The sequence below is a fragment of the Rhipicephalus microplus genome, chromosome 4, assembly GCF_043290135.1.
Source record: "Rhipicephalus microplus isolate Deutch F79 chromosome 4, USDA_Rmic, whole genome shotgun sequence".
Lineage (NCBI taxonomy): Eukaryota > Metazoa > Arthropoda > Arachnida > Ixodida > Ixodidae > Rhipicephalus > Rhipicephalus microplus.
Genome location: NC_134703.1, coordinates 75,204,103 through 75,348,281, shown reverse-complemented (window position 1 = coordinate 75,348,281; position 144,179 = coordinate 75,204,103).

Here is a 144,179-nt window from a genome sequence, read left to right as displayed (position 1 = left end):
GCTCGGCGTAGCATTACTACATCTCGCTGACAGGCCGCTCTTTTTTTTCATTGCGTGATGAAAGATGCACCTCTGACGAAGATGACTGCTGGTGTCGATGGGTGGCCACGGGAACTACACCGGTGAGCTTCTTTGAGCCCTCCGTTTTGGCGCCAATCAGGTGGCATTTATTAAGGAGTTCACAAAGCGGAAGAGGTGGCAGAAGTTTGTAGGCTAGCCATTTCACAGTAACGGCTCTAATACTTTGCAGCGTGGAAGCGAATGGGAGAACATGAGAGGTAATGATGCAAGCAAATGGATAGATGAAGAGGAGGAAAGGAACCGAAAAGCTGCATAGAAAATTCAAACAACTTGAAACAATAAATCGTTTTTTGGCCTGCAGGCAGTTTATTACAATACTAAAAACCATTTTAGAAACACATTTACGTGGTATTTGTAAAGATTTAACTGTGCCTATATTTTGTTTTGTGTCTTCTAACGCGACAGTATGCGGGCCGTGCGGGACTATAATATTGAAACTGATATATTCACTAAATATTTTATATTAATAATCTTACGTGTCTACAAACTTATATGCGTAAAAAATTCGAGTATTGATCTATTTCAAGAATAAATTACTTTCTTTATTTAAATAAATATATGCATTATATCAAGCACCACACTTTTCTAGATCATTGGTAATATTTCCCTTATACATTCTTCATTATTATAAAACTGCACAATATTTTATAAAACCGCTCAATTCTTGGTCAATCCCACACAGTGGGTATGCGCCCCGGACATAAGGTGAATAAGAACAAGGACATAATTGCTACCCAATGCCTAGAAAATCGGTGTGTGTGTATTCATAGCAGTATATTTGAAATGTACTATAAGTATAGCAAAGCATACTTACAATATGAATAGTTCGTAAGCTTCTGTCTGGCTGGACACCACGGCCGCTGCTCTACCTCAGCACCTCGATTACTCCTGTACGTCTCGTCTCTCGTCCTTTTCATTAAACCAGCGACGACAGTACGTCTATGTCGAACGCCGTCCCGTCGCTACAAATTGGTGACCACGGACACACGTCGGACGCTGCACAACTGCCACCGAGCTCCACGGCCATGTTCCTGCCAGCGCAAGCTTTGCAGCCCCAATTCAACTCGCCACTGCCACCGTTCTGGACCTCTCGCCTAGAGTCGTGTGTCGAGGAGTTTGCGGCGGCCTTGTATCACAACGGCATCTGTATCCAAGAGCTCATGTACGAGGTATATCATCTTCTACATGACCTCAAACGCCGCCTCATATACTTGTCCTGGAGCCCTCGCCCGTACGATGACCTGCGAGACGCCGTGTTCAAGTTTCACGGCATCAGCTGCACCTGCCTCATCACTTTCCAGGACGCTGCCCGCCCCGCAGCCAGTCAAGACATTTCCCCTGCCGACAGCTGGCCACACAGGCGATGGAGGTCACGCTTCCGCGTCCGTCGACCCGTCTACGGAGAGACCCTCACACCCGGAGTGCACGGCTCTTGCCTTCGGTGTTGTGGTTCTGACGTCAAGATCATTGTCATCTCGCTCCGTCGCAGACTCACCGCCGGCCACTGCCCTGTGCACCGTCGGATTCACTGCAAAAGCTTACTCAGCTGTACCGTCTGCCCTGGGCGATTCGACAATTTCCGCCGAGCCAGCTAACTCCCCTGCAGACTCCACACCCATCCCAACTCCTGTGGAAGCCCACGTCACCACTCGAAACATGGACCCTGAGGCCGCTCTCACTGTGTAAGGCATCAGATTTGCCAACCCATCGGCACCTACCACTCAATTGCTCGTAGACAGTCTACCCGATCACAAACACTCTTTCAACGCCTCAAGGTGCAGCCAGTGTTTTAAAGAATGTTGTTGAGATTTCCTCTGATCTTCCTGAAGAGCAACACCTCACAATCTGTGGCCCATTCGTAACACTGCCACTATCCACTGTCGTGGACAGCCCTTCCTCATTACATCCGTCGTCTTGCCTAGTCAGGAGAGGCAGCCTCACGTCTGTACCCAGAGCTCGATTCGAGCTCCGTCCAGAACACTCATGGCTGGCTGTACGCCATGGCCGCTGCTCTATTTCGCCACCTCACTTCCTCCTGTACGTCTCGTTTCTCGTCCTTTTTATTAAACCAGCGACGACTGCACGTCTAAGTCGGACGCCGTCCTATCGCTACACTCTAATGCCTGCACCGACTAGAGTGACATGGTGAGAAGAGCGCGAATGATCAGTGGAGGAGAGGCCGCAGGCAGCTTTAAAGGGGCCCTGAAACACTTTTTTTTAAGTAACCATGGAATAAATTCACAGGAAGAGCGTATTTTCTCACGAATTGAATGCCGCAAAATTTTAAGAATCTGTCCAGAGTAGGTGGAGTTATAAGGTTTGTCGCTGGATGCAGTTGCATTCTCTCTTCTCTCGTCCCGACGAAAGCGCTGAAAGCTAAGCAAGGAGCGATGACAGGGCCACAGAGAAGCGTCACGCGCACTTCATGACCATGAGCACTTTTTCTTTCTTTTTTTTTTGAATGCGCGGCTTTTCTCAGTGTGATTGTGCGCCAGCGCGTGGATGAGTAGTGGCCTCCCGCGGCGATCTCTGTAACGACCGAGTGCGTCATGTTCAATGGCTGATAGATTGGTCGTTGACGGGTGATTTTCGGGCATATAACGTGATTTGTCAAGAGAACAGAAAACAGTTTTAGCTGACTTAGATAATTTATTGTGAATTCCAGGCCGCGTACTGGGCTATAATATTTGGCTCGCGTGTTGTCGGGAGCCTCTACTACCGATCGGCAGCGTTTTCTCACCATGCTCAAAAAGTGTTGCAGGTTCCCCTTGAGGCTTTCGCATAGGTCGTCTCACGACTCAGCTGACACAGTGGAGGCTAGCGCTGGTCTGTCAGGAGGCGAGGGGCCCCGTAGTTCTTGACGCAGTACTTCTTTCATAACTGCTGCAATTGAGCCAGACGTCGTATGTGTCATCACGCTCGCCTTCTGCAACACTTCATGCACCACGGAACGAATGAGTTCTCAGGCTGTCGTTGGTTCAAGTTGTGGTTAAAATGTCCGCAGCGCACACGCCATTCACTTGTGTTTCACACATGCCGGAACGTGGTTGCAGCATCTCTTCCACGGTAACAGCCTTGGTCGAGAATTTCGCGACGGTCTTACAGGCTTCACACGATACCGGCAAAGAGCTGCTCTTTGACCCCATGCATCGGATGGCACATTTACATATCCTCCGCCATACTCAGGTCAGCTCGTCGGAAGAGGCGTGTCATGTCTTCCACGTAAGTGGTAACCGTTTCGTTTCGCAACTGAACTAGGGCCTGAATTGCTCGTCCGCTCGCTCATGACGATCGGCACTTGTGCAGGTCTCGAGAAGCCTACGACAGAACTGTCGCCACGACGCCAGGGGCTCCTCGCGATTCTGATAATGCGTACGCACCCCGTCCTCCAGGTAGAAATAGACACGTCAGATTAATTTAAGGTATCTGCGCGCTCAAAATCGGCCATCCAGTCTTCGACGCCTTCGCGCTCCGTGCCATCTAACATCGTCAAGACACGGGGGTTCTCCAACGCATACCGTTTCGGCATCGCGGTTCTCGTGTCTGTTGAAGCTGTTTGAACCGAAGCGCTTGTCATACTTGTAGAAGTGATGAGATCCGTATTGTCAGTGTCTAAGGCAATCGCCTTATTTGGCGGCTGCCCCGATGCACGAGGGTGCTGACTGGACTGGTAAGGCGACTCCCTGGAAAGGTCTGCAACATCCGCGAGGGCTACCCAGCGCGTCTTCCACTGTGTCATAAGACTTCAGAAGTGCAGGGGTCTTTTAATTAACCAAGATGTAGCCACCTCTCGAAAAGCGTCTCCGTCGTGGCTCTCGAGCGACGAAGCATGCGGTCCTCCTTTCTATGGCGAGAGCCGCTCTTGCTCTCAACCCATTACATGCAGGTGGCAATATGTTACAGTTCCCTTTATTCGTAACAATGACAACCAGGGCGATGACCCTGCGGAGGCACATAATTTGTGCCTTCCTAAAATGCGAAGTTCTGGTCACGCTCTTTTTCCACTTCCTAGCATAAGATTAATAAGGTTAAAGGAGCTATGTGACCTTTAAAACACGTTGGTGAGATGTTTGCATGAGGCCCATGTCGCCACGTTGCGATTCAATGCGGTTACTAAAGTACGCCGTGTTGTGAAGGGAAGTCTTTCGGGCTCGACAATTTCGTGCAGATCTTTATCGGCAGCGTTCACAGTATAAGGTTGTGATAAATGAGAGCCGCGTTGAGATCGATGCAAAACTTACGCTCTCTATCATCTACTGAGCCCTTACAAATAAACAGGAATCCAAGCAATGGCGTAAAAGTGGGTCGTACACCGGGCCCGTGCCTTTCCGCAAATTTTGTTTGTTTTCGCCATGACACACAGAGCCCAAGATGACACTCAGCCTTCATCTGCCTGCCCGTACGACACTTTAGATTAACGTCGTGACGATACCCCTTTTCTGTAAACAAATGTGTGATTGCGCCCTTGGATTCCCAGTTATCCCTGTTTAACGTTTCAACTTTTCGCTTCATGAAGAGAGGATTGCGAGATATGCTGAGCTGATTAAATACCAGCCGAGCAGGCCTAGAAACAGAAACCTTATAAATTTCGTTGTCGTTAATGTGACAATACGGGCAAGTATAAGTATGCTAGTTGCTTCTGGTTAGGTTAATTGATTTATTAACGAGCGCGAAAGGATGAAACACACAAGGAACAAGGAGATACAGCACTTTATTATACCGCAATACTACTTTACTTACCCTGTCCCGAATGTCAGCTTGAAATTTTAGTGCATGACCTTTATTGTTTTAACCGCAAATTAGATATTATTTATTATGTATAGCATGCAGTGGTTAAACGTAGCAGAAGTACGCATGTGGAGTTCAGTATTTTCTCCTCTTCACACATCTGTAGTTTCTGCACAGAAGAATATTGCGAAATCGACGTAATATTCCATGTCTGACTTGTTTTCAAAAAATGATGTGGCGGGCGATGGTAATTAACTGCACAAATAAATAGCCTTCTGAAAGTTTGTTTGTAATTCTATACATATTTTTTCGTGCCTAAAAGCTTTAGCACCCATTTTTTTGAGCTACTGGAGGACTGTGATCACTGTTGAAGAAAATTGTTCAAGTTATAGGCATGTTGTGGCGAAGAAAGTATTCATTTGTCAAAAAACGAAGTATCGACAGGAAAATGTGACAGATATCCATGTTGTCGAAGATTATATCTTCGGCAAGTTATTGTGGAAGAAAGAAATCTTTGAGACTAATATCCCGAGAGACATTTATAGACTGGGGAAAAAAATGTAAAAAGAGGAAGGGTATTCTCGTGGCTTATTTTGTGGTGAGCGAAGGGGCAGGCATTTATAAAAAGCAAAATAGAATAAAAAAGGGCGTCGATATTGTACACATTATAGGGATAGCAAACAGCTTTGTCAGCGTCTAGACACCAGAAACGGGCAGTGGGGTAGGAGAAACAGTGCAGTGGAGAAATCTGGATTCTTCAAAAGCATGAAAGCTTGAAAGATGCAAGAGGCCTGCTAGCTAGACGACTTGTTATCACAAGTTTGGCGAAGGTTACGGCTTCCAGTCGCATGTGACATCAATAAAACTTTATCTAGGTGGTTATCTTTATATACAGGCAACGACACAACTAAGCAACCTCACAAATTTAGTCTCAATGTCTTTCGTGATTTAGCTTGGTAGACTCGAGGAGATCCCATAGGACGGCGCCTCTACATTGCATATTCTGAGGATTGTTGCTTTTGCAGCCTCGGCTGCAGCCTTCGAGAAAATGCCGACGACCTACATAAAGTTATCAGCATCACCTTTGGCACAAGAAAGATCTGTTGAGTGTAAGTGGTTCAACTACTGGTAATAGGAAAGTATCTTGCACCCGTCGTTATACTGTCGGTGATTTCGTCGGCGTTCTAACAGTGCGAGCTATACATAAGCGCTGAATTCACTGTACCATTGCTCTAAACCTTTTTTGTTGTTGTTGTTTTAGAGTTTCACAAGTCGTGTTCACTTCTCTGGCCTTTGTGTTTGCGGGAAAAAGGGAAGAAACAAGAAAAAATACATGCGTGCTGTTGAGGTGAGATACAGCCGGAAAGAAAACGGGTCTTGCTTGTAAAGTTTCCATCTCGCTTTACTACTGGACGAATGGGGGCCTGCATGATGGATGAAGTGCTGATCTACATTTATGGGCACAGGATTGCTCCGGAGGTTTCAATGCGTAAGGGGCATACATTTTTTGTAAGCTTGTTGCATTTGTATGTTAGAGTGCGAAACAATGGCGTTAGCGAAAGGCGTGCTCAACTTCTGTGTTTATTTTTTTTGGTGGCTTGTATTCACACATCTAAAGTATACAATAAAAAATGAAGGACTTCGCATAATATGCCTTCGAAATGCTAGCGCTGTAACACAGCACATGAAGCTTCTCAGCCTACGCCCACTTCCGAATTCCCTAAGATGTTAACTCATAGATCTCAATAATAGCTGAACTTCGTTTTCTGAGGTTTTTTTTTATTTTTTCAAAGTGCTATAGAAGAAAAATGGGTGTGCCACGGTTTTCAGGAGATTTCTTATTGTGCCTTGAGTGGCGTGCTTGTAGGTTGGCTCCTGCGAAATTGACATGCAGTATTTTTTGGGCGATGCATTTTGAGAACTCGAAATTACTCAATTGGTGAGTGAGCAACTTGATTGATTTCAAATTGTCCGCCAAATAGTCTTTGACGCAAAAGCTTGCGAAGCCAGAAAGCACAACTACCTTTTTTTCAAACATGTATGTATCCGAAATTGTCGGTACTCTGTCAGACAGCTAGAGAGAAAGAGAAAGTCTCAAGGACAATGTTTGAAAAGCGTAAACAATACTGGAAACCAAAATTACGCACAACATGAACACACATCACAAATGCAGCGTGACGATGCTGGTCTTAGGTTTTTGTGGCCATTGGAGTATAATTTTTGTAGCGAAGCCTCCAAACTCTGAAATGGGTCGAACACTTAAGTACCTTCTAGTGGGGCTACCCAACAAGGACGCCACTTGCGCTGTGAGTTCGTGCTTGGCCGTGACTGTCGCCATAGTGTATGCTCGCTGGTTGCCGGTTAACAAACGCCTTAACATTTTCAATGAACTAATCCAAATAAATTGGAGAGAAGTGTCTGCAAAGGCCAGTCGGTAGTTTTTACTGTGTTGAATACAGCGCGAAATTGAGAACATGACTAAGGAACAGTTCGGTGTAACGTGGACCCACTTCACAAGTTTTCTCATATATAAATTTTAAGAAAAATGTCCGTTCTCACTTTTGTTTTTTGGGGTATAGGGGGGCGGGGGTGGCGAGGACGTTAGCGCTTTTTGAGGCGAACATTTCAAGGGCGTATTTTAGTACATTTTTCTGGATTAAGAGTGTTTTATAGACATTGCATTACAAACCTACACGATGAACTGCTAGTTTGACATGCCATTCGCAGGTGCTGACATTTTTATTGTGAAACTTTTTGCAGTCGCTTCTCGGTGTTAATTTAACGAGTCCTTGAAAAAAAAACACAACACTGATAATGAAAACTTCGCTTGACGTAAAGTCTTAAAAGGCTGCTCTTTTTTTGCCCTGCTACACCGTATGTGTTGAAATGGTTGTACAACAAACGAAAGAATAAACAATAAAAGCAATGTTGCTTGAAAAACTTGCAGGACATTCCGTCTATAAGCATACAAGCCTGATGACTATGGTGCAAACGGCATGCCTGCATTGCTAAACAAACTCCAAACAAAGTGTCTCCCAACAAAAAAACTAAAAAAAAACTCAGTGTCATCAAGCGTTACATTGGCTTTAATGCGTTAGGTCATAGATTCGGCATGAATTTCGACATGAAACATTCGCATCAATTTTTTCAACTTGGCTACTTCAAAAGTCAACATCCTCTGAAAATTTTGGGGCCAAGTACATGTACTGAATGATGGGCTAAGAAGAGCTCACTCGTCGAGCAAGCCGAATATTAGCAATGGGTTCGGTCACTCACTCACTCGCTAACTAACTCATTCACTATAACACATAACGTTAGCATCAACTTTACCGTCAAGTGACTATCCCTATCATCTACACGGATAACAACGCTTGTAGTTTTTTTTGTGAGGCAACGTTGAATATGCAGTACGTAACCATACAGAAGCAATGCATGGCATACGAATTGTTCTAGCTTGAAGTAAGAAATATTGGAAAAAAAGGGAAATAAAACGTCGCATTTTGGAAGTTTGCTAGTGAGTCGTGACCACAGAAACTCAGCACGCTTGGTGGTCAATAGCGTGATCACATCAATAAGGCGTCTATGATTACAGTTGGTATAATTGACATTCCTTTGCTATAGCAGAACAGAGAGAAATTCACAATCGTTTTAACATGACGATAGTTATAGCGCGAGGACAAAACGACCACACAGAGACAAGAATGACTCCTGTCCTTCGTGTCCTTCTTGTCTCTGTGTCGTTGTTTTGTTCTCGCGCTTTAACTATCGTCATGCCATACGAACTAGCCCAAGCTGCCACACAATTTAACACATGCCGGCATACCTGCATGTCTTCTATACATTCAGCTTGCAATAGTGTAGCTTAAAGAACCTATAATATAGTCGCCTTCTGAATATTTTACAAGTACCGCTTGCTGTCACTTGCTGTCTCCATTGCCGTGAGCCGTGTCCTTCTGGCAACGGGCGATTATTTCGTGTGTCCAGACAGCAGAAAAACGAGTGGGTTCATCAATAACGGAAATAAAGCAAGCTGATCTCAAATGATACTATCACAATAGCGTTAAAAAGGTCGTTTCGCAGAAATTAGGACGTCGATATTGGCGTCGGCATCGCTGGTTGTGAATAAAACATTCACGTTTTATGCGTGAGCGAAAAATCTAGAACGATGCAAATGAAATACACGAAAAAAAAATTCTGGGTCAGAGTGCTGATCGAAAATGGGTCCTTTGCGTGGCAAGCGGAGGTTCTACGACGTTTACGGCCACGCGTCTGCTTGTGAATAGAATGAAAGTAACTTCCTCTGCTTGAAAATGCAGTCAACCTAACTTTCATGCTGTACAAACACACGCGGTCTGTATACATGCTTCTCAATACACCGTGAAACATTGCAGTAATAAGGCTTGGTAAAAGCGCCCAATGCCAGCGGGCGTCAGAACTTGTGATTATCATAATGACTTTGTGATTTAAAGCTCGTAAACCACTACAAGAGCCACACGCTACTGCGCCTATGCCCTTGAGGCCACGTAGTGGGTGTATAACAATCACTGATCCCCTCGTTCTAGAACATAGAGCTTCCCAATATACACTCGAGGGAACTCAGGTGCGCTAGTGTCTATGGGAGCTGCAACGCACGGCGCTTCAGTGAGCATGGGAATGATAAGTAGTATACACCTTTGTCCAATATTCGTACTTCTGGTCTGTTTTTGGCTCCGTGTGTGTTCGTGTGGCTTGGAGCTGTTTTCTTACAAAACAAATATTAGCAAATTTTCAGCGGTTGCGCTTCACCGTTTTATTCATTTAGACTTACCTTTCCAAATCGGGTCACGAAGTTCAAAAGGGTTGAATTTTTTTTTAAACAAAATCGAAACACAGCAATAAACGAAGCCACAAGTACGAATCTCAATCCGCAAGTACGAAGACTAGGCAAATGTGTGCATTACGCATCATTCCCATTATCGCTGAATAATCGCATCGCCAGAGTCCCCTCTCGTTAATTTTAGAACACTCTATGTTCTAGAACATCCCTTTCCTCAGCTCCTCACCTTCACTTGAGAAAACCAATGGAAGTGTCACCTTTGGGTAGGGCAAGTCACTGTACATCAGCAATAACATGCTTTGAGTTTTGAGTAACCTAGCGTCATTTTATGCAGAGCAGCGGCACAGTGCTCAACTCTGTCAAGTGAAGGCTATCTTGTCAGGGTACTCAAGTACTCAAGTTAACGGTACCTTGTGTAGCAAAAGGTATCACAATACCTATATATAGGAGTCATCTCCCAATGTCTTTCGATAGAGCATGCGTTTTAGCTTTCGCCACCATACCCTTGTGATCAAAGTTCGGTCCCCCCCCCCCAGCTTTCTCTCAAAAAACCGCAATCTCCCTCACCCCCCTTTGACCCATTCAAAATCATTTGTAGGACCCCGACCGAACGAAGATGGGCGGAGTGAAGGATGGCTCCTCTCCGCTTGAGAAGCAACTGAACGCACGCTTCGCATGCCAGGCTATATTATTACGCCTGCCCTTTTTGCAATGTAGAATGTCAGATTGCTTTCATCTCTGCGTTTGCCTTGTTCGTTTCCAGCACCGGCGATCATTTAGTAGCAAGTAGTAATACCATGCGAGGGGCTGGGTTATAGATTTGAACTTCATACAAAACATGACAGTGATGTTGATGGTGAACACCAGCTGATAATTTTCACGTAGTTGCCACGGCAACAAAAAGACCTTCAAAGACCGATTTCGATCAGTTAACTTTCGTGGGTATGCTTGAGTGGCTTTCAATTTCTGAGTACATCTAGTACTTACAATGCATCTATTCACCTCTCGTGGATAATGTCCATACCGAGGGATGATGACATCTACTCAAACAAGAGTGTGGCTTAAATTAGGAGGAATCGTCGTGGTACTGAGTATTGCGAGAATGGTTGTAATTTGAGAAAGCGACGCCTGCTCAGGTAAAGTGTGAAAAGACACACTTTAGCTGTCTTTTTTGTTCCTCGGTTGACAGATGAGGTCTTTAAAAGGGTCTGATGAGACACGTATGACCCTTTGGTTTAGTCGAACCTGAAAACCAACGGGCTCTGCTATGTGGCATGCACGCATAAGTGGTTTGGGATACTTGTACAAAGGTTGTTACTAAATATCGCGGGGAACAGAACCGCTAGATGGGCTAGTTGGTATTGTATTCGATGAGATAACTTTGAGCACAACTAGACGACGCAGGACAAAGAACGTCAACACGCTTACTTTGTCGTCAGCGCTGACTGTTTTATATGACAAAATTTTGGGGTCTCACACAGAAATGTACGGCGCTTACGTACACCAACATGGATTAAGTGCTGGTAGAGTGTATTGCGGACCATTGCACTCAACGATTATTCTCGGTGCACCTTCGTCGATGACGCGAAGCGCGCCACGTACTAAATGCCCATGTGCAGACGTGATGTAGGCAGGTGTCAAGCCTCGTGTTTCCGATAGTACACACACCTCACGTGTGTTCCCATCCAGTAACCATGCCAAGAGTGTGATTTGGTGACTGCGTTGAAATTGTCGCTCGCACATGAAACAAAGACCGACACCTGCTTTGCCAAGGCACACTTTATTGTGTGCGCATTTGTTGCAAGTGCAGCGATTTCAACGAAGCTATTATATAGGGTGTGCGCCTAGAACGGAGTGCTCCTGCGGCCACCCCGACGAAGATGTACTTCACCTGCTTCTGGAGTGCCCCAAATATAAAACACAAAGATAGCTATTACGAAAAAGATTGCAACGTTTTGATAGGAGGCCATTTACAATGACGAAAATGCTAGGTACATGGACAACTGCAGATCTTTAGAAAAGAGCACTTGTTGCCTTCAAGACATTTCTTGAGAAATCGAATATTTTATAAAAATCTTGACCTACCGCATGCGATGTCGTCTTCATGCAAAATGAAGTATGTAACTTTTATGTAGTGTGTTGAATATGAGTAATCATCCGTCTCAGTGTGAACTGACCTGGTATGTGGAAATCGAGTACATATGTATCCACTAGGCAATATGAGCTGCCATGTGAGAAGAAATGACCTTGTGCGTGGAACATATGAACCTATGAACTGTATGTGAACCAACCTGTGAACTTTCGTTAATTCGTACTTTCATATCATATGTTGTACAGACTCGCATTTCGTGACCTTATTGTTGATATTACGGTATATCTTGCCTACTAAGAAAAAAAAGAGTAGGTGGTGCCACCATATTAGCACCGAACTCTCCTGTTTGATCATTTCAATAAAAAATTGCCCGCAGCTTCCCTCGAGGGAACACTGAGGAGGATGCGGAGCATATAATTGGTTAACGGGGTGTTAAAGTGCGACTTACTTGGGTCGATGGCTAAATTGGTTAACGTGGTTGTGAAATGGGGTGTTAAATTGCGACTTACTTGGGTCGATGGCTAAATTGGTTAACGTGTTTGTAGGAGGGGGTGTTAAATGAGTGAACACGTACACACGTATGCGAAAGGGCGGCGCTGGTCGAAGGGACGTCGATCATTGTGTTTGTGGATTCGTTGGAATTCATTTCACCGCGACCTTGGACGTCGACGCGCCGTACAAACCAACCGACGAGCGGCAACTGAGTGAGCGAGCGCCGACCTTGAGTATATATACAGCGCGACGGCGCATGCACTGTCAGCTGTCGAATGTTCGAGAAGGGGGAGAAGCGCAACGGCGCATGCGCGCGCGTCAGCTGCCGATGTTTTTGAAGCGCGATGGCGCATGCGCGCGCGTCAGCTGCCGATGTTCTCGAAGCGTGACGGCGCATGCGCGCTACATTATACAGCTAGCGAATATTCGTGAAGAGGAGAAGCGCACGCGGTGTGTAGAGGAGGAAGGGTGCACAGATGGTGGAGGAGTGAAGCGCGCGCGGTGTGTAGAGGAGGAAGGGATGCACAGATGGTGGAAGAAGTAGGAGGAAGCTTGCGGACGGCGCCGCACTACAAGCCTCGAGTATTAGATGCTCCGCATCTAAAAAAGCTGTTATATGTAGTGGCTAGCAGCCCGCGAGTTTGCAGCCAATGTGGCACAACAGAGTAGTCTGACCATACGCCATCAGGGTTATTGCGCTGCTTCAATTCTGGAGTTACCATATTCCTGTTTTTTTTTTTGAATGACGGTTGTATTTCAAAAAAAAGGGGGGGGGGCACCAGGCCACTTCGACTGAGCGTCGCACACTATCGTTTCCACGAGTTACCCACACCCGCTAATATGGAGTACAAAAGAAAAAATAACTGGTGAATCTTGTTTGACGATACCTTTCCGTGACCATTCATCAAACCGGTCCTTTATCATCCAATGCTTTCGGAACATTGCAATTACCAGGAACATCTTCTCTCTCAGTGCTACTTTCTTATCTCGAGTGCTTAAAGACGATCGATTCAATAATTGTACCCGTGGGCTTTCTTTTTACCCTTTTTACTGCTCAAAAATAGAATAAAAATGAAAGGCTTTTTTTTCCTTCCTTGAATAGAAGATTACACGTATAAAATTGATTCGGTCAGTCATTAAATGTGCGCATAACAAAAAAATAAAAATAATATAGAACAACGGATCCTTTGGTAGGGCATCATTTAGCAGAAGATCAATAAGGACAATTGAAAATCAATTATTGTCGTCTTGAGAAATGACGTATAACCATGCGCTGATTCAGTGCGGACGATGTATTTACAAGCTGAACATTAACGTTGAGCCCCACGTAAGCCTAAAATAGTTTTCTAATTTCTTCATAACGAATGCTGAAGTCCTGCAGTTGTTCTGGCGGGTTTTATATTTAGGTGTCCTAACGAGTTTCGTCTGTTTTGACCGAGAAAGGCCCTCAAAGATATTCTTATGGGGGAGCATATTTTCGGGCGTCTACTACGGAGACGACCGAAAGCCCTAACACTTGTTTTAGTGGGCGAGCACGGAAACAAATCATGCCTTATTTAAACATGAATGCTGCTAGCTGATCGAGGAACAAGGATCCGTCGCAATGATTTGAAGATAATACCACATTTTGCTTTCTCCTTTGAGCAGGTGAAGTGTGTGCAGTGGTATAAGAGATAGCTTATCCGGAACGAAATATGCAACAGAATAATTTGTGAAACAGCATAAACGCATGACAAGAATGCAAGATATTGTATTTAGCGTATAAAAAAAGCGTTGAGGCCATCTTCAATATCCACTGGTATTATCTTTGTGGCATCGTGCAAGGAGTGATTAAACTGCGCGAATTATTTTTAATGTGCTTTCAACGTTAATTTTCAGTCCACCGAGTGAAACACTACAGTGAAGTTCAGCTACGTTCAAGCAATAGTTAAACAAGACTGACAAAAAAAAAGAAAACAGCAAGACACACGTTTGAGGCCAATGGTAAAAAGCAAATTGGCAGAAAAAAGGTGCAGCAGACTGCTATATGGCAACACCGTCTGCATTCCATGCTGCCTCAGCTTCGAGATTGTTTCTATCAAAGTGGTTTCATTATTGGCCAGAAACCCAGTTTCCTTATAAATGCAAAGCAACTCTTAGTGAACTTCAGCGACTTTGAGCGTATCTATCTATCTATCTATCTATCTATCTATCTATCTATCTATCTATCTATCTATCTATATATCTATCTATCTATCTATCTATCTATCTATGTATCTATGTATCTATGTATCTATGTATCTATGTATCTATGTATCTATCTATCTATGTATCTATGTATCTATCTATGTATCTATCTATCTATGTATCTATGTATGTATCTATCTATCTATCTATGTATCTATGTATGTATCTATCTATCTATGTATCTATGTATGTATCTATCTATGTATGTATGTATGTATGTATCTATCTATCTATCTATCTATCTATGTATGTATGTATGTATCTATGTATGTATCTATGTATGTATCTATCTATCTATCTATCTATCTATGTATGTATGTATGTATGTATGTATCTATGTATGTATCTATGTATCTATGTATGTATGTATGTATGTATGTATGTATGTATGTATGTATGTATGTATGTATGTATGTATGTATCTATCTATCTATCTATCTATCTATCTATGTATCTATCTATCTATGTATCTATCTATCTATGTATCTATCTGTCTATGTATCAATCTATGTATCTATCTATGTATATATCTATCTATGTATCTATCTATGTATCTATCTATCTATGTATCTATCTATCTATGTATCTATCTATGTATCTATCTATGTATCTAGCCGCCTATGACTTTACTCTCCTGGCCGTATGAATGATCATATTGATACCAAATCTTGGTATGGCATATTTTGACTATGACGAGCATAAATGACTAGTGATAACATGAAAATCATGACATGTATGTCATGAATGTCATGATTTGCATTTCATAGTCTTGCTGCTCTTGTGGTGGTTTCGTTCACATGACATGTTGCAAAACTGGTATGGTATGACATGATTGCATGGCGAACACAAGCGACACACCCTAACATGAAAATTATGACATGCGTGTCATATAACAACACGACTGCTTGCCACACTTGTGATTCAATCGCGGCCATTTAGCTAACGTCAAGTACAAAATTAGGTATCAAGGTACGTGAATGAATGACGAAGGTATGTGACTGGTACAAACATGATAATCTTGAGATGCGTGTCATGTAACAACATGTCTACATGCCACGCTCATGATTCGCTAGCGGCCGTATTGCTTGCTTCACTTATAACATATTGGTATTACGGGACGTGAATGGATTAAAAAAGTATAGAATGGTGCAAGTATGATAAAGATGAGATGCGTGTCATGTAACAACACGACTACATGCTACGCTCATGATGCACTCGCAGCCGTTTCGCTAGCTTCACATGTACCGAATCGGGTATTACGGTACGCGAATGGATGACATATGTAAATGACGCATTCAAACATGATAATCACGACATGCGTGTCATGTAACGACATGACTACATGCCACGCTTATGATGCGCTCGTGGCCATTTAGCTAGCATCCCATGTACGAAATTTGGTATTATGGTACGAATGGATGACGAAGGTATGTGACGGTGCAAACATGATAATCATGAGATGCGTTTTATGTGCGAACATGACTACATGCCACAAACAAGGCGCCAATACATTTCGACGTGACAGGGCGCGTGTGCGCACCGGCGTTAAATTCGTCGCGTCACGCCAGCGTTGCCACGCCAGGTGCCAGTCGTGCCATATACTCGCAGGCGCTCGTCGCGCTGCGTTGCTTTCACGCATGGGCGTTTCAGCGCGTCCGGCGTCCCTCTGTCACGGAAAGAGGAAGACGCAATGTTGCCTGGGTATACATCGGTGCGAAATGCAGCATGTTGCATTTCGCGCCGGTTGCCATCGGGCCGCGCAGATGGACGCTGTGCCCAGCGTGCGCATGCGTCAACGTCACGTTGAAGTATATTGGGCCCTTTATGATGCACTTGCGGCGTTTTGCTAGCTCCACACACACCAAATTCGGTGTTGCGTGACGTCGATGAATGACAAAGGTACATGACTGGTGCGAACATGATAATCCTGACATGTGTGTCACGTAAGAACATAACAACATACCACGCTCATAGCATGCTCGCGGCCGTTTCGCTAGATCCACATATACTGAATTTGGCATCACGTGACGCGAATAGATGACGAAGGTGACACATCCAAACATTATAATCATGACACGGAAGTCGTGTACGGCACTTCACCTTGTATCGATGTGGTGATATTAAAGTGACATATCAACCTTTCTCATTTGTGCTTCGCATATCATCGATTCCCACTGTACGTGGGATCTGCCAACTTTTTGGTTCCTTTTAATTCTGTTTCATCTATGGCATCATCAATATTTATTTTTTCTATCACTCTATTATCTGCGGTCTCCTGCACTTCCCCGCTTTTTTGAATTTCTCGGTCTCCAAGAACAAAATAAAATTTCTCGTCCCCCCAAAGTCCACGACAACGATAACGAGTGGCATCCCGCGTCCACCATCTATGAGAAACTGCTCATTTCTCATCATTTCATCTTCTACACAACAAACAAGACATGATAGGAGATATCCCTAGCGTTCATTTTGCACGTTCACCTTCTTCTGTTCCCTCACTGTCGTGTGAAGCAGTTGGTAGTCTCGTAAAATGCAGCTCAAACTAATAAGGCTTTTTGCTTTTTTTTCTTGCCAATATAGATGCTGTGAGTTCAATTAAAACCCTGTCTTAAAAGCTGTCTTTTTCACTTGTAAGAGAGACATAGCTGCTACAGGGTCGCCACAGGGCTGCTAAATAAAAATTTGAATAGGCCATAGATACATTCAAATCACAAAGTCAAGAAACACTCTCCGCACAACATACGAAACTAGGGGAAATTTCAGAAAGGCTTGCTTTCCCGTATTATGCAGACGGAAGGAAATCGTGAGGCAATGCGGCCACGTAAAACAGAGGGGACGTTATTTGTGACTTACTAATTGTACCAAAATAATTTTCACTAAACTGAAAGAAATCGAGGGAGACGAATCATTCTTCTGGCCAGTTGCATTCGTGCCCACCGTACCAAAATTCGTCCGAAGATCTAACGTTTCAGCTGGAACACCGGACGATACCTTATCCACATTTATTGTGGGGTACTTATGTGCGCTTAATACCTGAGAGTGTTAGCGCCCCTGTAGCCTAGGTGATGAACTACGCCTGGACGGCGGAAGTTGTAACGTGATAGCGTTAAAGAGCTCGTGGTGCAGAAATTACTACTCTTATAGAGAGACAAATTTTCTTGCTTGAGAAGTTAAGGGCGCAAGTTATCCAGATAGACAAGATTAATTTTCCCTGCAAAGGGTCATATATATATATATATATATATATATATATATATATATATATATATATATATATATATATATATATATATATATATATATATATATATATATATATATATATATATATATATTGCAAGGCAACGTTTTTGGCTGTGAGACACTTCTTTTACTTGCCGAGCCTCTGCCCCACAACACGGGGCAGACTGATGATGATGAGTATGTACATATAAGATGACGCGTAGGAATAAGGCTCACACTTATTTTCCCCCCACGCGTAAGCGGCCAGCACAGACGCGTCTCATACGAAAACGGAACGTCGAACGAATGGCTTCAGACGCGATACGTCAGACGCTTCAGACGCTATATCGACAGCAAGTCTGTTAGTGTCCGATGAAATCTCTCTGTCAGCTCATTAGTTTGGGGATGGTAGGCTGACGTCGTCTTATGTACTGTGCCACAGGTAGTGAGCAGGGTTTCGATTATGGTAGACAGGTACGTCTTGCCGCGATCACTCAGGAGGACGTGAGGTGCACCGTTGAGAAAGAAATCTGCGACGTCTGAAGCAGAACTTGTGCGTAGAGCAGCACTCTCTGCGTACCGTGTCAGGTGGTCGACAGCAGTCACAATCCAACGATTACCTGCTGGCGTGATGGGGAGAGTTCCGAGTAGGTCTATGCCAACGATGGCAAATGGAGTTTCGGGACACGGAATAGGTTGCAGAAGGCCAGCAGAAGACGAAGTTGGTCGCTCCCGCCGTTGACACAGATGGCAAGATGCAACGTACTTGGCCACAAAAGTAGAGATGCCAGGCCAGAAGAAACGGTTTCTGATGCGGCTTTGTGTTTTGTGAAATCTCAAGTGTCCTGCACATAGGTCCTCGTGAAAGGCTTCGAGGACTTGATGACGTAGAGAACGCGGAAGTGCTTGAACCCAGTGGTGTTTATCAGTTGTGTAAACGTAATGATGGAGCACATTGTTATCGAGCCAAAATTGCCGTAGTTGTCGGCGCAATCTAGCATTAGGAGCAGGTGATATGCCATTCAGGCGTTGGATAATGCGATTCCAATATGGATCATCACGCTGGCGTGTGGCGAACTCGGTGTAGCGATTTGAAGCCGGCGTGTCGATAACCGCAAGGTGTGATGATGCAAGGGGTGAGGCAATGCCTTGCCCATCAGACGAGCAATAAGCTGGCGTACTTGATGATGAAAGTCGAAGGGGGCAGCGAGAGAGAGCATCTGCATCTTGGTGTCTTTTGCCAGACTTATAGATGACGTCAAAATCGTACTCTTGTAGGCGGAGCACCCAACGACCGAGGTGACGAGACAAGTTTATCAGTGTCGAGAGCCAGCACAAGGCGTAGTGGTCTGTAATAACCGTGAAGTGGCGTCCATAAAGATACGGTCGAAATTTTTGTATGGCCCCAACGACAGCAAGGCACTCCTGCTGAGTTATGGAGTAGTTCTGTTCAGCAGCCGTAAGAGCACGACTATCATACACTATAACTCTTTCCCGTGAAGTGGCATTCCGCTGTAGAAGAACTGCACCAATGTCATGGCCGCTCGCGTCGGTGTGCAGACATGTAGGCGCGTTCTTGTCGAAATGGCACAGAAAAGGTTCGGACGTTCAAGCATTTTTAGGACTTGAAAGGCACGCTCGCAGTCGTCGTTCCAAGCGAAAGTTGATCCGGATGTCAGCAGCTTGTCCAGTGGCGACGCGATGGCAGCAAAATGACTTATGAAGCGGCAGTAGTAGGATGCCAGGCCCAGAAAACTTCGTAGGTGTTTCTGATTTTCTGGCCGAGAGAAGCGTATCGTGGCAGCAATCTTGTCACGATCCGGACGAATGCCATCTTTGCTGACAAGGTGGCCCAACACCTTTATGTTCTTGTTGGCTAAATGGCACTTTTTGTGTTTAGCTGAAGCCCAGCACTAGAAATACACGTCAAAACTTCGTCCAAACAATCAAGATGTTGACGAAAAGAAGAGGAGAAAATGACGATGTCATCTAGATAACAGAGACATGTTTTCCATTTTAGGCCGCGTAGAACTGTGTCCATCATGCGTTCAAACGTGGCAAGAGCGTTACATAAACCGAATGGCATGACGTTGAATTCGTACAGCCCGTCTTGTGTTGCAAAGGCAGTTTTTTCTTTGTCCGCTTCGTGCACAGGTATTTGCCAATAACCAGACCGTAAATCGAGGCTAGAGAAAAATTCAGCGCCTTGCAGATAATCAAGTGCGTCGTCGACTCGTGGCATTGGGTAGACGTCTTTGCACGTGATCTTATTAAGTGCTCGATAATTGACGCAGAATCTCACCAAACCATCCTTCTTTCGGACTTGCACTACATGTGATGACCACGAGCTGGACGAAGGCCTGATAGCATCTCGTTTGAGCATATCGGCAACATTGTCCTCGATGATTTTCCGCTCTGCGGACGACGCTCGATATGGGCGGCGGCGTACGATTGTATTGTCTTCCGTTTGAATTCGATGCACGGCGACATAAGTGCGACCCAGAAGCTTGAAAGATACATCAAATGAAGCACTGTGTTTTTGAAGCATATTCAAAAGTTTTAGATGCGGAAGCATCTTATACTCGCGCCTTGTAGTGCGCCATCCGCGCCGTCCGCGCCGTCCGCATCGCTTCTCGAACATTCGACAGCTGACGCGCGCGCATGCGCCGTCGCGCCGTCGCGCCGTCGCCCACCATCTGTGCCGCGCGCGCTTCTCCTTCGAGAACATTCGACAGCTGACAGCGCATGTGCCGTCGCGCCGTCGCCATCTGTGCCGCGCGCGCGCTTCTCCTTCGAGAACATTCAACAGCTGACAGTGCATGCGCCGTCGCGCTGTATATATACTCAAGGTCGGCGCTCGCTCGCTCAGTTGCCGCTCGTCGGTTGGTTTGTACGGCGCGTCGACGTCCAAGGTCGCGGTGAAAGGAATTCCAACGAATCCACAAACACAATGATCGACGTCCCTTCGACCAGCGCCGTCCTTTCGCATACGTGTGTACGTGTTCACTCATTTAACACCCCCTCCTACAACCACGTTAACCAATTTAGCCATCGACCCAAGTAAGTCGCAATTTAACACCCCATTTCGTTGTACAACCACGTTAACCAATTTAGCCATCGACCCAAGTAAGTCGCACTTTAACACCCCGTTAACCAATTATATGCTCCGCATCCTCCTCAGTGTTCCCCCGAGGGAAGCTGCGGGCAATTTTTTTGCTTTTGCGCTGACGTGAGATCGGGATTTATTGTGGCTCTAAAAGCAGCCGTTGTAGCATTGTCATCAGTACTCGTAGAGAAAGATGGCGAGTCTGCGTGAAGAGGCACCAGAGAAAGTGGTTCGGTGTCTGTGAAGCAAACAGTGCTGGTGCCCTGAAGCAGTGCAACAGGCAATGAAGTGGGGTTAACTGCCGTAACTAATGCTCTGCCATCACGAAAGCGCACCAGGCTAGGAGCGGTGGTAAGTCAACCCGAGAAGTAGCTTCCACACGGGGCTAGGAAAACATCACTAGTACCGATCTTATTTGATGTCAGGGTCAGAATATGCTCACTACCTGGAGGAATAAAACAGTCATCAGCGGTGACAAAACGCTGGCTATAGGCATAGTTATCAGACGACAGTGCAGTATCTGACATGCGAATGACCCTCTGACGGCAAGATATCACGGCTGAAGCAGAGGAGAGAAAGTCCCATCCTAAAATGAGCGCATTGGTACACGATGACAGAACGAGAAACTGTATATGGTGAAGGATGCCCTCAATAAATACTCGTGCTGTGCAATCACCAGAAGGCTGAACAAAAACCGCATTAGCACAGCGAAGGGGAGCGCCATGATACGGTGTCTTCACTTTGCGCAAATGGGAACACAAGTCCACACTAATAACTAAGCGATGCACCTCTGTCCACCAAGGCTTCAGTCCATATACCCTCAACGCACACTGAAAGTACATTTGAGGGGCGTTCCGGAGGAGTTCGATGCAGTCCGCAAAATGCAGCTTTCCCTCCTGAAGCTGCACTGTTTAGTTTTCTGGGTGATGATCAGACGCCATGGTAGCCGGACGAAGTTGTGACGAGGAACGGCGCATAGGTGACGGGAAGCGACGGCGCGAGGAGCGGAAGGTACTGGCTGCATCGCAGTGCTGTGGAGAGGGTGAATGGCGTTGGTACTATTGGTATGGGTGGCGATGTTGTGGGGAGGAGGCAAACTCATCCCTCTCGAAGTCATCATAGGCACGACTTTCGTCTTGTTGACGTCGGCGATAAAACCGTGAGATGTGGCCGCGTATCCCGCAATAATAGCAAATTGGTCTAGATGGACGCCAGGCTTGAAAAAAGGGGGCGTTGCTCTTGGGGCGAGAACATTTAGTGAAGGCTGCATAGTTGACCCATACTGCGTTGATTGCTGAGGAGGTGTCGTTGCAACCACCTGAGCGTACGTCGGTTTTGGAGTGGTATGCGAGCTCGGTACTTGCTCACACGTCTTGGACGCTAGTTCCTCCCTCACAATACTGCGGAGGCTGCCTGCAGATGGCGTCATGCTGAGCTCACAAGATGACGAGGTGGCCTCGAGTTGCAGCTCCTCGCGGATCATGGACCGTATCAGCACACGGAGCTCACCGTCATGCGTTGGCCTGGTATCTGCTGTTTCGGGTTGTAAACGTATCAGTTGAAGGTCATCGAGCCACTGACACGTACTGATGATATCAGCGACCGTGGTCGGGTTCTTTGCCGCCAGAGCGTTAAATGCGACGGCGCCTATGCCCTTGAGCAAGTGGTGAACGCGGTGATGCTCCGCCATCAAGCTGTCGACGCGATGGCATAGGGCGAGGACATCTTCAATGTACGAAGTATAGGACTCGCCGGAGTGCTGGACACGTTCAGCATGTTTCCGTTTGGCGATGTCTGCACGTACAGAAGGGTTGGAAATTATCTGATGGAGCTGCTGCTTAAAGGTAGGCCAGTCTGGGGATACCAGCTGATGGTTGAGAAACCATGTCTTAGCGACACCCATCAGATGGAACGGTACGCGGGACAGCTTCACAGAATCATGTCAATAGTTAAGCGCACTCACACGGTCGTACTAATCCAACCAGTCTTCAACGTCTTCACCCCGAAGGCCGGTGAACATCGGTGGATCTTTTTGAGGGGCGGTGACATTCCAAGAAGGCATGCCCAGGGGTGCAGGCGCGGTGGATGGAGCCGTGTTGTTGTGCTCGTCTTACGACATGACCGTAGGCTGACTGTGCAGACGGCGACCCGACCGGAGCTCCAGGGATGGTTCGTAGTCGAAGATAACGAAAAAGCGCTACAGGGAGAAGACCAGGGGACCGGAAAGCACTCTCCACCACTTGTAAGGCAACGTTTTTGACTGCAAGACACTTCTTTTACTTGCCGAGCCTCTGCCCCACAACACAGGGCACAGGGCAGACTGATGATGATGAGTATGTACACATAAAATGACACGTATGAATAATGCTCACAATATATATATATATCAATGGGCCAGTTATTCTTCGTGAAGGTATGGGATATGGCACAACGGGAGCGTTGTCAACAAGGATATATATATTTATTTCCCAACAGTTTCGGGAGGACCCCTCCCGAAACTGTTGGGAAATAAATATATTTATCCTTGTTGACAACGCTCCCATTGTGCCATATATATATATATATATATATATATATATATATATTTACTTGCAGTGGGAACTGTATTGTTCAGCTCCACAGTGAAAAAGAAACAAAAAATGTTGTTCAGCTTTGTCGTACGCTCTTGGAATACGCTGAAACTTGTCCCTCGCTCAAAATGGGATGCTTCTCATGAATTGTTTGTACAGTTCACGCTGTGCATTGTGCAGAGTGAACTTCATGAGTGCAAACAAGGATCACTTTAAGTACTGATTTTACGGGCCCCAAAGGTGTACATCTACAGTGCACATGTTAAGACGTAGCTTTCATAATGACAACGATAGCCCTATAGTCCTAGAAAAGCATCTTCTTTCGAAAGCTGGCAGAAAAAATTAAGCAAAGATGATTTCATCGAAGGTATTTACTATTTCTTGTGGGAAAAATGCAAGCGGCCAACTACTGTCGCCCCTTTTAAACTCAACTTTGGAACAAAAAAAAACAGTGTGGGATGAAGTCGAATTGTGGTAGTGAAATAAAGACCATGGGAAATGTGCCAGAAGTACTTTGTGACTTGTCATAGACCTGCACAAAAAAGCAAACATTGTCAATAAAAAAGGAAATATAACGCAAATCTAAGGCGCAATATCAATACGTAAGCAGTAGGTGGCGTGTTCCTTTACTAGAAAATACATAGATACACAATTTTAAACAACCAGGTGTTTCTTGCATTTCACAAAAAAATAGGACGCCATGAAAGAAAAAGCGCTGCGTTGACGACATGATGCTGCCCCCTGCCAGTGTACCTGGGTTCTGTACAAGCTCATGTTTTCTCACATTACTGCGAGACGGCGCCCATATTTCACGCCATGCCTCGGCCTTTCGAGGACATTTGCAGCGAAGCAAGCAGCTATGCTGCCACTTTTCTTTTTACGATGAAGTTTCGGGACATGGACGCCACATCAGAGGCTTCACGAGAACAACGCTTTAGACCAGTCATCAATTTGCGGCACACTTTATTACTTACTAGAAGAATAAGAAATGTGGGATGAAAATATTGATTTAGGTGCCGCGGATTGTGGGCCGCAAGCAAGAGGTTCATGGGACGGGGGCTTGAGACACCTCCTAATATCATGCGTCGACTATATTGTTGTACTAACTCAAAGTAAAAGATATGGACCTGGGATTCAATTATTAAATTGAGAAAGAGGGAATGCATGAAAGAAGATTGGTCGACAGTGAATTGAGGATCATTTTACATGTACGGCTTGCAGACTTCCCGAAGCAGGTTAAAGATGTACTTTTCGCATCTCACAGAAATTTATGTATGTGGCTGTAACGTTATGCATAGCTTTCATTAAACATTATTCAGGAAATATAACGCCTTGAGATGAAGTTGTATACTAGCGAAACAAAGGATCATTCATTGCTGGCCCCACTCAGTGTTGGATGTGCATTACTATGAAAATGAGTAAGTAGATATACACTTAAACATTTTGGCAGATCGCCTGTACTCTGAGGAGATGATCTTATCTTAGATGTTATCTGCTATTCCCTTGACGAAAATATGGCATGTCACTATTAGAGCCCTTGGTTGTAATGAAAAGCATGCTCCACCTGTTGATGCTGATTCGAGGTCAGTGCACGTATTCAATCAACAGGACAGAACTATAATAGCACAAACCATCACATTGAGGCTAAGGTAGACTTTAGACCATACAACATGAATATTACTTTCATAACTTTAGGCAATTGAGGGGCGTGCTTCATTATGTCTGCATTTAATGTACGCAGAATTAGCCCTTTTAATTAGTTTTGATATCAATACTTTTTTATTATCGATCGTCAGCGTCACTTGCGCACCAAGTGTCTCTTGCTCTGTTTTGCAAGCAATTTTATATACATTTGGTTACGGCCCTTGAACAGATATGTGCCATATCGAGTGTTTGTTATGGCTTGTCATAAATTTAATCATAACTTAATTAAAAGTTTTTCACATTTCGTGAATCTAGTTATATCATAACAAGTTGTATGAAACTTTTACAGGACGCCTGTTCTGACCAGTGCTGTTCTTTGATGCATTCGTTGTGTTTTTTAGCAGTATTTATACAGTCTCCTTATAACATTCCTGCCAAAAATATAAAAGGACAACAATGTTTCGAGGTGCTTCGCACATCACGATGCTTTCAACAACGAAGAGTATATCGTCATTCACTTTGCTGGTACTGCCTTCATCAGCCCACTTTTTATGCATTCTTATGTTTCAGGGATCAGAGAGTGATATTGAATCAAGGGGTCGTTTCAATTTAGGTTCTTTTTCTCGGGATCCGTCTTCCCCGTCAGAAGTTTCGTAAAGTAATGTTATATAAAGTATGACAAAAAAACTCTAAGAAAAAAGCCTTATAAAATATACACTGAAATTAATAATGCACCTAAGAACAATAAAGAACAAAAGAAAAGCGTGGCGGGTTCTCAATGCCGAGACTTGCTATCACATTGAAGGGCAATAAATTTTTGAAGGACTCATTTGATTGCCTTTGAAGTTTTCATATTTTTCATTATCCGACTTTATCGTTATAGTGCGCGTTTCATAACGACATTGTTCCTCACCACCTCATTTGCTCATTTACAGTTTTATTGATTTTGTTGTCTAACTATCACACAGTTTTGAGTTCACTTTTTCGAAACGTGCTATGCTATGATGAGTGCTGCAGCATCTCGCGCTCAAAAATGTTATGCTAGGACAGCTCGAACAGTTTCTGAGCCTTACAACTCTTTATCAATACAGTACAAGGTCCCGTTGCGTGTTTTTAGGATAATGTTGTGAAATTGCAAATTTTTATTATATTTATTGCTAAAAAAGACGAATTATTACATGACACATAACATCTCTCAGGGAAGCTAAGGGAAGTTTTTGCTGCTGCGCTCGTTAGTCTATACTACGCTGTACGGCACATATAAAATTAACGAAGCATTACATTATTACAAAACGTGTTATTTGTTTCTCGTTATATTTTTATCCACGTACACTTTTCTGCTGCAATTCAGAACAAAATTTAGTTATATATATATATATATATATATATATATATATATATATATATATATATATATATATATATATATATATATATATATATATATATATATATATAGTGCATCGCACATAGTCATCACAAGTGGGAAACGCGGAGGATTTATAGCCAGGCGAAGTAGGCAGGCCCATTGACGTGCGTCTCAGAGCTATTTTTGAAATCGATTGACGGTCTAGGGAAGCTGCTTGTAGGTGCTTAGGCTAAGGTCGCCACTAGGGGGTGTCTTGAGGTGTCTACAAAATTCCACTTCTCTTACTAGAAACGCACTTATTGGCAAAGGCACGTATAAATTAGGCTTCAAAGAGTGTGTCACGGTCATGATGCATTACTTTACTATACCAAGAGCACTGTAAGAGGACAGTGTTGGATATTTAAGGCACGTTTGCAAAGCCTCCAGGCTATGTGGCCGTAACTCAATGGGTAGCATGCCCGGCACCTGTTGTCGCAGATCGAGAGGTCGTGGCTTCGACTCCCGTTGACGAGACGTCTTTTTTTTCTGATCATGCCTAATTTTCACCATCATTTCCGTGACGGAAATTCCTCACTGAAGTCTTGGTGAAACCTCGCATGAAGCACTTTTTTGTTAAAAGAATAAAAAATGAGAGGGGGGAAGTGAACGTGATAAAGAGAAAGAAGAAGCAATACAGAAAAAAGAGAAACATAAAAAGTGTGACGAATAGCAAGAGATAGACGAAAAAAAAGCTATTGAAAGAAACAGAAACACAGACATAGAGAAGAAACAGAGAAAGAGAAAGAAGAACGAAAACAATAAAGAAAACAAGGAATCCAGCCACATATGAGGCTTCTTTAGTTGTGGTCTCTCTAGTGTGCATCTGCCATAATTTTTTTTCCTAAGGTCAGTAGCCTGAGTAAGGCGTGGTGCCACACCCTATTTAAGAAGCCCAGCTGGATATCACAAGTACAGTAGCCAGAGAAATCTATAGGCTTTAGCATATCTGCGGGAATCTTCTTTTATGAAGATTCGAACGGCGCACGTGGCACACGAATGTAATTATGTCCTATAACGTGAAAAAGTAAATGTTCGTGTTCAGAATCCGGATCATTATGACCCATTTTTCGTCGGTTATCTTACTTTCGATACATGCACTGTGATCATATATAGAAGCTACGGCGCGTGTCACGAAGAAACATTGTGCTACTTGAATTTTCGGCTGCACAGAAAACGGTAGTTATTCAAACTGTGCCTTTTGAAGAAACGACCCGCCGTTCTGTCCCAGTCATCAAGCTCAACGGTACCCACTCTGCACTCGTCCTCAATATATCAAACATCATTCTAGACTGCCACATCAAGCTGAACAACTAGACATGTGGCACGAACCGTGTAGCCTGAATGTTCACAATCGTGAGAGATTTCATTTCCAAGGCAGCCAGGGGTAGCGTCTGCAACGAATCTTCCAAGCTCGGCTATACACGTGATATCCCGGACTGTGAAGAGAAATCCCCAAAGTGTGCTGGCGACGAGTTTGTTGCCGAGATACTGCGCTCGGCGAGTCGTTTATAACCGCGAGTAATGCTCCGTGGTAGGCATTACTTCATTTTAATAGTGTGCCGTCGACCAGAACACAGCCTGAAGTCCTTTATAGCTACTCATCTCCTAGTTCATGCAGATTAGAACCACTACGCAGAAAGACCGAATATATATATATATATATATATATATATATATATATATATATATATATATATATATATATATACGCACATGCTTGGTACGCATGTGCGTGTGATCTTCGTTCTTGCAAAAACATACTAGAGAGGAGACAGCCTGTGTAAGCAAGCGATTCGTAAGTCCCGCATGACGTGGCGATGTTCATTAACCATGAATCATGGTACTCATAGGGTGCCCGTCCTAATTCCTCTATATATATTCAAGCACAATTTCAGGATGGCAGGCGTTGCACTTGAATATCTGAAAGTCAAGGTGTCATGGCGACAGGTTGGCACAGCTGCAAGGAATTTGAAGCAATGACGTTGGAGACAGAACTATATTGTGAGGTGCTTTGTTCTGTGTCTTTACCTGTAAATATCAAGCTAAGCTCAAAACCAATATTATCGTTCACTATGGTTAGCTGCAATTACGCGAGAAAGTTGGTTATGCTTGAGAAATCTGGGTAAATTAGTGAAGGATATCTCAGCCTACAGGCGTGTTACTACCCATCGTTGTAAACAACCATAAAAGTAAGATGCGTCATCTGCACGGAAGGGCTGCTACCTATAACGAGATGCACCTATAGTGAGTGCTACTGCATATTACGAAGAAAGTTTCATGAAAAGTTTATTCAAATGCAAAACGAGCTCCTAGATTCATAATACTTTCTTACAGACAACTAGAAAGCTGTCCAGAAATATAGGTGTAATGACACACTGCTGAGACTCCAGACTAATTGCTGGTTTTGTACCGGGCGATAAACTAGACAAAATTGCCGAAGAAGCTTAGGGTACATTTTATGCAGAAAATTCAGGAAGGCGTTAGTATGTCGTTAGTCTACGTCTTTTCTCTTCATTCCTATAACACTGATAAAATGGTTATATGAACAGTAACTTACTGCATAAGTACATTACTTTTAATACGAAAGCACGTAAAAGGCACTTAGACATATATGCTTGGCAGTAATTCAGTCGTAACTCTTTGCTCTCAGGCAGACAAATATTGTTTGTGCTTGTATGCTGATTGTGTCAAAATGTTGGCATCTTTTTTTGAAAAACTCACCTGCTGCAGTACCGTCCTTTCCTTTCTCAAGAACAGCAGCAAATACGTATTAAGCTTAGTGATCTTCCTGGGGTGAAAGTTTATGCTAAAAAGAAAAATTGGGGCACCATTAAGCTTCACCTTCAATAGATGAAAGCTATAGCAGTCCTCCCCTCCTTTTGATTTTGTCTTGTTCATTATTTGTCGGCTTCATATAATACTGTGAAACCGAAAACGCACCACTTGGCGAATTAACATTTTTCTAGACTTTATCGAGTGCATTAGAGGGAAAAAATTGGAAGGAAAAGGCACCTTCTTCAAAGTCCCATGCGTGTTTTTTTTTTCACGTAAAACGCCCAAAATCAACTTATGCGTAAAGCATAAGTGCCATTATCTAGATTAAGATCTCTTCAGATTGTTTACCTAAAAACAAGAGTACGTACGCTGTACTCCACAGGAAAAAAAAAACAGAAACCTCCGAAACACACTTGAAGTTAACAGAACACAGAAATTGGCGCTATAATCTCAAACGTTTCTGACGATCTGTGCAAAATACCAATGATGATTACTATTCGCTGTTTTTTAGACCACTTTAAAATCATAACTTGTATAAATGCCAAACATATTTTTTAATCGCAATTCATCTGAGAAATACTTCGCAAATATTGTCTGAGTTTCACAATGGCATGCAGAGTGCGTCGTTGACAACAGAGACATGGTTTTGAAAAGCTGCCTTTTTTACACGTTACAAAAGTCTTGTGAAACACTACTGTACCGTTGAACTTTCTTTATGTTCATGTGAGCTGTGTTGTAAAATAATTTATTAAAAATTTTGGATGACAATCGAGCAAGCTCTTAGACTACATAAGCTAACTATGCCCTGCTCAACTGGCTTAAATAAATACCACCAGAATCACGTGAACAAATAATCTGCAAGTTGCTAACGTAGCATTCTTTCCTACTTGCGCTGAAAAAAAAACATGCTGATTAGGATTACTTTTCGGAGCTTGGTTTTCATGAAAAAATAAAATTGAGAAACGATACAAATTTTTTTGTATAAAAAAGACTTTGCAACGTTGTTTTTTGTAATTTTTATGTGTCTTGCTCAACCTATTTAGTCTTTTTGTCTGCAGTAGTTTATAAATAAATAAATGACTTAGTGCAAAGTTACTTGGAAAAAGGATCGTTTGTTTCAAGCGATGTCTGAAGGGCGCTTGTTGGAAGTATTTTTTGCCCAAATAGTTCGATGCCCTAGGAAAGAAAACATGACAAATTGATTATGGATGCCCATGATAGCCAGGCCAACTATTTCATTCTGATTTAAACGCCATTAAAGTAAAAATATACAGCAAATGCGCCTTCATTGAGATGTCAAAGTCGAACTCACTTCTAACTTATTGCATGCAAACCAGATTTTGCTGTGTCACCTTGGTTAGCACTTGCTTCTCACGTTTTCTACCGTTCCTGCAGGGGTTTTTTTCTGCTGCCAGTGGTGCCAGTAGCAGTCCAGTTTTAGTTTTTCAGCGCATCGTGAAGACAAACACACGCGCACACACGCACACACACACACACACATACACAGACACACACACACGAATCAACTAAGAGAACAAACCCAAGTAATAATACAGGCCTAAAGGCTCGTAATCTCTTAACTAGGTTCTTTGAATTTGTCAGAACAGAGAGATTACAAAATCCACTCATAACGAATATCGAATACGTGACATAATCGAGTTACTCGCGGTGAAAAAGAACAAAAATATGTTCGCTGAATTTCTATTTTTTTCACAAAGAATGAAAGTGTTCTGGAGCTTAGTACGGAACGAGATTATGGACTTAACGCTATCTGGCGCCGAGGAAGCTCGCGAAGAAACGTCTTGGTAGCGAGTGGGAAGACGAATGCGCTTGAATCTTCTCCGTTGCTTTGTACACTGGCCTTAAGATTCTTGGAAGTTGTGAGCAAATACCTAGGAGAAGCTCTCGCGATAATGATGGCCGAAATCGAGCTCTCAAATATTTATCCCATGCGAACGATCTCGCTTTGACGTTCATATGTCATGGCACTTATAGAAATCGCGTAAGGTGACGTCTTCGTTATTTGTTTGTTTGCTTAGTTCGCTCAACTACAGCCACCACTATGAACACGAATGCCGAAGCCCCTACCCTTCAATTTAGCGCTGCATCGAAGTAACTTTCAGAACAGTCCTATAGAACTCAATATTTGTATTTTCTGTATTTTCGGTTTATATAGCCTTCACCATTTATCTAATGGAAGCAATGCTCGTCCTTCAGAACCACCACTTCGGAATTACCACTGCTATCAATCACTCTCATATCTTGTTCAGTGAGGCCGTAAATGTTTGTTCTAGACTATCCAATGAATAGTGCGATACTTTTTCGTGAAGCATCAAGCTTTCCATCTATCGTCTAAAACACTGCGGCCTGAAGTAGAAGTACTCTCTAATGAGTTGTATTCATTTGTAAAATCATTTCTATGTTTTCCGTTGTTGGTAGTATAATAAGCGACATTTTCTTTTTTCGTCCGTATACACTTTTGTATTTGAACATGTGGTGCTGTATTTAATGCATACTGTAGTATTAATACATGTGTATTTGTTTTAGTTTTATCATTGCTTATGGATTCTAGACTGCATTTATATGTTTTATTTGTCTGTTTTCATAGGAGTGATTCTTGCTGCTCTACTTACGATATGTGCTAGCCCCACCGCGGTGGTCTAGTGGCTAAGGTACTGGGCTGCTGACCCGCAGGTCGCGGTTTCAAATCCCGGCTGCGGCGGCTGCATTTCCGATAGAGGCGGAAATGGTGTAGGCCCGTGTGCTCAGATTTGGGTGCACGTTAAAGAACCCCAGGTGGTCGAAATTTCCGAAGCCCTCCGCTACGGTGTCTCTCATATCATATGGTGGTTTGGGGACGTTAAACCCCACATATAAATCAATCAATTAACGGTATGTGCTACCTACTATTGATACGAAACCCCCAAGCAGCTCCTGCAATGAAGCTTTCACACACTTTGCATTATAGAAATACAAGCTTATTCCAATACAACAAAAACTAAGTTGGCCTTTAGGTATATGATAGTACAGGTTAATCTTTTTTTTTCCTAAGAGCTACGCATTACTAACAGGAAGGCTGCTTGGTTTACTCGCAATATCTGAGCCTTATCAGGTATATGCGGCTGAGATGAGTGTGCAAAAAAATTGTCATTCTAAACAAGTAGGTGCCACAGAAATTGGGTGTGTTTCACTACTCCCCCACTGCTCCACTAAAAAAAAGTATGCAACACTGATCCCAACAAATGGCCGCGAAGCGATGTGGATGTGAACACAACAAAGGCTCTTGAGAATACCCTAAGGTCTAAGCGAACAATGACCTACCCATGCGGTGTATGGGACTGTCTGTGGCTTATCGCAAACCTCTCTTCGCTGAGAATCAACACAGAAACATTCTAGCACCACTTAGCTAAAGCCTAGAAACAATCTATATGCAAGCAGATTAGTCTTCAGAACCGTTCAGCTTCGCTTTTTTGACGCTTACTCAGATTCGTGCAAACTTCACCAATACTTTTTTTATAGCGGAGCTGAGACATTTTTCCTTGTGACAAGTTGTGTTATCAGTAAACAACTGTCATCATGATAAGCCTCCACCTTCTAGCGCGTTGCTGGACCGCGGCGCTTTCTCTTGATTTGTTTTTTTAAAGATGATAGTCTTTCAAAATTCTTCGATGCAAAAATTTTGGTCTGTCTGTCTGTCTGTCTGTCTGTCTGTCTGTCTGTCTGTCTGTCTGTCTGTCTGTCTGTCTGTCTGTCTGCATATTTGTCTGTTTGTCCGCCCTTAACGATACATTAAACGGCCCCACATGGTACTCCAAACGGCCGACCCCATCCGGAGCACCTGCCAATAATGCTCACGATTTAGCGTTCATGCTTGTGCAATTGTCAATTAAAAGCAAATATTCCGCATATCTGAGGCACCTTAACAAAACGTCAATATTCTGTATGTTTGTCTTCTAACTAGAAAAGGCATACATAAGTGATTCTCAGGACCATAGCGCTTATCACGCTGTGATGACAATGCAAAACTTGCCCAAAAAGGCAAGTGATTCCAACCTTTCGCTAAGTCGGTTCTACACCTTATCACCTGCGACACGGGCACGCATGCCACGCGCTTCGTTTGCCTCCGCTGCACGCTCGAGGCACTCTAACGGAGCGCCTCCAGAGTACCATTCACCAATTTTCTCGCGCAGAACATCAAATAGATGTTTTATTCACTCTCTGCAGACGCAACACTATCGTCTTTCGATAAGATTTGCAGTGTAACTTGCAGATCTGGGGCCATTTTTTTTTCAACCTCAGCTCGCTCCCTGAATAAGTATGCCAGGCAGATCGGCTACTTAGCTAGTGGTAGACCTAGTTAATGAGGCCACCATATGCTGAAACCATGCTCGTTAAACTAAGTCATGTTCTGACCGAGCTAAATAAGCTCTGACTTGCTAAGAACAAGCTAATCCAAATTATCTCGCACAAGGTCGGACCTAATAGAGGCCATGGTACTTAGGACAACAATAACGACAATGAAAATAATGTCAATCTTGGTAATAGAATTAGCTGAAGAAGTTCATGCCTAATTAAAACTCGCTAATTTACTCTACGCAAAATATGATAAGTCAATAAATGAACATGTAGTAAATATAGGCGTGTAAATAAATATAACAATTAAAGCAAGTTATTTATTGCGTGCTCATTCGAGCTCCTAATAAATGTTTCGCACGTTATGCGAAAGCTCGTTATTACTTTGAGAGTTGAGTTTTCATTATTCTAGAGCTAGTATTACTCATATGCAGTTTGATCAAATAATGACGGCTAGTAACTCACTGCAACCACCATATTTATGCTCAGTAAGCTTGCACTATGACGTGCAATGTGACGACTCCGTTTGCTGGACAAGATCATGCATAAAAACTCTCAAGCATTTCCCCGAGGGTGAACATGGTTAAGTGCGAATACACGGGGTAATGCTATGAGGGGTATTTATTAATTCGCACTATTATATTTATTAATCACACTATGGTGCCTTTATGGTGTATTGGTTTCTGGGAATCGCAATTTGATCACACGGGGGAGTTTACGTTAACTCACTGGCGAATGCCAACGGATTTTAACTTTACTCCCCCTCACGACCCACTCTCGACTGGAGACTGAGAGAGAAGGCGGGCGCGCGAGAGAGAGGGGTGCGCGCGCAGCTGCAGCGAGCGAGGAGAGCGGAGGAGCGAGCGAAGGGGGAGGGGGTATAAGGCGCGTTACTGACACCGATATCAGCGTCGCGTCCGTGGCTTATTCGGTAGAGCGTCGCGCTGCGGCCCGCCAAGTCCTCTTTCTTTTAAAGATAGAGAGAAGACTGCGGACGCCGCCGACGGCGGTGGATGGTTTGAGGTCGCTTATAAAGTGTATTCACACTTAATAGAAGAATCCCAGTATGCGAAAATATACTCGCGGACAACGTTTCTTGGCAATGAAGCGAAAGCTACGCATGTGGAGCTTCTGCACAAGTGCTTCTACGCGAAGTAGTTTGGTTTGGCACACGTCCCGCACCGCTCTTCAAACTGATGGCATCGCGCACTCAGCGTTTCATTTTGAAGTAGACGCCTCTCAGCGTTTGAAGCACTGGAAAAAAGCATGACTTTCTCACGTGCGTGAAGACTCAAAGTGACACCAAGAAAACAAACCAATGCAAGTATATTGCTAGTGTGAACTGCGTGGTAACTAGCAAAGCATCATGTACGAATATTTCTGTTATGTATGTCATGTATGTATGTCATATGTCTATGTATATCATATTTCTGTTATCCCAGGCAGAATAAAACGACGCAGTTGTGGATTGCATTTATTAGCGGTCAGATACACGTGATTTGGGTCTGTAGCCTTGGCTTCACTGCCATAAAACGTTGCCCGGAAGTACAGGTCCCCATATCCACTTGAAGAATGACAGGTGCCGTCGCAAATATGCAGCGCAGCAAAGTGCACTTGCGGCTTATGAAAAGGGTTAACTGATCCGGAGTGGACCTAGTCTTCACTTCGAAGAAGACTGAGCAGACCAAGCTGAATGAGTTCTGGTTATGCCAAGTTAAAAGCTGGAAGAAAGCTGGGTCATCACGAGATTCACAGATTTATCCAGGCTTGCAGCGCTATAGTGAAAGATGACCACATTTTCGTTTACAAATATAAAGATGCCGAGTTTAGAGCCAAGCAATGATCATTGCTTCATTGTATCTTTTTGTCTATGTACCAGCTGGTGTTCATGCTGCTGCTTGTGGAATGGTTTTTCTGCTTTTCGTTTTCATATACAAAAGAAAATCTCATTATGCCACTTCGTTCCTATAATGTCTATAGAGAGTGCAGTTCACCACAATGTTTCATTTTAATGCAAATCAATATTGGCAGATCCCACGTACAGTAGGAATCGATGGTACGCGAAGCACGAATGAGGAAGGTTGATATGTCACTCTAACATCAGCACAATGTTACGAGGTGGAGGTAAATGATGCTGCACATGACTTACGTGTCATGATTTTTATGTTTGGATGTGTTGTTTACCTTCATCGTTTATTCACGTCAAGTGATACCAAATTTAGTATATGTGTACACTATGAGTGACGTATGTTGTCGTTTTCTTAAAAGACACTCTTATCAACATTAGCATGTTGGCACCAGTCATATAGTTTCGTCATCAATTGACGTCACGTAACACCGAATTAGGTATATGTGTAGTTCGCAAAACAGCCACGAGCCCATCATGAAGGGCCCAATATACTCCAATGTAGCGTCGACGCGCGGGCACGCTGGCAACAGTGACGCTACGTTAGCAAAACGCGAGCAGTCTATAGTCTGACGGCAAGCGCGACCAGCGCGACCAGCATCTGTCGGCGCGGCCCGACGGCAACGGATGCGAAATGCGACTTGCTGCATTGCGCGCCGATGCGTTACCTAGACAACACTGCGTCTCCCTCTTTTCGTGACGGAGGGACGCCGCACACGCTGAAACGCGCATGCGCCAAAGCAATGCAGCGCGTCGCGCGTCTGCGAGTATATGGCAGGACCGGCGCCTGGCGTGGCAACGCCGGCGTGACGCGACGAAATGAACGCCCGCGACCACGCGCACCGCGTCACGTCCAAATGTATTGGCGTCTTGACTGTGGCATGTAGTCACGTTCTCACATGACACGCATCTCATGATTATCATGTTTGCACCAGTCACATACCTTCGTCATCCATTGGCGGCGCGTAATACCAAATTTGGCATATGTGATGCTAGCGAAAGGGCCGTGAGCGCATCATGAATGGGGCATGTAGTCATGTTGTTACATGACACGCATGACGTGATTATCATGTTCGGGTGTGTCGTTTACCTATTTCGTCCATTAACGTCGCGTAATATCCGAGTTTGGTACATGTGCAGCTAGCAAAACGGCCGCGAGCGCATCATGAGCGTAACATGTAATCATCTTGTTAGATAACATGCATCTCATGTTTATCGTGTTTGCACCAGTATCATACCTTAGTTATCCGTTCTCGTTCTATAAAACCGAATTTGTGTAAGTGAGGCTAGCGAAACGGCCGCCAGCGCATCATGAGCGTGGCATGTAGTCATGTTGTTACATGGCACGCATCTCATGATTGTCATGTTTGCACCAGTCACATACCTTCATCATCCATTCAAGTACCATATTACGAAATTTAGTATGTGACGCTAGTGAAAAGGCCGTGAGTGCATCATGAGCGTGGCATGTAGTTATGTAGTTACATGACACCCATGTCATGATTTTCATGTTAGGGTCGGTCGCTTGGGTTCCGCATGCAATCACGAGTTTTGCGACATGCCATGTGAACCGAACCACCGCAAGAGCTGCAGGGCCCTGAAACGTAAATCAAGGCATTCATGACATACATGTCATAATTTTCATGTTATGACTATCAAATATGTTTTTCATACAGTCATGTTATGCCATACCAAGTTCGGTTGTCGAAACGGCCAGGAGAGCTAAAAGTCGGCGGCGGCTACATAGATAGATAGATAGATAGATAGATAGATAGATAGATAGATAGATAGATAGATAGATAGATAGATAGATAGATAGATAGATAGATAGATAGATAGATAGATAGAATCAAAGTCGCCGAAGTTTAAAAATAACTTTTCTGCCTTCTCATTCGTCATAGAGCTGCCTGTGGACATGACTTCAGGAATTACAGTATTAGGTCTGCTCCAAAATGTAGTTCGCTGGATACGAGAGCAATCAAGAAGTTTTCTTGTGCGTTTGAAATAAGGATCCCCGATTGAAAATTGTTCGCACTGAAAACGCGAGAGGGGCAGCTAACATACCAAATCGACAATTAAAAAATTTGTAGAACGTTCAGGCAATATTGAGACATATTGATAAGTGTGTGTGTGACTGAGGACAACAGAACTGCGAATGCCGCTGCAAAAAAAAAAAACTTCTTCAAGAGGTTCTGATTCAACTTTCCCGTTCATTTAGTGGCGTCTTGAATGTTGACAAGGAACGCCCCCGGTATTGTTATTGTTAGATCAACGAATTGTGGAGGTGCTGAATAATTCGGCAGATTTAAAATCATTGAAACATGTCTATATCATTGGCGGCGGGGGGGGGGGTGCTGGTATAATCTTGATGAGATACTATTAGCATACTTAACGCCTAAGAATTAGCGAGAAAAATGGCAGCATATCCACGGGCTGAATGATGGAGAGTGGGACGAAGCATCTGTCCGTCCATTCGTTCTTGCTTCCGTCCGTCCATGCGTCCATCCGTGTGACCGTACATGCGTCCGTCTATGCATCTGTCTGTGTGTCCGTCCATGCAGTCCACACTCCAAGTACCACTATATCGCATCTTTTCAACATATATTCCGCATATAGAAGCACCCCCATCCAGCGGACATTCCAAGGACTAAACGAGAGGTGGAACACGCACATTTTCTTACGGCTTGCGCTTCGTGTCTACTTCCCACCTTTAACCATCTTGAGTTCATGGTATATACTAGTTCACTGTATTCATGGCACTGAGGCCCAACGCTCGCTAAACCTTTTTAAAACCAAGGAGGTTACGCTCAGCGAGTATAACGTAGCAACCCTTTCTTGTCAGATAGAGCTCAAGGTACATGCCAATGGCTGCTAACGGGGAATGAGAGACAGGAGAATTCGGCTGTTAACGCGCACGCTGCGAAGTTTTTATTGTTCAACAACGCACATTAGAAATCTCCCACCGGCACCACCTTGCAGGTTCAAGCGTAAGACATGTTACGTACTACGACGAGGGATGAACGGGTGCCGCTTTATGGAGCTTCGCCCCTAAAAGAATAGCTTTATGTGCTCAAACAACTAGTACCATGATGTTGCTGCTCCTCCTTCTCTCCTCCATTTGTCACCGAAACTTTTACTTCCCGATAAAATGACCCCTTGAAGTAGAATCGCACGATGGGCTAGTCGGTGTGTGGTCAACGCATAATTTCGTTTACCATTACGACATCTTCCAGTGATTTATTGTGTGGTTGCATTGCTTTTACGAGTATTGTGCACGCTAGCTAAGTTAGTTGTAAGCTCTTTGTAAATTATTATTATTATTATTATTACTATTATTATTATTATTATTATTATTATTATTATTATTATTATTATTATTATTATTATTATTATTATTATTATTATTATTATTATTGGAAATTGATATGTACTAAATGTGATACTCCCTTTTTTGTGGCATCCTGGCATACGGTGAGGCATTAACATTGTTCACAAAGAAATTCGGCGGATTCCACGCTTTGTTCAAATCGGTTTCAAGAGAGCAGTCGGCGAGTAATTGATAGGCTGAATATTTGGCGTTGAGCCAAGTATTACGAAGGGCATTGACGTGTTTTTTTTTTGTGAGTGTATTAGTTGCATGCACATCTTAGGCTTACAGGAAACATCGCCTACACTGGTGTTTAAAGTGCAACTTGTGACCTGACATTACGCCAGCGCCTATGTTTAGAGCAAATGTGCCAGTGTTATCAAAAGGAGCGCAATTCACCATGCGGCGACATTAGTTTCGTACGATACTTGTGTTAGTATATTGCCCCAGGGTTGAGCACTGCCTGCATATAACATGCTCTATCATAAGCCTCACCTTTATAATGTTTATTTCACTGCTACAAAAAGAGAGTCAGCACTATAACCATTATTGTCATTAAGCCGACATGACACCAGTATAATCGGAGGAGTACGAGGTGGTATATACTTATGCAGTTTGAGTGGAAAGAAACAGGAACTCATGCGGCGTAGAACGTCTCAGCAACCTACAATTTAGAGATGACATACGACTAATTGGTAATGACCGCAATGAATTGTCAACACGACTGATGCATTAAACCAAGAAAGTCTTCAAGTGGACATAAAAATGAATATGACAAAGACGAAGACGGAATGCAGACATTAGAGTGCGCACAAGAACATTATTTCTCAAGACAAGTTTTATCACGAGAGCCTAATCAAGAAACTGAACTCCACCTTAGAATATCAATGGATTGGAGCACCTTCTTCGGGTACTTTCAAATATTGTTAGGAAATCTACCGCTGCCGTTAAAGCCGAAAGTTCACCGTCAGTGTATACCGCCACTTCCAACATATGGGGCTGAAACATGAAGGGTATGGAAGCAACAGAAGGGAAATTGAAGACCCCGCAGCGAGCAATGCGGCGAGACACAGAAAAGACGGGCGTAGTTTTCACTAGAGGCGGAAAGCTAAATTTACAGCTGAGGTGGTCGGTTTATAGCTGGACCTGACCATACAAAGTGATGCCAAGTTACACAAAGGGATGCAAATCTTCCAAGGTTATTCAAATTAATGCGAACTGATGCGAAGTTCCTGTTGAGACCACCAGCACAGCTAGGCCTCATCGTTTCGGAAGTACTATGACGTAGGTACTTCGAACGAACTGGGTTCAGCAATGTTGCTTGGCTGCGAGCAGCAATTTACGATATGCGCCCGCGTATGTCTGCGTCTCGCGCCGCACATTTTCGCCACGCGTTGGCTTTACACAAACCGAAGGAAACATTTGAAGTGAGTCGTGACGTCGTCTTAGTCGCGACCGAGTGGTTGCCCACCAACTAGGCAACGCGCGGAAATGTTATCGCAGTTTGTTTTGTTGTTTTTTTTATTTTCGCGTTGAACTAATATCGGATTAAGCAGCTCCATTGTTAGAAGTATTGCAGTAACTTCAAGATATCGAAGGCTGTGACCTCGCCTCGCAGGTCCCGGTACGGAATGCCGGCAAAGAGACCGCATTGTGAATGGAGGCGTAGATGCTTGAGGCCTGTGTACTCAGATTGTGGATCACGTTAAAAAACCCCAAAGGATCAAAAATTTTGGTAGCCTTCACTATGGTGTCTCTCATAATCATAACATAGTTTTAGGAAGTAAGCCCCAACAACTCGTATTTTGAGATCGGACGATGGGACAGTGGCTCTAAAAGCGTAGCAGACAGCCTAGTAGACGTCAAACTAAAGAAATGGACTGGGACTAACCACGTAATGCATTGGACACTAAGAGCGAAGAATGGTTGCCAAGGGATGGGAAACACAGTAATGGTTGAAGGAAAAAAAGTACATGAACGGTAAAACTGTGTTGGGTTCTTGGGATGGCACTTTAGAAGGTTGCGGGCCGCTCCCACTTCAGAACAAAAGGACAAAGAATCTCTGCTGCGTCGCGGGCAGTGCCAGTCCGGAGCTAGGGACGAAATAAGAAGCTCACCGGGACAAAAAGAAATCAGCTAACGCTGCATAGGGTGAATGGAGATAAACAGGAGAGGTGTTTGAAACGCAGAAAAAAATACACGTGCTGAAAATGAAGAAAAACATGAATCGGGAAATATAACCAAGACTCCCTGTTTCTCGCCCATTGGCCAGGTTCTCCTACACCTCAGAGAGCTACGTACAAAACTGGAAAGTATCGTTGTGAACATCAGGAAAACAATGGTAATTAATAGGCCAAATCAGTTTCTCATAATAGATTATGATGACAGTTTCTCTCATAAAATCTAAGTTTCAATCCTCAAATTCTTAGAGGACAGGTTAGAACATAAACTTTGTCGAATCCAGACGATTCGAGTCCGGCGTTTTTTAGTGGGCCTGGGCACCCACCGCGGATGCGGTTACGAGACATTGTCTCGAAGCGGCTTCCTCGGCACGCTGGACGGCCCAGAGTTGTGCTGTCAGGTTCGAGCTGAGCAGTGCGGCCTTCCAACGCGAGCGGAGGCCGGCGGTGGAAGAGTGAGATGAATCGGCACTGTTCGAACATTTCTTGGTTTATGCCCAAACACGCAACACAATAGGTAGAGATGCTTTCGCCAATGAGGAAAGAGCCGGCGTTGGAATCGTCTGTGAGTCGCATGGCTGGCCATTCGCCTTGAGTCTACCTGATTTCACTTCGGTTTTCGAAGCTGAGCTCATGGCTGTAATCATAGCACTACGAAAACTTCCGACGGACGAGAGCCGGGCGATAATAATAACAGATTCCCTTTGGGTTTTCACCACTCTACCAGCTTCGCTTAACTCGCGAACCATGAAGACGTCACGGTATTTAGTTCCACGTCAGCTGAAGTACCTAAAATCAGTGTGGTTTCCAGATCACTGTCGGTGAAAATAAGTGAAATGGCCGATGCTTCAGTCCACGCATCACAAGATCTAACAATTTTTCAGGTTCATCCCGTGGTAAAATACTTCACTGCAATCAGATATAGAAAATTAGCAATTCACACAAATATAAGATGGAATCAGTGGCTACATGGAGGGGGTACATGCACCAAAACTTCCCATCGAAGGCTCAGTGGAGCCAATTTCGTCTATAAGAAGTGACGATAACCATATTTCGGTGCCACGTTCTTTCATTAAATTTATAATTACCTAGGGCTGGTCTTGCGATATCTCCCCTCTGGCAATTCTTCAAAGAATCAGAAAATACTGCAGAATACTTTCTGTTCTGTCACCGATATTCCAATATTAAAACACCACTTCTTTTTGGTTCCCCTTCAAATATAGGCATATCGTTTACTGAACAAATCGTTTAAGCTTCGGTGCCTCAGGTGTAGGACACTGCACAGGGAGGTGTTTGATGCCCTGTGTAATTTCATTCAAACTGCTAAACGAGTGCCATTTGATTGTTGTATTGAGCAATTTTTGTCATTAAAATGCGGTAAAACATAACTAATCTGTTCTAGATTGTTTTGATAAAGTTTTTACGGCAGTCTGATATATTCATTCATTGTAATACGTATCACTGCCATTAAAATTATTTTATTTTAATTCTTTTTAAATCTGCTAACGTTTAAAAATGACCTTCAAAATACTCAACTACACAATCTTGGCCCCAATCTTCCAGAGTGCGTACGTCCTCATGTGTTTTTAAAGAAAAAGTAAAAGAAACAAACATAAAAAACAAAATATTTGAACCAAAATATTTATAGCGCAACAAAAAATTGAAAGGCACTGCATTTGTTCACCGGCTTGTTCGGTTCGACACTGACCTTCACCGTTACTCTGAAGAAACCAAAATTAAACTGACATACGCAGCCTTACTTAACATTGTGCTTAACATTGGCCACTATTCTCTCTGTGTTATTATTGTGAGTTTGGTGTAGCTTTTTTGTGTTATGCTGGTTCGTACTTGGTTATACCGGACGTAGTGTGCCTTTGTCCGACTGCACAAAGCTGCGCCAGCAAGGAACAGTGACAATGCCATTGTGTGATTGGACAGCTGGCTCAATACATCACCGTGCATTGTTTGAGCTCGAATGCTATGCTGATTTTTTATTTCCGGTTCTAAGTTACTGACGTTGAAGCCAGTGGAAAAAGTAAATGAGGCCATTCCCGAAACATTTGCACCATTTTCTTTGTCCTCAACTACGGGTTGATGGAAATCAAGTACCGTACCATTGTTATCTCTCTCACACGAACGCGCTTCTAACCTAACCTGTCACTAATGCCTGCAGTGGCTCCTTTCTGCATAAAGAGAACGAATTTAAACTGCCCATAACTCTCACAGAGACCCGCCAGCTAGTTTTACTATTACTACTACCTTTTTTTCCTTTAAATAGCGCCGTAAATGAAAGCGCAATATCTTGGTCGGCTTCCCTTTAAAGACATCACCCAGGTCAAATCAGAGACAGGAATTTCCGAGAAATGAAGTTTTTCACTGGAGCGGTTTTGGTGGCGTTAACTTTGCATGGGCTTGAAGGCGAGATTCCCAGAACGAGGCATTTTCTTTGTTCTGCGTGAAGTAGGGCTATCACTTTTCAATATACTATAATCACTGGGAAGCTCCAAATGTTTTTTCATATAACGAGTGGCTGATGCGGAGGTGGCTTTAATGCTATTAGATATTTGGTTTTTTTTTAATTACCCTGATTCCGTCGTACAGAAGTGATATTGCAAAAAAATGGCACTGTGAAAGGTTTATTTTTAACTGTTCCCATCTATGCACATGATAAACTACGTCAATTGTATGTTGTTAGTGGCATAAAGTACAGCCTTCCTGAAACATTTCATTACCTTTTCTCTCGGTGAGATAGGCCTATCAGTTTGTATGACGAATATGTTCATTGACAACGATGCCCTAAAAGTACCTTTGACACGTTTTTCTACTATTATCCCAAAACGTCTATATTCGCCGATTTAACTTACCACGTCTTTCTGCCTACAGCCAAATTGACAGTACAGGTTTTTCCATCTTTTTCCATCTTTCAAACTCCCAAATCCCTATCCTCAATGTAGGGTAGCATACCGGTCGTTCCAGACTGGTTAACAACCCTGCCTTTCTTCTCCTCTTGTTCTTCTCTCTCTCTCTCTTTGTTCAAACACTGAGACACAACCAGACCTCTGGCAGGCAATTCCGAAATGGCCAGATACAGCTTTTTTTTTTACATTAGACGGGTGTTCCCTAAGTATTAGGTTTGTGTACCGTCGTTAGCAAGATTAACACGGAGGCATCACAGCGTCTCCTGAAACGGTTTCATTAACGCTAGCGCCACGTATCTTTCGAATATGTTGCCGAAATATTACCCATGCATGCTACTATGAAAGGATACCGAGGTATAATTTCAGCAACAGTGCTCAGCACTTGGCTGCTAGCATCAGTCAAAGCAGTTCATGTCACGCGCCAGAGAGTTCGTGTTGAGACTGCTGACAACTGCACATGCATTTGCACATGAAATAAATGCAATACACTACGCCGCCACGTCAATTTTTCCCTGCGCGCTTTTCGCTATACTTTCATCTCCCCCATCCCTCTCCCATGCGCAGGGTAGCAAACCGGCTGCCTATAGGCTGGTTAACCTCCTTGCCTTTCTTTTCCTTCTATTTTCCTTCCTTCCTTTCCGCATTAGGTTTTTTGCACGTCCCTAGCAACCGTTCGGGGGCAGAAAGCCCCGCCAGCCCCTTACCGTCTTGCTATCCTTCGCAAATTATGCGAATCGGCCTGCATGTCAGAGAACGCAGCAACCTTAGTTTCTTTAGTGGTGTCTGTGCTCTCACCAGCTTTATCGCTTCCCTTCCTACTCAGATTTTCGGTGACAGTGGTCAACAGGCACAGCGGATAGCCAGAATCTGTTAAACCTTGAGCGCGGGCCGACAAACTTGCTTCAAACTTATGGGACTAATTTCATGAATTATCAAGGAAGCACAAGGAGGTCAAACGATGCTACAATAATAAGTACTGGGTGGTCGTTTAGTACACAGTGTGCCTTCGTAAACATTAACCCGCGAATCAGATAACACTCACCAAATAATTGTACCAGTGCTGCCGGTTAATGCAATCCGCATGATGGCGCGTAGTGTATGGTAATCATCGAAAGTAAAATTACTCAACCTTGACCTCACGAGTACAAACACTCTTCACTGATTTTGAGACGTGAGGAATAGGGGAAAACTAGTACGCACGTTTTACATATTTACGAAAAAAAAATTCGGCAGATCCTTCGTGCACCTTGGAAGTTGATGTTATGCGAAGCATGTGGATGGAACGTGTCTGTGTCGTAAATTTTACATTGAACGAAACGTAACGAAAGGGCGCCAAAGATATGTTGATTTGCTAAAGATACACTAAACATATATGTTATAAAACTATAGAACTCTCCGCTGTCTTTAATTGCACAGTGTAATGAACTCCTTGTGAATTTCATTTCTAGCCTGGTAAATACTTCAAAGATAAATGAACAAGTACATTTTCGCTTGGATTGCGTCGTTTCTAATTCGCAACTCTGTTCAACTGCCACTCTAGGTCGATTCATAAAATTCTCCCTGTTCGATCTTTCCTTTAGGTTCTTTTCATATAAAACTACTGCCATCAAAACATAATTTTTTTAGCTATTGGCTGAAGGAACTTCATTTCTACTCTTGTTTTATGCAAATTGACTGCCGCTACGGCGCGTGCCCAAAAGATTCCACGTGCTGCTTCGCGGCTCCTCATCTCTTTCAGCAGGAGGGAAGACACTGAGGAAATGAGGATAGGAGAAGTGAGAGAGGAGACGATATAGGCGAGTAAGGATAAAAAAAAATGGCAGCATATCCACGGAGTGAATGATGGAGAGTGGGGCGAAGAATTCGTCCGTCCATTCGTTCTCGCTTCCGTCCGTTCATGCGTCCGTCAGTGTGACCGTCCATGCGTCCATCAGCCCGTCCGTGCATGCGTCTTTTCTTCGTCCATCCCTGCGTTCGTCCATGCAGCCACCCCTACGTCCGTTCATGCGTCCATCCATGCATCTGTATATGTGTCCGTTCGTCCATCTATTCAACACTCCAAGTACCACCATCTCGCATCTTTTCATCATATATTCCCCATATAGAAGCACCGCCATCCAGCGGACATTCCAAGGACTAACCGAGAGGTGGCACATGCACACTTTCTTACGGCTTGCGCTTCGGGTCCACTTCCCACCATTAACCACCTCGAGTTCATGGTATATACTAGTTCACTGTATTCATGGCACTGTGGCCGAACGCTCGCTAAACCTTTCGAAAACCAAGGAGCTTACGCCCAGCGAGTATGACGTAGCAAACTTTTTCAGTCAGATAGTGCTCAATGTACATGCCAAGGGTGCTAATGGGAAATGAGAGGCGGAGAATTCGGCTTTTACTTTCTTACGGCTTGCGCTTCGTATCTACTTCCCATTTTTAACCACCTCGAGTTCATTCATGGTATATACAAGTTCATTGTATTCATGGCACTGCGGCTCAACGCTCGCTAAACCTTTCTAAAGCTAAGGAGGTTACACCCAGCGAGTATAACGTAGCAACCCTTTCTTTTCAGATAATGCTCAATGTACATAGCAATGGCTGCTAATGGTGATCGCAGCTTCCGTGTTAACTAAAAGCCGCATGCTCCTGTCTCTTATTCCCCATTAGCAGCCATTCACATGTACATTGAGCACTATTTTTATTGTTCAACAACGCACAAAAGAAGTCTCTCAGCGGCACCACCTTGGAGGTCAAAATGTTATACTTGTTACATACTACGGGGGACGAACGGGTGCCGCTATAAAGAGCTTCGCCCCTAAAAAAGGCGTATAAGAACAGGAGGTGACATCTCTTTGGCCCAGAAGAAACTTCAATCCTCCAGCGTTCCGCAATCTCTGACGCACGAGCTGGTTTTACTGTGCTATGAATAGTACACCACTGTTTAGGGGAGTTAATTACAAATGAAACCCCGGCTACGTCAATGTACCGATGCTGTCTGTGTTTGAACTCGAGAAACTGGCTGGGGCTTTTTTTACCGCCAGAGTTTTTTAAAACTGCATGAACGTCGGTTGCGAAGAATGCACACCTGCTGCTGTAGAGTGAGCTGCTTTTCGTTTGCTTCCATAGAAACCAAACATTTGCAACTGAGCGTTCACTACGTGAAGACAATTAGGCTGTTGCAAATGAGAGTAAAAAAATAAAAAGGATATAGGGGGTTCTTAGAGAAAACTATACTTCTCTTGTACAGGACGACCGCTGGCGCAAGCGCAACGTATTTTTTTTACATGATCTGACGTGCGCGCTTGCTTAAGCCAACAAAGTTGCACACTTCTATAAGATGAATTACCTTAACTATAATACCCCTCTTTCTTTCTTGAGCCCAACGCCGACTAAATTTCAAGGCCGAAAGGCTGCCGCAGTGATGTCAGAGGTTGGGGGCCCAGTTGCCCAACTGAGCATGCTCCGTAAGACTTTTTTTTCCACATCTTTTATTCGGCCCAATCAAGCCGCAGCAGCTGCGAGAGCGGGAGCGTTGGTTCTCCTAAAACGTGAACAAAACACAGGCTTTCCGTCGCGTTCGCGGCGTAACTGGGCCCCACCCTCTGATGTCACTGCGGCAGCCTTTCGGCCTTGAAATTTAGTCGGCGTTGGTTAACCTCAATGAGCGGTGGTAGCGTGAATCCGGTGTCTTCGGTAAATGGACATTTTGTTTTGGTATCCATCGCATCCTCGTCGTAAAGGTCTCTATATCACAATCCTTTTCGTTTTCAAGGTCGCACGTCTAAAGAAAGCTACGTCAACGCACAAAGGTCATATACAATACCTTTAGCATAAGAACATGCGCAAAGTTACATGTATGTGCCCCAAGAAACAGTAGAGCTCAAAAAACTCTTAAATAAATAGGAATACCAGTACCACCTATGCAGCATAAAATATATTCTGAGCCCGCCATCAGCACATGAAAAAAATAGTGCCTTTCCCTATATGGGGGACACCAGAGGCTGTCATATAAAATAAAGTAAATTTAAGTACGTCACCTTTTCTATATGCTATTAGCTCGTGTAGTTATTGTGGAGCTAAACATGTAACAACGCTATAGAGCCTATTAGGACGCCAGAAAAAATTTTCGGTTCAGAATACACAGCTCGTCCTCCCACTTGAATGACCCTTGTCTCACTTTTATTGGCTTCAGAATGTATAACCTCTCGAAATAATATTGAATCTGGCTTTGATGCGTTTAAACTTGCTGTAAATCGTCGTTCAACGATGCCATAAAGATGCATCGACAAAATGTGCAAGCATTTATTTATTTATTTATTTATTTATTTTTAGTTATTTATGGTATTACCGATTTATTTATGTATTTATTCAAATGTTTACTGCTCTGCAGTGGGCTTTATATTAGGTTGTTAGTTCAACATTCATAGTTAAAATACATACAGATAAAAAGAAGTGCAAAAGAGTAGCTATAGAGGAGGCTGAGATAGCTGTGGAGCACTCTCCCGTCATCTACAGGTACAATCATTATAGTCATGGTTAGTGTGTGACAAACAACAAAAGTGCAATAAACTGTAAGAAATAACGATTCAGTTAAAGGACCATTAAGGTGTCAGCATTGAGCATGTCTTTAGACGTCAATCCTCTGAAATTTCGTATTTTTCTTCAGAACCTTACACAGTCTATTGTGCGTATTTTATACAGGGATGTGAAATGTATGCACAAGAGTTTGGAGCGTGGTCTTAGTAAAAAAAAAGGTATCATTGCGGAAGTGTACTATGAACTATTGTGAATAACCATGACAGGAGCTGGCGTGCATTTGTGCCAGTTTCGGTAAATACCAAGTTTGGTTCATGTAGTATCCTGCTATTCACGTACGGCTAACATAGTCGTTTGCGTTATTTTGTATTTTAAACTTACATGCGTATGCCACTTTCGCCTAACCCAGCTGTTCGACAAGTTTTCGTAAAGCAAAATACCAGTTGCTTAGAGTAAATGTATATATATATATATATATATATATATATATATATATATATATATATATATATATATAATGCCACCTGACATGCTTGGGTGAGATTCGGGAGTGTGGAGGAAGACAAAGACGATCTGCCTGAGCTGCTGCTTGGCTAGTCGACTCAACGAACCCAATAAACCAAGTTTGTCTTAAGAAACGTGACAAGACTGGTGGAGGTGCTGGGTACAACGTCTCACGATCCACCCGATGCCCAAGACCCCGTCCAGCAGCCGGAACACAAGCCCTGCACCCGTGGACACTCCTGTTCACAGAGTAAGCCGCCGCCAACGAGGCTTACCACCTGAGACAACAACCACTGACGCAGCGACTATGACTTCGACACAAGATCTCGTGCAAGCTCCGACACCTTCCACGCCGATATACTGCACCGTCCAGAACCCGCTCATGCCTAGCCCCTTTCATGGAGAGCAGCATGAAGATGTTGACGACTGGCTGAGTGAGTTCGAACGTGTCGCAGCGATAAATTACTGGGATGATGCCACGAAGCTCCGGAACGTGTACACTTGCCTGAAAGACGGTGCCAAGACGTGGTTTTTGAACAGGGATGATGATCTGACATCTTGGCGCGAGTTCCAGTGTCGCCTTCTGGAGACCTACAGGAGTCCCGACCGCCGCGAACGAGCGGAGCGTGCACTACAATCACGCATCCAGATGCCAAACGAGACCGTCTCGATGTACGTTGAGGACATGACACGGCTTTTCAAGCGAGCGGACCCTGCTATGGCAGAAGAAAAAAAGTTGCGCCACCTCATGCGTGGTGTGAAGGAACAGCTTTTTGCTGGTTTGGTGCGTAGTCCCCCTAAGAGTGTTGCTGAGTTCCTTACTGAAGCGGCAACAATGGAGCAAGTACTGCACCAACGGTCTGCCCTGTTCGACCGTCAAGTGAATGCTGCCTCAAACTCCGAAATTTTCGCCACCCCTGGGAGCAAGAGCCCCGAATGGATTCGCGAGATCATCCGATCTGTCGTCCGGGAAGAAATGGAAAAGATGTACGGCACAAGACCAATCGATGTTGGTTCTATCACCAGTGTCATCCGTGACGAGGTCCAACAGGTGTTGCACACCCATCGTTTTCCCCTGATGTCGGTTGATCCGGAAACGGCTCCTGTGTCTACTGACAGTCGCCGTCGTACGTACGCGGAAGCCTTGCGATCTGCCACGCCTCGTTCTGGTCAAGGAGTCCCGACCCAGCCAGTGCCGCACGTCCCGATCCTGACAGTGCCGCACGTCCCGATCCAGACAGTGCCGCACGTTCCGCTTCAGACAGTTCCATACGTCCCGATCCAGACAATGATGCCGTCAGTCGCGATTCAGTCGGCGCGCGCTGGTTTGGACATCGATGGTCGCCGTGCACCGACGCGCAAGTCTGATCTCTGGCGTACGCCGGACAGACGACCCCTCTGCTATCATTGCGGTGAGGCTGGTCACATTTACCGCGAATGCCCATACCGGCAACTTGGCCTGCGTGGATTTTCCGTCAATTCACCTCGTCCTCAAATTGGTCAAAGGTCGAGGGACATCGAAGAGTATCTCGCGCAACACCGTGCACCCTATACACGACGTCAATCACGGTCACCATCTCCGAGGAGACCCGCAGCCACTGGGTCACGTTTCGATGTGACGGCACGGGAACGCTCTCCAAGCCCCCGTCGGGAAAACTGAAGGCAGCGGCCTTCGGGGGCGAGGTCGCTGGGACTCAAAGTGCGGAAGACCTCCCATCGACGCTTGCACGCAACACGGAAGACATTCAACCAGAGAATAATCGCAGTACTGAAGAAACGCCGAAATCCACATCTGAACCCAGTGACCGCGTGTCACTTGACATACCTTTGCTGATTGAGGGTTTTCAGGTCAATGCATTGATAGACACTGGTGCAGACTATTCGATTATCAGCGGGAGGCTAGCAAAAGATCTCAGGAAAGTGATTACGCCGTGGAATGAAACGCGAATTCGAACTGCTGGAGGACACGTTGTAACACCACTGGGTCGCTGTACGGCAAGAGTTAAAATTCGTGCGTCAACGTTTGTGCTCAGCTGCCTCGTTCTGCGCGACTGTTCACGCCAGCTGATTATCGGCATGGACTTCCTTCGGGAATACGGTGCCATCATAAATCTCCGTGAACGCATCGTGACCTTCTCGACTCAAGGCGCAACAGATCGAGACGCTGATAACTGCCGTAGACCTGCGCTGCGTGTTGCTCACGACAGTGTGACGCTGCCGCCCCGAGCGACTGTTCCCATCGAAGTCATTTGTGAAGACCTCTGGGACGGTGACATGGTGGCTGAAAGCAACCTATCACTTCTGCTACTCCAAGGTGTATGTCCTGCCCGAAGTGTTGTGCGTGTTCGTAACGGACAGTCACAAATACTAGTTACGAACTTCAACTACGAGCACCGGCATCTTTTCCGCGGAACCACCGTAGCCTATGGAGACCCTGTTGCCGACGTCACGGAGTGCTTCGCGTCCGAGGAAACGCATGAGGATGAAGAATTCCTAGACCACATCGACATTAATTCGACGCTGTCAGATAAGAGAAAGGCTGCACTTCATGACCTTTTAAAGGAGTTTCGGTCTTGCTTCGCCTCTTCTTCCAAAGTCCATCAAACACACCTCGCCAAGCATCGAATTATTACCGACGATGACGTCCGCTCCATCCAGCAGCAGCCTTATCGCGTTTCTTCCAAAGAACGTGCGGCCATTCAGACACAAGTGAAAGATATGCTCGATGACGGGATTACTCAACCATCCAGCAGCCCTTGGTCCTCGCCAGTCGTTCTAGTGAAGAAAAAAGACGGAACGCTGCGATTTTGTATTGACTACAGGAAGCTTAATAGCGTCACGAAAAAAGACGTTTACCCGCTTCCACGGGTCGACGACTCCCTCGACAGATTACGATGCGCGAAGTATTTTTCGTCCATCGATCTAAAGAGTGGCTATTGGCAAATTGAAGTGGATGAACGAGACCGAGAAAAAACTGCGTTTGTGACTCCAGACGGACTTTACGAATTCCGTGTTCTTCCCTTCGGCCTCTGTTCTGCCCCAGCCACTTTTCAAAGGATGATGCACACAGTTCTCGCTGGCTTGAAGTGGAAAAGCTGCCTTGTCTACCTCGATGATGTGGTCATCTTTTCCGAGAGCTTCGAAGAACATCTGAAGCGTCTGAGAAAGGTTCTGGACGCCATTCGCACAGCTAAACTCACGCTGAAACCCCAAAAATGCCATTTCGGCTACGAAGAGCTGAAATTTCTGGGGCATGTCATTAGTGCGGATGGAGTGCGACCTGATCCAGACAAAACTGCTGCTGTCGCCGCTTTCCCTGTTCCATCAGATAAAAGAGCAGTATGCCGTTTCCTCGGCTTGTGCGCGTATTATCGCCGATTTATCGCAAACTTCTCGAAGATAGCTGAACCTCTTACGCGACTCACTCGAGATGACGTGCCTTTTACTTGGAGCGCAGAACAAGATGCAGCGTTCACAGAGCTACGGCGGAGAATGCAAACAGCCCCTGTTCTTGCCCATTTTGATGAGGACGCTGCTACAGAAATTCATACAGATGCCAGCAACGTCGGACTTCGCGCTGTCCTTGTACAACGACACGGTGGCGTTGAACATGTAATAGCTTACGCCAGTCGTACTCTTTCTCGAGCCGAGACCAACTATTTTACATAAAAAAAAGAATGGCCTCGCAGTCGTGTGGGCGACGACCAAGTTTCGGCCTTACCTCTACGGTCGTCCCTTCAAAGTGGTGACTGACCACCACTCGCTCTGCTGGCTGGCAAATCTCAGAGATCCACCCGGCCGTCTCGCTCGGTGGAGTTTGCGTTTGCAGGAGTTCGATATTACGATAGTGTACAGGTCAGGGCGCAAACATGAAGATGCCGACGCGCTTTCTCGAGCGCCTGTGTGGCACGCTGTCAGGGGCTCCGAGGATGAAGATGCCTTTCTCGGAGCAGTCAGCGACTCCGAATTTATGTCAAAACAGCGGGCAGACGACGAATTACGCCCAGCTATTGATTTCCTGGAAGGCCGAAACTCTCAGGTCCCTCGACACATTGCTCGCGAACTGTCCTCTTTTTGTCTAAGAAGGGGCATTCTTTACAAGAAAAACGCCCGTGGTAGCGACAAATCCTTCCTACTCGTTGTTTCTACCGAAATGCGGGACGAGATCCTCCTTGCGTGCCACGACGAGCCCACGTCAGGACATTTGGGCTATTCGCGAACTCTCGCCAGAGTACGCCAACAGTATTACTGGCCGCGACTATCAACAAGTGTACATCGATACGTGAAAGGATGCCGTGAGTGCCAGCGTCGCAAGACTCCGCCTGTGAGACCCGCAGGCCTGCTCCAGCCGATCGCACCACCACAGACACCGTTTGACCTCGTGGGAATGGACCTTCTTGGACCCTTCCCTTTGTCGTCCTCTGGGAACAAATGGATTATAGTTGCGACAGATTATCTCACTCGGTATGCTGAAACAAAAGCGTTACCCCGTGGCACATCCTCTGAAGTCGCGCAGTTCTTCGTGCACCAAATCGTCCTACGGCATGGTGCCCCGTCATGCGTGATTACGGACAGAGAGACGTCATTTACAGCACGAATGATGGAGGACATTTTTAAATTGAGCTGCACAACTCATCGAAAAACGACGGCTTATCACCCGCAATCGAATGGACTGACAGAGAGGCTTAACAAGACCATAGCGGACATGCTGTCAATGTACGTTGATGTACAACACAAAATCTGGGATGAAATTCTTCCATACATCACGTTTGCATACAATACAGCAACGCAAGAAACAACGCGATTTCCGCCTTTCCGACTCGTTTACGGACGCAACGTGCGAACCATCTCGATGCTATGCTTCCGTGTGACCAAAGCAATGAAATCGCTCCAGACGCTGAGGAATACACTCAATACGCCGAAGAAGCTCGTCAGCTAGCTCGCATAAACACCAGTCACCAACAAGATGAAGACGCACGACGTTACAACCTCCGCCATCGAAACGTCACCTACCACCCTGGGGACCGAGTGTGGGTGTGGACCCCTGTCCGGCGACCAGGCTTATCCGAAAAACTCCTAAGCCGTTATTTTGGACCGTACAAGGTTCTTAGACGTGTCACTGATCTTACCTACGAGGTATTTCCGGACGGCGCAGCGTCTTCTCGTCGACAGCTTCGGCCCGAAACCGTGCATGTCGTTAGGCTGAAGCCCTACTTCACACAGTAGCCCTTGTGGTTCACGTGTTGCGATATGCCGTGACATTGTGCTGCTGCTGCTGCTGTTCGTGTTCTCCTGTGTTTTTATGCCTTTTGTTTTTGCGCTTGGCGCAAGCATTGGCGAAATTCCCTCATTTTCGCTACGAGTACTGGCACTCTCCCTCTTTTGGTTCTCTGTATCTGCGTGTGTAGGCCTTCATTTTTTTTTTTCGTTACGAGCATCGAGTCGGTGCTTTCAAAGGGGGGACTAATGCCACCTGACATGCTTGGGTGAGATCCGGGAGTGTGGAGGAAGACAAAGACGATCTGCCTGAGCTGCTGCTTGGCTAGTCGACTCAACGAACCCAATAAACCAAGTTTGTCTTAAGAAACGTGACAATATATATAAATATATATATATATATATATATATATATATATCTGAAGTTGATGTTGAAGTCTGAAGTGGATATGGGAGAAAAAAATACAAGTAAATGAAGCCAAACGTAAAAACGTGCTTCTTCACCATGTTGTACATGTGCAGCAGTGTGTTTGAAAATGCTTAAAAGACCTTAACATGTTCACTGAAACCAACGTGTTTCTTCAATTTGGGACAGAAATTTTTTTTAGGGAAAGTGTTTATCGACTGCAACACAGCGCGAAAAACGAGAACATCGAAAGAAAAAAGCTTGACCTGCCTTTCCTCCCTGCGTGCTCGTTTTTTCGCACTGGTTCACAACAATCAAACCATTCGTGCTGTTTGTAGCCATGACACTACGTGAACAGGCTTATTGCCCGGCATGCTTAGAATATTACTCCATTTTTATATATTTCGCGGGAGAGAAAGGCGTTCTTAACGCAATAAAATGCTATCAATGTTCAAAGGAGTTATATCTCACTCTCTGTCTTTACACTATATAGGTCCCACTTAAACACGCACTCACACACACACACACACACACACACACACGCACGCACACGCGCACGCAGGGCACGCACATACACACACCGCCATTCGGTTCCTCGCTAGGGCACCGTAAAATACCGCAGAAGACAAGCCATCTGGGCAAATGGTTTGGGTCATGCTGGGTGTATAGCACGGCGCCGCAATTGCTTGCGGAGAAAACATACTACTGAGCACATTGCAGAGCGCTTTTTCTGATTCACTCAATTACACAAGCTAGCGAAACACAACCCATACGTTCGGTGGACTTCAGTCATGTCAGATGACTCGGATGCTCATTCGCAGTGCTGGCGGGACTGCTTTCGGTTATTTGTCGAGTTCAGCGTATTGATTCTAGACACGGAGCCTTTAGCCCCCCTCCTGGAATGAGGATTACCCATCAAAAAGAACAAGCGCTTCAGTTGAAAGCGAGGACAAACGTAGCAGTTAGGTATAGATATGTGAACGTTTCTGCCCGCGATAAACTTGCCACGCTAGCAGCTGCAGACTATTCTGATGACCAACTAGAGAGAGAGAGAGAAAATTTAATGCGGAAAGGCAGGGAGGTTAACCAGAAAACATATCCGGTTTGCTACCCTGCACTGGGGACGGGGTAAGGGGAGACAGAAAAGTAAGAAAAAGAAATGGGAAAGGGAGGAAGAGAAGCACAAACACACACACACACACGCGCACACAGTAGTGTCACAATCGTTCAACGAGGCGGGTCGCTCGCAGAAACTTCATCAGCGCCTTCGTTGCTTTCTGGCGTGAAGCTCGATCTTTCCGACATTCCAAGATTGACTGCTCAGAAAGTGGCTGGTCGTCGAGGCGAGCAAACACTGCTGAGAGGGACTGTCGCTGAGAGCTGTAATGGGGGCACTAACATAAAATATGTTCAATTGTTTCGTCATTGTCGCAATGGTCGCATGCAGCGCTGTCTCTCATTCCGATGCGGCAGGCAAAGGCGTTCGTGAAAGATACCCCAAGCCACATGCGGCAGAGAAGGGTCGTCTCGGATCGGGGTAGGCCAGATGGAATAGTAAGTCGTAGGCATGGGTCCAGGCGGTGAAGGCGGGTGTGGAGAAAACCGGGCGTATTCCGCATAGACCTTGCGACATCCTGCGCAAGCGTATTAATCTTTGCTGCTGCGTCGCTTCTTGATAGTGGAATAGGTTCCATCACTCCATTTTCGTGAGCATTCTTAGCTGCATCGTCGGCATGCTCGTTACCGATGATGCCGCAATGGCCTGGTAACCACTGAAAAGATATGTCATGTCCTTCGTCTATTAGGTGATGGTACAGTTGTCGTATTTCGAGCGCCAATCGGTCTTGAGGCCCACGACGTAGAGCATTGTGTAGACATTGGAGAGCTGGTTTCGAATCAGTAAAAATGCTCCATTTTTGTGGTGTCTCTCGATCAATCCTGCGGAGTGCGCTGCGGAGTGCCGCGAGCTCCACGGCTGTCGATGTCGTCTTGTGTGACGTTCTGAACTGGATGGTTTCGGCTCTTGCTGGGAAGATCACAGCTCCTGCAGATCCTCCAACAGTTGTCGAGCCATCCGTGTAAAGTTTGACATGATCTTTGTATTCTTCGTGTAGCATGAGTAGAATCATCTGCTTTAAAGCTGGCGCCGAGAGCTCCACCTTCTTGCGAATCCCCGGCACTGTCAAGCGCAGTTTTGGTCGGTCCAAGCACCAAGGAGGTGTTAGTATCCGTTCCGGAGGCGTGTAGACTGTTGGAAGGCACTCACGGAAAGTCAATACTCTCTTACAGAAGGAGGCACTCGGTCGATCTTCTGGAAGCGAAGCTAGGTGGTGGGCAGGGGCGCGAGCAAGGTGTCTAATATGAGCTCTAAGCACCTCCAAAGTAATGTGCACTGTGGTCGGATGATCTTTGGCGATTGCGATGGTTTCCGCTGTTGATGTACAGCGTGGTAATCCAAGGCAAACTCTGAGTGCCTGGCCCTGGGCGTTTTCTATTGTGCGTATACTGCTTTTGCAAGCGTTCGTCAGAACCGGCAAGCTATACCGCAGGTACCCCAGAAACAGCGTTTTGTACAAATGCAACATCGCGTGCACTGATGTGCCCCACGTTTTGCCTCCGAGGAACTTGAAAAGTTGTGCGATGGCCGTTAGGCGCTTTTTTAGAGTGGCCACATGGGGACTCCAGCAGAGATTTCGATCGATCGTGACCCCCAAAAACCTGTGGGTCCTGGCGTAGCAGACACTGTGTCCATCGATGGCGATGGGATATGACGTCATTGCCTTCCGCGTGAACGCGACCAGCGCCGATTTCTCAGGAGAAATCTCGAGGCCTTGTTCTCTAAGGTACGCCGATATTCGCTGCTTTCTGGAGTCTCGCACGTACCTGAGGACGTGTTACACCTGACGTCCAGGCACAAATATCATCTGCATAGAGAGATATCTGCACAGAATCTGGTATGCGTTCCACGAGACCGATCAGAACCAGGTTGAACAGTGTGGGGCTCAATACACCACCTTGAGGAACACCACGGTGTGTATAATGTTCAGAAGTCGGCCCATCATCTGTTTGCATAAACAATGATCTCATATGTAGGTAGCATTGGATCCAGCGGTACACTCGCCCACCCAAACCAACTGACTCGAGGGCGTCAAGTATGGCTTCGTGAGAAACATTGTCATATGCTCCTTTGACATCTAAAAATAGTGCGACAGATAACCGTCTGCTCATTTTCTGGTGTTGTACGTAGGTCACCAGGTCAATGACATTGTCAATGGAGCTCCGAAGACGACGAAAACCGGCCATGGCGTCTGGGTATATTCTATGGCGTTCTAGGAACCACTCGAGTCTGGCAAGGATCATTCGCTCCATCAGCTTCCCTACGCAACTAGCCAGCGCTATTGGGCGGTATGATGTCAGCTCTAGAGGCGATTTTCCAGGTTTGAGAAGTGCAACCAACCGGCTTGTTTTCCATTCTCTGGGGACCGTTCCATCTCTCCAAGACTCATTGAATACTTCCAGCAAAGCACTTCGTGCTCGATCACCGAGATTGCATAATAGGCGGTATGATATGCCATCCGGCCCAGGCGATGACGATCGATTGCATGAAGCAAGAGCCACATTAAGTTCTTCCATTGAAAAAGGCAGGTCCAGGTGCGGGTCAAGTGAATGTGGCGTGTAATCAGTAGTAAGGGCTTCTGTGCAATTTGACGGGCCCGCAATCTTCCTACAAAAATCTTCCGCTACCTCGATATCCCTTCTATTTTGGAAAAGGGCCAAGGCTTTAAACGGAAAACGTTGTTGGGGAAATATGCGTAGGCCTCGTACGGTTCGCCATATTTGAGAAAGCGGTTTGCGAGGGTCTAGACTCGCGCAAAACTTCGCCCACCGTTGAAACTCCAGTTTGTCTATACGACGCTGGATCTTCTTTTGCATGCGCCTGGCCATCCGTAGATCTTGAATGGATTTTGTGCGTCGATATCTACGCTCCGCACGCCGACGAGTCGCACGGAGGCGCTCTAACTCCACGTCCGTTTCTGAGGGCCTTGAAGAATATGCCAGCGTGCGCATCGCACTCTGCGCTGCTTGTTTGATCGCTTGCTCAATGCCAGAGGTTAAGCCTTTTTCACACGCGTGTTCAATGTTGGTTGTGAATGCTGAAAAATCGATCCTCCGTACGGTTTTCGGCGGGTGGTCGCTAGCAAAGCCTTCGATGGTGAGATAACTGGGGATGTGATCGCTACCATGTGTCTCGATGTCTAAAAACCACTTAACGCTTGTGGCGAAGCGACGTGACACAAACGTCAAGTCCAAACAGCTGCTGTACGTTGATCCTCGCAGAAATGTAGGGCTCCCATCATTAAGTAGAGACAGTTCATGAGTCGATACAAATGAAGCCAGCCTCCGGCCCGTGGCATTGACTTTTGAACTTCCCCAGATTGGGTGGTGGGCGTTGAAGTCCCCTATAATTATCCACGGATCCTGGACGCTCGAAAGAATGTCATCCAGTCTTTGGCAATCAAAACGGGCTGAGGGAGATAAGTAGACACCTATTAATGTGAAGGTGAGGGTTTTCTGCTTCACAGTCAGGCAAACATATTGGTTCTCATCATGAGGCGACACAGGTTGAATGATGTAGGTAAGCTCCCGACGAATATACACAATGACCTTGCTGTTTTCGTTTCGGGTTTTGGACGGGATTGATTCGTAGCCGGGTATCCTGATCGGGTTTGATAGTTTCGGTTCACATATTACGATGATTGGGAAACGGTTAGAAAACACGTACTGACGAAAATCGGAAATCCGTGATCTAAGTCCTCTTGCATTCCACTGGATGACTGATGCTTCTCTGACGTCTTTGCGGAACGATTGTTGATCTCCTGCCATGACTTTACGCGAGGGAGGCGAGGACTGGGCTCAGCGCGTCCAACACCTGTAACCCGCTTCGAGCGGTTGGAGTTCCCAGGCTTCTTAGTATGTCTGCCATGACAGCGACGAGGGATCGTAACATCGGGATGATCTGTCGATCGACCCTTGACACATCCTCAACGGAAGTAGACTCGGTGGAAGGTGTAGGGCGGCGAGGCCTCGCAGGAGGCTCCTTTGCAGGCTGCGTACGCGGAAGCGTAGGCCACTCATCCACAGTTGTGAGCTTCTCCACTTCATTTCGCTTCGTGCTTACTACTTCACTTGTGCTCGGAGGAAGTGGGTTATGCGCAACACTCTGTCCTACACGCCTCCGTCGGCGACTACGTCGCCGCCGTACCCTTTCAGCAGCCTCTCTGTGGGTTGAATTGTCCCTAACCATTTGTTTGATAATGGCGATTTCCTTCTTAATCCGAGGGCATTCCTTGGATGCAGCATCATGCGGACCATCACAGTTTCTGCACTTCAGACTTGTTGCCCGACATGCGTCTGCAGTGTGCGGCTCAGCGCATCGGGGGCATACTGTGGTGTTTGTACATACACTCTTGATGTGCCCAATTTTCATGCAGTTATGGCACTGGAGTGGTTTAGGGACAAATGGTCGAACAGGATGTCGGAAGTGTCCCACTTTGACATGCGACGGAATGGAATCTCCTTTGAACATTATCTTTACACAACGGGTGTTTCCGAGGCGAAGTACATTCGCGATGAGAACTCCTTCGTTCGTTGGTTTTATGAGAGTTGGGAGGTCCGAGTTTGCTATGGCCAAATCAATGTCGTAGATTACTCCCGCCACGCAGGCACCGTCCATTGGAATAACCGGTCGAACTTTGATGCCTCCCAAATCTGATACTCTGCGAAGCTTGTCTATGGCGCTGGCAGTCATTGTGTCCACAGCTAGAATATTCTTCCGCGTGTTCACCCGGATATCCTTAATGTCGTTTGGTGCTACCCCCTCTAAGTACATAGAGAGAGCTTGCCTGTTTACTGCTCGAAGATTGATGGTGGAGTCCTCGGGCATGAATAGGATGGTGTGCGGCCAGCGTTCTCCTTTTGACTGAGACGTTAATGTCCCTGCTGGTGAAGACGGCTTGATACTTCTTCTTTTGGCCTTCCTGCTTCTCACGGTCTCGAAGTCGTCATCCGACGAGTCGTCGCCAGTGGCCGAGTACAGCTCCGTGTCCTCGCTGGTGCTCGAACAGGTGCTTCGTTTCCGCGACGAGCTTGCCAAAGGTGGTCTATGGCCGGACAGAGCCGCAGAAGGCTCCGCGTCCACAGCCATGAGGCAGTGACTATCACCGTTGGCCTCACTGGTTCTGGGCCAGGCGCGCTGATTTACCGAGGAGCTCGTCATAGCAGACCTCTGGCTGGGCGGACCAGTGGATGACTCCGCGTCCGTCGCCTTGGGCAGGGAGCAGCGTCTCCCGTAAAAAGCGAAAAACTTGATAACAATGCTCGGAGCCGAAAGCAGAAGCGTTCTATGAAGAGACACTTCCGATGACCAACTAATTCTGCAATAAGGTGAAGCGTACGCCTTTTTGCTTGCTGCCACACTCCCATACAGCCGTAAAAAATACTACGGTGGCCTCAAGTTCTGCATATACTAACCTGTCCTAAAGCAGAAGTAGGAAAAGATAAATAAAAAGTTATTCTGGTTGCCAGGTTCGCCTCCGGTTCACTACCCTTCACAGGGTAAGGGCCTGAAGCAACATAAGGGGGAAAAGAACAGAGAAGACCGACGACGTCCTGTTCCTGCGGAGGTAAACATCAATGCTGTTTGATCCCTCAACTTCTGAACGAACTATCGACCGTGTCCGCGATTTATTAAAGAGTATTTCTTGGAGACCTTCGACGCCAAAAGCCCCGCCGCGGTGGTCAAGTGGCTAAGGTACTCGGCTGCTGACCCGCAGGTCGCGGGATTGAATCCCGGCTGCGGCGGCTGCATTTCCGAAGGAGGCGGAAATGTTGTAGGCCCGTGTGGTCGAAATTTCTGGAGCCCTCCACTACAGCGTCTCTTATAATCATATGGTGGTTTGGGACGTTAAACCCCACATTTCATCATCATCATTCAACACAAAAATTTAGGTCTGTCTGTCTGTCTGTCTGTCTGTCTGTCTGTCTGTCTGTCTGTCTGTCTGTCTGTCTGTCTGTCTGTCTGTCTGTCTGTCTGTCTGTCTGTCTGTCTGTCTGTGCATTTGTCTATTTGTTTGCGGTAACGATACTTCCAACGGCCAGCCGTATCCACAGCGCCCGCCAATATTGCTCAAGCTTCAGCGTTCGTACTTGTGCGATGGTGAATAAAAAAGCAATTATTGCGCATATTTGAGGAACCATAACAACAAGTTGATGTTTTTTATGTGTGTCTATAAACTGTAGAAGGCACACACACTAGTAATTCTAAGGATTGTACCGTTTATCACGCTGCGCTGACAATGCAACGTGATGCTCAAAAAGGCAAGTGTTTCCAACGCTTTGCTAAGACGACATGGTGATGGCACCTGCCCATCGCTTTGCGTTCTACCTCTTATCGCCTCTGAGACAGGCGCGCATCTTTCTCCGCGTGCGTGCACGCCTTCATTCGTTTTCGAAGGTAACTGCCAGATGACACTCATGTCTAACATGCCTCGATGCGCTCTTTTGCCTTCGCTGCACGGATCAAGACTCTCTAACACAGCTCTTTCAGAACACAATTCACCAACTTTCTCGCACAGGACATCAAATAAACGTTTTATTCACTCTCACCACACGAAACAGTATCGTCTTTCGACGACATTTTCAGCGAAACATGCAGATATGGGAACAATGTTTTTATTTCATCAACGTTACAATTATTCATTGAACGTCGCACCGTCATTACCAGCGTCATCAATTTTTGCTGTTCTGATAAAAATGAATTATATTTCAACTTTTCTTGCACTGATTTTTGCCCTAGGAACTAGGGGTTCTCAGCCAAATGAGTCAGAAAAGAAAAAAATGCCGTATTTCCACATTCTTCTCTGCAACAGATCCTTCCCACGATAAAAAATTGGCAGATCCCACGTACAGTGGCAATCGATGATATGCGAAGAACGTATGAGGAAGCTGAATATGCCACTTTAAAATAACCACAACCTTACAAGGTGGAGGTAAATTATGCGGTACACGAGTTCTGTGTCATGATTATCATGTTTCGATGCGTTGTTTACCTACGCCATCTATTCACGTCACGTGATGCCAAATTTACATGACACCCTTGTCATGATTATCATTCTTGCGCCAATTATATGCCTTCGTCATTCATCGACGTCACGTAGCACCATATTTGGACGTGGAGCTAGCGAAACGGCCGCGAGTTTCTTAGAAGGGTCCAATAAATTCCAACGTAACGTTGACACGCGCTGACGCTGGGCACAGCGACGTTATACGTTAGCAAAGAGTAAGAATTCAATAGTCTAACGCCAGGCGTGACCGGCGCGACCAGCGTCTGTCGGCGCGGCCCGACGCTAACCAGCGTGAGATGCGACATGCTGCATTTCACACCCACTACGTTACCCAGGGAAAGTACAGGAATTCAGAGTGTCGCTGCAGAACAGGTACTCGGCTCTTAGTGAGGAAACCAACCTTAGCGTAGATACAATGAATGATAATCTGACGAGTATTATTACGGAGTGCGCAGTGGAAGTTGGAAGCAGGGTAGTTAGACAGGACACTGGCAAGCTTCCCAGGAAACGAAGAACCTAATTAAGAAGCGTCAAATCATGAAATTGTCAAGTACTTCAGACAAAATAGAACTGGCAGAGCTTTCGAAGTTGATTAATAGACGTAAGGTATGCGATGTAAGAAGGTATAACATGGAGAGAATTGAACACGCTCTGAAAAACGGAGGAAGCGTCAAAGCAGTGAAGAGGAAACTTGGGATAGGCAAAAGTCGGATGTATGCACTAAGGGACAAAGATGGCAAAGTAACTACCAATATGGATAGGATAGCTAAAATAGCAGAAGAGTTTTACAAAGATCTGTATAGTAGCGGAGACAACCACGACCTTAATACTATAAGAACTAGCAGTAACCCAGATGACACCCCACCAGTAATGATAGAAGTCAGAAAAGCTTTGGAGAGCATGCAAAGAGGCAAAGCTGCTGGTGAGGATCAGGTAACATTAGATCTTCTGAAAGATGGAGGACAGATTGTGTTAGAAAAACTAGCCACCCTGTTTACGAGGTGTCTCCTGACGGGAAGAGTACCAGAGTCTTGGAAGAACGCTAACATCATCTTAATACATAAGAAAAGAGATGACAAGGACTTGAAGAATTACAGGCCGATCAGCTTGCTCTCTGTAGTATACAAGCTATTTACAAAGGTAATTGCCAACAGAGTAAAGAAAACATTAGAATTCAATCAACCAAAGGAACAAGCAGGATTTCGAACAGGCTACTCAACAATTGACCACATTCATACTATCAACCAGGTAATAGAGAAATCCTCAGAGTATAACCAACCACTATACATAGTCGTCATAGATTACGAGATGGCGTTTGATTCAGTAGAAATATCAGCCGTCATGCAGACACTGCGGAATCAGGGCGTAGATGAAGTATATATAAACATTCTGGAAGAGATCTACAGGGGATCAACTGCTACCATAGTGCTTCATAAAGAAAGCAACAGAATACCAGTCAAGAAGGGTGTAAGGCAGGGGGACACTATCTCCCCAATGCTATTTACCGCGTGCTTACAGGAGGTTTTCAGAAGCCTAGAATGGGAGCAGTTAGGGATAAGAGTTAATGGAGAATACCTTAGTAACCTGCGCTTCGCCGATGACATTGCATTGCTGAGTAACTCAGGGGACGAATTGCAACTCATGATTACGGAGTTGAACAGGGAGAGCAGAAAGATGGGTCTTAAAATTAATCTGCAGAAAACGAAAGTAATGTACAACAACCTCGGAAAGGAGCAGCGCTTCGAGTTAGGTAATAGTGCACTTGAAGTTGTAAAAGACTATGTCTACTTAGAGCAGGTAATAACCGCAGAGCCGAATTACGAGATTGAAGTAACCAGAAGAATAAGAATGGGGTGGAGCACTTTCGGCAAGCACTCTCAAACCATGACAGGTAGATTGCCACTATCCCTCAAGAGGAAGGTATATAACAGCTGTATCTTGCCAGTTTTTAGCTACAGAGCAGAAACCTGGAGACTTACAAAGAGGGTTCAGCTTAAATTGAGGACGACGCAGCGAGCAATGGAAAGAAAAATGGTAGGTGTAACCTTAAAAGACAAGAAGAGAGCAGAGTGGATAAGGGGACAAACGGGGGTTAGGGATATCACAGTTGAAATAAAGAAGAGGAAATGGACGTGGGCCGGGCATATAGCGCGTAGACAGGATAACCGCTGGTCATTAAGGGTAACTAACTCGATTCCCAGAGAAGGGAAGCGGTTTAGGGGGAGACAGAAGGTTAAGTGGGCAGAGGAGATTAAGAAGTTTGGGGGTATAAATTGGCAGCAGCATGCGCAGGACCGGGTTAACTGGCGGAACATGGGAGAGGCCTTTGTCCTGCAGTGGACGTAGTCAGGCTGATGATGATGATGACGTTACCCAGGCAGCACATCGTCTGCCGGTTTTTGTGACGGAGGGACACCGGGCCCGCCGAAACGCGTATGCGTCAAAACAACGCAGCACGGAGCCCACTGTCGATTATATGGCAGATCCGGTACCTCGCATGGCGACGCCATCGTGACGCGGCGAAATGAACGACGGTGATCACGCGCACCGCGTCACGTCGAAATGTATTGGCGACTTGACTGTGGCATGTAGTTAAGTTCTCATATGACACGCATCTCATGATTATTATGTTTTCACCAGCCACATACCTTCGTAATTCATCGGCGTCACGTAAGACCAAACTTGGCATATGTGACGCTAGCGAAACGGCCGTGAGCGCATCATCAGTGGGGCATGTAGTCAAGCTGTTACATGACACGCATCTCATGTTTATCATGTTTGCACCAGTATCATACCTTTTGAGTCCCACACTTTTCAACCTGGTTCTCGTGGGGCTCACTGAAATGCTGCCACAGACGGCTTATGTATCTCTCTACGCTGACGATATCTGCATTTGGGCGTCCGGCGTGACACGACCTCAAGTGCGCGCAAGAATACAGAAAGCGGCAACAATGACATCGACATACCTTCGCCAGCAAGGTTTGACTATCGCCACAGAAAAATGCGCAGCGGTGGCGTTTACACGCAAACCGATGTCTTTCTACTCATTGTACATCGATGGCAGATCAATCCCATATAAGAGCACTCATAGATTCTTAGGCGTCATCGTAGATCGTGACCTAACCTGGAGCCCGCATGTCACATACCTGAAGAAAAAGCTCATTGGCATTGAGAATGTATTCAAGTTCGTCGCTGGAAAATCATGGGGCCCATCCGTGCACTTCATGTTGCAGCTTTATACAGCCCTCTTTCTCGGAACTCTCCGGTACAGCCTTCCGGTCCTGTCCAACACGTGCAGGACTAACATCCGTGCACTGCAAAGCGTACAAGCCCAAGCACTTCGGACATGCCTTGGCCTTCCAAGATGCTCATCGACACTGTCAACTATTGTTATTGCACAAGAACAACCGGTCACAACGCACATCATTGTCGAGACGCTGAGAGCGCACATTCGGCATTTATCACGGCTACCATCACATCATTTAACGTGTTTGACAGCTCGGAGGCTCCATTCTTCGTACTGCGGTATCGTGGCAAAACATCAGGACATACTACCGCCTGGCTTCAAACTTGCCATGCATCCAGCAACTGCGCCATGGAGTCTTCGTCAACCTGACGTGCGCTTATCAGTTCCTGGAATCTTTAAGAAGGCACGCATGTCAACGCTAGCCCTGAAGCAACTGACTTTGCGTCTGTTGGACGAAAGGTACTTCGACCGCATACATGTTTACACCGATGGCTCCACTAATTCCAACAGCTCCACAGGAGCAGTGGTTGTTCCATCTGAAAGTGTGTTGCTTCAGTACAAGTTTTCTCACACCACGACGTCGACAGCAGCAGAGCTCGCAGCACTTCAAGGTGCAGTAAAATATATTCTTCACCAGGAACCTAACCAATGGGCCATCTTTTGCGACTCCAGGTCAGCCTTGCAGTCACTACGGTTTGTTCTGCAGCACGGGCTACATGAACAATCAGTATATCAGATAAGGCACGACTACCACGAAGCGCTCGCGGAAGGTCACGATATTGTATTTCAGTGGTTGCCGAGTCATTGCGGAATCGTTGGCAATGACCGCGCAGATGAAGCTGCTCGATCGGCTCATGACCAAGACCAGCGCACGCCCATACCACACTTGAGAACGGACGCTGCAAGGCTACTACAATCACTTGCTCGCCGTATATCTCTCCTACAATGGAATACGCAGGGTTTCTCCAACACGCACCTGTATTCGATCGACCCAAACTTGCAACTTCGTTTGCCATCCGGGTTCCCACGATGCGCTGAAACTTTACTGTGTCGCATGAGGTTGGGCGTGGCATTTACGAATTCGTACTCTCGTCTCCTTGGAATGGCGAGCACTTCGGCATGCAACATCTGCGCCTGCGAGGAAACGCTAGAGCACATTCTATGTCATTGCCCAGCATACCAGACCGAACGACGTATTATGGAAGCCAAGCTCTGTCAGCTGGATTCACGGCCGCTTACAGAAGAGAAGATCCTGGGACCTTGGCCGACGGCTTCCTATACGCGCAAAGCCACGAAAGTCCTCTTGTACTTTTTAAGGAACACCAAACTTCACGACCGCTTGTGAAAGAACTGTGCGAGGCCGTGCTGTGTAGTTTCGAGCTGACTATTTATGCTTCTCTTTCTTACTCCTCTTCTTTTCTGTCTCTTTTCGTTCTATTATTCCCCCTTTCCTCCACCCCAAGTGTAGGGTAGCCAACCGAGCCAAGCTTGGTTAACCTCCCTGCCTTTCCTCTCTATCTCTCTCTATCGTCATCCATTGAGGTCCCATAATCGGGTAAACATGGCCGAAAGCGACAACCCACGCGCTCTAGCGAAGAGAGCGGCAAATCACTTGATCAGCTGATTTCACTCTGTCGTCGTTACTACATGCAGCCATTTATGGCACGTCGGTACGGAAGACAAAACAAAGGCAGATCCCACATCCAGAGGGAATCGATAATTTGCGAAGCACAAATAGGAAAGCCTGATATGTCACTTTAAAATCAGCACAACATTACAAGGTGGAGGTGAATGATACCGTACATGACTTCCATGTCATGATTATCATGTGTGGATCTGTCGTTTACCTTCGTGACCTATTCACGTCACGTGATACCAAATTTGGTATATGTGGAGCTAGCGAAACGGCCGCGAGCAAGAGATTAGCATGGTATGTAGTCATGTTTTTACATGATACGCGTGTCAGGATTATCATGTTTGCACAAGTCATATACTTCGTCATCCATTGACGTCACGTAACACCAAATTTGCTTTAAATGGAGCTAGAGAAACGGCCGTGAACGCATCATGAAAGGCCCAATGCACTCCAATGTACAGCGTTGACACGCGCGTACGCTGGGCACAGCGACGTTACGTTAGAAAAACGAGAGCCCTCTAAAGTCTGACGCCTGGCGTGATCGACGCGACCAGAGTCCGTCGGCACGGCCCGACGGCAACCAGCACATATTTCGCGCAGATGAGTTACCTATACAACACTGCGTCTCCCTCTTTTCGTGACGAAGGGGCGCCGGACACGCTGCAACACGCATGAATCAAAGCAACGCAGCGCAGCGCGCGCCTGCGAGTATATGGCAGGGCTGGTGCTTGGCGTGGCAACGCTGGCGTGACGCGACAAAATGAATGCCGGCGAGCACGCGCACTGCGTCACGTCGAAATGTATTGGTGCCTTGACTGCCGCATGTAGTCGTCTTCCCACATGACACGCATCTCATGATTATATCGTAATTGCACTAGTCGCACAACTTCGTCATCCGTTGACATCACGTAATACCGCATTTGGCATATATGAAGCTAGCGAAACGGCCGCGAGCGCATCATAATTGTGGCATGTAGTGATGCTGTTACATTACACGCATGTCGTGATTATCGTGTTTCGATGTGCCATTTACCTATGTCGTTCGTTCGCGGCGCGTAATACCAACTTTAGTACATGTGAAGCTAGCAAAACGGCCGCCAGCGCATCATGAGCGTGGCATATACTCATGTGGTGACATGACACGCATCTAATGATTATCATGTTTGCAACAGTCACATACCTTCGTCAACCATTCACGTACCGTAATACCAAATTTGGTATATGTGACGCTAGCGAAACGGCCGCGAGTGCGTCATGAGAGTGGCATGTATGTTACATGACACGCATGTCATGATTTTTATGTTATGTTCTGTCGCTTGTGTTCGCCATGCAATCATCCCATACCATACCAGTTTTGCAACCTGCCATGTGAACGAAACCACCGCAAGAGCTGCAGGACCATGAAATGTAACTCATGACAATCATGACATACATGGCATGATTTTCATGTAATGACTAGTCAAATACGTTCATACAGTCATGTTATGTCATACCAAGTTTGGTATAAATGCCATTATATAAACAGCCAAGAGAGCTAAAAGTCGCAGACGGCCAGATAGATAGATAGATAGATAGATAGATAGATAGATAGATAGATAGATAGATAGATAGATAGATAGATAGATAGATAGATAGATAGATAGATGGATGGATGGATGGATGGATGGATGGATGGATGGATGGATGGATGGATGGATGGATGGATGGATGGATGGATGGGTGGGTGGGTGGGTGGGTGGGTGGGTGGATGGATGGATGGATGGATGGATGGATGGATGGATGGATGGATGGATGGATGGATGGATGGATGGATGGATGGATGGATGGATGGATGGATGGATGGATGGATGGATGGATGGATGGATGGATGGATGGATGGATGGATGGATGGATGGATGGATGGATGGATGGATGGATGGATGGATGGATGGATGGATGGATGGATGGATGGATGGATGGATGGATGGATGGATGGATGGATGGATGGATGGATGGATGGATGGATGGATGGATGGATGGATGGATGGATGGATGGATGGATGGATGGATGGATGGATGGATGGATGGATACGCTCAAAGTCTCCGAAGTTCGCTAAGAAACGCTTCGCTTTTAAAAGACTTCGAAAAAGCCTCCAGGCCCACACTTCCTCTGTATCGTTACACACTCCTACTTTGTTTCTTCTCTCTCTTTTTCTGAATTTATTTCTTTTTAAAGTGTAGTGTAACAAAGATAAGGTGTGTCCTCTGGTCAACCTCCTTGCAAATTACTCATTTCTCTCTCTTCTTTCTATAAGTCGTCGTTCCAATACTATCGTATGAGAACGTCGAATGAACAAAGTCCTACTAGCGCGCAAATACAGCAAAACTTGCAACATGCACGTATACTGGTGTTGTGATCTGTGTTTTTTTTATTTAGGATAACAAGAAAATTTCCTCGGGTCTTTTCCTTACTTAGACAGTAAATAACTATGCCTGTTTTCCTTCACCATAAAGGACATGCATAAAATTTACTTCACATGCATCAACACCACTACTTTACCACTGTATATATAGGTGTGCTTGTTGAAGACGTGACAGGCAACATGCCGGCGCCTAGTGTTGAAATACGTAAGGCATACCACGTGGAGAGCAACTACATTATCACTCGCGCTGTGTTGTACGGGTTTTATTCCGCCGCTAAGCCACTTCCTTTCTTTTATAAAGCTCTAGGGCAACTATTTTTGCCCTGATAAGAAATGATGAGTATGGAGTTGCTTTCCACTCGGAAGCGCCAAAGTAGATGAGCGTGCGCCGAGACCTTAATAGCTCTCCATCTTCCGCTAATTTATTACGACGTGTTCCACGCACCCTACTTTGTCACCATTATTCTTTACCACTGCACTCAAGCAGTAGCCCATCCTTCTTTGTCATATAGAACTTTAGGAGCTATAACGTAAAGAAAATAGTAAAATTCCTATGACATTTGAAATTTTCATGCATTTGAGTGAGTAACGGCAGCGGGGCGATTAACTGACACCATTCCTGATGCTTTGTTAAAACGGCGCACAAGAACAAGTTTAATTATTCGCTTGCATAATGCCCGAAGCGCTACTTAACGACACGTCTTTTGGGAGCTTGCGTATATCAGTGGGCTATAAAGCTACTAATTGGAAAATAAACTAACCATGAATAACGCCTTCAAATTCTTTCTCTCTACTACACTCTTAATCAGGTCCTGGAAGGGTGCCGGCTATATTCATAAGAAACCAGATGAAAATATCCAGTTTCCTGGCTATATCCAGCACTTTCACCGGGACCTGATTAAGGCTGCACCCGCTGCCATCATGCCTTTTTGCATTCCAACGTAGACTCTTCTGACAACTCAACGTGTCACACCAGACCGCACTATCTAACAATATGATTATTCGGTGTAAAATTCCAAATATTTTATTACATATAATGGCATCCTCAACGAACTTATTTTATGTGCGCACTCTTCCTATATCTTCACCATACCCACCATACCAAAACAATATGAGAGAGAGAGAGAGAGAGAGGAAGCAGAACTGTGATTATATTAGAGACAAGTGTTCATCGAAGCACGCGACCGTAAGTCTAGAGCTTCATAGCGTAACACAGCTGTGCGAGCCCTTGGAAATAGCTGTAGCATCCACTTTATGTCTCAGCTAATCTGTGTAGAGTTAAAAAATCGCAGATTATGTGTTATCGCTTACAAAGCAGGCATGGTCATGTCGCGAAATTTCTATTATCTGCAAATTAGGTGGCTCTTATATGTTATATGTTATTATTAGTTTCTTGGAACGTTCCGTGTATTGAAAATGTTTCTCTTTTCAAATACACCATCTGACACAAGCAGCTTTCTAGTTGTGTTACTGGTTATTAAATGCTAGGACACACTTACGGTTTCTTTGACGTTGCACCGTGGTCGTTCTTCACGTTATTTTTCCGATTGAGGCGGAAATGTTGTAGGCCCGTGTGCTCACATTTGGGCGCACGGTAAAGAACACCAGGTGGTCGAAATTTCCGGAGCCCTCCACTACGGCATCTCTCATTGTCAACCATACGGTGGCTTTGGGACGTTAAACCCCACATATCAATCTATAGACCAAAGTGTAGACCAAAGTGGCAACGCAGATCTTCTAAAGCGGCTGCGAAATATCTTACGTAAAGAATGCGCATTTGTCCACGTCTCTCTCTTGTTATAGTTTCCACGAGACAAAAAAAAGCTACCACGAACACAAAACGACTTATGGTATCATATCATCATACTTTCATGCACTACATATGCATGGTTGCGCAATTCTTTCTTTATGCAATGTGTATAGTTATGTCACCACAGAAACGCATGAGGTATGTTAGGTCTAGTGAGCAGGCATTAAGTTTGAACTTACATCAATGAGTTCTAAGACATCCATTTTGGTATTTAGGCTCACCCATAACTATGAATTGCATACTGCCTCCTATTTAGAGGGATGTTGTGCTGTTGCACATGCATTGTGCAATATGTATTAGAACGACACAATTGTGCACGAATGTGCTTAAATAACTATAACGTGTATGCTGCTCGGGCGAGCACTTAAAAAAATATCGGGTTTTGGGCCGAGCATTATGGGACAAAGGTAGTACGCGGAGGCTCTACTGAAGCTAAAACAATCTATACTTTAAAAAAAAGAAGCACGATAGTCGGAACAGTAGAAAAACAGCCATTCATTTATGAAAGGTTGGAATGAGTGAACGAGCTACCACAATTTCTGTCGCAACCCTGAAATCGCCTTGTAGCGACAGTGTTATGTTATCACATCCAAATTTCGCTTGTCGGAGCTGCGAAGGGTCTATAGTGCCGGCCAATAAAGAAATAAAATTATATCGTCACTTCTATATAGATTGTACTAATCCTAATAGACGTGACTGCCTAGGTGAAATGCCTGTCCTTATACCGGAAGTATTTCTGACGTGCTAAGCTTGCTCTCAGTATCGAAATTACAGCATAGACTGTTGAAACTGAAACTTCATCCTTATTTTCTTGGAAAACTAACCTATGCTATGGCAGATTTTCCGACTTCTGGTCAGATTGAGCAATCCTATTTGTTCGAGATTAATAGTCACTGTCAGGCATTCAGTGGATTGTCAATGGATTTGACGTCCTTTGCTGTTAGATACGTGCTTCCGCGTGAAGGCTTCCAAGCCAACTTCACTTAGTTGTTTGAGTGGCGTCAAACACAAATTAATAGCAAGAAGTCTGATCGAGTGTGATTATCTAAAAAAATCAAATCTTATGTGCAAAAGTTTGTCCCGTTTCGTCTCAAGATAACAGCGCTTGCTTTCATCAAGGGATATGAGGAAAAGATGCGGTTGTGATCGTTCACGCTTCAAACTGAAGGAAAATTTGAATACCTATTGTCAACTTACAAAATGCCCCCCAACATGACAATTTTGTTTTTTGCAGCCATTCAATCACTGAATGCTGACTTAGTTTTCTTCGGGGGTCATAAAAATGTAGCCCTAGCATTGCTTAAATTGTATGACTGTGAGGGCCACCTACAGGTGATAAGCCACGCCAAGTTATTTCCAACATCACAATGTCACATTGCCATTTTTCATGTCAATGATTATCAAAAGACAAGTACGTGGGATATATTTGCCCTTGCAGGTTATTTGCATAAGGCAACAGCGTTACTTCTAAAGCTCAGCGGTTGGGCTGCCAGGCGAGTTTCAATAAGATAAAGTTTCAAACTTCTTATTTTTTGAAGGGCTATTTTTGTGTTCTTTTTTGCTTAGGCCGTTCTGCGTGCATTTTATACAAGTACTGAGAAGCTGAGCGAATGTACGAAGTCCATCATAATGATAAATGATTTTGCCTAGCAAGTTCATTTGTGTAATTATACCAGTGACCATTACTTAAAACACTTAGTATGGAAGTGGCACAATGTGCTTCGTTTTCTTTCTCGTTTAGATGTGGTCGTGCTAAAGAGGAGATTAACACGTGTTAAAAGCCTTGAAAAACACGTATTTTATTACTTGCCCACGGCAAACGACCTCCTTTCATCAAAATTTCAGGTGAAAGAGCCTGACCCCCCTCGTCTTGTCTACGGCGCTGTCTCGAAGATATAACATAGCCTGTCATCCAAGTATTTTTCTCACACTGTGTGTAATGTTCTCTGTCAGGAAAAACTGGTAGGCACTTATATTTATTTATTACTGCGATATCCTTAAAGAGATCACTTCGCAGATATTCTGGAATCGGCCTCATAGGCTATCAACGAAAAATCATTATCTTATGCGTGAACGAAAGATCAAGAATGATGTAAAAAATAGTAATAAACAATCAAAGCACATCGATGGAGTGAATGATCATGAGTGTGGTGTCTGTCTGTGGATATGCTGTGCTGGCTACGCCATTGGATTGGACTGACCTAGTTCATAAAAAGCTTTGCCCCTAAAAATCCTGAATCAGAGAGGACATTTAACCCGGGTCGTTTGCGTAGCAAGCAGTTGTTCTACGACAAGGTCACGCGTCTGCTTGTGAATGCAATTGAAATAACTTTCTCTACTTGGAAATGCAGTGAAAGCAACTCTCGTGCTTTGCACACACGCGTCATGTACACACACTCTACAATACAACAAAATATTTCAGTAATATTGTCTGGTACAAGCGTAACTTTATGCCATAATTACCACAAGTGAATCTCTCGAACTTAACATCGTGTCTTGTCGTTTTGTCTTTGGTGCTCTTGCTCTTTATTGACTACGCAGCACCAACAAACCCAATGACGCACGCTGCTAAATGCCTGTATTCTTTGCAAAAAAAAGAATATCATTTGGTAGTAAAGCAAAGAGATACAGAATGCTTCCCTATAACAAAATAATGGCAACAGAAGGTGAACAAGTTGCAGAGTTGCAAAGATAATGGTGGCCTGTCGTCCGTACGTCTTTGTGATGTGCTCATGTAGGCGAAGTGGTATGCAAGATACATCGGAACACGAAAAATAAATGAAAATAAAGCGAAATAGCATAGAGAAAACGAAAGCCAGACAATTACCCATCATCATACTTGTCAGTGACGTCTGAGGAAGTAGGACCTGTCTTCAATAGTTTCCGGGTCGGCAAATAAAAAAGAAGGCATTAGAATGGGAGCGACCAGCTTTTGCAACACAAAGTGATAGCCTTGTGCTGATTTCGGTGATCACCGCCCCCGCTAGTTACTTATTGAGGCGTAATCAAGCAATGTCTGTTTGCGAGAGCTCTTGAATACTCTACCGTGAATAGCCTCAACTATCATTAGGTATTTTCCTAGTGTGCACTCTTTATTTATATCGGTTAAACTGGTTTCTTCAGTGAAAAGTGAGCGCCGGACAGAAAACAGTGCTGAATAGAGCTAAACAGAGAGAAAGATAGAAATAGAGGGGAAAAATAGATATTCTGATAGATGGTACCTAAAGTAGGTGATTGGGGGCAGGACGGCCTAACTGCTAGGTATGCAGGTGTGTTGTACTCTTAAAAACAAGAACCTGTTCGCAATACGGTAGAATCCTGTGTAGTGAACAATGTCAATGCATGTTAAAAAACACCAGATGATTGAAATTTCGCGAACCCTTCACTACAGCATCTATCGTAATCATATCAGAGTTTTGCGCGTAAGAACCCAAATAATATATATATATATATATATATATATATATATATATATATATATATATATATATATATATATATATACATATATATATATATATATATATATATATATATATATATATATATATATATATATATATACAAGCCGTTCTCTTTCCTTTTTTATTTCAAATTGACCGCCAATTCTCCTTTCTTGTCTTTACTTGCAGAAAATGTTCTGAGTCACACCTACTTTCAGCTGCAACAGCAAACCTAACGAAGAGGCAGTGCTAAAGTAAACTCCATATATTTGGACGTAGTCACCGAGTGGCGTCGTTACAAGGCGTAATGGAAAATGATGGTGGAGAATTTCATTCTGAAAAGCAATGTCTCTCCTAACAACTGCAAAACAATTGCTCAAAATATAATTATAGGAGCATATATTCAATCTTACAGGCCACTGCCACTATGCAAGCCTGACTGGTGGGCATCGATTTTTTTATGTCCTTCAGAGACTGATTCATTCGACGCTGTCACAGTAACTAATTTGTCTGGAAAGATTACGTACATCTGAGTGATCTGTGCTTCCCAAAAGAGACCGATAGCGTTGTCAACATTGACATGCTTAATTTCTAATCAAGTAACCCCGGTGTTTTTTTGCCACCTCTAATCATGAAGAAAAACATATTGCAAGTACATGTGATTATGAGTAGCAGTTATCAAGAAGTTCTTCTAGGAAACAAAATATTTTCCCGGGCCGAGAGCAGGCTTCACACTTTGCGCCGGGAAGGAAGACTTTGTCGAACAAATATAGTTTATAAATAAGTACTGCTATGAGATATTACGAGGGATTGGCTTTTTCTCAACTGAACGCAACGGTATTTTACGAATGTGATTTTTATTAATATTAGCCCCGACAGAATGTGCCAAATTGATGAAGCTTTACCCCCTTTTTTAGGAAAAGCAAATACCTTCGTAAGAACGATATTCAAGTTTTAGGCCTTAGTTTTTTATATAATACATCATAAATATACCAACTAAATGAGTTCAGGAAGAACATTGTCTCAAAATTGTGACGATGTAACGGAAAAAATGGTATTTAGGCTTATACGGTGGCCCCATAATTTATTGTAATGATATAAGGAAAAATATGGCTTTTGCATTGTTGTGTAGTACGCATTGTTTGCAATTATTATAAAGTATTTGAAAGTAGTATTTTTTTCCTTAAGCAAGATAACAATTCCACGCACCTACAGGAAGTGAATTATGACGAGTGGGGGAAGCTGTGCGTATCGTATCGCCGAGTAACCGTATACTTTGAGCGTTGCCTCTTATCATATAAATATAGTAATAAAAAGTGCACGTGTATAGAAATGTAAACTTATTTCACCTTCCGTTCGTCTGAGGCAATTCAAGGAGGATTTAGAAAATTGTTTCAGTGGACAATATGCCTCAAAAACGATTTTAAGAACCCGCTATTTTACCGGTGGCAAGACACCATTTTAACATGGCTCTTCCGTTGAGACACACAACACTCGAGATGCGCCTTTTCTGTTACAAGTTTTTTGAGAAGCTATCTAGGCACACCTCGGCTGAGATCAACTCATCGATGCTCTTTCCATCAGGTTCAACAGTGATCTCTAACCTCATAATTAGCCTATGTCTATGTTGATATCTGTTGTAAATTATTTTTCTGCCTCTCACTTATGTTACGACTTTATATATAGCAACGTTTCTGTACCGTGTCCACAATGAAGGACAAGGTGAGGTCCTGTAGCAAGCTTTGTCCTTGAAAAAAATTCTGCACTGAAGTATCACGTGGTTGTGTGCGGCCTCAGCATGGCCCTCAGCGCAATATTCAAGCCGAAGTATTTACATTGCACCGAATGTTAGATTAGGAGGACCAGTTTGCCTTCATTTTGAGTTAACTGGTGTCAAGTATCGCGATTTGCCTATTGTGGCGCATGCCCATTTTTATTATGGAAGTGGACAACATGACACCCCTTGACGACAGGAGACGAGCCCAATAGATATGCAGATAAAAACATTCGAAGTGGCCTAAGTTCACTAAGAAATCTTTCCAATTTAAAAGAATATAGTTCTTGCCTTCGAGTCGACTGAGGTGGGTGCATATGAGGCTGTGTGAGTGTTTATGTTCGAGGGATTCTCGCTACGAATGTCGTGGTGGATCCTATCACGTTTTTATTGCATGAACATTTTTGAAAAATTGGGTCATGACAAATTAAAAAAAAACCCTTCAATCCTACTAGCTGAAAGGAGGACTAAGGTGCTAAACTACTAGCATGTGCTCCCTGGTTGAGTAATTTATCTACTTAATTATATTCATACCAGGATAGTGAATTCACGCCACAAAAGGCTTCTAAATAAAGTATAGGAATGCAAACAGCTCGCGTGCCTTCATTAATATGAACATTAGCCAATAAGATGCGGTAGTACGTGAACTGGTGCTACAAATTCGAGAGGCGGGAAACTGGCGGAGCACATAACTGCGAAGAAAAAAGGGCCGAGCAGGCCAACACAAAGCGGCAAAGCACTTAGTGCTCGGTGCTAGGCCAGTCAAGAACGACAAAGCTACTCGCATAGTTTTCAACAAAGAGGGTATATTCTTCAAGAAAGACTGAATTAGTTCGGAGTCTTAATTTTAACAAGGCTCAATTACCATTCAACATGGTAGCATGCGTGAATTAACCTGCCTCAGTGACATGTAAAGCTGCATCACTCAGTTCATGCGTGTCGACGTACTACCGGTAATAGTAATCACCGACATGTCAGCTGAATATTCTCAAGAATTCACGGCAAACAAAAGTTTTGAAATTGATCCTGTACAAGCGGAGTTTGAAATTTTTCACTTGCTGCTATTGCATTATATCTTCTCTCGTCCCGACGAAAGCGCTTACAGCTGTAAGGGAAGGATGACGCGGCGAAAAAAATACGACACGCGCTCTTTGTGGCCTTGAGCACTTTTCTTCTTTCTTCGTTCTTCTAACAAGTGGCTTTTTAGTGTGATCGCGTACGCACGCGTGGACAAGTCGTGGCCTCTCATGGCTGTGCCTGTCCCGAGCGAGCATTTCATGCTCAAAACAACCAATGGTTGTTACAATGGCTATGACAGGTGATTTTTGAGCTTTTGTCGTCATCTTTTGAGAGAAGAGAAAAAAGTAATTTAAGCAGACTTAAAGAATTTTTTATCAATTCTAAGCCGGTGAGCTTCGCTATATCCTCTTGCTCACGTTTTTTCGGCAGCCCGGACCACTGATTGGCAGCGTCTTCGGGACATGCTCAAAAAGTGTTACAGGGCCCCTTTATTGCACTATCTTGTACAGTTACATTTCGCTGTGTTTACATTATCGGCAATTAAGTTTGGGAGAAAAGCCTGGATGCGGAGGCTGCCTTCGTTTAAGAAATCCTTTTCTGATGTATCGCTTTTCGCCTTTTTGGCATCGTTATGAACAATTTATGCGTTCAAGGGACTTCAATCTTGCCAATAAATATCCGACGCCCGAAAGACATTCAAGTCAGTTATCCAGGGTTTCACTTGACTCACGTGAGGTGCAAAAGTTCTGCAGCTTTGGAGAATTATTTCTGATTGCTAAAAATAAAAGAAAGGTAACTGAATACAGCTCCCCTTTTCACCGCAGTACCTAAATAAAATAGTTCTCTCTTTTAGGACTCGAATTGAATGTGCGATGTCTCGAGCTCAATTCGCCATGAATCTCACCGCAGGATAGCGCGAACCTGCAGCAGCGCATTTTAATAGGGCAATGAATGCAGAAAGATCATGCTAAAAATTACGAAAGCAGGTCTTTTATCACTTTTCTAACTTGGGTTTCGGTGAAGTGCGTCAAAGATAATGTTTTTATTTTGCTTTGATATTAATTTGCCCCTGCACATGATAGATGCTTCTTTTCACAAATTCTCACCACGGTAGAATGTAAAAAAAATGAGCCGAAGAGCCCCAAGACTGTCTCTTGCCCACCCATCTATTTTTGCTCTTGTCCTTTAACTTCATGTCAGCAACACCATGCAGCCATAAAGGCCCTCCTTGACCACCGTTAAGTGTGATTTCGCTAAGCGGTTGATCCTATAACGTGGACAGTAGCATTCACTATCATCGCACGGCTTACTGAAAACTGATTCCTGGATATAAAACACCACTGCTATGCCTTGTTCAGTTTTGGCGCAAAGATTAGGAACTCTGCTACGTGATCCTTAAAATAAACAATGGTCTTACCTGTCTTTGCTTACATAGGTACTTTCTGCTTTTAATGGAAGAAACGTTTTAGGAAACTTTCTGCCTTTCATGAATATCGACTATGTTTCTGTTGACCACCGAACGATGACAGCAACATGTGGATGTTGACGTAAAGGCTCACCAATAGGTTGCACTTCGACTAATGTGGGTGGTCACATGGACAAATATTTAGACATGAGAGCGCCGTTACCCCAAGGGTAGCTTTTTGGGCAGGCATGTAGCAGTCGGTGAACATCATCCACGGGAAGACAAAATATGAAGAGATAGTGCTGTCTGAAATTGATACGAGAAAATGTTGGGATCAATCATTATTAGTTTTTACTCATGTTGCATGTTAAAGTATTCGACATCTTTTTAACACCATCTCAACACCTCAGTTAGTGTGTTCTGAGGTACAAGTTTTATATTCAGGCTCTCCTATTAGGTCGCCTTTTCATGATATTGAATCTAAAAGAGGCTGCATTATGTTAGCAGAGCCGCTGAAGCTGAGTTTTTGTAGCCTGTTTTCTTGTGTAGGTCACCCAAGCACCGTTAACAAAAATAGCCTCTTCCTTGGTGTTAAAAAACATAAACTCTACATTCAGGATCGTGGTTCAAACTTCAACGTCAAAAATTAGCAAATAAAAAATGGACGCTTTGTTCACTGTCAATACAAAAGCATATATTACCTATATTCGAGGCGCAACCTAAATACGTAGGGCTTACGCAGTTGCTTGATTTATTCTGAAAAAGCATGGATATGTCATTTTAAAGACCGAAGTGTTTATTACGCTGTGCTGACAATGCAGCAAAGAAGCAGGTGTTTGTTACGTTTCACGAAAAAAATTCGCCTTTAATCCACCACCTACCAGCGACTCTGCATGCTAGATCACTTTAGTTTATTCACATTGCTGCCATGTGGCGTTCATATTCTACGGAGCGCCTCCATGCAGAAAAACCTCGTCTGTCGACGTGCTTTGCAGCGAAGCACAGAGATGCGTGGCTAATTTTCATATACTGTTGGTACGCAGACTTTGCAAGAGGTCAAGCGTGTTCTCTGTCACGCAAGGATCCTGTTGTCCTCTAGGCCATACCGGGGTGCCACCTACGTGATGACGTCACTCATACAACGCCGGATTGTGTTATCTGCTAGAACACCGCATTTTTTGGCGTTTTGCTGTAGACACCCTGAGTGCTTCCCTTTGTTTTGGAGCTTAGTGCTTAAAGAAGCGGTAAGACCTAATAATACGGGCTAGCAAACTACCAATCAGTGTATTCGGTGGCACTCTCGTGTCTAATTGGCATCGTAAAATTGCAACTAAGAACCGGTGCAGCCATAGGGGACAATGCAAGTAGTGTCGCGAAAGCAAACCTGCCGTATACAAAACTACGCATCACATCTGTGACATCAAAACTCGGCCATGGCTTATGGCTATATACCCACGGGACGGCTATATGCTCTCCCATGGTAGAGTACTAAGTGCTCTGAATCGTTAACCACTTTTTCTAACCACAGCGCTGGCCTCTCTAATGGAGGCCCTCACGGCCAATGTTTTCTCTAAGTTTGATGTAAAAAATTTATCTATACATATTTTCAATTTCTGAACTGCCCTAGAGAGGCACACGAACACAATTGCACTAAAAGGGGCCATGTGGTCATGCGACGCAGCACGTGAGGTGCACACCGCGTTTGCGTTGGTTTGAATAGGTGTTTCCGGTAACGTTTGCGTTGAAGTTTTGTATTTAGTGTTATCGTCGTATATAGTGTTATTTAGTGGCTTCGCCACTATCGAAGCACGGTACTGAAGGTGTCTAGCGAAGCGTCCTTGTGAGACCCCTCTTTACAAAGTGAAATAAGCAACAAGGTCGTTTACTCCAACTTAGGAGTGATTCCTGTACTCTGACGCGTTCATTGAGCCGAAATAATTGCTCGTAAAGGGACCTACTGTTCTGCACGCTCGTAAATGTGCCGTCAGCGCTGCGTATAACATTTGGACGTGGAAGACAACTGAGCGCACAATGAGCATACACGTGTCAGTTTCACCGAGTGGCCTAGAGGCGCTCATAGCTGGCATTTGAAGCACCCGCTGTTTCGCCATTACGAGTGCCGGAAATCATTCACGGCGGCATTTGTGCGCGTAATATGATAGCATAACGACCTAGGGCCTGAACACCCGTAGCTATGATGACAGGCCTAAATTGGCACTCCTGCAAAAGAGAGAGGGAGCTTAGGGGCGACGGGGCTATTGTTCAGAATTAGCATTCTTACCCACTACGCAGCATTTGTGAAGGGAAAGTGGGCTGAAACGCCAGCAGTGTAAAAGAATTATTTACGAAGTGAGTTTTACAAATATTGCCCAGAATCGAGATCAGTCGTGCACGTTCAGAAACCACACCACCGACGGGTCAAATGGACAGAGCACGGCTTTTCGTTAAGGCATAGAAAACAGTATAGTGTTGTTCAAACGCTGTAAAGATGAAGGGTGACGTTGTGTAATGGGATATAAAAAGCCATACATATGTTCATAACCACGAAAACCTCAAAGACTCTAGATGTAGTTCTAACTAAATTTAGTGGTGTTAAGCGGTAGCATTAAAGAGCTCGTTTCGCAGAAATTCTGGCGTCAGTGCCAGCGCCGGCGTCGGTGCTATTGGTTGTGAGCAAAAAAGCCTTATCTTGTGCCTGACAGAAAAATTGAGGCTGAAGCAAATATAATACAATATGGAAAACGTGGTTTATTCTTCTAAATAGGAGTTGGTATATTACAAAATCAAAACGTATTTTCACAAGGGTAGTTGAGCGTATATTGTGCATTGTGTCAGCAAGAGCGACAAATCACAAAGTCACGTTAAGAACGGCAAGCAGCTCGTAAATTTAAGAGCACAGCTTAAGCGGAAAGCACAGATAAAAGTAGCATACACAACACAAAAGCGGACAAACAACTGTGACATCTAGCTACTTATAGCGCGGTTTTCAAACAGAAAGATGCACGAAACGAGCGCACAAGTATTCGAAGGACGAGTGCGAATAACTCTCACAATTTCGCCTTCGTCGTGCGTCAACAGCACAAACTTTTCATAAAAGCGGCCACGGCAGCGTGCGAAGTGACCGTCGTCCTCTCCTCGCCCCGCCGCGGTGGTCTAGTGGCTAAGGTACTCGGCTGCTGACCCGCAGATCGCTGGTTCGATTCCCGGCTGCGGCGGCTGCATTTCCGATGGAGGCGGAAATGTTGTAGGCCCGTGTACTCAGATTTGGGTGCACGTTAAAGAACCCCAGGTGGCCAAAATTTCCGGAGCCCTCCACTATGGCATCTCTCATAATCAAATGGTGGTTTTGGGACGTTAAACCCCACAAATCAATCAATCAAATCGTCCTCTCCTGAATTGCGAGTCTGATAAACGTGCTTGTAGGAGAGACCACGCTCCGTATAGGTGGCGCTTCGCGGAGGCGACCAGGATTGCCACTGACTTTCGAGTGAAATTCGCCAACCGATGAGCAACTTTTCTTCAAATATCGCCAAAAAAATCGACACTCTACGTATGTGTCGCATGACTAGTAATGAAAAGTCTTAGTGATCTATAGCCTCCAAGAGATTGGTACAAACCATGAAACTTATATTGACGTTTTTAGAAGCCACTCATCTCACCTGCTTCACTATGGAAGACCTGAAAAAGGGCATGCATGCACCAGCAGCGTCCCTGAATGCTAGGGACTCGTACTTGTGATTGCTTGCGTTGTAGCAAATGTCAGATAAATGTCGCTACAAATATTTGACGTGTGTAGCCTACCTGCATATTTAGAGAATTTCATTGTCGTGAAGGTCCCACTGCAGTCGCTTGATTTTGGGACCCTCGTCTGCATACTACATTCTACGAATTTTGTATTTTGAATGAATGAATAAACTGAACTGAACTAAACTGAAATGAAATTATGTAGCCGATAACCGAATAACTTAATTACAAAACAACAAAAATAAATTCGCATGTCTTGCGTAACCATTGCAATGCCCGCACGACGCTTTTTTAGTGGTCATAATTATGGTAAAGATTCACCTCACTGCTATTTCTGAAGGCTTCCAGAAGAAGCCTGACTTTTTGACCCACACAAAAAATATCGCAAAAACAAACAAATTTAAGCTGAATATATACACAATTAAGGGGTACTACAGCACGGAAGAAGTAGACAAGCTATTCACGACAGTTGAATCTGTGGCCAGAACAAGTGGCCTACCATCCCCTAGCCACTTCAGACGCGAAACTTTGAAGAAGCTTAAAGCTCTAAAAGCACCTAGAACGTAATATAACACCACCACTTCGCGACACGCGAAGCGGTTCACTGATCTAAATTTTGCTAGGAAATTGCTCGTGGACGCACCACTGTACCAGTACTTCCCTAAGTGAATTGCGACCTACACACGAGAAACAAGACCAGACATACTGAATTTGCGTTAGGTGTGCCTTGTACCGGTGGGTTTGAAACTACAAAAAATATAAACAGTTTTGTCGCACCTTTGTTTTGAAGACACTGAGTATCGAATGCATAACTCAGTCGACACCTACGCCGAAAATCGCGAAAAATTCACCATGTCACCATTCATAATTTTAAGTCACCACGGGCCTCTCAGATTCGCCAATATGGCGAAAAGTGGCCACCAGTGGCAACTCTGCTGGAAACGACCTTTAGAGCGAGTCCAACGAGAGCATGTCGCGCCATCTCGCTACTCATAACTAAAATGCGCTTAAGTTTCGGAGCTGTGAGCACCACTAAACGATGTATGGTGTATATAAATGTTTGGCCGTTAGTATAGTGCCTAGGCGCTGTGAATAGAGAAGTTGGTGGTTTGCATTCGCGGAGATATTTCTTGCCTTCTCGATTTTGTTTTTTGTTTTGCGATTTATTAGTATTTAGTTTACAGAGTCATATCTATGACGAAAATACGTCAGCGAAGTTGTTACAGACCCCGCGCAAAAGACTTTCGTTTAAAAAATTATGGGTTCGAGTGGGGATCGAACCTGGGCCGTTCGCGTTGAAAGCGGGTTTTCTCCCACACAACCGCTCGTCTGCTTGGGAATGCAAGAAAAATAACTTGCTCGACTTGGACTCGTAGAGAAGTTAACTTTAGTGCTTTCTAAACACACGAGTTATGTATACATGTTTCACAATACATCAAAATATTCCGCTAATATTATGCGGTACAAGCCTACATTGCCATCGGGCATTGGAACATGTTTTTATCATCACGACTTCTTGGTTTCAAAGCCGGTCACCCACTTCCAAAGGCACACACGTTACAGTTCATATTTCCGTAAGGGCACGTAGTGGGTGCATGGAAATTTGGAAAAGCTTTCGTGCACGAAGTGTTTGAAGTACGCACTAGAAACAGAACATCGCTATCTCGTTCAACTCCTAAAGCGAAGCTTAAAAGTCTCCCTTTTTTAGATGCGGAGCATCTAATACTCGAGGCTTGTGGTGCGGCGCCATCCGCAAGCTTCCTCCTCCTTCTTCCACCATCTGTGCATCCCTTCCTCCTCTACACACCGCGCGCGCTTCACTCCTCCACCATCTGTGCACCCTTCCTCCTCTACACACCGCGTGCGCTTCTCCTCTTCACGAACATTCGCTAGCTGTATAATGTAGCGTGCATGCGCCGTCACGCTTCGAGAACATCGGCAGCTGACGCGCGCGCATGCGCCGTCGCGCTTCGAGAACATCGGCAGCTGACGCGCGCGCATGCACCGTTGCGCTTCTCCCCCTTCTCGAAGATTCGACAGCTGACTGTGCATGCGCCGTCGCGCTGTATATATACTCAAGGTCGGTGCTCGCTCGCTCAGTTGCCGCTCGTCGGTTGGTTTGTACGGCGCGTCGACGTCCAAGGTCGCGGTGAAATGAATTCCAACGAATCCACAAACACAATGATCGACGTCCCTTCGACCAGCGCCGTCCTTTCGCATACGTGTGTACGTGTTCACTCATTTAACACCCCCTCCTAGAACCACGTAAACCAATTTAGCCATCGACCCAAGTAAGTCGCAATTTAACACCCCATTTCACAACCACGTTAACCAATTTAGCCATCAACCCAAGTAAGTCGCACTTTAACACCCCGTTAACCAAATATATGCTCCGCATCCTCCTCAGTGTTCCCCCGAGGGAAGCTGCGGGCAATTTTTTTTCCTGGGCTCATGTGCGTCATACATTTTTTGCCGACGTCTTACTGAAATGATCGTGTAGTTTTAGTGTTCCATTGCCGAAGTCGTACCGTATTTCTAAAATGAAGTATTTGTGGGAAATTAAATATTTGTAATTTAAAAATAATGAGGGCAGTCACATGGTTATAAATTATACTTAAGTGAGTTGGAACTCGCGCATAAAACGCAAGTGCCAGATGCCTTAAAGCTTGACTAGCAACATAATTGTGCCATCAGAACTTTCCTCTAGATGACGAAGAGATTGTTAGCACATAGACATTTTAGTAAGTCTCACGTCTTAGAGAAAGCGATGAAGCGTCACCTTGAACAGCTTCCCATTTTTGCCGGCGGCCTGGCAAATTATCCAGTCAGGCTTTGTTTGGTCTTTCCTCTACCTTATTAGGCAACGAATAAAAAAAACCGTTTGCGCGTTTCCTGCTCAACGTTCCTTCTAAACCGCTTTTTTTTTCTTGATTTAATCTGCTTCAAAGATCAGCTATTCTTACAAATGCGACTCGTTTTTTTTTTCCTGTTTACTTCGAACTAGTTCTCGCTTTCCATTTCGTCAATTGCTTTACCGGATCAAGAGAGGCCGGTTTCTCTCTGGAATAATCTTTAAGCGACGTCATGATAATCGAGGAAAAAAACTAGCTCTACATTCGTGACGAACCGACAGTGCACCACCAACGTAAGGAGAAGGAGCACACCGAAACTCATCTCTCGAGCACACTTTTGTTTCATTTCCTTAAGCGTGTTACACGCAGCTAATGCGATTTAGCGTGTGAGGATAATACGATAACCCAGTGATCAAACGAGAGCACACGTGACTAGCCTCCTAAAGGAGTTTTAAGGAGAGAATCTGTATTGAAGACAGCCAGCCGTTTAAGGACTGCTGTAGCCTCAAGTTATCGTGTTACTTTATTTTTTAAATTGCGGAAGTTGCTGTTTGTTTCTCTAGTTGCTGTATCTTGCAGTTAGCTATCTTATGTTCTCAGCTAAGCTAGCATTACTTTGAAAAATTTATTAACACATGACTTTTTTTCCTCGTTTCTTCGCCTTGCCATGCTGTCGTACAAAATTTTAATTTGCGTAAATACTAATTATCTTTGAGGCACGTTGCAGAGAGCTAATATATTCTGCTACCACTTCGTTAATGATCTGGCAAAAGGTTCAACCTTTGTGGTATCATGTTCATCTGAATGCTATATTAAGCAACGGCTAGAAGTAGTGAGGAGGAGCGTTTATATTTGGACGTGGATAGCAAGTCAAGGCGTGCTCTGCTCACCGCTAAGCGGTGGTTCGTTAGCGAACATGCGTGTGGGCATATAAATGGTCGCTGTGGGAATAGAGTTTGCTTTTGGTTCAGCTCGCCAAAATAGATTACCGTTGCTTTTGCAGAAAATATTGAGCCATAGAAATTGCCCGCTACAAAAACAGGGATCGTGAAGAGTAATATCAACTGTAAAGAAAAAAAGGGGGAGTACGTTTAATTGTTTAGCTTGCACGACGTCCGAGAAGTTCGTAGCATGTAGGCGAAGACAAAGTTTATATATGACATCCGCAGCGCAAAAATGGGCAACATAAGACTTGGTCTTATATCAATTTTTCACGCTAAGATTTGAAGTTCACAACTACGTTAGCCATCAAAAAGTCAGGAATCATTACGGCAGAATCAATTGCAGTAACCATGGTAGTAAAAGGGAAGAAAATGCGATAATGACGTATCGCTTTGGAATAAAAATGCCTAAACTCTTCATTTAGCCTAATTATTGGTTCTTGGTTTGAAAGGGCATTGTGTTTGCAAACCTCTGGTTGCGCTTTGAGATAAAGGAAAATTAATCACCTATAGCGGGTCTTTAGGGCAAAAGAAGTCAGCGCTTTTGGTCCTTGTTTGTCCTGTGTCATCTCCTAACATTGTATGTGCCACTGATATCACCTAATGCATAATTCTCATATGTTCCCATGCCATAGCCTAACCCCTTCCCTCTTCTATAGGACCTACATCACCTCTTATAATAAACAACGTGACGTCAGCACCAAGATGATGCGTTGCCTTTCTGGTTATTGAAATATAACGAAGGGCTATTGAAATGTACAAAAGGTCTTGTATAGCAAAAGTCAATCCCTGCTGTATGAGTCGATGCTTGCCTGATGCAGAGAAATCTCTGAGCGTGTTGACGCATGGCGTCACGCTACGCTGTATTTCAGTATTAGATATATCGCACATTTAAAGACCACCAACATTTATTATTATTAACATTATTTGGTTTGTGGGCATTGAAAACACAAAGACAGATAAAATAAGGAGGGAACAAGCTGACAACCGCAACCTATAGGGCACAACAACATAAGTTTCGATGCAAGAATAATAGCCAGACAGGCATGGCGTGTATGGTCCATTTCATTTAGTTTTCTTGCGATAATATTCCGTATAACGTTCACAACAGCATGTGCTATGCGCATAGTAATGGGTGAAACACCACAGCCTGGCACCACTGCGACGACAAAAAAGTCCTTCCTCATTGTCTGTAGTGATGTCTCCAGTACATTGCACGAAAATGTTCACTGTTTGTTGCGAGGTCAGTGACTAAGTTCACCACTTACGTCTGCCTACCTATCTGCCTATATTGGGATGTATGACTCTGCCACAGCAAGACGATTCAGCATCCCATCGGAAGTCTCCGCAAAGCACTGTTAGTAGATCTACGTTGAGTTGGTCTGTGTGAACGACTGTTAGTGAAAAGTCTTCGCCATATTTTGTTCCTCTCTCCCTCCCCTCTTTCTGTAGCCCTTCTATTCTTCTATTTCCTCTGTTTAGTTCAGGGAGAAAATAGAGGAAAAACCAATACCTTGCATTTAGTTGATCAGCCTATCTTCTCTTTTTCACGTTATCTATTAATAAAATATGCCCAAGCAAAGCACATTTTTGTTAATGTTTGTTGGGGCTCAATGTTTTAAATAAATGGCATGATATGAGGGATGACATGCTTCTATGTTTCCGGAAATTTCTACCACAAGGTGATCTTGCACCTGACTATAGATACACGGTCCTCAGACATTTTCGCCTTGACCAAAAAAAATGTTGGGAGACCCTTCAAGGGGCCCTGCGACACTTTTTTGTCGGCATTCTGCACCACTTGAGTTCGTGCAATGCCGGAAAATGAGATGGACGCAAAAAAATTATGCACGGTAACCGAAGTTATTAGCCATAAAACTTCCGAACCCCAGCTTATGACGAGAAAAAAAAAACGTTCTCTCTCGCATTTCACTTTTCCATTGATGTCAAAGGCCACTTCCAATCTCTGCGTGCCTTTCAAAGAGACCTTCCAAACGAGTGACCTTGTGGTGGCGTAGTGGTGGCCGTTGTGCAGCGCTCCTAGCGTCGTTTTGCAATTAGTTTCACACTTTTGTATTGAAAAACAGAAGATAATTCATATCTGAGGAGCCTCTGGTGCACAATAGTGTGGCCTGAAGCTTCTATGAGATTATAGGACTCGCTTGTTGGATTCCGTGTCAACCGGTTGTGCCCTCGCGATCTCCGACGTCAGCGTAGCTCTAGCCGACTGGGCTCACCCTACGTCATCTCCTGACGCCGACGACCTTCGACAACAGTGTAGCTCTGACCAACTGGACTTGCTCTACGCCATTTACTGACGCCGACAAGAGCTCTCGCAAGTGATGCCCCGTCCTCGGACTCCTTTGACCGTGTTTTCATCTTTCCTATCTCTCCTATTCCCTCGATTTGTCGTCGCTCTCTCTGGCTTACCACCTCACGCCTCTTTGTCTTTTCTACACCTTTATTACTACGCTTTTAATCTCTCCTCACCCCATCCCTTGTGAGCTACTGTTGAGGTGTCGCTCGCTGAAGCAGACAGTTACGGGGCTCACTTTTCTCTTCCGTTCTCTCTTAGAACCACTTAGTAGTGAGATCATATGTTATGCATGATTTGTGACGTCGAACCAGTCAAAAGGCACACCCTATGTCGTGACTTCCTTGGTAAAGTGTGAGTTCTGAACACAAGAATAGCCGCTGTGGGTCAGTGAAGTCCGAAAGCAGTGTGTTTTTTGAGTAGAAATAAAACTAAGACATCTTTCTTTTTGGCGTTGCAATACGCACAACAAAATCGATGCATTCCAGAGTTTGAGAAGAAGTTATGAACGCAACATACTTTATTTTTGTGGCAGGGAACCTTTAAGCATACCATTTAAGAGTTTAGCGTGGTAGCAGAATTTTGTCTATGATAGATACTTCATCCACAAACCACTTCTTATTGTATACTATTACCGAAGAAGTTTAAGTTGCGGTTACTACAGTGTAATCGATAAAGCTGAAAGTGGCTGGTGTTAGTGAAGCTTTAGCGTATGGCTTCGTTTTGTGTATTGGCTATCGGACTGGATAAACTTTTATTTGGTCCTTCAAAACACAGATCACTGTGTTGCGGGCAGCTCCCACGTGGGGACTGAGATGCCGAGCTCCTCAGCCGGCACGTGGGCTTGTTGGGCAGCCCAGAGCAGATCTGCCAAGGACGAGCTGCGGATGCTTCGCCGCGGTGGTCTAGTGGCTAAGGTACTCAGCTGCTGACCCGCAGGTCGCGGGATCGAATCCCGGCTGCGGCAGCTGCATTTCCAATGGAGGCGGAAATGTTGTAGGCCCGTGTGCTCAGGTGTGGGTGCACGTTAAAGAACCCCATGTGGTCGAAATTTCCGGAGCCCTCCACTACGGCGTCTCTATTAATCATATGGTGGTTTTCGGACGTTAAACCCCATATATCAAATCGAGCTGCGGATGGACGCCTCTCATCTGGCGGAGGTGATGTTAGCTAAATGAGTGAATTTGATACACTGCCAGAGCATATGTTCTAACGAAGCTATTTCCCCACAATGTGAGCAAAGATTACTAGGGTATAGGTCAGGGTACATGATCTGTAACATTTTAAAAGTAGGATACATCCGCGTTTGCAAAAGCCTTGATATAAGTGCTTGAGGCCGAATTAGATTTTTCTGAGGTGGAGGTAAATTCCTTCTAGACAGGTAGAAATGTTTAGTAAGCGGGTTTTATGCTGTAAGAATTTCCCGGCTATCCCCCTCACCAATAGAATGTATGCCTGGAAGGCGCGGTTGGAGAGTTCTCGCGCCGCCTCGTGTGCTGCTTCATTGAGATTGGGAGGGGAGTTGTGTATTTGTCCAAAGTCAGCTGGAAACCAACTCAGAAAATGAGGCGTTATGTCCTTGCCATGTAGTATTTTCAGCGTTTATTCTGAGACCATCGCCTTTGCGAAGGGCCGTAGTGCTGCCATGGAATCACTGTAGACGACTTCAATGTTATCCATCTTGAGTGCTAAGGCGATGCCAACCTGTTCCGCAATGATTCGGTCTTTCGTTTTGGCCGTCGCTGAGTTGACGACACGGCCAGCCCCATCAACCACCACTGCCACAAAAGCTTTCCCATTGGCGTAGGAAGCCGGGTCAACAAATACGACCCCTCGTTCCTCGTTTGAGACTTGACAAATTATAGTCCTGGCCTTCGCTACTCTTCTTCCGATGTTTTGTTCTGGGTGCATGTTTCGTGGTATAGGAGATACCGTAATATTCGTCCTGATGTTGTCGGGGATATTGCGATTGCGTCTAATTGCCATTGGGTGTTGGTCCATCTCCTGCAGGATCATTCTCCCCGACCTTGTTGTAGATATCCTTGCAAACTGTGCTTTCTCTTGGGCTTCTGCCATTTCTTCGAGCGTGTTGTGAATGCCAAGCTCAAGTACACGCTTGGTGCTGGTATGTATGGGTAGGCCCAGGACCTTCTTGATAACGTTCCTGAGGAGCCCATTCAGTGTCTCGAACTCTGCTCTAGACAAGGCATGCTGTGTAATGGCTAGCATGCCTCAAATTACGAGCAGTTATGTTGGTAAAAAGTTTTCAAACTTGCTATGCACCCACTGTCTGGTCTTAAGGGAATACGGGCGGTTAGGTGTGTGCCTCCTGCAATGGGTGACCAGTTTTATACCACGAAGTTGTTATGATGACCACATGTTCTGACGCACAATGGCAATATACGCTTGTCCCACGCAGAATTACTGCAATATTAGATGTTGTATTGCGAAGCCTGTACATATATAATGCGTATGTTTGTCAAGCATGAAAGTCATTTTCGCTATATTTCCAAGCAGACGAGTGGCTGTGTGATAGAACACCTGCTTGCCACGCAAATGGCCCAGGTTCGATCCTCACTTGGCGTGAAAAATTTTACTATTATTTTATTTGCATCTTTCACAATTTGCGCTGCAAGAAGGTGATTTCTAAATTCGCAATTACCAATGCCCGCACTGATGCCAACCCCGAAATTTCTGCAAAACGAGCTTTTTGACGCTGTAGGGTTAAAATATTGCTGCCGGAAGTGAACGCCATGACCCTTGGGGTATATAGCCGACGTCCATGACCACAAAACCAGTCCGGTGACTCTCATGAACCATTACGGCGTATAAACGTTTGTAGAGTACCTCACAATATATACGTTAGGTTTTCTTTACTGAAAGACGCATACGAGAAACTAAGGCTACGTTGACATGCTTGCTATTTAGGTCGGAGCGTAAATTTTGGTTTTCGAAGGCATGAAATAATGCTTCTTACACCAGCAACAGGCAACGTTCGTCTGTAGCACAAAGTAATCATTTCTTTGTAAAATATAAGGTCATCATCATCATCATCATCAGCCTGACTACGTCCACTGCAGGACAAAGGCCTTTCCCATGTTCCGCCAGTTAACCCGGTCCTGTGCTTGCTGCTGCCAATTTATACCCGCAAACTTCTTAATCTCGTCTGCCCTCCTAACCTTCTGTCTCCCCCTAACCCGCTTCCCTTCTCTGGGAATCCAGTTAGTTACCCTTAATGACCAGCGGTTATCCTGTCTACGCGCTACATGCCCGGCCCATGTCCATTTCCTCTCCTTTATTTCAACTATGATATCCTTAACCCCGTTTGTCCCCTAATCCACTCTGCTCTCTTCTTTTCTCTTAAGGTTACACCTACCATTTTTCTTTCCATTTCTCGCTGCGTCGTCCTCAATTTAAGCTGAACCCTCTTTGTAAGTCTCCAGGTTTCTGCTCCGTAGCTAAGTACCGGCAAGATACAGCTGTTATATACCTTCCTCTTGAGGGATAGTGGCAATCTACCTGTCATAATTTGAGAGTGCTTGCCGAATGTACTCCACCCCATTCTTATTCTTCTAGTTACTTCAATCTCGTGGTTAGGCTCTGCGGTTATTACCTGCCCTAAGTAGACATAGTCTTTTACAACTTCAAGTGCACTATTACCTATCTCGAAGCGCTGCTCCTTTCCGAGGATGTTGTACATTACTTTCGTTTTCTGCAGATTAATTTTAAGACCCACCTTTCTGCTCTCCTTGTCTAACTCCGTAATCATGAGTTGCAATTCGTCCCCTGAGTTATTCAGGAATGCAATGTCATCGGCGAAGCGCAGGTTACTAAGGTATTCTCCATTAACTCTTATCCCTAACTGTTCCCATTCTAGGCTTCTGAAAACATTCTGTAAGCACACGGTAAATAGCATTGGGGAGATTGTGTCGCCCTGCCTTACACCCTTCTTGATTGGTATTCTGTTGCTTTCTTTATGAAGCACTATGGTAGCAGTTGATTCCCTGTAGATTTCTTCCAGAATGTTTATATATACTTCATCTACGCCCTGATACCGCAGTGTCTGCATGACGGCTGATATTTCTACTGAATCAAACGCCTTCTCGTAATCTCTGAAGGCTATGTATAGTGGTTGGTTATACTCTGAGCATTTCTCTATTATCTGATTGATAGTATGAATGTGGTCAATTGTGGAGTAGCCTGTTCGAAATCCTGCTTGTGCCTTTGGTTGATTGAATTCTAATGTTTTCTGTACTCTGTTAGCAATTACCTTTGTAAATAGCTTGTGTACTACAGAGAGCAAGCTGATCGGCCTATAATTCTTTGAGCACTTGTCATCTCCTTTCTTATGTATTAAGATGATGTTAGCGTTCTTCCAAGACTCTGGTACCCTTCCCGTCAGGAGACACCTCGTAAACAGGGTGGCTAGTTTTTCTAACACAATCTGTCTCCATCTTTCAGCAGATCTGACGTTACCTGATCCTCACCAGCAGCTTTCCCTCTTTGCATGCTCTCCAAAGCTTTTCTGACTTCTTCTATCATTACTGGTGGGGTCTCATCTGGGTTACTGCTAGTTCTTATAGTATTAAGGTCGTGGTTGTCTCGGCTACTGTGCAGATCTCTGTAAAACTCCTCCGCTATTTTAACTATCCTATCCATATTGGTAGTTATTTTGCCTTCTTTGTCCCTTAGTGCATACATCAGACTTTTGCCTATCCCAAGTTTTTTCTTCACTGCTTTGACGCTTCCTCCGTTTTTCAGAGCGTGTTCAATTCTCTCCATGTTATACCTTCTTACATCGCATACTTTACGCCTATTAATCAACTTTGAAAGCTCTGCCAGTTCTATTTTGTCTGTTGTACTTGACACTTTCATGCTTTGACGCTTCCTAATTAGGTTCTTCGTTTCCTGGGAAAGCTTGCCAGTGTCCTGTCTAACTAGCCTGCCTCCAACTTCCACTGCACACTCCGTAATGATACTCGTTAGATTATCATTCATTGTATCTACGCTAAGGTTGGTTTCCTCACCAAGAGCTGAGTACCTGTTCTGCAGCGACACTCTGAATTCCTGTACTTTCCCTCTCAGTGATAGCTCATTGATTGGCTTCTTGCGTATCAGTTTCTGTCGTTCCTTCTTCAAGTCTAGGCGAATTCGAGACCGTACCATTCTATGGTCACTGCATCGTACCTTGCCAACCACTTCCACATCCTGCACGATTCCTGGGTGTGCAGTCATTATAAATTCTATTTCGTTCTTATTTTCGCCATTAGGGCTGCTCCATGTCCACTTGCGGTTTTCTCGTTTTCGGTAGAAAATATTCAAAATCCGCAAATTATTGCGTTCTGCGAATTCTACTAGTAGCTCTCCTCTGGCGTTTCTAGTGCCGATGCCATAATCTCTTACTGCATGGTCTCCAGCCTGCTTCTTCCCTACCTTTGTATTAAAGTCGCCCATAACTATAGGACACTGTGTTTTTACCTTACTCATTGCCGATTCCACGTCTTCATAGAAGCTTTCAACTGAAGCGTCATCATGGCTGGATGTAGGCGCGTAAGCCTGTACTACCTTCATCTTGTATCATTTATTCAGTTTAATTACAATACCTACCACCCTTTCATTAATGCTGTAGTATTCCTCTATGTTGCCGGCTATGTTCCTGTGAATTAGGAAGCCCACTCCCAGTTCTCTTCTGTCTGCCAAGCCCGATAGCAAAGGTCGTGCCCATTCTGTAGCACAGTATAGGCCTCATCTGTCCTCCTAACCTCACTGAGCCCTATTATATCCCATTTAACACCCTCTAGCTCCTCGAATAGTACAGCTAGACTTCCGTCACTAGATAAGGTTCTAGCGTTAAACATTGCCAAGTTCAGGTTCCAAAGGCGGCCTGTAGTCCAGAGATTCTTAGCACCCTCTGCTGCGTTGCAGATCTGACCGCCGCCATGGTCAGGTGCTTCGCAACTGCTGGGAACTGAGGGCCGTGAGTTGTTTGACGTATGCATGTGGGAGGTAGTGGCCAGATACTGCACCAGGGTGGCCAATCCTTCTATGGTGAGGGAGTGCGTTCCCGGCGGTGGTTACCGGTGAGGCCGCACCCCAGGCCTCTTAATGCAGTTCCATCAACACGCGGATTTTTTTTTCCGGTTGGGAACTGTGCGGTACCGGGATTTGAGCCACGGGTCTCTTGCATGCGAGGCGGATGCTCTGACCACTACGCCATAGCCGCACCCGGCGATTTGAAATATAGGGTAAATTCAAGTAAAATTGCATGCAATCACGGCAGACATTGATCCTATTGTTGGTACAGCACTCATTTGAAAAGTGCTCTGGAATTTGATACTCGGGAGCTGGCTTAGTGCCCACATGTAGATGAGATGTTCATGAGAACAAAATACAAAACTAATCTCTTCTAACGAGTGTATCGGTTTTCTAATAGAAAAAGAAGTAACGCTGAAATTTTGTGCCACCGCATTAAAATAACGCGCACGTCTCACGTTTGCTACGATTTAACCGAAGTCTGGGTGGTCTGAGAGCACCCCACTCGGTATACGCTTTTCGAGTGGGGTTGTTTCCAAGTTGTTTTTGTTGGTGGTGGCGGTATCGTTGTATTGCGCTTGTACCAAGATAGTGGGCAGGCCGGCAGACCACCATCTCGGTAATGAGAGCAGCGTGGGTCCCGCTGGATAGAAGAAAAAATTTAAGGATCGCCACCAGCTGTCGCTGTACGAAAGACAGAGTAAGCTGATGAGGATGGCAGGGGAATGAGGGAGTGAAAGGACAGGCGATTCTGTGACAGGGATACAATACGTGACATCGCTGCAACACCAGGGCAATAAACGGCCCCACATGACGCGACCCAGACGCCTGATAAGAGTGCAAGCAAGACGCACCTTGATTAGGGAAGGCAGCCAGCTATGTCCTGTCCGGATGGTCTACGAAATATAAGCCGTGGAACGTTTCTTACTAAGGCATATTTGACTTTCGAAACTATGCGGCGTCGTTGTGTTTACGCAGAAATGAAGTAAGCGTGAGAATATGAATCCTTATGGTCAGCTCTCAAATTTACGCTTAGGGGCTCACTCATGATAATGCGCTATTTACCAGCGCCGTTGTCTTGGCTCAATATACCACGCTTTAGTGACCCGCCCTTGTCGAGCGTAACTTAGCTGTATACGCAGTATTTATCAGAAGTATGTTTTTTTTTAGAAAATTGCAAGCATTCTTTCCGGAAGCATTGCCCAATATTTTCGTGCACACGCGTAGTTGACCTAAAAGCTGATGTACTTGTCTATAGATAGGAGAGTCGCAGGCCAGGCCACGTTCTGCTACAGATGAGTCGAGTGAAAAGTGGAAGTTTTGCAAAACAGGAACTTGTGGAGTGTGTGCTCAAATTCAAACGCATGGTTTTATCCTAATGTGTCACAAGTGAGCCACATCGGCGTAGTACTATAGCCATATAATAGCTTGTTTGCTTGTTTTCTACGGGACAGTAATGGTCGGAGTAAAGCTTTCCTGCTGACCTATTGGTTATTTTTGGAAAGCTATTCACCACGCAAACTACAAAACTAAGAGAGCAAAGTATGTGACTAATTTTAGCAAACAGAGGTTTTGTTCTTTGTTCATGAGAAAAGAAATACAGGGTGTTCAATGTTAAGCTTTATCATTTTTTTTATATTCAGCTCTGTAAATAACGTGAAAACCACCTTCGCAAATTAGTTATGTAATGAAGGGGGCACTAAGAGTGTTAATATATACCCCTGTCAGCCGCCCGAATAACTTTGATTGAACTAAAATTTTCAGTGAATGCAGCTAGTGGGCATGTTTTTATTAGTATGTTCGAATCAGCCGTCTTTCTGCTAAGACACACCTGATTCGAACAGTAATCATGCGTTTTGCCCTACTACTCATACACGACCGTCAGTATCAGCGCAAAGCTTTTTACCAATGTCCCACGGCAATCGCATGCTTATCAATAGAAACTTATAACTACAAGCATGTACACTCGCTTCATTGAATGGAAATCGCAGTTCAATGTTAGTTAATCTGGTAGCTGACAGGGGTAGCTATTGCTTAAATTTGTGTTCCCTTAGGTATATAACCTATCTCCAAAGTTGTTTTCACATTCTTCCCAGTGCTGAATGTCATTAATAAGAAAACCATATTGCTTAAATTTGAACAACCGAGAAATTTTATATGTTATATTCAACAAATTGTGCTGTGATCTAGTTGAAGAAACTATTAATAACGAAATTTCGGAAAACTATGGTCTTTCTTTCAAGTACAACTCACGAAAACGTTTGGGGAGAAAGTAATAAACGCACTAAGAAACCGGACAAAGAGAGAAAATGACTGTAGTAAAATTCAACTGTTTATTATGCAGCACATATTTAGCAATTCTTTATTCAGTAATGAACGAACATGGCATAAAATACTAGCTGAGGAACCCTTAGCTTTTGCCGTGTTAATAATATACAGGATGAACTTGCATGTGTACTTTCAAATTTCATTATTGCTAAGTCAAAGTTAGCAGCTTGTTTCGTGTACTAACAATTGACCATAGCAACCTAATCGAAGTCAGTCACGAAGTCACAACTCTTCCCTAGAGTTACACTTTTCTATTCTTACAGCAACGCGCATTCTAATACAAGAAAGATCACACTGCCCGAATGCAGCATTCAACGTCCAAACTCTGACACTTCATGACGGTGATAACTGAACATTTTCGCAGGCTTCACGACTTGCCTCGCAGCCACTGGCGCAGCTGCAGAACTTCTCGCAGAACTCGTCCACTGCTTAAATCTATTCCTAATGTGCAGATCTGTAGGGGACGTTCTTCCTAATTACAAAACTGCAAATAACGAACTCACAAACTGATTTACGAAGAAATGGCAGCTCCACAGCATCGATAAAGTGCAATTAACGAATGTCCCGGTTGATGCCATTTCGAATATTGTGATGACGCCACTCACCCGCCTATGCAACAACTTTGGCTTTTCCGAAAATACTGTCAATTGTGGCTTGCTGGATGCTAATATAAGTGCCGCTTTCAGCTAATAGTCTCTAAAGGACGCGTCCGTTCCCTCACAGGTAAGCAGAAGGTGTATAAATTTTGTGTGGTTCTTCCAAGCTTTCATTATTTTCGTATGAACGAACACTAACAGCGCGTGGTTAGTGCTAAGCGCTGTCGAACCAGTTAGGTACTGGTTTATTACTGATGCCAGCAGACAGAACGGAAAACTGTCACTGTGTTCGCTTGATTGTTAACCAAGTAGGCAATTTGTTCGGTATAGTACGTGACGCTTGTCGGTAACCTCTTTAGTAGGCACAGCTAGTCGTAGCTTATGTTCAGGCTGCCACAAAAGTATTACCAGTGTGCTCCTAGCACGTCATTGTCTCTATAACAAAAATTCGGGGGAGGTCTATAGTTAGGAAGAGGTTAATAGCAATAAGCACACTCGGGCAGGGCATGCTCACGCTTGGACCAAAGTGGGCATGCGCCAAACTTCAGGATCTGCATGTAGTCTACAAACAATGACAGTTAGGACCCGTTGCATGGCTGTTACAAGCATTTAGTTTTCTAATATACACTAGAGGAAACTCTGGCGCTAATGTTTATGGGAGCTTCAACGCACGGCGCTTCAGCAAAGTGACTTTGAAAAGGGGAAAAGGAAAAAATAAGCGCGGTTTCGTTACTGCCTCTTTCAATGGAGGGCACATCAGAAGTTCTGCGCAGAGGAGGGGGTAAGGAGAGAATAAAAGGATAGGGAGCAATAGAAAAAGATAGGAATACAGATAGGAGCCGTGACATAGAAACCTACTTACGGAAATAAGGAGAAAATAGGAAAGATGGATACGGTCACAGGAGTACGAGGATGGGGAACCACTCAGTGAGAGCTCTTGTCGGCATCAGGAGGTGACGTAGGGAGAGTCAGTCGGCCAGAGCTGCGCTGTCGTAGGAGGTCGCGGGGGAGAAACCGGTCCGCGCAAAATCGAGGAGTGAATAGCGAGCATGTGAATGATGGGTGGTACACGTATTTGTCTAATCTTCGTACTGCTCGCCTCCTTCTGGCTCCATGTGAGTTCTTGTGGCTCAAATCAGTAAATGTTCAGCGGTTTCACTTCAACGCTTTATTTTCTTAGACTTATCATTTCGAATCGGGTCACGAAGTTCAAAAGGGTTTGTTTTTTCCTTCGTAACGAAACCAAGAGAGAGAGAGAGAGAGGAAAGGCAGGGAGGTTCACCAAGCTTGGCTCGGTTGGCTACCCTACACTTGGGGTGGGGGAAAAGGAGAATATTAGAACGGAAAGAGACAGAAAAGAAGAGGAGTAAGAAAGAGAAGCATAAATAGTCAGCTCGAGACTAAAAAGTACACGAGGGCTTTCGTGGCTTTGCGCGTATGGGAAGCCGTCGGCCAAGGTCCCAGAATCTTCTCTTCTGTAAGCGGCCGTGAATCCAGCTGACAGAGCTTGGCTTCCATAATACGTCGTTCGGTCTGGTATGCTGGGCAATGACGTAGAATGTGCTCAAGCGTTTCCTCGCAGGCGCAGATGTTGCATGCCGAAGTGCTCGCCATTCCAAGGAGACGAGAGTACGAATTCGTAAATGCCACCCAACCTCATGCGACACAGTAAAGTTTTAGCGCATCGTGGTAACGAAACCAAAGCCATCAATAAACGAAGCTACAAGCATGATTAGCCACCTGCAAGTACGAAGACTAGGCAAATCCGTGCGCTACCCATCATTCCTACGGTCGCTTAACGATCACAGCGCCAGAGTCCCCTCTAGTTAATTTTAGGAAACTCTATGGTTACAAGTGGTTTGTTCTCTTGCTCCACCTGCATGCTTGCTCTCCTTACAGACTTGCACCTGAGGATAACAATTCACTTCTGTGGCAACAAACAGGCGACGCCGGACTGTACCGAATTCTTCAAGCACTGCAGCGCATCGATGCCCACACCGCAGCCTACCACACGATGATCGCATTCCCTACTTCACTTGTCGGAGACAGACAGGCCATTGGTCAACCACCTATGCTATCAAGGGCAACAAGGAGGAAACGCCGCGTGTGAGGCGCTGGGTCCGGACGTTGATGGAGACAGCGTAAATCAGGTAGAATCAAGTGCTGTGCGAAAGTATTCTGGCGTAGAGGGGAGGAAATGATCAATATATTGACTGAGAGGAGGAAAAAGTAGCAATATTAGTAGAACGAGAAGAATAATATAACCTTGCAAGCGCCATTTAGTTATTTTAAATACATAACTAACTTGAGGATCCTGTCGCTCGCTTCTTGGCTGATCCCCATTGTGGACGAGTGCCAGCAAAGCAAAATCATCATCATCATCATCATCATCATCATCATCATCATCATCATCGCCATCAGTCGTCTTGGGCAAATGTGTAAGCCCATGCGCATATTTTTTTTTAATGTCAGTTCCCCGGTGAATTCGAGAAACGTTCACTAGTATTACGTCGGAACATGTTGCGCCTGTGGTTTGTGCTTGTGTAGAGGAAAGCACGCTCCTTTTGTTGCCTCTCGCACTTTTAAGATATACGCATAAAATTCGAGAAAAACATATTGTCGCATTAGATTTTCCGCCTTCTATATGCGTATTTTTCACGCTGAAGAATCGGAGGTAAACTGCCAAAAACAAACAAAAGAAAAGTTCGGCATTCAAATTTCGTTGTGCTCATCAAGAGCACACATATAAAATAATCATCATCCCGAGTGAGAAGTATAAGAAAACAAAAATAAATAAATGGGAATAGTAACTTTAATCGAGACAGGTATATTTAGAGGCACGAACTAATTTCTCAGAGGAGCTTGCAAGCGGTCGCATGGCACATGCGCCACTAAGCAATTTAAATCATCTGCTTACTGCACTCGAGTACGCTAGAGAGTTCGCGAATACACCGGGCATCCACTACTATGCTGCGTCGGCTTTCTCTTGAAATCATGTCGGCTTGGCAGGAAATAAAGCGTCTTACGTGAAACCTACGTGATCTAATTAAAAGTCCGAATATATATCCATGCAGTGTACTATACTCGTGTACTGTACTCCCCACAACGCACGGTTCGTTTCAATCAGACGTATGAAGCAGCCTACAACGCGAACGCGTTTCAAGCAACTAAAGCAATGTAATTGAATCTGCATGACCAGTTTTCTCGGACCCAGTTACCACCTGCGGACATTGGTTTGCGAAACGCACTTTGTTAGGCACCCACACCAGTAGCACCGATATGAAACGACAATGCCTGTCAACCGTATTGGGCGCAACAAACTTGAAAAAATGTACTGGCGGTCTTTCTCAACCAAAGCCGATATCTTAGAGGCACCTAACCTACAAGCTCTTTTATGGGTACGTACTCAAATGGCCCTGCGCTGACTGGTAACACCGCTGCAACGATGCACGCGATAACCTTATGCACAAGTTGTTTGCAGCTAAGATGCGGTGAACAAGCGTCTCCACATCGATTCGGCACTCGGCAGCGATCGATGGGCTCCTACCAGAACTCGCAAAAGGTTATGGCGGGTCTAACAAAAGGATAAGACGGTCTGTATTTAGAGTGCAGCTGGTATCACCAGCACCCTCCCATTGTACATTCAGGAGAGCGTAGAAGCATTATCTCAAGAATGTCCCCGTGCTGTAACGTTTCGGTGCATAGGGCCACAAAAGGTTGGTCCTTTGTTTGTCGAGCAGTGTGGTGCATCTAATGTGCCATGCAAAAGCGCCCAAAATGTAGGGCCCTCGCATTGCTGTACCATGCTGGGTGTGTAGAGATGAGGTTGTACAAGTTGCCCAAATGCGGCTGGGCGATAACACGGTAAGCAGCGCTCATTATTTAGAATACTTTTAAGATCTACAGGTGGGAACAGCTAGGGTTGAGACTGGATGCTGAATAGTGAGGTGCAGTGAATTTTCACGAAATTATTCGAAGAAAGAAGGTGTTGGTAAATAATTAGGAGTTATGAAACAGGGGATTTATGGAAGCTGTAGCCACCGACACCAATACATTGGAAGTTCTTTTCTTCCGTTGGCAGCACCCTTTGTAGAGCAGTGGACGATGGTGTCGTCAGCTATTGTTTTCCAGTGCTATTCAGATGTTTTGAATGCGAAACATTCCTTAGCCAACATCGGCGACATTAAGCGTATCTATCTATCTATCTATCTATCTATCTATCTATCTATCTATCTATCTATCTATCTATCTATCTATCTGGCCGCCTACGACTTTCAGCTCTTGGCTGTTTAGATAATGGTATTGATTCCAAACTTGGCATGACATAACATGACTTTATGAACGTATTTGACTAAACATAACATAAAAATCATGACATGCAGGTCATGAATGTCATAGATTTACATTTCATGATCCTGCACCTCTAGTTGGGGTTTAGTTTACGTGGCATGTTGCAAAACTAATATGGTATGACATGATTGCATGGCAACACAAGCGATAGACCCTAACATGAAAATTATGACATGCGCGTCATGTAACAACATGACTACATGCCACCCTCATGATTCACTCATTGCCATTTCGCTAGCTTCACATGTACCAAACTCGGTATTACGCAATGCGAACGGACGACATAGGTATATGACACATACAAACATGATAATCATGACTTGCGTGTCGTGTACTAACATGATTGTATGCCACACTCGTGATGCGCTCATGGCAGTTTCGCTAGCTTGACATATGCCAAATTTGGTATTACGTGACATGAATGGGTGACGAAGGTATGTGACTGGTGCAAACATGATAATCATGAGATGCGTGTCATGTGAGAACGTGACTACATGCCACAGTCAAGACGCCAATACATTTGGACGTGACGCGGTGCACGTGCTCCCCGGCGTTCATCTCGTCGCATCACGCCGGCGTTGCCACGCCAGGCGCCGGTCCTGCCATATACTCGCCGGCGCGGGCCGCGCTGCGTTGCTTTGACGCAGGCGCGTTTCAGCGCGTCCGTCGTCCCTCCGTCATGAAAAAACAGACGCAGTGTTGTCTACGTAACGCATCGGCATGAAATGCAGCATGTCGCATTTCGCACCGGCTGCCGTCGGACCGCGCTGACGCACCTGGCGTTAGATAAGAGCGCTTCGCTGTGCCCTGCGTGCGCGTGCGTCAACACTAAATTGGAGTATATTGGGCCCGTCATGATGCGCTCGCGGCCGTCTTGCTAGCTCACATATACCTAATTTGGTGTTACACGACGTCAATGAATGACGAAATATATGACTGGTGCAAACATGATAATCCTCAAGAGTGGCGATGTGGGCTTGTTGGTGAAACATTAGAAAGAAATTTATGTAGCGCGAGGCGAAAAAGCGAACACAAAAAAGAATAGTCTTCTCAGTCTATTCTTTGCTGTGCTCGTTTTTTCGCCTCGCGCTACATAAATTTCTTTCAAATGATAATCCTGACACGCGTGTCATGTAAGAACATGGCAGCATACCACGCTCATAGCGTGCACGCGGCTGTTTCGCTAGCTCCACATAAACTAAATTTGGTATCACGTTTGTGGCGAAAGCAAACGACACATCGAAGCATGATAATCATCACATGTAAGTCATGTGCGGCATCATTTATTTTTACCTCATAACATTCTGCTGATTTTAAACTGATACATCAACGTTTCCGATTGGTGCTTCGCATATAATTAATTCCCACTGTACGTGGGATCTGCCAACTTTTTTAGCATGAATTGCTTGACTGATGTTCTCACCAACTTCGTTATATGATAACCTCTTAGCGTTGTAGCTAACCAAAAAATGGGTTACTCAAACAGCATTTGCTGGTCTTCCACTGCAGACCGTGTCACATTTTTTTGTACTTTGTAATGTTTTTGGTGACTCTTCAAAATTTTTAATATATGTAATATTGTTTTCTTAGGAAAGAACGTATTAAAACGATTTCAAAACTTGTATATTAGATACTATATTTTATACCTAAATAATCATGGTTGTGGACCGTTTTCTTCACTCCACGTGAGCTTGACACGATAGAAGAGAAATAATATTAAATAAACTAGGCCAATGCTTAAGCCACGTGTACTGTATAATAGTATCTTTTACACAGAAACACGTGTGCCGACGTTTTAAACATGAGTGCGGAAAAGAGTGAGAATGCGTATAGAATTCTTTTGTGTGTGGACATATGCTTCCGAGTTTGAAAGCGGCACAAGCCAGCAACGAAAACAGACACCGTATTCCTGTTTTAGTCTAGCTCACTTCACTGAACAAAAGGTGTATAGGTACCTTTATGACTGTCCTCTCGATATTTTTTTAAAAAAAGAAGAAAAACACAGAATACTCCCTTCGACATAGCACGAGAAAAAAATTGGCCCTGTATCTGTGTGTTAATCTGCTAATGTCGTCGAAAGACGATAGTCTTGCGTGTGGAGAGAGTGAACAAAACATTTGTTTGGTGTTCTGCGCAAGAAAATCGGTGAATGGTATTCTGGAGGCACTGCGTTAGAGTGCCTCGAGTGTGCAGCGGAGGCGAACAAGCGCATCAAGTCACGTCACTCGTGAGACATGAGCGCCATCTGGCAGTTTTCTTGGAAAACGAAACGCGCGGCATTGAGACGGGCGTGCCGTCTCAGAAGTGATAAGGTGTAGTACGCCAGGCGACGGGTATGTGCCACAACCGTGTTGTCTCAGCAAAGCGTTGCAAACACTCGCCTTTTCGTGCAAGCGTTGCATGGTCAGCGCAGCGTGATAAACGCTACATTCCTTAGAATGACTTATGTATGCCTTTTTAGTAAAAGATGCACATACAGAATATATACGTGTGGTTATGCATGGTGCCTCAGATATGCGCCATAATTGCTTTTTAATTGACAATCGCACAAGTATGAACGCTGAAGCTTGAGCAACATTGTTGGGCACTGCGGACGGGGTCGCCCATTTGGGGCAGTGGCCTGTGTCATTAGGATACCCAGTACTGTAAGGGTGGACAAACAAACATAGAGACACCCAGACGGACCAAATTTCTTGCGTCGAAGGTCACCAAGAAAGACTATCGTCTTTAAAAAATCAGAAGCCCTTGCTCTATAGACAATAGGATGACCAGTTTATCTCGACGTGTGCATGTTTGATGCACTATCTTTCTCCCCCTCTTCTTTGCTTCCTCTTTTTCTTCCCACCTCTTCCATCTCCTTCCATTTTCCCCCTTTCTATCTCCCTCGATTTTTTCTTTCTGCCTTTTTAATCTTTCTCAGCTGATTTCCTCTCAATCTTCTTCAATTCTCCGTTGAATATTTTATTGACTTTTTATCACTCTTTATAGCCCTCCACATCTTCCTAAAAAAAGCAGGAAAGAGAAGATTGCAGCTGCATTTCTTTATTTTCTTCTTTCTTTCTTGCCTTTTTTTTCTTCGCCCTTTACTTCTTTTCAAGTTAACAATTTCGCCCTTTGCTTATTTTCTTCTTTTTTATGTTCCTTCTGCTTCGTCCTTTTTTTCATCTCACATGTTCATTTTTTCCTGCTTGCTTTCCTGCTTTTCATATAATGTCCTTTCTTTCTTTGTTACCGAATACTGGATGCTGCAGAATTTAACTCGAAAACGTCACAGCCCTACAGGGTTAACAGGTTGATAATGCGCGAGGACATGCGGTAAAAAATAGAAAAAAGGAATGGTGAACTTCACAGACAGAAATGAACTTGTCCGCACCTTTACAACAAATAAGAAATACGAGAACACAATAAAAAAGTCGTGTGATACGCAACTATAATAAAAGTTTGACACATGTAAAACAAAACTGCTTAGAAGAATTACACCGTCAAACTCAAGTCACATACAGCCGTACATGGGCTTGTTCGAGGCCCTCTTCCACTGACGAGATACTTTGACCAACAATAGAAATTACCATAAACAGGCTCTGCTGTGGCGGAATAACAACGTACCTTCATGCCGCTTATACGGCTCGAAGTCGTGTCTCTTTGGCAGTAACTGTGCAAAGCAGCATTAGTGTTCTATTTTGGTAGTGAATTTTAGCTGCTATAGAGCACTCGCCATGTTCCTATGTGCAGCCACAAAAGTTACATCCCGCCCTGTCGTTCATTCGCACGAAGGAAGAAAATAGGCATTCGTATATGTCACACTAAAGCACGTGCATAACAACAAAGTTGCTTTGCCCCATGAAAGCGCGGAATGTAAAAGACATCTCCATTTCCGGTCAAGAAAAAAACACACGGGCGTAATATTCAAAAGGCGCGATGTGGTGAGCAAACGATTGTAGGTTAAAATGTGGTGTCTCCCGTCACGCACACACACACACAAACACATACATACATACGTACACAAACACTCATATATGTATATATATATATATATATATATATATATATATATATATATTGACGCGCGTATGTGCCAGTGGTGAGGACAACGAAGCAGCGCGAGTGTCCTTGGCCGAGGGCAAAAGACGAAGAAGTCGTTGCAGTCTGTTTCCTGCGATCGATAAATCGTATTTGTTTGAGGCGCTTTGTGTGCTCGTCAATCTCGCGTCGTCACACTGGTGGAAGTGCTGGGTACGTCTTCATGCTTGGAACCCCTTCGCGGACCCGACATTCAAGCCCGGAATCACTACCACCCGTCGACACACCAGTCCACCGTTCCAGCCGCCGTCTGCGAGGCCTAGCTCCCGAGCTCAATCCCTTTCTAGAAACTGCCAGCGATCGCTTGCCTCCTTCAACCACCATGGCCACTGCAGCTACATCACACATGACACTTCAGAATCCCATGATTCCTGACTGCTTTCATGGTGAGACCTATGAAGATGCACAAGACTGGCTGGACCAGTTCGAACGCTGCGCGAAGTACAACCAATGGGCCACCCCAGAAGACAACCTCGCGAATGTGTACTTCTACCTGAAAGACAACGCCCAGACGTGGTACATCAACAGGGAAAGAAGCATGGCTACGTGGGATGACTTCCGCAACCAGCTGATTGACACCTTCAGTAGTCTTGACAGAAAGGAGAATGCGCAACGTCTCTTGGAAGCTCGAATTCAAAAACCAAACGAGAGCGTCGCTATGTTCGCCGAGGACATGACCCGTCTTTTCGGCAGGGCGGATCCCGAGATGCCGGAAGACAGGAAGCTGCGGTATCTAATGCGAGGCGTGAAGGAGCAACTGTTTGCTGGGCTTGTGAGAAATCCGCCAACAACAGTAGCTGAGTTCACGAAAGAAGCCACAGCTATTGAACGGGCCCTACAGCAACGGTACCGCCAGCAGAACCCGGTCAACGTTCGAGGGAGTAGCCCTGTCACGACTGCGACGAGCCTCTGCGACAACGACAGGCCTCTGCGGGAAGTCATCCGGGAGATTTTGAGGGAGGAGCTTCGGCAGCTTGGTTTAATTCCAGCAACTGAACCGACGCCGGCATTGTCTTTTGTCGCTGATGTTGTCCGGGATGAGGTCCGCCATGCTCTCTCTTCATCCGGCTATAATGGTGTGCGACGCCATTTTACTTATGCTGATGCAGTCCGACGCCCCGTCGTCGCTCCTTCAGCTCAGCAGACCCCTATGGCTGGACCACCACCAGCCCTGCAAACACAGCCACTGTCAACATCGACCACTTTCGCAACCTCACCGATTCCTCCGACAAGACGAATGCCGTATAACCAACATGCCCCACAACGTAGCCCCACAACGTGGCCCAATAGTGAGTCACCACTTATTTACCAGCGTCGGAAAACCGATTTGTGGCGTACCGCTGACCGTCGACCGGTATGCTTTCATTGTGGCGAAGCTGGGCACGTCTACAGAGTTTGCCGTTATCGCGACGCTCAGTACTCGAGAGTTCCTCGCTACCCTGATTACATTGCGTACGACGATCGACGCATGTACAACTACGCCCCTGTGAACACACCGCCGCAGAATCCAGTAATGCCCAGATCACGTTCTCCATCTCCTGCGCGGCCCAGTTCACCTAATCGTCGCAGTTTTGCCGGCGTCACCAGGGGCAGGTCCCCTAGCCCGCGACAGGGAAACTAGACGCAGCGACCTCGGGGGGTGGGGTTGCCAATATTCGAAATTCCGAACAGCCCCCATTGCAGACAAATGACAGCTCGAAGCCATCGATACCGAAGAAGACGACAGGAACGACTAATTCGACGAATGAGACAACCACCGACGTAACCGACGTTTTTAGCGCTGACCTCGTCGTTCACATTGACGGCCACCAAGTGACGGCACTTGTGGACACTGGCTCCCACTTTTCTATAATAAGCCTACAGCTAGCCGAAAGACTAAGGAAGGTGAAAATGCCATGGCAGGGACCCAATATAAGAACTGCAGGAGGTCAGTTGATTACACCGGTTGGAAAGTGCACGGCCCGACTTTTCATTGCTGGTTCCACTTTTGTCGCCACCCTCGTCATTCTCCACGAGTGCTGTAAACAGCTCATATTGGGAATGGATTTCTTGCGCGAATACGGGGCTGTGATTGACATCCGTGACAGAAGCGTAACGTTCACTGTAAGCTCGGAGACTACTACAGATGAGGAACACCAGCCACCTCGCTTCCGTATTGCCGATGACGACGTCATACTGCCGCCCCGAAGTTGTTCTCTCGTATCCGTGCACTGTGACAAATTACAAAATGGTACTGGCATCGCTGAGCACATCAAGGAGCTCGCATTCACTAGCAGCATTTCTGTTGCCAGGGCTGTCGTCACTGTTATTGACGGATGCGCTGAATTGCTATTGACAAATTTCAGCAGAGAACGTCGACACATAGTTAAAGGCACGGCTATTGCCTATTTTGACGAACTCTCGCAAACAGAAGATTGTCATTTAGTGGAGGAAGCAGAAACGTCTACTATCACTACACCGACACCTGTAGACGTTGGTCCAATGTTATCTCCCGTTGAGCGAGACCGCCTTCTCACGCTGATCAACAAGTTCCACGGCTGCTTCTCATCCACATCAAGAGTTGGTCAAACGGCACTGACGAAACACCGCATCATCACGGATTCCGATGCCAGACCCATCCGGCAAAATCCTTATCGAGTCGCCCCAAAGGAGCGTGAGGTAATTCAAAAACAGGTGAAAACGATGCTAGAAGATGGTGTTATTCGGCCGTCTAACAGTCCTTGGGCATCACCTGTAGTACTCGTTAAAAAGAAGGACGGTAGCTTGCGTTTCTGCGTCGACTACCGTAAGCTTAATCAGATCACAAAGAAGGACGTCTACCCTCTGCCGCGTATTGATGATTCATTGGATAGACTACGAAACGCACGCTACTTTTCGTCTATGGACTTGAAAAGCGGCTACTGGCAAATTGAAGTGGATGAGAGAGATCGTGAGAAGACCGCCTTTGTTACGCCCGACGGACTTTATGAATTTCAGGTTCTTCCTTTCGGTTTGTGTTCGGCGCCAGCAACATTCCAGCGTCTCATGGACACGGTTCTGTCGGGACTTAAGTGGCAAACCTGCTTGGTGTACCTCGATGACGTGATTGTCTTTTCGGCGACTTTCGAGGAACACTTACGAAGGCTCGAAGCAGTTTTTGAAGCAATACGCTTGGCCGGTCTTACTCTAAAACCAGAAAAGTGCCACTTCGGCTTCCACGAACTTCGATTCCTCGGTCACGTCGTAAGCAGCCAAGGGATCCGACCCGACCCGGATAAAATTGCCGCCGTGGCAAACTTCCCGACGCCATCAGACAAAAAATCAGTGCGACGTTTTTTAGGACTCTGTGCCTATTACCGGCGGTTTATTGCTAATTTTTCGCGCATCGCATGGCCATTGACACAGCTTACTCGGGAAGATACCCCCTTCAGATGGGGCGAAGACCAACAGCAGGCATTTCACGAGCTTCGTCAGCGAATGCAAACACCCCCCGTGCTGGCCCACTTCGATGAAGACGCGCCGACAATACTTCATACAGACGCTAGTAATGTGGGTCTTGGAGCAGTGCTCGTACAGTCGAAGGACAACAACGAAAACGTGATCGCCTACGCCAGCAGGACGCTGTCCCGAGCTGAAGCTAATTACACTACGACGGAAAAAGAATGTCTTGCAATGGTATGGGCAGTCCTGAAGTTTCGTCCTTATTTGTACGGCCGCCCATTCACCGTTATCAGCGATCACCACTCTCTCTGCTGGTTAGTTAACTTGAAAGATCCGTCTGGCCGCCTTGCACGATGGAGTCTTCGGCTCCAAGAATTTGACTTCACTGTTGCCTACAAGTCGGGAAAACGACACACCGATGCCGACTGTCTTTCTCGGTCTCCTGTTGAGACGGCATCCGCGGACAACGACGATGACGACACGGCCTTTCTCGGAATTGTGGACACTGCCGCCTTTTCTCAAGAGCAGCGTGGCGATGCTGAGCTGCTACCACTTATAGATTACCTAAAAGGACGAGTGAATAGCGTTCCGAAGTTATTTGCGAGAGGGCTGCCGTCGTACTGCTTGCGAAATGACGTTCTTTATAAGAGGAACTTTTCACCCACCGGCAGCAGCTACTTGCTCGTCGTTCCTTCTTCGCTTCGCCGTGAGGTACTGCAAGCCTGTCACGACGAACCTACCGCTGGTCACTTGGGTTACGCAAGAACATTGGCGAGGATAAGGCAGAACTATTACTGGCCAAGACTTGCCGAAGTTGTCAAAACTTACGTGCAGGCATGTCTAGATTGCCAGCGCCGCAAGCCACCATCCATCAAACCAGCTGGCCTGCTGCAGCCTGTTCGAGTGCCGGCGACACCGTTTGCACAAATCGGCATGGATTTTCTGGGCCCCTTCCCAAAGTCTGCCACTGGAAACAGGTGGATAATCGTCGCCACGGATTACCTGACCCGGTACGCGGAGACAGGCGCTCTGCCACGGGCAACGGCAGCTGAAGCGGCGCAATTTTTCATCGAAGCCATCGTCTTAAGACACGGTGCCCCCGCAATAGTCATCACTGACAGAGGTACTGCGTTCATGGCCGAGCTTTTGGACACCATTTTCCGACTAAGTGGTACAGCTCACAGGAAGACAACGGCGTATCATCCCCAGACCAACGGGCTCACCGAACGCCTCAACAAGACCCTGGCTGACATGATAAGCATGTACGTAGATGTAGAGCACAAGAACTGGGACATCATTTTGCCCTACGTCACATTCGCGTACAACACGGCTCGTCAAGAGACCACTCGGAAGACACCCTTTAGTCTCCTTTACGGACGCGAGGTTACAACAACGTTAGACGCAATGCTCCCTCATGAAAATGATGGCAATGAAACAGATGCCGAAGAGTTTACCCAGCTAGCAGAAGAAGCCAGACAACTTGCAAGGTTGCGAATCACCAAACAGCAAGACGACGATGCCAAGTATTACAACCTCCGGCACAGACCCGTCATATACAACGTGGACGACAAAGTATGGGTCTGGACACCTGTTCGTCAGCGTGGGCTTTCCGAAAAGCTGTTGCGAAGATACTTCGGACCCTACAAGGTTCTGCGACGCATTAGTGACGTCAACTACGAGGTTGTTCCGGACGGCGTGCAGTGTTCAAAGCGGCGCAGACATTCACCAGAAATTGTCCACGTGCTTCGGATGAAGCCTTACTTTCAGTGACTAAATGTGCAGTTTTGGTTTCGCCTTGCTTCTCAAACGTTTAACATCGGGACGATGTTTTTTTTTTTAAGGGGGAATAATGACGCGCGTATGTGCCAGTGGTGAGGACAACGAAGCAGCGCGAGTGTCCTTGGCCGAGAGCAAAAGACGAAGAAGTCGTTGCAGTCTGTTTCCTGCGATCGATAAATCGTATTTGTTTGAGGCGCTTTGTGTGCTCGTCAATCTCGCGTCGTCACAATATATATATATATGTAACGTAAGTAGGTAGTGACTGAAGGTAGAGGCTGAGAAGAAAGAAGTGCAGAACGGAATAAACATGGGGTATGAGCCAGGCCACGTCACCCATTCATCGTAGCGTCACACGAGTCGACAGGATGAAGACCTTCCAGCCACTTCATCAGTGTCTCATCATCGACGCGGTTCTCCGCAAGACACCCTGACCATAAGTGAACTACCAAACCAGCATCTAGCAGTACACATCGACGAGCATCATGACGGAATCATCGACCGACCTTCCCATCCCCAAGTACACCGGAGCAGCGGACGATGGACCTGTACAGGACTGGTTCGACCTGTTCGAGCTCCACGCTACCGCTGCATCATGGTAGGAACGGGAGATGGTCGCCAACTTTACCGACTACGTCACTGGTGAGGCTTTTAAATTTTACCTCACCCACATATTCGACAACGACGAGTCTTGGCAAAAGATAAAAGAAGAAATGATCATCTGGTTTCAAGACTATAAGGAAGATTCGATTAGAACACACACTCTCAGTGCATTCGAACTCAGTCATCGCAGTCATAAGCAGCCTTCACGCATTCGAGCACAGAGCATGAATTTACCATTCCCGTCAGGTTAAGTTAGCCACATGCTCACGGAAAGACCACGCGGTCGTTTTCCCAACCTTCCACCTGGCTCCTCACCCGAGCAAATATCGCCAGTGCTCAACTCTCCGCTGCATAAAAGAATGCAATCCACTGTTGATGACCCAGATGAATTCAATACTTCGTGGCACATGCGTACTTTGCAAAATGACTTGGTATTCAGCTCAGCAGTTCCACAAAGACAGAAGCATTCACAATCAGCATCTTGTGAAGAAAAGTATTTTGCAGAAGCGTCTAGTGTTCATCAATCACAAGATCGACGCGATGGCAATCCAGCATACAACCTCACTGCCAACACTGAAAACAAAAGCGCAGGTGCGACTTCTGATGACACAAGTGCTATTCAGGCAACCACCAACAATGAGCGGTTTATAAATACAGAAGATTCAAGTGCACGAAACCTCCCACATTGTCTTGCGCCAGAGACAGCTGCATTGGTTGGCGTTGTAGAAGCCTGCGGAGGACTTGCTAAGAATGCTGGCACACCACGATCAATGTCACACCACACGCAAGTCGAAGAAACCAAGAAACTACGTCAACGTACACTTCAACAATTTCAACTACGAAAGAAAACTACATCGAAACCACTCGTAAGGCTCAAAGAACATTGCGAAAAGGCCCATCGTCGTGGATACATTCTCCACCAGAGATCAAGAATGCGCCTTCTATCACAACATCTGCGACATCGCTATGGAAAAATTTCCAAAAGCCACAAAAGCACCCCTTGTACTCGGCAAGAACACAGGCAGCGCCCAATCAACCTCGATCAACGCGCACGCAAACTGCATACATGGCATTTGTATCACTCACGACGAAAAATGCGACGCCAACGAAATTGTCGATCCTGCAAGGCGTTCCAACCTCGTTCATTCCTCGTAAGAACGCCGGCTGCGTTTTCATCTGTTTCCACGCTCGAAGTATGCTTATGTTGTCCAGAGCGTAACAGCCAGCCTCGCCCACCAGAGCCGTACTTGATTACCCCGAATTGCTGCCCTCTCCTGTGAAGTCTGTGCGATCTTACGGAACTTCAACGTGATGTGGAACTACAGCCAATTTGGACGTTTTTTGTGTTCTAAGATTGCTTGTTCATCATGTATTGTAATATGTAACGCGCGCATTCTTTCGGGGGGAGGGTGAATCGTGTAACGTAAGTAGGTAGTGACTGAAGGTAGAGGCTGAGAAGGAAGAAGTGCAGAACGGAATAAACATGGGGTATGGGCCAGGCCACGTCACCCATTCATCGTAGCGTCACACACACACATATATATATATATATATATATATATATATATATATATATATATATATATATATATATATATATAGTGGAGCAGAAACCTGGAGAGTTACAAAAAAGGGTTCAGCTTGAATTGAGGACGACGCAGCGAGCAATGGAAAGAAAAAATGGTAGGTGTGTAACCTTAAGAGAGAAGAAGAGAGCAGATTGGATTAGGGAACAAACGGGGGTTAAGGATATCATAGTTGAGATCAAGAAGAGGAAGTGGACATGGGCCGGGCATGTAGCGCGTAGACAGAATGAACGCTGGTCATTAAGGATAACTAACTGAATTTCCAGAGAAGGCAAGCGGGTTAGGGGGAGACAGAAGGTTAGGTGGGCAGATGAGATTAAGAAGTTTGCGGGTATAAATTGGAAGCAACAAGCACAGGACCGAGTTGACTGGTGGAACATGGGAGAGGCCTTTGCCCTGCATGGACGTCGTCAGGCTGATATATATATATATATATATATATATACGTGTGCGTTTGTGTATATATATGTATTACACGCGCACTCACGAAAGCAGCCAGCCTGGGTCATGTCACCAACAATCCAAGTTGTCGTCAGGTGCCACCTCCTTTGCCTATCAACAAATTGATACACATGATACTTGCGTACAACCCAAGTTAGCGGTATCGAATTCCGTATACAGCGGTTGCTTTTAAATCAAGGCAAAATGCTAGAGGTAAGTGTAAATTGATTCAGATGTAGGCTGATCTCCATTACTGTGTTTCTCGTAATCATGTCATGGTATGGTGACTTAAAATTCTAGTGGTTGCTACCGTAAGTATTTTGCTAAAAGATAACCACCAACAACCATTGAAACGATTCGCAGGAGACAGTATTGTCTAGCTTGTTCATATTGATGTCTGCATGTTTATCCCAGACAGCCAGTTAGCAACGCTCGGCATGGACCGTGCTTCATCTAGATTCATACTAACCAGAAGCACTTCTGCAGCGGCTGGACTTACAAGGAATATGACGCTACCATTTTTTTGCTGTTTCAAGACGTTCCTCAAGATCTATACATGGCTGCGAAATGGACTGCACCTGTGCTTTTGCTTTTCCAGATGAGATAACGCGACAGAAATGACAGACTAGACGAGCTACGCACGCGCGCCCACGCAGAGATGAAGAACGCACACTATCCTGCAATGTGGACTGTCAGGAAGCGCCCATCTGTTAGATAGATGGCTGTAATCTTCTGGGCCAGCTTAAATCTTGCGACACGTAGTTTACTACCACCACACTTTACGAAAAACGCGTAATGTATGTGTAAGGTGCTGCATAGTGCGTGTAGTTCTCCTGGTGCTTTCTACAATGAGGTAATACCAGCCTAGCTATAAATAAATGTCTACTACAGATCTCAAATGGGCTGCCATGTTTAGGACCGGTATCGTATGCAAAATTTATTGACTAACGTCCTATACGATCGATAATTCCTCTCCAGCGTACCTGAGAGTTCCCAGAGGTAGTGGTGGAAGCCGAAGATAAATGTAAAGAACTTTGGCATTAACGCTTCATGTTTCAGGTAGCTCTTTTTGTGGCTGTTACTGTCCCATATATTGAGTTCATAATAAGACGTCTAAACATACACAAATGTTCACTGTTTGTTGTGTTTATGTACCTTTCTCAAGAGAATGCGAGAATTAAATGCTTTCTTTTTTCGCCTCTCAGGTATATCTGATGAAGGAAGTGCTGTAATAATAAACACAGGCTCTCAGAACGAATTTCTCGTATTCTCGACCTATATTATCACTGAAACTTCTATGCTAGTGAGCATAATAATGATGTTATAACCACATGGTCTCACGAATAAACATGGCAGGAGAATTCAGTGTTTCCACCCCTCGACCCTGACTAAAGTTTACCGACATAGAAAAAAGTAAATCAAAGTGCCGTCTTCTCCAGGTGACACGAACCATTAGAGTGGCTCGTGGCGTGATGCCAGTCTGATGGTATTGCTTTCATATGAAGTTATAACATCAGAGTTATAAGAAAAACAATATTCTTTATCACGAGAAAGCAATTATACTCCTCCCATTGTCTTAGATTTACAAAAAGCTAATTTACTGAGCAAAGAATATCCTACATGCTGTATTATTCGTTTTCCTACAAGGTGACTTTCACCAGCTAATACCGTCGTGGCCAATTTCGTTCACTATTCATATATTCCGAAAACAAGTGCTGGCAACGATGTCTTGGAAAAGATTGATCAAACATATCGAATTAAAGATGTTCTTCTTTAGTTGTGGAAAAAGCAACAAGAGCAAACTTGGTTTTACTTTGATGGTTACGTTTTTCTCTTAATAACATAAGAAGACTTTTGGCGAGGGGGTATGGAGTAAATGGCTACAACAGTTAGAGATCTAACATGTAGCTGGTTTCTGTCTATGAAAAACGTGATTGAAGTTGTGCAGTGAAAAATCATGACTCTTCTGGATACACTCGAAACCATCACCAATTCCGTTGTAATTAAAAGCCCAGGTAAGATGCTTTTCCCAATGATTCGTCACTTGCAATTATTTTTAGTAATTAAGCTTGCAGGACATTAAATTATCATTAGTGCAGCTGCAGTAGAATTTTATGGAAAATATTTATTATTAGGCTGATCTTAATTGTATGAGCGACATGTGCTTAAGGCATCTTGATTTGTATATTCTAATAATGTCCGTCCCCCTTCAGCTTGTTAGGGCGGAAGAAATTATTTCAAAGAGGCTTCGGACTTCGGGATTTTTGTCCCTAGTGTTACTTCGTCGCTATTACGTTTCTAGTCACGGAGTACTGACTTGCTAAATCCACCAAACTTGTTTGTCGAAGTGGTGCCGCAATTTATCCTCCTACATCGACGTCTCTTTTCCATCACGTTTCGAAATCCCACTTGGTAAATTTGAGATTCTTGAAAAGGAAGGAAGGAAGAAAAAACATTATTTCCAAGGGTTTGGGACAGGGATCATCAGCTTTATGGGTGGGGCCCCAAGTCCAGAATTCCACTGGCTGCCGTCGCCTGCCTGAAGTGACGCAGAAGTGCAAGCTGCACCTCTGGGTCAGAGCTGGCGAGCTGTGCCTCCCACTGCTCGAAAGTATTACAAAGCTTGTACTGACCTAAAAAGGTATCTAAATTTGTGGTCGTTTTAGGCATCCCCATGAAATGTGTTAGAGCGATGGCGAGCCGCCCCACCACGGACACGCATGCCCATACAGCGTTGGAAAAATTTTGTGTAACCTTTGAAGATTGGGAAAGACTCCTGTTTGAATTCGGCGGAGGTCAATCACGTCCTCCCCTTCTAATGATTTGTGGGGGGCGCTGTATTTTTATCGCATGCCTCGCTGGTTAGCAAGAATTTCGCGAGGGGCCATTCTGGATGGGTCATTGTCCTCCTCGATAGCTTCTTCCTGGAGTGTTTCAAAGGATTGAATGCGCTGTCGAAGCTCTGCTCGGTTCGTGAGCCCTCGAGCCCAAGCGTCGGCACTTTCGTTCCCCTCCAGGCCTGCGTGTCCTGGACACCAGAATAGCCTGTATTTGTTCGTCAATCTCCCGCCTAAAAATTTGCTTATTTTTATCGGAAGGCGGCCTTTTGAAGAGGAATGACTCGCTTCCTGCGAGTCGTAAATGATAGTTGTCTGCGGTTCATCTCTCTGTTCCTGCGCTTTCATCGCAAGGGCAATGTCAAAGCATTCCGCCTAGGCGATCGAGGACGTGTACAGCGATGCACATGTCACCGTGCAGTTGTCGTTGCGTAAAACTGATGCAACTGACCGTTTAAAATTGTACCTCGAAGCGTCCACATACAAAACATTTGATTTGTTTTTTAATGTTTTTCGAAGCCATTGCACTCTCTCCTCTCTGCGCTTTGTGTTTGTTTTTACGTCCATGTTCTTGGGCAGCGGTGAGATCAAGATCCTGCTGCGGACGGGATCCGGGATATCTACATGGACCTCTTCCAGGTTCTAGGCGTATGACGGAAAGCCCACCCTAGATAGTATCTCTCTCCCCGCTTTCGTTCGACTTAGACGATTTCTCGGCGCAGTCAGTACCACTGTGTTTAGCTCAGGGTATGTATTATACATACCGAGGTCTAAAAGCTTTTGGGTTGGTGTGCTTACCGGCATCCCTATGGCCACTTTCTAGGCGCCCCTAATTATAGACCCGATGGTTTCTTCTTCTGATTTGTTTTCCACGTGGAAAGGTAGACTATACGTAACCTTACAGAGTACAAGTGCATGTACTAAGTGATTGTGAGCAATCTGTATACCTCCTATGCTCATAATAACATCGAAACCCCTAAAATTGACCATCGCATGATTTGAACACCGCACAAGGCGCATGTTGCCATACCGAAAACGGTGGTAAGTGTTCATATTTGCTGTGCAATTTTGTCAGGCTATGTGAGCACAAGTAATTGATTTGATTGATATGTGGGATTTAACGCCCCAAAACCACCATATGATTATGAGATACGCCTTAGTGGAGGACTCGGAAAATTTCGACCACCTGGGGTTCTTTAACGTGCACCCAAATCTAAGCACACGGGTCTACAACATTTCCACCTCCATCGGAAATGCAGCTGCCGCAGCCGGGATTCGATCCCGCGACCTGCGGGTCAGCAGCCGAATACCTTAGCCACTAGACCACCCCGCGGGGCTATGTGAGCACAGGTATCTGTGACCATAATATTGACGGCGTATTAAGCACATATTTCAATTAATACATATCCTTTATTTCAAACCTAATCACAAATCCTCCATATGTCGTGGCAACAAGCAAACATTTTCAAATTTTTTTGTGGCCCTTTTTGATTAGTGTCAATGTGGCCTATGGTATAAGTCGAATAAAGAAGAATTGTCCAGTTTTTTTAATAAAACCAGGGCGCAGTCTATGTAGAAAACCATTTGCCCACCACTTTAAGTTTAGTTATCGATCAGCGGGGTAGTCAAGGGCGCATACGTGACGGGAGTAGGCTATCTTAGAGTCTGGGCAGGTCCTCACTACAGGCACCCATGCTACAGGGTTCGTGCCTTCATTACAAAGTGTGCTTAGCCGATTTTGGGTAAAGGTATAGCTGTATTGCAGCAATGTGGGGCCTAATGCACTCGGACAAACGTTGCCTTTGTGAAACGTCAGCTTTGGTCGAAACAAAAGGAGGCCTAACAGTGACAATATATAAGATTTAAAGTAAAACGTACCCGTTTTTTAGGGAGAGGGGGGACGAGGAGAGTGTGGGGTTGCACGCCTCTGACACTCGCGTAGAGCCTTCACGCCATGCTTCACGGTTTTACTGTTTCAGCAGCTTAAGCCTCCACTCAGCGCATCTCTCTGAGCTTCAGTGGGCGGCTTCCAGAATCATTCATTCAAACAATGTGTCCTCCTTTTAGTGTAGCGGAAAGGCTCTGCCCAAACGAAATGGCTTTGAGGATCAGCGAAAATCCCCACTCACGGCGCCGCTGTCATCAACACCACCATGCAATCTTGGCTTTGTGCACGAGACCAAAAGGAAAAGAAACCGAACAAAGATGTGGACAGCCTCACTGTGAAACATTAATGCATCGCAACCACCAAGAAGGTGAGCTTTATGGTCAAGGCAGCGATTGCCAGAATGGGCGGAGTCATCGCATGCAGTAGCCATGAAGCAAAGTATAGCGCTGTTGAAGTATTTGGGAGTTGTTTATACTTTCAAGGAACACAATTTGTAACGTAGGTCGTCATACAAAAATGCGAATTGTGTTGGAACGCAGTGAGTGCCTCTTGCAGCCTTTTGCGGAGTAGGTGCGTTTTACTGCAGAGGGCATCTGCTCTTCGGATAGAACATTCCTAATAATTACAGATTGAAGAGGCTCAGCCGAAAGAACAGTCGCACAAATAATAAATCTCATGATGATAGATATACCAAGACATGGAAAACATCCTCCAGATACCACATGTTGGGAGAATGAATTTCATTCGGAGGTGTCTTGCAGTAGCAGTTTATGCTACTAGTTGACAACTGCCAACTGCAACTTTGACAGACTGGTTTGCCACTTGGAGCCAAGCGTTGCGTGCAGGACCGATGCTGTTGCGTAAATTCAGTAGTTGTAAGCACATTGCATGTACGATGTTTAGGAAGATTCCACACGCCCGTTACTGCGAAAAGTGCAGTAGAAAGAAAGAGATCTATTTTTGAAGGTTTATGTAACAAAATCAAGACATTACAAAAGAAATCAGTGGCATACGGTCATCAGCACGTCAAGCACCACGAACAAAAAAAAGCATATGGCAAGGGCGCTGTACCCTTAGACTCAGTGTTCCTTGGAAACAGTAGCGGCATCCAGAAGATACAACAACAATGGCAAGACGAGCACAGGTACCGTCCAGTGGGGCTGCGCCTACGTTTGGCTGAGGAATTTTAAGTATTGAATACGAATTAGCTCGGCTCCACGGTCTATAGTCCAAGAAATGCCTGGACCTGCGTGGCTTTTACTTCTGTCTTAGACAACTTTTACCATCCACGCTTAGTAGTTACACATGAGGTCCCATTCAGAACAGCAACACATTTGCGGTGCTGGAAAGCTGCTCGACACAGGTCCGATGTGGCAGATCCGTATCTGGCATCTTTCGTGTCATCCAGGAACACTGCCAGGTACAGCTCGGTCATGGTAGCTCAGGGACGACTGGCTCTAGTCCAAGCCTGGAACGCTGCTCGACACAGCTCACGTGTGACATCTTCGAATTGCAATTCAGCCATTGTCTCAAGTTATGGCCCTTCAGGGCTCTGAACTTCGGAAACAGTCGAACTTAGCCGTTTCCGCTATCCTCCGTACCTTGCCATACACGCCTCACCTGGCTGAATTTCTCATTACCTGGGAAACCCGGAACTGCAGCCCATTTTAATGGAACACTGCGAGCGTGGGTCTCATTCCATCGAGCTTTTCTCACTTCTTCCTCAGTTTTTTGACGTTCTGTTTATAATTTTCATTGTAGGGATAAAATGTCAAATGTATTCTTACGAAACACTTTTTTAAGCAGGACGTTGGTCAAAGTTCACAGCCTGAAAAGCGAGAACTTTTTGCGAGGTAACTTTTAAGACTCATCACGATGTGCTTCACACGCAATTCACAGGGTGTTCACATAAGGAGTAGAAACAGTAAGCGCACTCCCGTCACAAGCCAACACTGGAGTTATACGACGCTGTCACTTCGCCTTGTATATTCCATTGTGAAGTCGTACTGCATTAATATCGGGCTCCAACAGAGGATCCGGCTGTTTGTGTGCTACCGCCGAACAAACGCAGTTAGCGTGTTCTTTTAAATATTCGTTTAGGCACTTTAATCTTTTTTAGCTTTTTTCCTGTATTTCCCACATCTCTCTGTCTTTCAGCCTCTAATGCCCTCCCCGCGCAGAGTAGTAACTCAGTGTCTTGAAAATGCCACCTAAATTCTCTGTTGTCCAATAAAGACTTCCGTCTCTGTCTGTAGCTCAATCTCGCACCTCGCCGTATCGCACTGACGCATTAGCATTTTCTCAAGTTAACGTGAATCAAAACACATGCCTTTGCACAGAATTTGCGTTAGGAGGTATCGTAGTCGTCGGTGAGTTTTGTAGGAGTGTAAACAAAATCTCGAGGAACGTTGCATATTTTGACTGGACTGATATACGACTCCAAGGTCACAGAAACGCTGTGTTTGTAATGGTTGAAACTGTAAACCGAACACAGGCTAAGAAATCAACCACCTGATCGACATAACTTGAACCTAAAACTTACCTACACTGCAACTAAGCACTTGCCGCAAGGCTTCTGAAGCATTCAAAAGCATATGCGACCGAGATGATAAGCAACGTATATCATTGCTCTAATCTTTATTACCACTTTATCACGAAGAATACTGTGAATTATAGGAAAGCAAAATACAGTACATCGTAAAAACAACTGCAACATAATCAAGCGCAAGTTCTTGCTTAGAACGTGAAAAATCAGGACAAACTCTCACGAATACATTCGACTTCCGGAAGATCATTCGTCCGGGCCCTTTTTCATGGGAAGCTGTTCTCACAGAAGCCACTCAAGACCTGCTTTGTAGGTAGAGTATAAAGAAGTAATATCAAACGGAAGCCTAACTCTAAGAAGGACCTGTGCTTTTTTCAAACAACTCGAAGTCGCAATTTGAAAGCACTCCCATCTTCGCGAATGTCCGGGATAACTTGGCTCACTGCTTAAAAGTGTTGTATCAGCAGATTTAGAATTTGTGGCGTCCTGGAGATTCTGAGCAGACGGCGTGCCTTATACCGTGCATCGAGGCAACAATTCCAGCCGAGGTTTGTAGCTTGCAGATAATATCGCAGCATCTGACAGCTCGGCTTAGAAAGTAAACTTGAGATTAAATTAGAGAGCCTGCACGGAACTAATGCCCTCCTAATATCGCTGAAATCTAGCTTCATAAGCTGACGCTTCGGGAAAGCTATCACACTGGCTCAAGGGTGCCATGTCAGGACACTGCACGAAATTGAAGGAGAGCCACAGATAAAAATAGATTATGATTCTCTAGCCTGCTTTTGTTCTTTATATTTCTTCCCCGTATACGGCGTAGGCTTTCGCACTGCGGGATGTGGTGTGGGAAACACAATTCCCCAAGGCCACGGAATGTCCGCCTGGCTTCTACAATGAACTCTTTCGTCAGGAGGCCATGTCCTTTTTTTCCTCCTTCACCTCCCCGAAGTACCACATTCATTGAACTTTATTTCCTGTTCCAAGGTTCTCGAAATGGGATGCTCTCAAAATTAATTTATATTGGCCGCAGCGGTGCGACCAGCTGGTACTTCTGCTGCAGAGGCACGCTTGCTTTGACGATTCTGAAAATTCTTCTCTCTTGTTTTCTTCAAGTGTGTTCAAAACGTTGAGGGAAAACATAGTGGTGAACACTTTAATGGGATCCATTCCTGAAGGGGTGCTTTGGGCAGGAAGAACCACCAAAGATTTGGAAATGAATGTTGCGCACGCCATACACAAGAGAGGTATCAACGAGCTTTGTTTTTTTTTGTCGACTTCCCGAACATATCGCCTTTATACCAACATGCGCTTTATGTTTGTATGGTTTCTACGCAGCCAGCTGAATGTCTCTTGCGGTTACCTTTTTCCCAATTTGTATTCCTTTCTTTCTTCCGGCTTCCTCGAGTTGAATAAAACAATGTCGTTTTAAAAAAAAAACCTTGATATATTAGCACTTCTGACATGTCTTTCACATTTCTGACATCAAGAAATCGAGACAGAAAAAAAATTTAGTCTATATAGCACACTCCAATACTATTCAAAGTTTTCGAAAATGATGGTAAATGTTCTCGGTGAAGCATATTCGAGAATAACGGGGACTTATTCTCTGCACAAACATGTGCTACTCTGGAGCGCACCATATTGCGTTTCTCACACTGGCACGTCTCAAATAGGCTACCATTGGCCGTTAGAAGCAGGCAAAAAATAAACGCATCCACGCGTCCACCGTGTAGCCCGGTCACATTGCGCGTGCTTATGCAGGGCGCGATTGAGCACCAAGTCGGTTTAAAAAAAAACTTTTTTAAACCTTCTTGGTAGGCACTCAAGCACGAGACACACTGCATCGCGTTTCATTTTCGCCGATCTCGTTTTATTGTTGCTTCTTTCATTCGCAAGGCTGTGCGCTTTGGCGCTGCAGTCAGATTGGAAAACTCGACTGCACGAACCTGCACTCGTAGAGTTTCCTGAAATTAACCAGAAGGAACTATGGCACTGCGATCGTTCAGCAGCCATGGGAACTATGGGTATGATGTAGATTTGCCTCGTCTTCGTACTTGCAGCTGACAAAGGCACTTGTGGCTTCGTTTATTCCTGTGCTTTGGTTGTGTTTTGAATGAAAGAACAAACCGATTTTAAGTTCATGACCGGATTTGAAGTGGTAAGCCTAAAATAATAATGCGATGAAGTGCAACTGCCAAAAATTTGCCGAGTGTTGTTTTGGGGTAAAGCAGCTTCAAGCCACGCGAGGCCAGAACGAAACTAAAGTACGAAAACTAGGCAAGTCTATGCCATGATACTTTCTGCGGCTCACCGAAGCGCCATGCACTGCACCTACCATAGACAAGTCTTTGCGGATTAATTCTTCCGAAACAATTATCTTTTATTTAATAATAACGTAGCCTTTAGACTAACACACCAAAGCCACTTGCTGTCTAAATGGGCTCCGTCAAAAAATAGCATGTTTCTGAGATCTTCGGAGGGCAAAAAATACACTAGAGTTCACTCTAGTGTAAATTTAGGAAACTCTACTGCACTCTCGGGACGACGACGAAGTGATTCTCTCACAGAACGCTTGTGCCCGTGTCTCAGTGTTTTCAATTTGTTTTCCTGGAAATCCTGGGAGCTGCCGCTCCCTCCTTTGCGGTGATGCTTCAGGACACACCTGAGAATGTTCCAGGCGTGCAACCGTCGCGCCGGACTTCGTCGTCCAGGAAGCGTAGCAACGCGTCGAGCGACACCGACAGTGAGGCAACCGATTTGTATTCGGACGGCTTTGAGTCATCGGATGATGACTTCACGGTCGTCATGAATCAATCTACAAAACGAAGACTGCTGCGGACGGCATCGTCGGCAAGTGTTTCCACCGTTAAGACTGCATGACAGCGGTGGCCGCACACCATGCTGTTTATGCCTGAAGACCCTGCATCTAACTTGCGACTCCTCAACAGGCAAGTTCTTTATGTGCTTCTCGAGGAAACCGCGCCGAATGAGATCAAAGACGTGAGGATCAATGCACGAAAGAATGTCCTTGCTGTAGACGTTATGCACCGTAGCGCACTGCAAAGCCTTCGGCACATAACAGAAATCGGCATCGTGAAAGTTCGGCCAATGGTCGCTACAGGTTGTAATGGCACTGTTGGCGTCATTTATGATGTGGATCTTTCCATCTCAGCTAATGACCTGCCAATACTAATAAAGCCAGCGACTGAAGGCACCAGCATTACGCACATTACCAGACTCGGCAACTCACGCTGCTTGAGGCTTGTGTTCGAGGGAGACAGCCTTCCCTCGTATGTCAAAGTTGTCCATGTTCGCCACTCAGTGCGTCCTTACATACCGAAGCCACTGCAATGCTACAAGTGTTTCAAGATGGGACACGTAAAAGGTGTCTGTGAGAACAAAGTTGTGTGTCCGCGGTGCACTGAGTCTCACTCAAAAGACGCCTGCAGTGCCACCATACTACGATGTCCAAACTGCCACGGCGCTCATGAGGCCTCATCCAAAGATTGCCCGCGGGTGCGAAACGAGCACGCGGTACTCAGGCGTATGGTGCGGGACAATTCAACGCACAAGGAAGCTGCCACTACACTACGTCGACGACGGCGTCGTGGGCGAAGACCATCACGGAAAAACGCCTCTACCGATAGAGAGATGTCATCCTCTATCAAAGAGGCTGACCCACAAACACCGAGCTCACTGAAGACGGATACTGCCAAACAGAAGAAAGGGACAGCAGTCGCGCCTTACGAACAGTGGCCCTCTCTTCCACGACGTCAACCTACTTCGGAGCTGCATCAAATCCCGCCGCCCTCGACGACCCCTCAAACCAGTGATGCGATGAATGAAGATCAAGTGATAAGCTTGCTGCAATCGCTGATGAGTACCATGCGTGTCCTACTGAGTAATATGAAGACTTCTGCTGCGCAGACCGCACTGCATGTGCTAGACACCCTGAGTCCGGTGCTTGCAGCTCTAAGGTAAAACCATGGCCAGCGAGGCACCGTCGTTTCGAGCGGAAGTCAAGAATGCATCTGTTTTTCAGTGGAACGCCAGAGGACTGAAGTCGCGCATGTCTGATTTTAGACAATTTGTATTTGTGAACCGCTTCCCCATTATTGTGATTTGTGAACCCAACCTGTGTGCTTCAATCAAGCTGTCAGGATATAAGTGCTTTATGTCCTCCACTCACAGAGACTGCAGCAAAGTTATTGTATTCATGCGCCATGACCTCACTTACGTTCACCACAGAGTCTCGCCTGATGAAGGGAATCAGTATGTGTGCCTTACTGTGAAGAAGGATAAGGTTGCTTTCACGATTATCGGAGCTTACTTATCTCCATCAAGCCGCCTTGACTGCGAGCGCTTACGCGGTATTCTGACATCGACTCCAAGGCCATGGGTGATCACTGGCGACTTCAATGCCCACCATTTCCTATGGGGAAGCTCCAGGGACAACTCTAGAGGAAGAAAATTGGTGTCCTTAGCCTCGGAGTACGAACTCTGCGTTTGTAACGATGGAAGCCCTACATATTTACGCGGATCAGCCTATAGCAGCTGCCTGGACCTTACATTGGTTTCTCGCTCACTTATCAGGAAAGTGCACTGGTTTTCGGATCTGGAAACGCGGGGCAGTGACCATATACCAACTTACCTGTGTATAGAAGGTTTCACCAGCTCCAAGTCCTCAAGAGGCCTTAAGTACACCGATTGGCCGAAATTCAAAATGTTAATGGAAGACTGCTGTACCGACGGCTCATCATATAACCTAGAGGACTCGATAAAGGATGCCCTGCAGAATACCACGCATACACATTTGACTAGTCACAAGCGCACCGATTTCGACATCGAGCTTGAGAAACTTCGCGCAATACGCCGTCGTGCAGAACGAAGGTACCAACGGACAAAGTGCATGGATGATTTGAGGCTGGCTAGACGCATTCAAAAGAAAATGCAGCGGCACATGGATAAACTGGCTAGGCGACGTTGGACATCCTTTTGCGAGTTGTTGGATTCACGAAAGCCCGTATCACTGATATGGCGAACTGTCCGGGGTCTTAGCACAACCTTGGGTCAGCGACACCCGTTTACATCTCTGGCACTTCACCTTCGATGCAGAGAGATTGACGTCGCAGAATCTTTCTGTAGAAGAATTGCCGGTGATTCCAATTTCACAGTATCAAGAACGGGAACTTTTGACAACCCACCGCCCTCACGTGATCCCCGTATGGAATGCCAGTTTTCTATGGATGAGCTAGAGGCGGCACTGGCTCTGTGCAGACGTTCTTCAGCACCGGGTCCTGACGGCATTACCTATCGTGCCCTTTGTAATCTTGGAGACGAAGCTCGGAAGGCACTCTTACGCCTATACAACGACTCCTGGCAGACTGGTACTGTTCCCCAGGCACATGGAAGTCAAGTCACCTCATTCCACTTCTAAAGGCTGGTAAATCTCCTTTGGATATTGCCTCATACCGTCCTATCGCACTTGCCAGTTGTGTGGGAAAAACGATGGAACGAATGATTCTAACACAAATGGAGTGGTATTTAGAGCACTACGAAATCTATCCAGTATCCATGACCGGATTCGGGTGCGGCCATTCGTCAATCGACAACGTTATTGATCTGGTGACATATGTTCAACACCAGAAAGCCTGTAAGAGACTGTGCGCCACCCTGTTTCTAGACGTTAAGGGGGCTTACGATAATGTCACCCATGAAGCCATCCTTAGTGCTTTGGAAACAGTAGGTCTTGGTGGCAAGATATATATGTGGGTGTACAGCTACTTACAGCTGAGATCATTTTACGTGATGACAGCGAATGGCCCAACACCTGATTATTACAGCAGCCGAGGAGTTCCTCAGAGAGGAGTGCTAAGCCCTACCCTTTTCAACCTAACTCTCATTGGTCTAGTCGAGCAGCTACCTAGCACTGTAGAACTTTCTGTCTATGCTGATGACATCTGCATTTGGACGTCAGGTGTGACAAGGCCTCAGCTTCGCGCCCGCCTTCAGAAGGCTGCTACAAAGACGTCATGCTATCTTCGTAAACAAGGCCTCGAGGTGTCCTGCGGAAAATGTGCAGTGGTAGCGTTCACGCGGAAACCAATGTCTGCTTACAGTATATCGATTAATGAAGAATACATATCGTTCAGCAGAAGCCACAGGTTCTTGGGAGTCATAATAGATAGAAACCTGTCGTGGACTCCACACGTGAACTATGTGAAGAAGCGGCTGATCGCAACATGCCACATGCTCAAATTCCTTGCAGGAAAAAATTGGGGAGTGCCCATACCATCCATGCTACAACTGTACAGAGTGCTGTTTATCGGATTCTTACGGTACAGCTTACCTGCAATGTCTAACATCGGCAAGACCAACCTGCGCGCAATTCAGAGCATGCAAGCCCAAGCACTTAAGATATGCCTTGGAATACCCCGCAGTGCTTCAACGGCTGAAACCATTGCCATCGCTCAAGATCACTCAATAAATACGCATATTATTACCGAGACAATGCGCATGCACCTCAGGCATTATGCCAGGACCCCTCCTCACCACCTGGCGAGCCTAGCTGCCGAAAGGCCCCGCACGACATACGGCACTATTGTCTCCAAGCATCGTTCATCGTTTGCTGAGACATACGCACCTGCATCAAAGCCACTGCTTCCTCCTTGGAGCTTGAGCCGGCCGCGAGTTCACTTAATGATTCCAGAATGAGGAGAAAATCGGACTTACCGACACATGCCCTGAAACAACTGAGTCTATTCCTACTGGAAGAAAACTACAGTAACCACGTGCACATTTACACGGATGGCTCTACTACGCCGTCTAGTTCAGGTGGAGCAGTGGTTATACCATCACAAGGGATAACTCGGTGTTTTAAGACTTCATATGTGACAAGTTCCACGACGGCAGAACTCGAGGCTCTGCGCAATGCACTGGAACACATCAATTCAGAAGAAAGACCAGGTAAATGGGCTGTGTTTTCTGACTCAAAACCAGCGTTACAGTGCCTGATATCAGTTCTCCGACGCGGATGGCACGACCAGTTGACCTACCAAACCGTGAAACTTCACCACCTGTTAATACAAAAAGGCCATGACATCGTCTTTAAGTGGTTACCTGGGCATAGTGGTATCAGCGGCAATGATTCTGCAGATCATGCTGCTTGCACGTCGCATAAAGAAGCGAACAGCGTTCCGATACCGCTTTCAAGAGCGGATGCGGCGAGGCAGATTCGTCAACTGGCCCGCAGTCTCACACTGACTGAGTGGAACACACCAAGCATACGACGTACACGACTGCACGAGCTCGACCCTTCACTACAACTCCGACTTCCACCCGGCCTACATCGACGTGAAGCTTCGCTTCTCTATCGCCTTTGGCTGGGAGTTGCTTTCACGAAAGCTTACACCACGTTAATCAGAATTACTGACAGTGCGGCGTGCGATGTTTGCGGCACCGACGAAAATATCGAACACCTGCTGTGTCATTGTCCTCGATTTGCCTCAGAGAGACAAGTACTTGCCAACGCAATGCAGCGACTGGATGATCGGCCTCTTTCTGTGCAGGTGCTATTACAGCAACGTACACATGCCTCGACAGCCCACAAGGCAGTGAAAGCCCTGTTGTGTTTCCTGAGAAAGACAGGCTTGTGTGAACGCCTCTGACATGCGGTAGAGTTCTACACGCTGCAGTGAAATTACTGTCAGTCTCTCCCCACCCCCATTTTTCCCTCTCTTCCCTCTTTCTCGTCTTTCTTGTCCCCTTCCTTTATCCCCCAGTGTAGGGTAGCCAACCGGATGTCTTTCTGGTTAACCTCCCTGCCTTCTCCCTTTTTGTTGCTTCCTCCTTCCTTCCTCTACTGCACTCTCCAAAGTTTGGTAATTACCTATTGAGGTAGGTTTGTGGTTTAAAGGAGCACACACTCTTGGTCGAAATTCGAAGTCGGTGAGCCCCTCTGAGGTGACATCGAATTAGTCCCGAAGAAATCCTAGCTCATTAGGAAAGCAGACAGGCGGGCATGAACAACGCACAACTGCTGCGAAGCAGATCCCCAATGCGCGTGGTGAAAAGACTGTCAGTCTTTCCACAATGTTCCAGTGGGAATAAAAAACAGGGGACATACTGGCAGTGTCCTATTCAAGTTGTCTTTATGGGTATTTTTGTTGATAACACTTGTAGGACTTTCCTTTCTTTTACTGCGCGTATCGGGCACATCGGCTGGCGGACCATCCTTCAGACCCTTTGGTTTCCTGTTGGCAATCGTCTTGCTGCAGACCCGATGACCAAATAAGGAGTCGCAGCATATCTACGGCATAAATTATGAGTGCGGCGAAGCTTCAGAGAGTTTCGTCGCCAAACCGGGAATCCGTCCGTCCGTCCGTCCAGTTGTCCGTCCGTCCGTCCGTCCGTCCGTCCGTCTGTCTGTCTGTCTGTCTGTCTGTCTGTCTGTCTGTCTGTCGGTGTGTCCGTGTGTCTATTCGTCCGTCACTCACACTAGCGCCTCCTGCTGAGTCATCCATAAGCGAGGCGGTCACGAACAGTCACAGTAGAAGGGCGAACCTACAGGTTTAGGAGCTTCGCTCCTGAAATAAATTATCTTTAGTCTTTTGTGGTCCAATCCTTAAAGGATGAAGCTAACTGGGATATCAAATAACGTCGTTCTATAATTTTCTCCCAGGTGCTCCTGAAGAGATGTGATGCCTTCGTCCGCCACCGACCTGTTCTGCCGAGTGTTTTCTTTAGTCCGTGAGCTTAAATGAACTTTGTCGACCGATACTTCTACATTGAAGCAAAGTTCAGAAAAAACGAATGAAGAACAAGAAGTGTGAACTTCTTAATAACTGCGTACAATGTTAAGAAATATATTTAGATACATATAGCCGAACATATTGTACGTATGCCGAATAGAAACGTGAGTTCATGTGCCGGCCGGCCGTGATAAGAGAGTAAAGCCTCCCAAAAGGGCGGGGCCGTTTTCGGTGGCTCACGAAGAGCTCACACGGTGTATTACCACTGTTGTATAAAAAATACGTTTTGTTTTGTTTGTCTATGACATCCAGGCACTATGTCATCCAGTGCAGTTGTACTAAGCGGAACTGCAGTTACTAGTTTGCAATAAACTAGATTGCTTGAATCGACACAAGGGAGAACATTCTAATCGTAAGCAGGCTGTAAACACCCCGAAGAGCAAAGAGGGGGCATGTATGAGCAAATGAATTGTCATTCTGCCAGCTATAAATAAATTATAAGCCCGCCGGTGGTCTCCATATACGCACTGAGAGCGTCAAAATGGGGGAAGCTTACGCATAGCGATTCATCGTTCTGCACAGAACATATTGTAAGAAATTGAAGGAACAAAGAGAGGACAGGACAGGCGTTTTATGGCTCTTAGCATCAGCCGTAGCGCATCATGGTTCACATTAATAAAAGAGCAAGGAAAGTGCACATGCCTACCCATTTGTATTTTGTTTTATTTTTTCTGCTGGTGAAAAGAAAGCCCAAGTTAGCGTGTGCTCATTTACTCACGCTGCATGAAGTTTGTTGGAATTATCTAGTGACTTGCTCATCAACCTACGTTGGATAAGTTAGCAACAATATTATAAAGGTAGCATGGCATACATTTACCGAGAAGAAAAATTATAAGAACCTCTATAATGCGGAGAATCAACAAATCCACAGGTAATTGCAATTTCCCATTGTTCAGTCGGCTTCACTGAAGATTGTTACTCTATTGTGATTGGCTGAAATAGTTTCTTATCACAGTTTTCAGTGCTGAAAACTTTTGGGAAAACGACGCTAGTGTTCTGGAACACAGGAGTTTTCTGGTTCTACTCACTCAAGTACATTTACAAATGCCTGATCTGTAAGCTACACAAACAAACGCCTCGTCCTTGGGCCTTTTTTTTTGACGAAGACGCCCAGCACGTTTACCCTCTGGCTAAGCCACGTCAGTCGGTTTCAATAGCCCATACATCATACGGCGTTCAGGGCGAGTACTTTGCACAGCGATCAGCGATGGCGTAGGTGAAAATGTACCTGGAATGGTTATATAAGTGCCCTTTCTTTTTTCATTTATCTTGAATATCGGTTGGGCATTACATAAGGGGGAGCATAAATGTAGCTCAATAAATATTTAGAAGTTTCAAACATAGAACAAAAATATAGCGGTACTTTAATGTGTACAATCACTCTTGCATAATGCACCATGTGCAATCAAACACAAAAGTGTGAGTATTCAAATTAAAAGGGTACAGAAAGCAGTCAAAAAGAGGGAACAGATAAAAGTTACCCACTAGCGTGCAAAGTAAGCAAAAAAGTATATACTTCCAGTAGAACTTATGTATACCGTCTGCGTAAAATTGCGGAAAATGCGAGCAAAAAGGCAATGCGTTTGCAGGAAAGAATACAGCGGTTCTGGCATATATATGTATATAAACTAAAGCTTCAGGTCATTTCTTTGATGGACAAAAATACAATGTAATAATTTAAAATGGGTAGGAAGAAAGCAAACAGAAAGGGAGAAGGCAGAGAAGATAGCCGAAAAGACTTCCGGTAGGCTACCATACACTGGGGGGATTAGGAAAGGAATAGAAAGATGAGAAACAAACAGGGAGAGAGAAGAATAAAGGAGAGAGAGAGAGAGGCAGCGAGTTCACTGGATTGTGTGGAACTCCACCGCAAGTAAGAGGCTTTCGCACAAGCAGACTTCCCAAAAAATTACCAGAAGTCTTTCACGGATTGGTGGATAGATGTTGATGGTGTTGTAATAGCACCTGCACAGAAAGTGGCCGATCATCTAGTCAGCGTAAATCGTTGGCAAGTACGTGTCTCTCTGAGGCAAACCAAGGACAGTGGCAGAGCAAGTGCTCGATATTTTTGTCGGCGCCACAAACACTGCATGCCGCATTGTCTGTAAATCCGATTGACGTAGTATATGCATTGTTGGAAGCAACTTCCAACTAAAAGTGATAGAGAAGCCAAGCTTCGCGTCGATTTAGGCTGGGTGAAGGCCGCAGTCACAATGAAGGGTCAAGTTCTTGGCATATGTTGTGTCATATGTATGCTCCTACCACTCAGTGTGAGACTGTTAGTCAGTTGAGGGTGAGTAAAAGTATCTTGTAATATTGTGACTGTCCTAATTGCTTGTTCTGGGTAATAAAATATACTATAGTGCTTTTTGAAAATGAAGTATGAAGTACTTGTTTCTACAAGTATAACGACAAGTTAAATGAAATGAACATCACGGGTACACCAAATGGATTTGTTATCAGAAGGAACGAATTATTAGATATTTATACTTCGGTTATTTATTGCGAGGCTACACTAAACAAGGACAAAATAAAAATAACATACACGTATCACTGGAATTTTTTTATGAAATCAGGCAGCAATGCTTGTTTCTTAGGTAATGTTTATTTGTTCATGGCTATATATGATCTGTAAGAGCATCAGTGGCAGTGCTATGTCAAAGATCGAAGAGAGACGCCATTGAGCCTTCCACGATGTGTCATTGAGAGTGTGCCAGCAACCCCAAAATCATTGTAATGGTTTATTAACGAAAGAGCACGTCATGATAACTTAGGCACTCGAACAGGGGCACATACTCTGAGTGTGCCAACGATTTTTGGAAAGAGGCATAAAATTTGAATCATCATCACAAACGAGTTTATAGTGAACATGGTATTGGTTCACACGTTTTGTTTTTTTTTACTGCAGAGTCTGATACATTCATGTATAGTTTCATGTGCTGAGAAAGCGGTGCAGTTGTACAACGAAAGGTGCAAATGTGGAAAAATTACCAAGACTTCACCAAGTTATCTACCTTGTCGTTAATATTGGATTGAAGGAGTGCGAAGAGTGTAAAAGAGAGGGCAAGTTCTATTCAGTGTGCAGCACCAGTGCGATTTAGAACCCAAATATTTCATTTTAATGTAAGACAAAGTAGCCCTGATGGTTTTCTTCGGCACAAATGTACATATACAGTTCATAAAGTGGATGGGAGCACAGCCGCCGTGGTATCTCAGTTGGTAAAAAGTAGGGTGCGTTATTGGAAGGTCACGAGCTCGGTCCCTGCCCACGGCCAGTTACCTTTTGCTCCACTTTCTTTATTCACAGTAAATTACATTACATCACTGATAATGTCCCCTATAGCCGCTGAGCATAGCTGTCTCTTCTCATTATTATTGTATCTGTGAAGAAAATACGAGCCTTTAAAGTTTTCACTTCTTTGCTGCAAATACTACAGAGGTAATTTTGGATGCAATTTTAATATTTACCTTTTAAAACCTCCGAAATAGCACCCGTGAGGTTACTAAACGTGCACTTCAATCAAGACGCACGGGTGCTCTGTTGCACTTCACCACTATCGAAATGCTGTCACCATCACAAGAAGTAAAACCCGTGCATTCGAGCATATGGTTTCTTTTGAACAAGCGCAAACCATGTAGAAAAAGGAAATTGCAAAAATACATTTCACGGTGTTCTTCACGCTTCCAAAACTTCATCTGCACAGTAATGTATTTGTAAGACAAAGCAATCATTTGGACTTCTGGTCTCATTTTCAACCGCCTTTCAAGTATCTTTCGAACTCGACATATGTCTTCAGATCATGAATTTTGCACAACCAATTATGCAAAGTATTGTTGCTATTCTACTCGGTTCCTCTATTTTCTTCTACGCCGCACTTTCACACGATCGTTTCATTTCACTTGCAAATACCCTCGGCAGACCACACATCGTATACTTCATAAAAAAACGCGGCAGATGTCGCACAAACAGACAGTGCTGGAACTGTCGTTTTAGACCCTCCGTAAGATAAAATTGATCGTCGTCTTCTAATGGCAATTGAGGAGTGGCAGTATTCTCCCGTTTTTCACTCACAGCAGGTTTTATGTTTCCTCATACATCGTGAAAAGAAAATTTATTCCTGCTCAAACATCGGATCGTCTTTGCCCGGAACAAAGCATCCGATGGCTAGGCGCTACACCGACCAATCGAATCCTCAGTCTTCGTATAGAAGCGTACAAATATGCGATGCTTTAAAGCTTCCTTTTCGCAAACTATCGCAATATTTAAGTGTCCAAGTTCCTCGATTGAAAAGGTGTCGTGTTTCAAGCATAGTGTATAGCTCGGTAGGAGTAATTAGGGGCGAAGATCCTCTTGTTCGGTTCCAGTCACTCATCGCACCATGTCCACTATTTTATGAGGTGAGCGCGAACGTGTGAGCACCATGTTCTTATTTCTAAAGGCGAGCGCGATCGCTTTTGGCGCGCTTCCTTTCTCATCGCCGGGACGATTTGAGAGAGTTTACACTGGTCCTGTTCAACGTTCTCTCCATTGTGCGCCCATGCGAGAGATCTCAAACACGATTCCGCACCGACCGCGACGGACTTTCTCTGCTTCAAGGAGGCATAGAACGCTGGAAGCACACACATCGAAGGCTACGATATGATCATGTGCCGTGATGCTGCAGAGCATCCTGCAAGTGTGGGAGGTGTCGGGATCTACGTAACGCTACCCGAAACCATAGAGTTTCTTAAATATAGCTGCAACGCACGGCGCTTCAGCGAGCATGGGAATGATGTGTAGTACATGGATTTGTGTAATATTTGTTCTTCTGGCTCCGCGTGTGTTCGCGTGGCTTCAAGCTGTTTTCTCACGAAACGGAAATCAGCAAATGTTTAGCGGTAGCGCTTCACCACGCAGTTGCCTTAGAAACTTATAGGTGCCTTAACAACTAGACCACCGTAGACGGTTACGAATTGTTCTTCAGGGAGGAGTTAAACTAGTTTCCTTCAATGTACCGTCACACTCCAGGCACTGCACAGCAACGTGTTGATGATGTCTATGCAAGTGCAGAAGCTCAAAACTGCAGTTCTTACTAAATCGGGACGTGTGTTAATAGTACAGCCAAGCGGGTGAAAACATTGACATGGTGACAGCCATCAGAGGCAGCTAGCAGCTGGTCAGCGTGCCCTCAAACTCTACCTGTAGGCATCACTCCTGGCAGAACAAGGCTCTAGCTTTCAATTAACGTTTGGTCATTCATTATTTGGATCTCCATCAGACAAGCAGCAAGGATTATATAATGGTTGTTAAGCGATTGGCTGCAATGTGTGGTGTGCATCCCAACTTACATTTTTTGCGCGCGTTTAGTGGCCAATACTGTGTTTTTTATTTATCTAAATATTGCGGTGAAGGTGTTTCGACTGCATTATTATCTCGAAGACAAGTAAGTACTGTTTCTTTGTCTTTTGTATTCGTATTTCTGATCACTGCACGATTCGAAAGACCAATGCGTACAATCCGCGCAGTTTACAGCCCCAGCAGGCTCAAGTTTCTTTGCCTATTATAAAAAATTTGTTTGAATACTCTTCAACCATTCATGTTTCATCAATAAAAAGTGAACAAAAGGTATGAACGGTGGTCTACGTTACGCCCCACTTTGTGAATACTCTTACTCTACAAACTAACACACCCCAGGAATTAAAATCCAACTCTTCTCATGTTTGGAAACGTATAGTTCACGCGTTATGTATTCATTAAGAGTAGGTAATAAATATCAGACGGTGCAAGATTCCGCGGGTTAAACGCAGATATAGCCTTGCAAGGTATGTACGAAATTGCCCCACGCGTTGCGGTCCTCTAATATTATGTCAAAAACTTCATTTATATATATATATGAATTTGCAGCGAAACTAAGCAAATACAAACTATTATAGCTTCAGCAGCGCGGAAATAAAACTCACTACTCACATTTATACTGCAATGCTGTCAATGTGTTCAAAATAAGACGTCTAGCCTTCAACGAGGCCCCATAAAAAATAAAACTTTCTGAACGACACGCTTAATTATGACAAAACAACAGGTATCCAGGAGGTTCCTGTTGGCCGTATATCGAACCTCTGAGTCAGCAGCTCACTTCGTAAAGTACTACGACACTTGTACTGGGCTAACAAAGAGCCAAGTGATATTTTCCGCATGCGAGGCCACATTACGGCGTCATGCAGCAAAAAGCATTAGGGCATCACTCTGCCCTTAATATCCTCAATGCTCTCCTGTACATCATGGCATCATGGCGGCGCGGATGGAAATAGACAGTGATCGAGAAACACTTACAACCGAGGATCTGAGAGTATGCCCACACTTGCTGAAAGTGAGGTGGCGAAGATATTGTTTTAGTGCATACAGGGTTTTTTTTTCTGCCTTAGCATAAATTAGGAAGTTTGGAGAAGTTTCCCAGCAGTTTGGGCAATATTCTTAATTTTCTCCATGTTATGACGGCGTCAAATGTATGTTATGTGAGCGCAGGTATTAAGCAAAGCACTCAAATAGTGCAGATATTGACAAATTTTCTCCTGGTATATTCGAAGCTTCAGCAAGCATATGTTTTGCCGACGTAACCTGAGTGTGCCTTTTCCCGTACAACCTAAGTAAGTCACGCAAGATTACCAAGTCCCAGCAGGCACTTCATGATGCATCTAGTGTGAAAGGGCGCTGAGCCTCCATTGTGGCTCAAATATGCGGGGCCTACTTGTTGCGTGATCCCACCATCATTTCCGTGACGTCACTCGACTCCGGTGACAAATGACCAGGCCACCATGACGTTGCCTTTAAAAACTGTTTCCGACCGTGGTTCCTCCATTACTCACAGGCTGCAGCCCAGTGCGCCTGACTAATGCGTGCTAAAGAATGAAGACGACAAGGCAATGATGCAGGACGTATACTTTGTTTTACTTGTTTTTATTTATTGATGGCGCGGCGCCGGATTTTAGCAGCGGTAATCCCAAAAGGCAACTAAACACATAGCCCTGCTTTCCTTTTGAAAGATTTTTTTAGAGCAACACAGCGCTTCTTGGTTATGCAACATTACAACGAGACAACTAGGCAAAGGCTAAAAAATCACTCTTGAACTTTCTTGTTGGTAAAACCTCCTTTCGCAGGTACTATGGAAATCTACTTTGTTAAGTATGTACTATTCCTAGCCAGCGATTCGGCTGGTGTGTCAATGCCGAAATTGAATATTAAGATGGTAGTGTCGTTCACCGTTAGCTTCCTAAAGTCCTTACGTCATAGATACAATGTTTTTTTTTGCTGTTAGAACCCAATATTCAAACGGGTGTGTTATTTTGTCTTGTTATTGTACACACATCGCTTATAAAACCATAGCGCACCCGGCTGTCGGATAGGGTACCTTCAAGCCTTTAATACTGAAACTGATTTTCATTAGGCATAATTGCTGGCCTTTTTTATTCATGACGATGTCATCTGTAGGCAGACTTATCCTCGACAGAGAACTTCTCATCACGCTGTATCATATATATTCTCGCACCGTTTATCTGCTATAACTCAGTGGCATATGTGGACTTGTAACTATATTTACATGACACACATGTCCTCTTCTAAAACCTGTGAGCAGGTTGGCACAAGAAGATTACATATATCTTCCGATTTCAATGAGGCTCCACCCTGTAGCTAACACACTCACGGCGAAATGTTTATCAAAATCCGGTACTACTATAGTAAATAATAGACTCTGTTGCAAAAATGTCGACCTAACCCACAGTCATTTGAATGGGCTTCGCGAAAGACAGCAATTACAATATTGTATGGTAGTAACATAAAAATATAAAGAAAAAAGCACGTGTGACATTGCCCCCCTCTGCAAGAGCAGCGCCCTGATGCTTGTGAAAAACATGGAAGGGCAAAATAGAAAAAAAAAGAAGTGAATGCATAAATAGAAGACAATAGTATACTAAAATCAAAGTCGTGTAGCTCACTATAGAGTATAAAGTGGCTTAAGGCGGACAAAATTGACGACAGCGGGTCGCAAGGGGTGCCGTTGAGAGTTCGTAATGCCGTCACGGCCAACCTGGCAGTCGAGTACGCCGAGAGGTTGAGGTGCCCTTATGATTCAAAGTATCGTCAAAGAGGCGTACCGATAAGTCCCCGTGCGTACTGACATCGAGACCCATACACGGCGGCCGGGTTGGTATTCCATGTGGCATCGTTGAAGATTGTAGTGATGGATCGCGATAGCTTGCTGGTTCTTGATGCGCAGGCGAACGAGTTGTTTGGATTTCGTGGCGACGTATTGTAGACGGTAACGTTGAGGTTTTCTTCGTCGCTGATTGGCGTAGAGCGTCGTTGCGTGTTTCATTCTGTATTCCAACTTGTACACAAAATGGACCCGGCTTTCAAGTGGTTTCAACCACTTCAAATGGTTTTAGCGTATTGATGGTACGGTTATCACACCTAGTGCCGTATCGACACGTGCATGCACTCAATAGAATGCCCACAAGTCTCGGTAGGCAAAAGGCCTGTGCATATTGTGTTGGGCCACGTACAGCCATTCTGTCCTGTGATAACACAACAGAGTAAGCTGCCTTCTGGGGACGTGTAGGACTTACGAACACATGCCAACGTGCTGTGACTTGCAGGCGACGCAAGGGGCGATCAAAACGGCGGGGTTTCTTCTACTTGCCGCTACGTGCCGACTCTGCTCGATCTCATGGCCAACACCGATTGTACGAATAATCCAAGAGACTTTACATCTACGCCGTCGGTGTCGGTGTAAAAACGCCTACTTAGAACTATCAGTCACTATCACAGTTGTGCCTTACATGTGCAACTGTGGCAATTAAGTCGATGGCACTTACCAAGACTCGTGAAGTCGTGAACAAGCCATTGGGACACTTATTTATAGTACGGTAACTAATGGTAGCACAGGCCAAAAACAAGGACAACAGAAAGACTCATTCCACACAGCACAGTCCTAAATTGGGTCCCATTCCATTATGTGAATTGTGTCTTTCCTTTATCCTTGGTATTAGGCTGCACTGATATAAATTATCGTGCTATACAAACAACACCAAGCTACTACTCTAACGTACACGTCAGAGGCCGTATACGGCACTAGCGCCAAGCTACAAAATGAGCAGCAGGAATTTGCACTGATGGCTCCTTATGCCAAAACGCGGCAATGTTGTCTCAACTATTGACTGTCCATCATCATCTTTCCTAACCCTAGTTACGATAGGTGACTATGTAGAGTCGAAAATCACCTCACCGTTAAAATGTTTCGTTGGAGAAAGAGCCAACACCTAAATCCTCGGTAGTCCCTTCTTTTGGGGAACAAACAGGATGCTGTTTTGATAAATCTGGCTTATGCCCTTCAAAAACAAGTCCTCTGAAAAATGCAATGCTCTTTCGGAGCTTTAAGCTGTTGAAGCACAGCAAAGTTTACAAATAGTTATAGGAAGCGAACTAAAAAGCGACTCGAGCCCAAATAAAGGCTCTTTTTTTTCTGCACGAATGACCTATTCAAACGTGCACAGTAGCAGACATACGATGCATGTATGGCATAATTTGGTAATGCGTTCGAGAAAATTTGTTTCTCGAGGCCATTGTGGTGGGTAATGGGTGGCGCGAATGAGGCTTACATTACATTGGTACTACGAAACGGCAGTTATGTCATCAACGTTGTCACAATACTTAATTTATTGCCAAGAAGAAGGGCATCTCGAAGGCGTAGTTCTTATTGCAATAAATCTCCGTTGTTAAAAAAAGATTGCTATCGAATGTCTAGTACAAAAGCTATAGGCCAATCTTGCTCGAGAAAATTGATATGAAGCAGGTGCCCTGAGAATGTCCTTTCATAGAGACGAATGTCTTTCGAAACTGCGGAAAGGACTTTCAAAATTTAACTTTGAGTCAAATTGACTGCAATCCCCTTAGGGTAATTTGTTTGGAACCTTCTGAAACTCGTCGTTGCCGATCGTATATCTTGTGCTTTGTTGACGAAGTTTCGGAAAACGTAGAGGACACTTGAGCTTCGCCTTGAAAAGTAGAGCCAGACAGCATAATCAGGCTTCCATCACGATGCCCTCTCCCTAACCAGGCATCGCTTCTCTGTGGACATCTCAACCCCTACGCCATGAAAGGAACGTCTGCAAGTGTAACAATGAACTCACGCATCCCTGTTAGTGCAGCTGCGAAGAGCGCACAGTTTCGAAGAGCCCACTACATCAGATTTTATCGTTTCGCTACCTAGCGAAGTGCTCAAACGTCTGCAAGGCAATATAAGCACATACACCACTGCACGCTTTGTCGATGGTATACCTTGATCATGATGTTTATATTTGCCTAGCCGCTTTGTAAAGGGTTGCGTTTAATCCACCTTGCGATTGCGCGACTGACACTGCCTTACTTTTGCCCGGAGTCAGCTACAAAATCTCACATGTGTTAATGGGATTCCTTGCGCCATAAGCGTCTGTGCAGAGTGCGTTTCCCGACACTTCTAGCACTGGCGTGGCTCCGAAGTAAAAAAATTGCCCGCAGCTTCCCTCGGGGGAACACTGAGGAGGATGCGGAGCATATAATTGGTTAACGGGGTGTTAATTAGGCGTGGCCTACTGCTTGGCGCGCCACGCCGCTACCTCGGCGCGCTTGCGCTCGCGGGCAGCATCGGGATCGGCCTCTCGTCGCCGACGCTTGCACTCGGCTTCCCGTTTTCGAAAGTCCGGGTCCTCTTGTCGACGCTTACGTTTCAAAGCGGCCGAATCCGGTGCTGCTGCTCGACGCTGACGTCTCTCAGCGGCTTCACGTTCTCTAAGTTGAGAATCTTCCGCTCGACGCCGATGTTTACGTTCGCGTCGCGAGCTCTTCTCCGCGCTGCCTTGTCTTTGGACGACGACTTGGTTGCGGTTCCGCCAACACTTTGGCCGGCGCTGGTCGAAGGGACGTCGATCATTGCGACCTCGGACGTCGACGTGCCGTACAAACCAACCGACGAGCGGCAACTGAGCGAGCGAGCACCGACCTTGAGTATATATACAGCGCGACGGCGCATGCACTGTCAGCTGTCGAATGTTCGAGAAGGGGGAGAAGCGCAACGGCGCATGCGCGCGCGTCAGCTGCCGATGTTCTCGAAGCGTGACGGCGCATGCGCGCTACATTATACAGCTAGCGAATGTTCGTGAAGAGGAGAAGCGCACGCGGTGTGTAGAGGAGGAAGGGTGCACAGATGGTGGAGGAGTGAAGCGCGCGCGGTGTGTAGAGAAGGAAGGGATGCACAGATGGTGGAAGAAGGAGGAGGAAGCTTGCGGACGGCGCCGCACTACAAGCCTCGAGTATTAGATGCTCCGCATCTAAAAACCGGCTTGTCAGGCAGTTATCCACTCTTTTCTCTAAGCTGGATTAAATCTCAGATTTTTGTTTTCGGAAGAGTTGCTATACTCGATGTTTGCTCTGCGTCGTAGATAAAAAATTATAATTATTATGAACTGGCATGCCCGTTCTTCGCGATCTTCATCTTCCGCTCCTTGCTGTCCTGTTTCACTCCCAGAATGAGTACGCCCGTGTGTACGGTGAGGGATGCAATAACTCTGATTCGTGAGAGAGCGAGTACAGAGAGAGAGAGATAATGAAAAAAGGCATAAAGATAGAGGAAGAGAAAGAACAAAAAAAGCTAAAGGCGAGAATTCTTCACAAAAATTGTGGGGCCAGCTCCGTGCACTTTGCGAATACTGTCGCCACAGTGAAGGTGATGCCCACTTCGCAACGCTCACCCTCGTGCATGCACCTCTAATTGAATCACCCTTTCCACATAGCCTCACCCTAACCCATATTCACGTAGCGCTGGCCTTCCTCTACTTCCAAGTCCATCTCTCGCCCCGCCCCAAGACCTCGTATTCAACGCCAAGCCAACGAACGAGGAAAGACCGGATTGAGAACAGCTTTACAGTTAATTGTTTATTGATTTTGGCGAGGTAATACCGAGACCCCCGATGAATAGCCTATGGTCCAAGGGCGAGAGTCGTAGCCACTCGGCTCTACAAGCACGCTACTTGGGCATGAGAGAGGGTGAGGAGAAGAGATTAAGGACGGAAAGAAGACAGGTAAGGCCGGCACTCTAAGACTGGCACTCTAAAAAAGAAAGAAATCTATAGAAAGAAAAGAGAAAAATAAAGAATGCGGAGGAGAATCAAACAAACATAGAAAAAATGGCGAAGGAAAACGAGTTCGAAACAAGGCAAAGCTAGAAATACGGGGAGAAACAAAAAGAAAAAGAAGAAATCAAAAGAAGTATAGAAGGACTGAGAGCGAGAGAGGACTAAACAGAGAAAGAAACAGCAAGAAATAAACAGGAAGAAAAGTAACATGGAGCATGAATAGACATGTGTAGTATAAGCATAATGCTCAATTGTATGTTATAGAAAATTGTGCGAAAAAAAGATGACAGAGCGAGACATCAGGCCATTTGAGGCCAGCTATAGGTGCCTGCTAACACCGCTGTGACCGAACCATCTTGCGCAATCGTTTTTTTTTTAATATTTGCGCCCCTTGTGATTTCAGTTGACAACCAGCGAAGACAGCGCCAGTATACCAGATAATTTGCAACACGGGTTCCTTAATGCTATCGGGTCAAAAACGAGTATGATTTAGATGACGCTGACCAGTGATTAGAGAGTTTTAGTACTGCGGAATGGTGCTACGTACGCATCACGCAAGCGCCTTGCGTTACGTGGCGTCGTTTGCCACTAATCGGCTTTTAGTACGCCGTAGTACCCGCGTACGTAACGAGCGTTAAGCGTGTTGCGCCATCTGGTAGATCAAAATCGAAGCAGGTGTTGTTGTGAGCCAATCCAAGTGTTATAGCCAGATTATGGCCATATTTTTAGCCACAGAGCCGGTCGGTGCTTGCCTTCGATGCCGCCATTTTGCAAAACGAAGTGTCGCGCTGTCGCGAACTTGTTTGAGAGCGGCGCGATCACCTCATACGTACGCACGCACGCATCTCATGCGTGCGTACGTAGCAGCTGCGTACGTAACGCGATTCGTGCGCGTTGCGGTCTGCGCATGCGCACTACGCAGAACGTGGCGTCCTTACGTACGCAACGCCGCCACGTACGCAGCGTACGCAGTACTAAAACTCTCTATTGTTTGACGATTACCGCGAAGAAAAAAGTTTGCAAAAAGCTGTCCACACTGATTCTTTACGACATAGAAAATAGGTTCTTTCATAACGTAGACAATAATGTGCTGAGAGATAATTTTTAACAGTAGCAAATATCTGCTAGCAATAGAAATTTGGAAAAGCACCTGAAGAACGTTAGAAGTAATACTAACAGTGCGCAACACAACATGCCACACTCATGATGCGCTCGTGACCGTTTCACTAGCGTCACATATACCAAATTTGGTATTACGGTACGTGAATGGAAGACGAAGGTATGTGACTAGTGCAAACATGATAGACATGAGATGCGTGTCATGTAACAACATGACTACATGCCACGCTCATGATGCGCTGGCGGTCGTTTCGCTAGCTTCACCTATACCAAATTGGTATTACGGGACGTGAATGGATAACGAAAGTATGATACTGGTGCAAACATGGTAAACATGAGATGCGCGTCATGGGACTACATGCTAGGCTCAT